A 144,179-nucleotide genomic window follows, 5' to 3' on the forward strand; every position below is an offset into this window, starting at 1 on the left:
TGCTCCCAGCTTCTAGTCTTCCCCCTGGAGCCAAGCTGTTCTTTCAGACATCTTTGGACAGCCTGTGCTCCCAATGAATCAATCTCAACCCATGGGGCCCCCAGTGACTCTGTGAGCTCTATGGTAACTGGCAGTCTTCTTTCTTTCCCCACACCAGGGCCTCCCTTTAATTGTCCAGATCTTGCTTAGAATGGGGCACAAAGGGAAAGCTAAAGGTTTTCTGTCCACAGTTCTGGCTGCTACATAACCTCTTGTTCGCTTTTGCCCTGGACCTTACCCTCCAGGGTTTACCCAACTCTCCACTCTTCCCCAGATAATCCATAAACACTTCCTGGCCTCTAAACCATCACCCATGAAATCTCTTCCCAGAATAATCCCCCACCCACCACTTTTGAGTGTGTGTGCCAGTTTCCACTGAGTAAGCTGGTCTTTGATCCTGCATAAAATTACTTTTACCTCTCACTGGGCTCCTACCATACTTTGAACACTTTTCTGTTGTAGCATCTAAACAGTACACTGCAATTATTTTGATTATATGCTTTTCTCCGCGCCCCCCCAACCCCCAGCCCACTGGCCTTCATGAAGGCTGGGGTTGGATCTTATTCATCTTTGTATTCACACTAGGAGAAGAAAGTGCCAATGCATTTGGGGAACTTCATGTTACACAAAATTAAGCAGGTCTTTATTTTTATTTTTATTCTTTATTTTTAGCCTGACTCATAGAGAGATCCTCTCCCCCACAGTCCTTACAATTTTCAGACCTTCTCTCTAGAGTGGGTTGAATGGTGGCCTCCCAAAAGATATGTCCACATCCTAATCTCTGGAGCCTGGGAATTAGATATTATTTGGAAAGAGATTTACAGATGAAGTTAAGGATTTTGAGATGAGATCATCCTATAGATGGTCAAGGTGAGCTCTCTAGACTCTAGTGACCAGTTTCCTTATAAGAGATAGAAGATGAAAAGACATGCACACAGGGGAAAAGGCAGAGATGGGGGCGATGTGGGCACCAGCCTCAGAATGCCTAGAGCCACCAGATGCTTAGAGAGGCAAGGAGGAATTTTCCACTAGAATCTTGGGGGGACATGGTCTTGCTGACACCTTGATTTCAACTCTGGCTCCAGAACTGTGAGAGAAGAAATTTCCATGGTTATAAGTCGCCCAGTTTGTGGTAATTTGTTATGACAGCCTCGGAACCTCAGAAAATGCCCCCTTCTTAGTCGCCTCACTGCTTGTGTTTATATGTTAGTTTTTCACATAACTCCGCACCTGTTCCTCTTATTCTACACTCTCGTCTTGAATGACCTCTTCCTCTTCATTCAGTTTTCTTTTCTTTTTTTTCCTGATCCCAGTCTTTTCCCCTGTGTTCCAGATTTGTGTAACTAATTTCCCAATGCACACTTTAAGCTGGTTATTCTACGGACACTGGCTATTTAAGTTGAACTCATATCTCTTGTTTCTTTATAAAGCTGCCTCCCCGCCTGTATACTCTGTATTTTTTTTGTTTGTTTGTTTTCTTTTTTTAAATTAAAAAAAAATTTATTGGAGTTCAGTTTGCCAACATATAGCATAACACCCAGTGCTCATCCCATCAAGTGCCCATCTCAGTGTCCGTCACCCTGTCACTCCCACCTGCCACCCTTCTCACCTTCCACTATCCCTTGTTCGTTTCCCAGAGTTAGGAGTCTCTCATGTTCTGTCTCCCTTCCTGCTATTTCCCACTCATTTTTTCTCCTTTCCCCTTTATTCCCTTTCACTATTTTTATATTCCCCAAATGAATGAGACCATAAAATGTTTGTCCTTCTCCGATTGACTTACTTTACTCAGCTTAATACCCTCCAGTTCCATCCACGTCGAAGCAAATGGTGGGTATTTGTCATTTCTAATGGCTGAGGAATATTCCATTGTATGCATAGACCACATCTTCTTTATCCATTCATCTTTCGATGTATTTTGCATGATGTGCATCAGAAGGGCACTTTGTAGACTAATTTCTGACTTTAACTTCCATATCTTGTCAGTCTCACAAGTCCTTGATGAATATATTTTAAAGTTTTATCTTTTCATTATGATTTTACATGTTGTACTGTGTTATTTAGACACACCACAAATTTATCATCTTAACCATTTTTAAGTGTACAGCTCGGTAGTTTTCAGGGATTCACACTGTTGTACAGCAGCTCTGCAGAACTTTTCCATCTTACAAAACTGAAACTCTATGCCCACCGCCCTTAACACCAAAACTCTCCCTTACCACACCCCAAACCTTGGTAACTGCCTTTCTAATTATTTCTATGATTTTGACTCCTTTAGATACTTCATCTGAGTAGAATCACATAGTATTTGCCCTTTTGTGGTTTATCTTTTAAATGGAATTCATTCTTTTAATTATAGGTTGAATCCAGACAAATTGAAATTATTGAAAAGTAGGAAGAAAAAATGAAATTTGCCCATGGTTCTATCATCTTGCACCACTAACGTGGTGCATTTCTTATGCAATTGTTTCATATTTTTATCAAAGTGTAAATAATTTTGTTTACCCACAGATAAATGAGTGAGCAAATCTCATTGCTCTTAAAAATTGGTGGATTTTGTTTCTAGACAAACCCTAAACACAATTTCTCATCTGTTATCAATAATCCTCTAAATTGATTTCAAAATAGTATTTGCTTTTCATTTTCACTTTGACTTGAACCAGAACCCAGACACTAAAGTAACTCTCCCTTAAGTTCCTTTTCCATGGAGCCATCATCATCATTAAAATAGCGTGAGATGACGTTTCCCCTTATGATAGCTACTCTGCATTGCCCAAACCTGCTAAAGAATTATTACATGTAATTGTTCCTGGAATGTCATCACTCAGTTTAGATTTCACAGTTGATGTTAATATGAGAAGAATAAATTACTCACATACTGCCTACCCTCGAGCTAGTTCTATAATACACACTTAAGATCACAAAGCCAAAGATATAAATGTTCTGCCTTCTATGACAATTTTTTTATTACTGAATATTTCATTGCAATTTTTAGACTGTAAAGTGGCAAAATTGTGAAGCTGAATATCTTAATTGGGGATGATATTAGATTGTTCCATAGATTATTTTGATAGTAGACTTTCAAAAAATTTTAAATATTTTTAAAGATTTTATTTATTCATGAGAGAGAGAGAGACAGAGAGAGAAGCAGGCCCCTTGAGCATGGAGCCTGATCAGGACTCAATCCTAGGACCCTGGGATCACAACTTGAACCGAAGGCAGACGCTTAACTGACTGAACCACCCAGCACCTGATAGTAGACCTTCTTCCTACAGTTGATAGTAAAGCCAGCCCTGTCCACATTAAGGTGCACTTGGCCTTCACTGCAGCAAGGGGTCAGTGCTCTCAGTTAGCCCTGCCCCCCCCCCCCTCCCCTCATTGTGCAACTTCTTTAAGTCATCAGTGTTGGGAAAGATAGTAATCTCCTGTCTATCCTGATTACAATGTGGGAAAATATCTTCTCTTCTTACTTACTCAGCAACAAGATTAGTTTTTTGAAAGTGAAGATTAAGAGAAATAAGACACAAAAAGGTTAGAAATAGGTGCATCATTAGAGTATGGGGTGTTGGCTCAAATGCATGCCTCCACGTTACTGCAACTTGGCACAGTCAGCCTGATCAGAGAGTTGCATATGGGTGATCCATAACTTACCTGCAACCTGCAGACGTGTGGGAGTACCCAGCCCCATCCAGAGCTCTCTTATGGCTCAGTGAGGCATACAATCCCATAAGCTTCTCCCCACACTCACTCACCAGGTTGGTTCTAACTTTCAGGTCATTGCAGGCTTCTCTCAGCTGCTCGCAAATCATTTGGGTGCTGGTGCAACCCTTCTCTGAAAGATCTACGTGCCATGGTCCAATTCAGACAATGTTTACTGAGGATAACACTTGCCAGGATGCACTCAAGATGAGTGCCCAGTGTTTCCCTACAAAAAAGCAAGCAGCTCTGGTCTCCCTTATGGAAGACTGAGCTAGTTGTATTTTTAAGGGGTAATTTCTCCTGCCCCTTTCCTTTTTTTTTTTTTTAAGTAGACCCCATACCCAGCATGGAGTCCAACATGGGGTGTGAACTGGGATCAAAATCTGAGCTGAGATCAAGAGTCAGATGTTCAACTAAGCAAGTCACCCAGGTACCTCTCTTCTGACTTTTGACTTCAGCAATTCACTTCCATCCTTTTTCTCAAGAGAAGAAGGTCAATGCTAGTATGTCTGGGGAATGATCCATTTTCATCATTCTAACTGGATTTTATAACTAATACCCTATAATACCCTATCAAGAAGCTGTCTTTATAGAATCAGCTAGTTCTTGTTTCTGAGACTTCAATGATACCAAAGTAAAAAGCCTGGGTACAGAGGAAGTTGTTCTCCTTTCTAGTTTTATTCCTAGGCCTCCAGTGGCTCTTACCTATTATCTCTGATCACAAATCCTACTGAACTTTTTTTTGATAAACACTGGAGTCTGTGGAAGACCTGTCCTTTTTATTGAGTTGTTTATAAAGAAGCAAATTTACCACATGCTATCCTATCTGTAGATATTCCAGGTTGAATCTGGCAAATAGACTGCAACATCTGAGTTTATAGTGATAACAGCATGGGAGGTGCATTGAAAGATGGGACAGGAGGCTCCTAGGAGGCACCACTTAAAATACCAGGCAAGTTGACTTTCAGCAAGAGGAAAGGCTGTGGTAGGTAGCAGAGACCCAGGCATGGAGTTAGGGATCAAAGGCAAGATTCCTGTCTTTTAAGGGAGAAAATGTCTCACAAACACAAGATAGGATTTGAGCCTTTTTAAAGGTGTTACTGTGTAAGGACTGAGCTCTAAAGAGGCACACAGAAGCATAGCCATCTGAATTAGGTTGAAAACTGAGCCTGGGGTCTTAAGAAGTAAATAGATTACTACTGGTTCCTGTTTCAGGCCTGGACAAGGTCGAGCTGATGCTGAATTCCAGGCTTGTAGTAAAGAGCAGGATTTTTCCAATTTCATGGTACATTAAACAATTCATCTAAAGATCTTCTGAAAAATGCAGATTCTGATTCAGCAGATTTGGAGTGGGTTCTAAAAATCTGCGTAACTAACAAGCTTTCCAGTGAGTCAGGTGCTGCTGATCTGTGGACAATATTTTTGGTCTTATTTTTTTGTGTTTATTTTTACATTTAATATTTTTTGAATAATTTTAGATTTACAAGGGAAGCTGCAAATACAGTATGGAGAGTTCCTATATACCATTCTTCCAACTCCTCCTAATATTAACATTTTACATTATGGTGTACATTTGCCAAAATTAAGAAATGAAAGTTGATATGATACTATTCACTAAACTGTAGATAATTCAAACTTCTCTAGCTTTTCTACTAATTAATGTCCTTTTCTGTTCAAGGATCTGAGTCAGCATCCCACATTCTTTTAGTCCTCATGTCTTTCTAGTTTCCTTCAATCTGTGACAGTTTTACAGTTTTTCCTTGTTATTCAAGACCTTACAGTTCTGATGAATATCCCTCAATTTTGTTTTCATGTGTCTTATGCTTTCTCATTATTATATTTGGGTTATAGGTATTTAGGAAGAAAACCACAGAGATGAAGTGCCTTCTCACTGTGTCGTATCAGGGGACACATGACATCAGTATGACTTAACACATGTGATTTAAACTTGGTTACTTTGTCAAACTGATGTCCACCATGTTTCTAAGAGGACTATTCCTACTGTTCCATACTCTATTCTTTGGAATTTAGTCTACGTGTGGGTTGTGGTTCTCAAACTTGAATCGCCCAAAGGGTTTGTTAAAACACAGGTTACTAGGCTCCTTTCTCAGTTTCTGATTCAGCAAGCCTTGGTGGTGGGGAGGAGGGCAAGGATTTGCATTTCTAATCCGTTCCCAAGTAATGGTGATGTTGCTGGTCCAGGAATCACACTTTGAGAACCACTGGTCTAGAGCATTTGCCCTTCATTACCGAGCCTTAGAAGAAGAATCACCCAGGAGACATTCTGAAAATTCATATTGCCAAATCTGATCCATCCTTGGCAATTCTGATTGAGAAATCTAGGGTGCACACATGAGTTGGCATTCTTGCAAATGCAAGTCAAGCTTGGGAAACACTGGAGTTAATGCTACTTTATAATAATCTGGTGAATGTGTAACTGTGGCGGCCTCAGGACAATGCTAAGGCAGCAGGTGGGGTTCAAACAGCTCTAACTGTGGGAAGAGAAGGGCAGGAGAGCCTGGGAACCCAGCAGGATCTGAATCACAGGCTCTTCGCCTGCCTGGCCCTGACCTTGCAGTTTTACTCATCCCTCCAGGAGGTCTTCCACTTACTTTGATTGGTCTGAATCACATGATTGCTCAGAAGCCAACAGCACTCAACCCCAGGACCAGCCTGAATTTAGCAATCTGCTGAAATTCTGAAACAGAATAAAGCGCAACATAGTACTATTTATCAGTATCAAATAATTTATTTTATTGTCTAAATCTTAAATCTTTCAATATTCACCCCAAAGATGTATGATTCTGCATATTTCAAAGGAAAACTGGTAGGACAAGAGGAAAGGATAACAAACTAGAGAAATAAGGAAAGTGTTTTCTTTACATGAATTTCAGAAAAAAATTCATTTATATAATTTTATTATGTAATTATGCTATTATTTACTTAGCTTTTATACTATAAGAATAGTACACTATTCTTACTTAGCCTTTTATTATATTATCATAATTACTTACTGTTATATTAACTATAAAAGTTACCTCTATCCTTGGTAAATGTGATGATATTTTTTAACTGACCAAGAAAAAAAATCCAGTGAAATAAAGACAATTCTTAATAAGTTTAAATGCTAATTTACATAATGAAATAAACTCCTTCTTTGAAACAGAGTGATCTAACATTTTTAAACCTAGTTTCTCCCTTTAGTAGTTTCATAGGGCTGCCATTACAAATTAGCATAACTTGGTAGCTTCAAATGACAGAAATTTATGATTTATTGTTTATTATCATCTTATAGTTTTGAAGTCCAGAAGTGTGTAATAAAAGGTTGGAAGCCTTCTGGAGGCTCTGCGGAGGAATCCATTGCATGCCTCTCTCCTAACATTTGGTGGCTGCTGGCAGTACCTGGCATTTATTCCTTGGCTTATGGCTGCCCTCCAGTTTCTGTCTGGGTCAATCTTCTTTTGGCCTTTTCCTCTGTCTCTGTATCTCAGATCTCTCTCACCTTCTCTCATGTGTCATTGGATTTAGGACACACCCTAAATCCAGAATAATCTCATTTTGAGATCCTTAATTTCATCACATATGCAAAGACCAAACAAGGGCATATTCACAAGTAGCAGGGGTTAGGTCTTGGACATATCTTTTTTGGGGACACAATTCAACCCACTATTCTTCCCACTAAAACATATTAAGCAAGTGTGTGAAGAACACTGCTATGGAGCACATGCCACACTGTTGCTTGCTTGGGTACCCACATGCCTCACCCAGCCATCTGGTCCCAACTTCCTGGTTGCTGCTCACCTGCAGCTGCTCCTGTGAACAGTAGGGGGTGATGTAGAAACACCCTGAGTCTCAGAAATGGCCAGGTTGCCAGCCTTTTCCCATTGTCCTCAACTAGCACCCACTGAAGGATGACCGGGGAAGGCTGCACTCTTCCCAAGTCTCATTAACACCCTACAAAGCCCAACCAATATGAGAAGCAATGCCCTATCATTGTTTTCTATTGATCACCACACTTAAAGTTTTATAGTGGATTTTCCTTATTTCCAATACATTTTCCTTTAAAAAGTTATTAAAGATATTTTTTCTCCTAGCATGGTTTTAATCTAAGTGCATCAGAGCTGCATGAAAACCCTGAAAGCTTAACATCACTAAGGCGACCCGAACGGTGGGAGAGTCAGAGCTACCTCTGAACCTCTGAAGAAAGCTTTGGACTTTAGCAGGACCATTAGACCCCAGAGGTTAAACTCAGGACGAGGCAGACTGGAGGACAGCTTTTTTTACACTGTTTCTTTCCTAGTCAGTTTAATTCCTGTGTCTTTCTGCCTTGCAGCACTCAGAGCAATTTTTGAAAATATTTCATCTATATTTGACTGATAGCCATCTCTCTGTCATGTAAATTATATGAAATGCCAGAGCTTAGCTTCTTAAATTATATTTTCTGTTGGCCTTACCCATGATGTAATTATAAAAATGCCTTTTCTTTTTTTTTAATTTTTATTTATTTATGATAGTCACAGAGAGAGAGAGGGAGAGAGGCAGAGGCACAGGCAGAGGGAGAAGCAGGCTCCATGCAGGGAGCCCGACGTGGGATTCGATCCCGGGTCTCCAGGATCAAGCCCTGGGCCAAAGGCAGGCACTAAACCGCTGCGCCACCCAGGGATCCCAAAAATGCCTTTTCTTGATGAAAAAGCTATAGGAGAAAAAATGTTATCCACCACTTTTCTATCCCAAGCAAAGAAAGCCTACAAACAGAGTAGTTGTTATGATCCTGAGTTTTAAATAATCGAACATGAGACTCTAAAATGGGGGCCAGCAAACATTTTTCTGCAAAGGGCCTGATAGTAAATATTTTAGGTTTTGTGAGCCACATGGCATCTGTCAGAACTACTCAACTCTGCTACTGTAGCATGAAAACAGCCTTAGATAATATCCAAAGGAATAAGTGTGGCTGTGTTCCAATACTACTTTATCTACAGGTGCTGGCTGCAATTGGTACACAGATCATAGTTTGCTGACCTCTGGTCTGAAATATCAACTAGTTCTCCATGTTTCTATTATTCAGATATAAATCCATATGGAAATACTAGGGGAACTAGTACAATTTCAGATTCTCCTTCATAATGTAAGGAATATTTTGGAAGTCTCTTTCATTCCTCATTATATGCCAGAGCCTAGCATGGGGGTCTTTTATTTAGTAGGCACTCAAAGCTTATTGATTTAATAGCAAATGAGTAAGGCCTGGGTTTTCCCAGTATGCCAGTCTCTACAGAGAGCCCACTATGCCTTATCCAGTTCCAGTAAACTTCAGATTGCTTAGTTGAAATAACACAAGTCCAATATGCCAAAACACTATACGAAACTCTCATGTGGTGGGGCTCTCCTCTTTTTCTGCAGGAAACTTATGAGGTCTGTAGTTCTGTTATGGCTCAATCTAGCCACAATATCTTTCTGTAAAAAGAGAATAGCGATCTATATGTATCATCTACACCTATCTCTATATCAGCTGGTTCATTGATAGCAATGGCTATAATGAGACTCTGAAGTAACGGACTAGGTGGCAGCACTTTACTGCCTGAAGCCAGGGGGTTATAATTATCATACCAATAGGCAAAGTTGCAGGGCAGCCAAGTGGGCTCAACATGGAGAGAGATGTGGAGAGGATTAAGAGAATGTTGTATCCCTAAAGGTAAAAATAGATGAATAGCCAGTGAGGGTGTTGCTTGATACATCAACCAAAAGAAGGCAAAATATATGAAGAGCAGATTAAGGGTGGTCATCACAGAAGTCTTGATCTATTGCCCAGATCCCAGAACTCAGCCAGTTTTCAGACCCAGAAACAATTGTCTGAAGAAGTGGCTAAGTCCACAGGAAGAAGAATTTTGAAATACCACATTGGGCTCCCTGAATGGAGCCTGCTTCTCCCTCTGCCTCTGTCTCTGCCTGTGTCTGTCTCTCTCTGTGTGTCTCTCATGAATAAATAAATAAAATATTAAAAAAAAAAAGAATGTGGGGGTTGAGGGGGTGGTTGGCCCACATCATAGCTCCATTTAATTTACCAGTCTCACCATTGCAGAAGCCAAATGAGTCTTGGAAAATGACTATAGGCTACTGCAAACTCAAATAACAACTCCAATCACAGCTGTTGTGCCAGATGTGTTATCTTTGCTGGAGCAGACTAATTAATATGGCTTCAAGTACACATACTATGGTGTTCTTTCTATCCTCATCAGAAAAGATCAGAAAAAGGAATAGAAATTGCATTTATGCGGAACATGTACGTTTACAGGTTTGTTAGGGGCCTACATTACCTCCTGCTGTTATAATAGGATCAGATGAGATCTGAGCTGTCTGGATATCCCACACATCATACTGATGGGGGTGGGGGATGAACAAGAATGGCTAGTGTACTGGAGGCATCGGTGAGACATATGCACTACAGAGTATGGGAGTTTAATTTGGTGGCAAGTGAGTGAACTTCCACTGTTATAAAGTATTAAGGGATCCAGCTGGGTCAAGGGCAAGTGAGGACATCTCTTCCAAAAGACAAATTGCTACATCTTGCCTTTGTACAAGAGAGAAGAAAACAAAAATCCTGGTAGGATCCTTTGGCTTATGGTGGCAATACATTCCATGTCTAGGAATGTGCTCCAGCCCACATACTGGGTGACAGGCACAGCTCCTTGCTCCAAATGAGGCCTGGAAAGTGAGATTGCCATATGCACAGCCCTGCCTCTTGGGCCACATGACCTGGCAAATCCTAAGCCATTGGAGGTATTAGTGATGGGGAAATATGAGTGTGGCATATAGATGAAGCCACAGTGGAAGCACCACAACACAGACCTCTCGGGTTTCAGAGCAAGACGGTGCTGCCTGCAACAGAAACTTATATGGTTTTGAAAGGAGTTCCTGGTGTGTCACTGGGGAGTAGTAGAGACAGAATTCTAGAGTATAAGACACCAAGTAACCATGTGTCTGGAACTGTCCATTGTGAGCTGGGTTCTGTCAAGCCCAGCATTCCAAAATAAGATCCAGGTTGTGCATCTGGGATCAAAGCAGAGCAAGACCCGGAGATGTGAAGTAGCTGCAGGAGCAGGCAACCCGATCCTCATGTTACACACCCTGGGTGTACCAGTACCCCTCCCTCTGACCATTCCTAGACTTTGTGTAACCAGTTGAAAGAGTAAGAAGGACTTGAACATGTTTCATGGGCAGGTCAGCTTAGTGTGTGGATGCCAGTTGCAGTAGTTTAATCACACACGGGGTGGGAGGGGGCTTGAAAACTCATCCCAATGGACAAAGACCACAGTGGGGCAACCTTTACTCATTTTGTGTGGAGGAAGCAGTGGTTTGAGGTGAGAATGAAGACATTCTCATGGGTAGAAAGAATATTCTGATGGGCTGGTTAGGGGTCTGGAAGGAAAAGGACTGAAAAATTGAAGACACAGAATTTTGTCAACAAGGAATGTGTGAAGATTTTTGATGAATGGACACCAGAAAGCCTCTATCACTGAATAGGCAGTGAGCAACTAAGTGGACATGGCCGGTCTTTGAATTGATGTGATGAGCACATGAACAGAGACACCACATGAGCAGAGACAGAGGACAAGCCTGGCTACTATGTTACTGACACTTCTCTGAGTCTAACCTGCCAGCAATAGAGACCAATGCTGTGCTCCCAATATAACAACTTCTTCAAGGAGATGATTTCCAATGGTTGATTTCCTCATGTTGGAGGATCAGTATGCACCCAACACATGAGGCAACACATTTGACATTTTCTTGAAAAAAAAAATCCTAGGAATTTTAGTAATTTCAGTGCCTAATCTTAATATCTTTAGTACCTTCAGTGGTGAGTCATTTCCTGGCTTCAGCCTCATGCTATTTGATTGAGTGGGGATAACTATAATTTATATACATTAATGTAAGAAAAAAATCATAATGGTAAACTTCCTAACACAGGAAAGAACAAACAAGCTACAGTATCTTTTTCAACCATAGTTGGGACATTAAATCAATGGTTTATGCAAAATTGCTTAGCCTCATATTAGGCTTATAATACTAGGTGCTCCATAAACGTTAGTTTCAATTATCAGTGAGATCATTGGCTTGGGTAAATGCTTTTACAGATATTTATAGATATATTGGAGATTTAACATTTTAATAGGAATTGTTACAAAAGGCTTTTCTTCTCTGTCAAAATAATTTTATGATTTCAGTTTTTCTTAATAACTCTGTGTTAGCATATGGACACCAAGCATTGCCTAGGGTTAACAATGATGCTCTCAGAGCTGATGGCGTTTGCAGTGTAAGGCTGTGCTTGTCTCTTGACTTTGGAAATATCCTCTAGTTGGTGTCTTTCCTCTTTTACTCCTTATCATCTGTTCTGATTCCTTACAGATATCAGTGGACATCAGAGTATTTCAGTCAAGATTGGAAGCAAGAGAACCTAGCCTAAATTGAGGGGGTTTACTAGAAGATACCTGGTGTTCTTATGGCAATGACAACTCTGTAAGCTTATGAGAAATTGAGCTGACATCTGGAAAAGCATGAATAACAAGGCTGTGTGTGTGTGTGTGCATGTGTGTGAACAAACTCTCTCTCCTTTTTTTCTGTTTCATTCTCTTGCTCCATATGTACATGGCTAAAATGATTGTTCCAGCCCTCGCTAAATTTAACTTTTTAGTTCAAATGCCAAATACCATCTATGAAATCTTTCTGATTTTTGGTTCAAATTATCAAGAACGAGAGTATGATAAGATCTCTGAACAGCTGACAAATTGGCTTATTCTAGAACACCCTGGTCATAGAAAGAGAGACAAAGGGGTCCTATGGCATAAACATAGCTGCCTAGTTCTACTTCTTATGTGTTGCTATGTGTATGTGTGTGTTGCTGTTCTTAGGGAAGGAAGTAGAATTTATAAACCTAGTTTTGATCCTAAATTAGAGATGGAAAAATTATATCTGGTCCTGCCAAAAATTGTTTCCATTTTCATCTTGACCAGCTTACATTTGAGAGAGCTTTCCTGCTTTATTATTAAGGCAAGATGACAAGGATTAGAGTTCCTAACTTTCTCCCCTGACTTTTCTGTTCTATTCACAAGAATTGTATTAAAAACAAGTTCTAACACTATTTCAGGAAGCAACAACATTCTCATCCTAATGATATTATTTTTCTTTAAGATCAATTTAGACAGAATGGTTGAACAGCTCCAGGGAAAATGGAAATCCATTTCTTGTGAAAATTTTGAAGAATATATGAAAGAGCTGGGTGAGCCATTTTTACCTGCATATCATAGCCAGTAAAAATGAGAGAAATGATAGCACAGAAACTTGGTCTGCATGATATCAGGTTAATCTTGGACCTGTTCCTCCCTCCAGTAGAAACATAGACATAATCACATAGAAACGATCAACATTGGTTCAGTACGTACCTATGCAAAATTAGTTTGTAATTGACAGAACCCTCACCCCCATGTAACATATCATGGATTTACATAGATTGCATAGACAAAACACATGTGCATCATATACTAAATGCAAATGCTTTCCATAAATAATTTCAAGCAAAAAGTCATATTTTTATAAATAATCATTTTTGCAAGCATTTGCTCTAAATCTTTAGAGGATCTTCAGAATAGATTTTGTTTCCCAGCCTAGGTGGCTGCTGGCATTCCTTGGTTGTCTGGCCACAACGTGCCAATCTCCGCTTCTATTGTCACATTGCCCTCTCCTCTTCTGTAATCTAATATCCCCCTTCCTTTTTGTTTAATGAAATTGTGATTACATTTAGGGTTCACATGTCTGATTAGCTCCCTATTTTAGGATCCTTGAGTTAACCAAATCTACAAGTCCCCTTTGGCATATAAAATGACATTCACAGGTTCTAGGGATTAAGGTGTGAATATCTTTGGGAATTATTATCTAATATATCACAACTTGTTATCATGTTTCACATTATGAATTCATGAACCATATTAGAAGTGTTTCTCTAATTTATCTTCTCTTAGAAATTTAACTTAAGTATTGTTGTATATGTGATAGTGTTTTATAGAAAATAGTCCTACATGTACTGCACAAAGCTAGGTGTATAAGAATGTTCACAATAAAAAAAAAGAATGTTCACAATAGTATTATTTATAATAAGAAAAAGTGGAAACAAACTACATGTCCATCAATAGGGAGAGAAATGAAATAAATATTAATATACACATCCTATAAACTATTATGTAGCAATGACAAAAATTTATATCTATATGTATTGACACAGAAAATCAGAAAAGGTTGAATAATAATTGTTATAATAAAATATATTTTTAAAAATCTCATATATATATAGTATTGATGGTTGTTTAATATTGTGAATGTACTTAATACCACTTAAATACTTTAAAATGGTTACAATGATAACTTTTATATTATATGTATTTTATTTTTTTAAAGATTTATTTATTTTAAGAGAGTGTGTGAGGGTGAGCAGAGGAAGAGAGTCTCAAGCAAACTCTACACTGAGTATAGAGCCCAGTGCGGGGTTCGATCCCATGGCCTAAGATCATGACCTGAGCCCAAACCAAGAGTCCCACACTTAAGTGACTGTGCTACCCAGGCGGCTCTATGTTATATGTATTTTAGCACAATAAAATAAACATAATGGAAAAAACAAACTCTATATATGTGTACATATAAGAATGCAAGTGAAGAGATAAAGATTGAATAATCATACCAAACTATTTCATCTGTATAAATGAGTGCTTTTTAAAATAGGGAGATGGTTCATCGTTGTAATCAAATTTTCAAGGAGGTTCATGAACCAACAAGATCAATAGCTACTGGACTAAAGAAACACGACAACCACTAGCCCAAACTAGGGACTATTTTTTTTCCTGTAGAATATAATCTATTTTAATTTATAATGATGGTGATACTAGCTTCAGATATTTGCATTCATGAAGCATTAAATCTGCTTACACAAACCTCCTAGATAATAAAGAATTATACAGCTAACATGAGCTTCTAAAGCCAGCAGCAGATTCAACTATGATGTTTTATCTGGTTTCCAGGGATAGGAAGAGCCAGCAGGAAACTTGCCTGTCTGGCAAAACCCACTGTGACCATCAGTACTCAGGAAGATTGGATCACTATAAAAACCAAAAGCATCTTTAAAAATAATAAGATCTCCTTTAAACTGGGGGAAGAGTTTGAGGAAACCACACCAGGTGGCCATAAAACCAAGGTGAGGCCTTCAACACTCTTTCAGATACACTTCATAAGAATGTTAATTCAAAATTATCCTAAGTAAATAAACAATTAGAGCAAATTCATCTAAAGTCTGTATTAGATAAACTGTGGGCTAAAACCTAAATCTGGGGACCTTAAATTCTAATATAGACACCAATGTATCTATATGTACATCTGTGAAGCTTGTGAAAAGGTCCCATTCCCACAGGCTCTTATGTCTGGGGTAGGCACCTGAAAACTGTGTTTCTAATATTTCTGATGCAGATGCTCAACAGACACATTTTGAAAATCATTTTTCTAGATTTTTCTCTCAAAAACAAAAGTTCTGCTCTTCTAGTTTGTAGCACTTTTCTATGCATAAAGCTACAATGAATAAAACTTGTCTTAACCCGTATAGGTGAGGTTATGCCACAGTACCAAGTTAACCACAGGCCCCAGTGGCTTCTGACAAAGGGAACTGCTTTCTAACTTAGTATACATATTCAGCATTGTGGTGGGGTTGGAGAAGTTTCTGTGTGTGCAGTGGAGAGGGGACAGGAAATGGCACAGGGAATCTCTTCCTCTTAATTTCTCAGGGAAAAGAGAGTTTTACTTATTTTTCAAGATAACATTATATGTTTACTCTTATAAAACCTTTTCCCCCTGCAGAAGAATCGGCCAACAAACTTAGTGCTGACCAAGTCTTAAAATATAAATGAAAAAAAATACATAAATGAAACTGTAAACACCATTCTAAAGCTGAGAGTATCACAACAGCGGACAAGAATTTGGTGCTTGATAAAATGCCCAAATGTGACAATCTGAGCTGAATTCGATTTTGTCTGTTTTTCAGAGTGTGGTAACCTTAGATAATGACTCTTTGATTCAAGTTCAGGATTGGGATGGCAAAGAGAACACCATAAGGAGAAAGCTGGTGGATGGAAAAATGGTGGTGGTGAGTGAGCTGCTTGTCATTATTTGGGTCACCTGCTATAACACCTAAATATAAAATAATTCAGATAGCTTGTTCTAAAATAATGGAAGCAAATGTAATTTTTTTCTCTTGCTTTATAAGAATGGGGGGGAAACATTGGCAGATAAATGTATAATAATAAATATTATAAAATGTGCATGGGTTGAGGAACTATAAAGCTAAAGAAAATAAAGAAGTTCCATTGCCTAATTCTTTGACTTGTACATAAGCCAAAACAAGCATGCATTTGTGCAAGAAAGATTGTGAGTTATTGTTCATCTATTGCTCCATAACAGGATTAATTTCTCACTGTTTCCAGCTCAATACCAAACAAACACATAAAAAGGAAATTTAAATTAATGCAAATCTTAAGTGGTGTCTACTTGGTATATGGATGAGTTGACACAATTAAAAGCTAAATTTCCATGACTACTGTGTCTGCTCATTTTCATATTTTATTTACCCAATCCTCACCATAATCCTGTGCGGTAAGACTACTTAGCCCACTTAACAGGTGAGAAAACTGAGATTCAGCCACTGACTTAATTTAAGGATATTCAGCTCATAAAACATGGCAGCACTGGGATTAAAAGCCAGGTTGGCTTAATTTCAAAGTATACATTTTTGAGTCCATTCTGCTCCTCATGAGATGACTTCTCAGGTCATCTTCCTCACTTCTACACAGTAGAGGGAAATATGTCAATGATTCTTCTTCCTAAATCCCTAATTCCATCAAAATGAATAAAATGGCAATTTTAGTATCACATGGCTCTAAGGGAATATGTAAGAATTATGTAGAAGTAACACCCCAAAAAAACCTCTCACCCTATCCTCATTTCTTAATGTAGGGATATTTTTTTCCTTCAATAATGAAGAGTACATTTCTTTATAAAGTAATAAGTGGAAGACTAAAGATACTTGATTTTACTGCTCCTTAATAGTGACATTAACTACCAAACAAATATATTTTTAATTGATTAGGAAGAATATAGATTCAGAATCCAAAATGTTCACTTCCATCTCTGCCATTCAGCACTTATATGACTTTGGACGAGTCATTTATCCTCTCCAAGACTGAGTTTACTTAAAAAAATATATTGGTACCCTAAAACCCACAAAATACTACATAGATGTAATATGTAGAGTATATAATTATCAAAAATGCCTCACTGTAGACAATAAAATGTTTTAATAAGGACTTCAATTTTTATACTATTTGCTTTGTTTTTGTGTGTGTATACATACACACACATATGCATTATATACCATAAATATGTATAACCAAATCTACCATATATATGATTTGCCATACACATATGGCAAAGTCAGCTAATAAATAGTTGGTATCTACATTTATCTACATAGATCTCTCTAAGATTTTTAAGGAATATGTATGGATAGTACTTAGTTTCCATTGTTCTAAAAGTCAGTTTCACCAACAACACTGAAATATCTTATCCCTTCATTTGTCTCCTAGGAAAGTGCCGTGAACAATGTTACCTGTACTCGGACGTATGAGAGGGTACCAACAAACCCAGTCTCAAACCCTTAAGCACTCCCAAACTGTGATCCAAAATGCTGAGGTTGTTTAAATAAAACTCCAAAGTAAAATGTTACAACTGTTAATATGAGAGAGCCTGTGCACAAGCGTCAACAATTTTGGTCTCCCTGTTTTATATGCCTGTATTATATTGTACTTTGGTGTCGGGAGCTATGGGAAGCCAGTTGATATATCCTGTTCCCCTAAGGGCTAATACATTCCGAAAGGAATCAACTTCATGTTGGTTTGTTTCTCATCAGGCATATTATGTCACTCCTTCAACATGACCTGCACTATACTGGGAAATTAATATTAATTAAAAAAATCTTTTGGGGGCACCTGGGTGACACAGTTGGTTGAGCATCCCATTCTTGGTTTCTGTTCCAGTTGTGATCTTGGGGTTGTGATTTATGGGTGGTGAGGTTGAGCCCCACGTTGGGCTCTGGGCTTGGCGCCGAGTCTGATTGAGAGTCTCTCTCCTTCTGCCTCTCCCCATCATGCTCATGTGTGCCCATGTGTGCTCTCCCTCTCGAATAAATAAATCTTTAAAAACAACAGCAAAAAAACTTCTGATAGGTGCTAGAGATACAAAACACAGGAATTCATGCCCAGAGTTTATAATCAAACTGCATCGGAGGCTGTTTAGAAGGATTCATATTTCAGATTTCACTTATTATAGTTAATACATGATGATTTGTATTTAGAAAGAATTTTGTCCTACATGCTCAGAATTTTTAATTTAATGTCTAAATTATTATATCACCCACTGATATGAATAGAACTCTATAACGAAAAGTTTTGTTATCAACTTGTATGCTGATTTCACTGGGCATTTTCTAACACAACCATTTATTTTGTTAGCCTCTTAGTGTTTTTCAGTTTTTTGCACACCAGGACGATTGCCTAAAATCAGTAGTGTGCAGCAATTTAAAATCAACAGTATGAGGACCATTGGAAGCATTTTCCTATCTTATAAGAACTGGTATGTAAGGAACGATTTTCTGTCTTGATTATTAATAAAAATTTATTCTTAGATCAAACTTCTAGTTAACAAGGAAGCTTCATTGGACCACAGTTTGCAGTTCCCTTTTTTTCTTTTTTACCTTTTAACCCCCTTCATCTACTGGGAGAAATGGGTAAAAGGGGTCAGAATATAAAATATTAATTTTTTAATAAACTAGTATACTTCAGCTATATGTGAAAGAATAGTACACAGGTTTAGAACCAGAGCAATGGACAGTCTAATAGATTAGCAAACTATTTTTACAGAGAACACACACCTACTTCCTTCACACTAAAAGCCAACACAAAGGAGAAGAGTCTGTTTTATTAGCACCAAAGGAACTGTGTAGACTGATTGCTTTATTGTATAGATGGGGAAATAGGTCCAAACTGGTGACCCATACACTTCCATACCATCATGATGGTTTTAGGTGGAACTGGAACCAGAACCCATGTTTCTGGATTGGTCACCTCATAGCCATAACATAGGGAATCAAGATAGAAACAGGTTCACAGCATACAATTACAAATCAAGTGGAACACTACGCCAAACCTATGAATAAACAGGCTTCCCTTTATGTTAAAACCAAGTGTGGCAGGATGCCACAGCTTGGTCCAGGTGATGACATAGAGTTGGATCATTTGGACTTGTCACCTGTCACTGCTTATTTGCCTGAATTAATATATTAGGGGATCTTAGAAATCCAGTAGAAGTGAGAGAAATGCTTGTTTACTTCTTGGTGTACTGAAATGGTGAAGAAGATGATGGAAGGCATAGAAAAACATCCTCTGGGCTGCTTGGACTGGACAGAGAGGATCACGGGCAGAGGCCAGGGGAGCTGTGTCCCTGTAGCTCTGTGTACGGCTGTGACACAAGCAGCCTGCTGCAGGGCCCCGGGGATAGCATGTTGCACAGAAATGGGAAAGAAGCCTTCTCCCCACCGAAATGGAACCCAGCACTTCTCTGGTACCTGAAGGGTCAGTGGATATGGAAACTTCACAAACAGTGCTCTTGGCTTTGGTATGAGGATTCTCATCTGCTGTGGCCATGGAGGTACTCTCACTGGCCATTCAGGAAGCCTTGTGGAGAAGGAGTCGCTATCAGATGCCAGTGGAAAGCAGGACACCCATGAGGACTTCCTGGGACACCTGGGACTCAGAGCGGGGTGGGGGTGGGGGGTACTCTGCAATGGCTGGGGTTCTCTGCAAGCAAGTGTGAAGATAACATTTGGATATTGGTATTAATGTTATTTTATTTGTCAACAATTTGATGAAGCCTAGAGACTTTTGGGTACTCAAACAAACACAAATCGTGAAAATGTAACAGCAGCAAACAAAGATTTTCAGGGAAGGTAAACAGGCAGCATGCCACCCTTCTTCCTACCTCCTTTACCTGGTTGAGAACCATTAAAACTAAGTCCCTTACTATGATGGAGGTGGCGTCCCCCTCAGGTGTGGTTCAGCAATCAATGTACAACCAAACTGAACAAGACACACCACTGCTCTAAAGTGATTTTGTAATTTAGGATTTACTGCACCTTCACCATGTAGCTGGCACCACATGGGAACTAGCGATGTCAGGAGAGCTAAGTCATGTTCCTTACCCCTTGACTGACTCAAAAGAGAAGAGATGTGTTAAAAAAAGAGAAGTATCACACTGGGACTTTAATCTCTGGAATGTATAAATAAATAACAGATTAAAAAGCAAATGTTTTCACCTGGAGAGAAAGCTCTGATGCCACTTTCTTGGCGGATAACTGCCTTGTCCAGGAGAGAAGAAAACCAGCAACAAGGGTGGCAGAGGCAGCAAGAGTGAGGACAGCAGCCTGGCCAGGGAGGCACACATGGGCTCTTGTGCACACCTTATCAGGACGTCTGTCCTAGGGAGCATGTCCCTCCATGCTGCAGCCTCCATGCACTTTGTACCCATTCAGTTCAAGTCAGTAATCACTATTCAGGATATATATGGAGTGTGAACTTATTCCTAGAGAGGTATAACCTGTTCATCCTAAGCTGGGAATTATTATTTTTTTTGAGACAGCACATGAGCAGGGGTGTGGTGTGGTAAGGGGGCAGAGGGAGAGAGAGACAGAATCTTAAGCAGGCTCCATGCCCAGTGCAGAGCCCAAAGTGGGGCTCGATCTCACAACCCTAAGATCAGGACCTGAGTTGAAATCAAGAGTCAGACACTTAACTGACTCAGCCACCCAGGCACTCCAAGTTTGAGTTCTTAAATATCATATTTTTTATTGAGTATTGGCCAAAATATTAGAATAGAAATCAGAAAACCACTCACCACGGAAAAGGAGGATATTTTAGTTTTATTTAAGCCGTAGAGTTAACAATGTTGAATATTTTCTATCTAGGTGGACAAATTTGGAAAAACAAGGTTCCGTTTAAATAATTCAGCTGACAATAATCTGAGATGAAATATAGGATGATGACAATCCTAATACACTGATTTTTGAGTCATTAAGTGCCAGACACTGTCTAGCACTTTTGATGCATGGCTCATTCTCTCTTCTGTGAGGTATTTACAAAAGTAAAAACTAAGAGTCAAGGAGGCTTAATTTCCTCAGCTGACCAGAGCCTGAGTCCAGAACTGGTCTTTGGGACCCCAGGTCCATACTCTTTAACCATTGAGCCACGATGCCTCCCCAGAAATCACGATGAAGTTCTGAAAGTTTCTTTCAGAGTCTTTCTGTGTTAAATGCATAATTAATACTGGAACCTCTACCCCAAACTCTCGTTCCCTAAGTGATTAGAAAGATTACCTTTTGGAGCTGAAGATCTACAAAGCAGAAAACAGCCAAGCCATGACCAAGGTGTCATCCGTATGAGACAGACTTACCAGGAGATTGTTTTTACTTTCTTTTTTATTATGCCTCCAAAGGCGATGCTAGAGCATACATCACCTCAGTTTCATGAACAGAGAGGGTTTCAAAGAATCTCAGGGTGACCCCCAGATGGGCGGCCAGGGAAGCGATTCACTCAGCTTGGGTGAGGAGCTCATCTCTAGACCAGCCCCTTGGCCAGGAACATGGCTCGAGAGAAGGAGAGGAGGCCTCCTATTCAGACCACAGGTTTGTGTGGGAGGTGGAGAGGAAGGAGGGGGTAGTGGGGGGGCCGAGGAGGTTCCTCAGAGGAGACAGGTGCCAGGCAGACAGGTCAAAGGCCGCCTACCTCAGTGTCATGCTCAGTAATCCCTCCTACTCCCCAAGGTATACAAACAGCTATGCCTCTTCTACTACTCATATGGTTTTATAATTTACACTTAAATTTTTATCCACTTGGCATTTATTTCAGTGTAAGTTTGCAGTACACGACTAATGTTTTATGCCTTCCAAATTAATATCTACACGCCCCAGTGTACAATCACACCAACTACAGAAATAAGACCTGTAACAATTACACATATTTTCTTCCTTATCTGTATTTTATTTTATGTTTATATGTATACTTATATTTCTATATACTCACTGGATTTCTTTTTCCTCTGTTTCCCCTTTTTTTCTTTTCAAATTAAACTTAAGTGATTATTAAAGAAAAATATTTCCCATTGTATAGGGTACTATTGTCCTTTTTTTTTTTTAATGATAGTCACACAGAGAGAGAGAGAGGCAGAGACATAGGCAGAGGGAGAAGCAGGCTCCATGCACCGGGAGCCCGACGTGGGATTCGATCCCGGGTCTCCAGGATCGCGCCCTGGGCCAAAGGCAGGCGCCAAACTGCTGCGCCACCCAGGGATCCCTCTATTGCCCATTTTTAAACAAACTTGTTTCTGTGCGTAGAACTTGAATCTGAGATGATGTAAGGGCCGGAGCTGCTGCAACCCCTTTCTACTAAAAGGGGAGAGCCTAGAACTTTTAGAGGCCATGACCAGATACCAGATCTGCTGGTGCTTTGATCTTGGACTTCCCAGCCTTCAGAACTCTGAGAGAGAAATTTCTGTTGCTGATAAGTCACTCAGTCTATGGTAGCTTAATGTCACAGTCAGAATGAACCAGGACACCAGGCAATTTTTTTTTTAACTTTTTACTCCCTTTAGCCCATTTCTTCTGCCCTCTACCTCTACCCTTGGCAACTGTCATTCCATTCTCCATGTCTATGAACTTGGGTTGTTTTGTTTTGTTTTTGTGTTTTAGATTTGACATATAAGAGAGATAAGAATCAAGGAAATTCTTGGTCAATGCACTAAACAAAAGGAATAAAACCTAAGAATCTGAGACCAGAGAAGTTGGACTAAGAAACATAGAAAGTCTAGTAAGTTTTAGCTTAGTGCTGATAGATGAGAATTCTGTTTAATAGCCAAACTGTGGAAGGAGCCTCGGTGTCCATCAAAAGATGAATGGATAAAGAAGATGTGGTTTATGTATACAATGGAATATTCCTCAGCCATTAGGAATGACAAATACTCACCATTTGCTTCGACGTGGTTGGAACTGGAGGGTATTATGCTGAGTGAAATGAATCAATCAGAGAAGGACAAACATTATATGGTCTCATTCATTTGGGGAATTTAAAAAATAGTGAAAGGGAATAAAGGGGAAAGGAGAAAAAATGAGTGGGAAATATCAGAAAGGGAGACAGAACATTAAAGGCTCCTAACTCTAGGAAACGAACTAGGGGTGATGGAAGGGGAGGTGGGCGGGGGGTGGGGGTGACTGGGTGACGGGCACTGAGGTGGGCACTTGACGTGATGAGCACTGTGTGTTATTCTATATGTTGGCAAATTGAACACCAATAAAAAATAAATTTAAAAAAGAAAGTGGAGAATATTGGTATGTATTTTGAATTTTGGGACATTTTCATATTTACACAGCGCAATGTCATGGAAATACGCTTTTAGCACCAGGTACGTCCAATGAGGAAGGTGACAAGGTCTTGTTTGTGGACATCCCATTTCTGACTGACCACTGGTGTGTTATACAGGTTTGCTCTTAGCAATTGCTATAGACCCATATGGAATCCTATAGACAAAATCAAAGGAAGACTGAAGTCACAATCCTAGAACCACTTTGACCAGAACTGTTGATAACGTATGACAATTAATTAGGTGAATATACTGAATCCGGTCTAATACCAGAGAGAACACGACTCTTGCTGACAGAAAAGCTCATGAAAGCTCTATGACAAAGAACGATACCTTCCTTATTTTGTGACATGAGCACTTTGCTATGTTCTGCAAGACTTATTGGCTTAATTCTGATTACCAGCAGTTTTTGAACATTTTCTTTTCTGTCAGTGGATCTTTCGGTCAAATAAATTGTATGCAGATGTGTAAAACAGATCAATGCAGAATTCTTCTGTTTGTGTAGGAGGTCCCAGAACCCTACCATGATTTCATCTCCCTTACCCATATTCTGGAAGGTACTTTTAATTCACTTCCTATCTGCTGACAGCTACCTTTATGAAAGATGCTGTGGAGCTGGGACCCAGACCTTTGAGAAGGAGACTCCAGATGGATGCTGTTTTCTTCTGAGAGGGCTAGAAATCTATAAATGAAATCAACTTCAGCTACTGGAGCCTACTGCTGTAGGTATCCTGAGGAAATATTGCTGGATCAGGCTGATAGAGACAAAAAATATGGCATTTGAGTAAAGATCTGAGAGTGGGTATGGAATGAGACAGGCATATAAGCAGATCAATTAGGAAGTTGTATCAAGGGAATCCCTGGGTGGCTCAGTGGTTGACCACCGCCTTCAGCCCAGGGCGTGATCCTGGAGTCCTGGGATCGAGTCTCACATCGGGCTCCCTGTGTGGAGCCTGTTTCTCCCTCTGCCTGTGTCTCTGCCTTAATATCTCTCTGTGTCTCTCATGAATAAATAAATAAAATCTTAAAAAAATGGAAGTTGTATGAATATCTCAGGCATGTGGTAATGGTAACTGGCACTGGGATGGTACTGGGGTAGGAGAAAGCAGTGGACGGCAAGTAGTAGTAGGATATATTTCCAGGTTAGAGTCAACAGAATTTACTGATAGATGGAATTTGAAAGCAGGAGAGCATTAAGGAGGAATGAAAACTTTTTGGTCTCCGGTATTAGAAAGATGCATATCGTTAAGTGACATTACATCTAACCTAGCCAAAGTAATTGCTCAATTTTATAAATTCATCAAAAAAACTTAATAGAGTGAGACAGAACCAACGAGATGATCCAAAAAAATAGTTAATTTCTTTCCTTAAGAAACACTAGAGACTTCCCTTTCAGGCCATGATGGAGTAGCCGGGGCCAGATTTACCTCTGTTGTACCTGAAACAACAACAAAAAAGGACAAATTATATGAAATGATGGTTTTCAAGACACAGGACTTCAGGGGAAAAGAACAGTGAACTGTGAACGAAACAAAACACCTGAGGTGAACTTGGCCACTGCCCCATGATACTCAGAGGAGTATGACACCAGCTCAGCAGCCTGCCCTCTCCTCACAACTCTGAGTCCCAGCTTCCCAGGATGCCTCCCCCAAACTTTCAAATGCTATAAAGCCTCATCCCTTTCTCTTTGTTCCTGCAGCCGCAGAGATAGTGGCTGAGTCCTGCAGTTAAAGACCTCTAATGCCCCTATGCGAGTCCTCCAGTTCTCTAACATCAGATCAATAATCCCTGATGCTAAAATCGCCCTGCTGTGTGCTTTCTACTTGCTCTGACTGGTATAGAATTCCTACTTGTGTCAAGCCATGTACTAGGTCATTGATACTTAAGCCTAGGAGAAGTTACATAATTTCCCCCGAGGTGATGGAAATGCTGATGGTACATCCAGGATCCAGATAAATCTCACTATAAAGGCTTTGCTCACAGTCACCGAGTAACACCACAGTTGGATAAAGGGCTTTTGAAAGGAAAGTAAGGCCTTCAGCATTACTCCTGGGATTATGGCCAAAGCCAGATTGTTTCTGTTATTTTTGCTTTAAAAGGTATCGAAGACTAGAAGGCTAGGGAAGGGATAGGAGAGTATTTTGATCTCAGGAAGCCTATAAATATTATTTCAATGCCTACCATAAAACACGGGAACTCTCTGTGGTTTTTGGTAGTTGTGCTTTTGGTGACCTTTGAACACCAAACACAAGTTGATCAAATGTGGACCACAGGAGCTCTTACATCCAACTTGTAACATCTTGGGTCTGGAAATCTTTATTTTGTCCATTCCCTTGAGGAAAGTCTTAAATGGGTTTCAAAAGAGTAAAGTCTTGGTAGGCTCCAACTCGCAGACACTTGCGAACCCTTGTACTTGCCCTTGAACAATAAATGGCTTAAAAAATGGGCAAAGTATATGAAGCAGCTATTTCCAGGTATTGGAGCACAGGAAAGGCATGATGCCATAATGCTCTAGAGAAGGGAAACACTTGAGGTGAGCTCCCACCGTTGTTTCAGTTTTCTGCCCAGGGACCCTTCCTCTATCAACATGCAGAAAGAGGGGTCATAAGAAGAACACAGTGGCCTGAGGTGAGGAGACAGAGATTAGAAGGTAGGGAATTTGAGATAGTTGGAAGATACGAGGTATGTATACTGAAGTAAATGATGAATCAACAAATCAATGGATGGATTGGGCTTATTCCACATGAAATAGTATTTCTTATAGTTTTCCTCAAGGTGGTGCTGTGTACAGTATAAAGAATCACTTAATGTCATTTTTTTTTTTTAAACCAATATAGCCTTGGTAGGTAATAAATTCCCTTTTACTTTTTTTCTTTTGTTTAATCCTCCATCTTTCTGACCTCCTGGCCTTTTAGATTTATGTTCTATACTGGAAGAGGCTTACACGATTTTCAGGGGTGTTGGCTTTCTTATCTTTTCCTCCCACCATTTGTCTCCACCTAACTGTACCGGCAAACCTTCCTTTGAATGTTTCTTGTAAGATATCATATGTATTGTCTCATTTCCACCTACTGTGTCTATCATTTATTATACCAGGATTTATCTGACAGCCTTTGGTACATTTGATGCTAAATTTCACATTTTTCTGTTTCTCATTTTTTCTAGAAGCTTGTCTAGTATTTTTCCAAGTTTATATTTTAAACCAACTGGTCTCTTTCCTCCCCCAAATTAAAATAATAGCTTTGCTGAGATATATTAGCATAGAAAAACTGATATATATATATATGTTTATATATATATAAACATCTGTCTATCTATCTATCTATCTATCTATCTATCTATCTATCTATCTATCAATCATCTATCTATCTATCTATTTACTTTTTGAGAGAAGGTGGGAAGGGGCAGAGGGAGAGGGAATCTTAAGCTCCACACCCAGCATGGAGCCCCATGTGGGCTTGATCTCAGAACCTTGCGATTATGACCTGAGCCAAAATCAAGACTTGGATGTTTGACTGACTGAGCCACCAAAATGCTCCAATAAAGTGGTATTTAAATTATACAATTTAATGTTTAACATATACATTTACCTTTGATACCATCACTACACTGATCATATCATTATTCTCAAAAGTTTTTTTTCATTTTCCTTAGTAATCCTCCCACTCCATCTCTCCCTTCTCCTACCCCACCATTTGAAGGCACCCACTGACAAACTTTCTGTCACTATAGATTAGCTTTTATTTTCTAGAATTTTATGTAGATGGAATCATACACTATTTATTTCTTCTGGCTTCTTTCACTCATCATAATTATGTGTATCAATCATTCATTTCTTTTTATTATTATCTAGTGTTTCATTATATGAATCTACCACAATTTCCTTATCCATTCACTTATTAATGGACTCTGGGGGTTCTTCTGAGTTTCTGGCTGTTACGAATAAAGTTACTATGAACATTTGTGCATAGACTTTTGCATGGATGCTTTAATTTCTCTTGCATAAGCATGTAGGGGTGGAATGGCTGGATCTTATGGTAAATGAATACTTAGCTTTTAAAGAAACTGTCAAACTGTTTTCCCAAGTGGATGTACTATTTAACATTCCCACCAACAGTGTATGAGAGTTTCAGTTTCTTCACATCCTTGCCAATAGTTGCAATGGAAAATCTTAGTATGGGTATTCTAGGGCACCTGGGTGGCTCAGTGGCTGAGCATCTGCTTTTGGCTCAGGTCATGATCCCGGGGTCCTGGGATGGAGTGCTGCATCAGGCTCCCCGGGGGGAGCCTGCTTCTCTCTCTGCCTTTGTCTCTGCCTCTCTCTCTCTGTGTCTCTCATGAATAAATAAATTTAAAAAATCTTTATAAAAATATGGCTATTCTAATATGTGTATAGTGGTGACTGGCCTTTTTTGTTTTCAATTTCTTGCATTTAGATACATTCAGCTTTCATGAATTCCATAAAATCTTATATATACTGACCTTAATTATTACACACAAAGGACAAAAATGTATGAATGAATAAACATATGTTTTTTAAGACATGGAAGGAATTATTCTTAAAATGACTGACTCTAGATACAATGAGACCCATGTATTATTAGGTAGCCATTGAATATATGAGGGACTAGTATAGATTGAGGAGAAATAATATGGGAGGTATCATGCAACCGTTTTCTCATTTCCCTTCTAGCTTGTGCTACCTCCTTGTATCAGGAGTCCTCAAACGGCAGCATTTCCCATTTGGCTCTTCAAAATTTTTCTGACTTCAAGAGCCCCATTTTATTTTATTTTTAAAGATTTTATTTATTTATACATGAGTGGCAGAGAGAGAGAGAGGCAGAGACACAGGCAGAGGGAGAAGCAGGCTCCATGCAGGGAGCCGGATGTGGGACTCGATCCCGGGACTCCAGGATCATACCCTGGGCTGAAGGCAGGCACTAAACCGCTGAGCCACCCAGGGATCCCAAGAGCCCCATTTTAAAACCAAGTATTGCTTGGAAAAGGACTACTTTAATCCTAGTTATCTTCTCACAGCGGATGAGTTCAAGTGTGGCAAGGTCCTGTAGGGATGGAATGTATAGGTCAGACAGGTAGCAGAGTCGTCTGGAGTTGCAGCTACTGAGCTAAGTCTCACCCTCAGGGGAGTCTCTATTCTCTTTGCTCCCCTAAAAATGAGTTAGAAGGACTAATCCTGTAAGAGAAGCAAGGTGTACTGAGAAAATATTATCTCAGACTTCTCTTGACTAGAGCTATACCACTAAGCATCTACCATGGAGGGGTGTTAGTACCGAGTAAAGTCTGACAAATGAGAGTTCAGAATGGAAAAGATCTATTTCACCTCAAAACAGTTATTGCCTTTATTGAGTCAGGGCCAACTTATTTACAGGCACAACAGCACAGAGTTCTGTCCATGATATTTTTAGAGATCCATGAAAATCTTTTAATTACTTTTAAAATTATAAGAAAAAGAAGGCTTAAAAATTTTTTTAGAAAAAGAAGAACTGTTCGGGTCACACACGTTTTGTTTCTTATATTACAAAAAACTAATCCAAAACAAAACATTTTTAGACCCTGTAAAAATCTACTAAATTTTGCCTAAAACAGAAAAACTTAAATATTGAAACACTTAAAATAATATAAAATAATTGTAATATTAATATTATTATGGTGGGGAGGCCTATGAAAGCAAAAAAGCAGCCCATTAATGTCATAATGCTGCCCTGCATTGATCCATTGATTTTCAATATATTTGCTATTGCTTGATGGATTCATCCATCGCTAAACTTTGGTTCTCGTACTTTTGTAGGATGGTGAATTCTAGGAAACTCCTTAAAGTAAAATGCTGGATGTAAACTTTTGATTGTTTTCTAGTGATTTGCTAAATTGTGTCCAATGTAATATTTCTAACGTCATCTGATCTCTTAGCTCCCTACTTGTCCTCCAGTCCTCAGCTTTTCCCGTCCCTTTCCTACCAAACACCCTCTAGCACACTCAAACAGTACCAAATAGATAGATGGCCAAGGAAACCATCTATTATCATGGGATCGAATAATGATATGCAGTTACAAATTCATTAATATTTAGTCTGGAATGACTAAAGTAGAAAAAAGAGCAAAGTTAAGATAATAGTGGGCCACAGAAAAGCAACAATCTCTTAGGAAGATTTATGAGATTCCTTTCTGCCTGCCACACCTGTGTACCTTGGGTAAGAAGTAGAGCAGTGTGTAGGGAACTGCTGGAGGGACACCAGGGCTCATTCTGAAAATGCTAGTACTCAAGGTGAATTTCTTTATGCAATTACCTAGTCAGAAGATACATTTTCTCTTTCTAATTTCAAACCTTAATGCCACAAAGTTGAAAAGTTTGGTATATGTATACAATACAATGGAATATACTCAGCCATTAGAAATGACAAATACCCACCATTTGCTTCGACATGGATGGACCTGGAGTGTATTATGCTGAGTGAAATGAGTCAATGAGAGAAGGACAAACATTATATGGTCTCATTAATTTGGGGAATATAAAAAATAGTGAAAGGGAATAAAGGGGAAAGGAGAGAAAATGAGTGAGAAATATCAGAGAGGGTGACAGACCATGAGAGACACCTAACTCTGGGAAATGAACAAGGGGTAGTGAAAAGGGAGGTGGGTGGGGGTTTGGGGTAACTGGGTGGTGGGCACTGAGGGGGGCACTTGATGGGATGAGGACTGGGTGATATGCTATATGTTGGCAAACTGAACTCCAATAAAAATAAATAAATAAATAAATAAATAAATAAATAAATAAATAAAATAAAAAGTTTGTTTAAAATAAAAGAAAACACATTTACAAAACAAGGATCTTATAAGCTGGCAATTATATAACATTTAAGCATTATCTTATACCAACTTTAAGACTAGGGTCTAATTATTTATTACAATTCTGTTTTAAGAGGATTTTTGGCAAGCAGCTTTGGATATAAGTTAGCACATAGCCCTGATTTAAACAGAAGGCAGTGTTTTGGGGAGAAGTTGAATAATACCTGCTTCAAGGTCAAAAATATAACTTATTACATTCCTCTCCATCTTTGGGCAGCTTGGCGAGAGCTAATTTGCTGGTTACATCCATCTTTTCATGTTCCACGTTATCTTTCCAACGTATTTCCCTTGTAATCCAGAGACTGGTTATTTCAACTTAGCTTTTTAAAAATTCTTTTATAGTTTAATTAGATCTTCTTGTTTTTAGGAAATGCTTTATACTCTTTCTGAATTGAAGAGTCTAAAGGTCTAGACACTGAAGGAGAGTTAACTGTAGGCGGTAAAAGCCAAATTCATGAGTTCATATCTATTAGACACAGAGTTTGAAATCTGTGCCTAGCAGACTTTTTAGAGGATCTATTTCATGATTATTGAACATTATAAAACTGTTTTTTTTTTAAAAAAAAAGATTTTAGTTATCTATTTCAGAGAGAGAGATACAGAAAGACAGAGAGACAACACAAATGGGGAGGAGGGGCAGAGGGAGAAGCAGACCTCCGGCTGAGGTAGGGAGCCCTGATGTGGGGCTCAATCTCAGATCCTGGGATCATGACCTGAGCTGAAGGCAGACACTCAACAGAGAAACCCAGGTACCCCTGTAAAACTGTTTTAAACTAATAGTGTACATAGTGTTGATTAATATCACTGTCATCAACAAGGACAGTCTGGACTCAGCTGGGAGTCATAACATAGAGTTAGGAAAGGTTGTCACCACAATACAATGCCCTCCTTAGGTCAAATCAGTGCTGGCACCACAAATCCTTCAAGAGGTTGGAGACAAGAAGGGGGTAAACCCATGATGGGAGCAGTTGGGAACAGTTTTAAGGAGAGGATAGATTATTAATGAGGGAAAGGGTTGGGGGGGGGACTGGGGGTAGAGCAATGGTGTAACCACAGGGAAGCAGGAATGAATCATTGGTAATGATTGACGAGAAACATAAGTAATTGAGTGGCAAATTTTATAAACATAAAGGACAGGAAGAGATAATGAGATCTAGCCTCCTGGCTTTAGGAAGGTAAGGTCTTATTATCCCATTCTGAAGATAAAACATCTGAGACCAGAATATCTGGAGCTGTCAAATGAGGTGACTAAGTCCTCAGTCCAGTAATTTTTCCAAACTTCCAGAAGAGATTTTTAATCATGTAGATTTTAGGGCTCAAACCCTAGGGAGTTTGACTCAATTGGAGGATAGGACTTGGGATGTCCACTTTTTGTGATACCCTTAGATGGTCTCCAGATGTGGGAACCTCACTTGGGAGATGGTGCTTTGCTATAATAGGTACTCAGGGAACATCCTACTCCATATTCATATTTTAAGACTAACCCCTAATAGATTTTCATTAATTCTGGGTAGATGGACAAATAGGGTTTATTCCATAACTGGCATTCTTTATCCATTTTCCTAGTTCTCATAAATTTTTTCACAGCCAGAAAATAGAGGCCTGCCATCACTGCTCAGGAATTTGAAAAGGTGGACATATACGTAGGTACAGGCTTCTCAATACAACTGTCATGACAGGGGTCCAGCAGAAGGCCTGAGGACATAGAAGAAAGTAGAATGCAGAGTTAAAACCCTAAGTCTGTGTCCTGGCTTTCCACTTAGTGCCAATTGGTGCTTGTTTAAGTATTTTAACCCATATTTTAGATTATCATCTATATAATTGGGCCAATAAGACTTCCACTGATCATGTTCCAAGATTACGGAAAGGACAGGAGATTGTGTGGCAATTCTCTAAAACTATGAAGACCAACATAGGTTTTTGAAGAGTTATAATAAGGATCAGTTAATTCACTTAATTACTATCATATACCTACTATAAGTAAGCCATTGGAGCAGTTACAGGGAAGTAGGATGCTCAGCCCTGCTCTCAAGAAGGCAAAAATCCCATAGATGAGTTATGCCCTTCCCAGTTTGCTCATTCCTATCATTTTGTGGTCCCTGACATTTATCAGGGAGTGCAGCCACCAAAAAGCAATGCCTTGACTGTCCCATTCTCCAAGGTTAAGACATGGAACAATTAATGGGAGGTTGAAAAGAATTATAAATGTTTTATTCCTTTTGCTACCTCTTTTTTCCTCTTCCTCTGTAGGTTGAAGAGGTCTGAGGACTTGTGTATACTTTTGGGAAATGTAACACTGGGAAAGTTTTTAAAAGGCTGTAGTAGGGGCCTGGGAAAGGAAATACAGAGTTGCTAGTATATCTCCTTTAGGATCAGGCTCTTTGGGAGAAGTAGAGGGTCTTTGAAGTTTCTGCATTTGCAGCTTATCTCACTAGGGCTGACGTCATGATAGTGGTGGTAGACGGGGAGAATGTATGTTTGGCGCCACTTAATATATACTTTTTTGGATCCCAAGTGGAGGGATAGGCAACTACATTCAAAGCTAGATTCGAAGCATTGAAGGAGTTTCATCTAAAACAAATTTACAACAAGCTATGGTAGTTGGAGTCATGACCGGACTGGAGTTTAGAACATTTCTTCCCCTCTTTGACTGAGTTTTACTTGAAAGGAGTATAGCTGAAACTGTAACCAAAGGAGGCATTATGCTTCCAGAAAAATCTCAAGGAAAAGTACTGCAAGCAACAGCAGTAGCTGCTGGATCAGGCTCTAAAGGAAAGGGTGGAGAGATTCAATCACTTAGTGTGAAAGTTGGAGATAAAGTTCTTCTCTCAGAAGACAGAGGTGCCCAAGCTGTTCTAGATGACAAGGATTATTTCTTATGTAGAGATGGTGACATTCTTGGAAAGTATGTAGACCGAAATTAATCATTCTTGAAATGGCATCACATGAGGCTGCCCATTCCACTAAAGTTGTGAAACTTTTCATCACGTAAATAATTTCCGTATCTGTTTCATAATGAACCAATGGTATCCAAACTAAATAATAGTAGTAATAAAACAAGTTTAAAACAATGCAAGTTGGGATGTGATTAGTGCAATGGTATTTCAGAGAAGGGAGGCCGCTATCAGCCAAGTGGGAGCAGAAGCTAACAGGATGTGTATTTTTGCAAAAAGCAAATGACAGTAAACGATGCAGGAGCAAAGAGTGTGGTATGGAAAACCACAGGACTGCAGATCAAGAAAGCCCCTCCAGGGGATCCTAGCCAAATTGCACTTCTGGGGGCCAATTATTTCCACCTTAATTCACTCTCCCTTCATCCTTCTTTGATTAGTATTAACTGCATTAGCCTTCTAATGGTCTTCTGTCCCAACTGCCTGGCATTCCTTAAACCGGTCACTTTGCAGCTAGAATTACTCCATTAAAACCTGAATCTGATTTCACAACTAACTCCCTTACTGGAAAGACTTTATGACTTTCCTTTTGGTGACAAATGCCTTCACATGATCTACAGCTCTAGATTCACCCCCCCCCCCCAGATGACCCTCCACCCCCACCCCAAACATAGACTCCTTATGCACTCGTCTCTGCCCTCACCTCTGACTTTTGACACTAAAACATGTGATTTTTGTTTGTTTGTTTTTTGGTTTTTTAAATCACCACATGTATGTGCCTGTTCACACTCCCTGGAATGCTTTTGCTTTTCCTCTTCCTCTATCTGGCAAACTTGTGTTATCCTGCAATACTCAGCTGGAGTTACACGTTCTCAGTGAATTCTTTCTTAACTCTCTGGACAAACTGGTCCTTCCTTAATGATAATGGACTAAATACTTCTATATTGCAGTGGTACTTTTCATTTGAAGACTTTTCTGGAATTTCCAGGCCAAGAAGGTTGGTAACTCTATTATTGGGAGGTTTACGCTTCAAAATGAATTTTCCTTTATCTTCCTGGAGGTAAAAAGGATAGTTAATGTGTGTTCTTGGGCTATTCTCTCCACATGAATGCTTACACAAGAGGAATTGTAAGAAGGCTCACATTTTACTGCCAGCAAAAATGTCACCCTCTTTTGTACTTGCAAGTTCTTAAAAGATCTCTTGCTGGAAGACTGCCCACTTGTTCAACCATGATAAATTAAAGCAAAAATTTTCAGAGGCTACCATTACTCCCATGAAAAATGTTCCAAGAGAATCTTTTCATCATTTGGAAACCAGAAAAATCTCCTTCCAATGTTCAACAGAGTTTCTGACAGAGCAATGAGCTTTAACAGGCAATCCCAGGGGGCATTCATTAAACTGAGAAAAAATAAGCAGTGGACCAGACCCACTTTTAGTGATAACTAATGGCACAATGTTCTGTTTCTGCGGGACTTTCTCTCTTCTTTACCTTTTTAAATCTCATTTTAAGTCACATAAATTATCTCTACTGTAGTCATTAGGTTTGGTTCTGGTATGGTGGATAAGGTCCAGGATTCATTTTTTTCATTGTTATTTTATAATGTTAATTTTTTTTGATAGTCACAGAGAGAGAGAGAGAGAGAGAGAGAGAGAGAGAGAGAGGCAGAGACACAGGCAGAGGGAGAAGCAGGCTCCATGCACCGGGAGCCCGACGCAGGATTCGATCCCGGGTCTCCAGGATCACGCCCTGGGCCAAAGGCAGGCGCCAAACCGCTGCGCCACCCAGGGATCCCCCTCATTGTTATTTTAAAATTTATAATCATTCCTTCTTATTCTATTCCAGTTCCCCTCCCACCCCAAACAGATCCTTTATTGGATAAGGTCTTTTTCAGGCCTGATAAACGCATATTGGGGCCGAGGAGCTAGTGGAAAAATGATGATCCTTGCTTTCTGAACTGGAAGCACAAGCATCACATGGTTAAAGGGAGTTCCCCAGATTTCTGAGGCAAATGAGAGAGGAGCTAGAAAAGACTCTGATGCAAGTGATGAGATCAAAGGTAATTCTTTGTCCCAAATCAGGCAGCTTTCTGCCTCATGCACACTTTGTAATGCATCAAGAAGTGCTGTGGTCCTCGGTAGCCATCACTTCTCAGGACCATCTCTTATTAGCACTAAGTCGTGAGAGATACCTTTCCTCTTTCATCACTCTCATTGTTTTCAAAAGCCTCCTGAGGGAATTCCATTCAATAAAATGGCAAGTTGGCCATCCCTCTGTAAGTACACCAGGAAGGATCTGTGACTATTTCATTTATCCTAGCAGCAGAGGGTTAAGTTACCAGGAAGGTGATATTAGGCAATGGTTCCCAGGTAGGATTCGTGTCCACCCCTTGGGAGGACACCCTACTCAACCCTAGACCTTCAGATTTCTGGAGGGATGGGGTCTCAAAGACCATTTTGAAAAAGTTTAAGATGATCAGTCAAGTTCCAGAACCATTTGTCTAGTGGTCCCTTGCAGGGGTTCTCAAAGTCAGGATCCCCTGGGGAGATTGCAAAAAGTGCAGATTTGATTTTCAACTGCAAAGGATTCTGACAGCTGGGATGGGTCTGGAAATAGGCATTTTTAATAAGCCCCCAGGGTCCTTCTGAAACAGGTGACCAGTGGACCTCCCTTGAGGAAACACTGCTCTGTTCAGGGTCTACCAAAAAGGGAGAAGAAGGGCATAGATTGTGATACACTTGAGAGGCTCAGAAGTTGCCCCTCCAGGGTCAGTTCCAAACACTGGGTCACTCTGCCTCTGGACCACACTGAAGCCAGAGAGAGAGAGAGAGTGAGGATGGAGAGGATGACTGTTGGGGCTGGGGCTGGGATTTCCTGAGTATCCTGCTTGGCAGTAGGCTAGGAGAATCCCAGTCTAAAAACACAGAACCAGACAGACACTCATCTCCTCCCTTCTGACCTTTTCAACAGCTCCTCACTGGCCTTCCTGCCTTTGAGGTCTTGCTGGCTTGCCTGGTTCCCTTCCCCCAATTTGATTCCAGCTCCAGCTTCCCCAGTGCTGTTAGAATGATTTTTATGGAAGGTAAATTGTTTCTTCATGGTTTAAAAGTCTTCTCCATAATCTCCCCATCCAAAGTCCAGACTCGGCTGCGAAGGTTCTAACACTGTCACGTAGCCCCTTTATACATTTCCAGCTTTGCCTGTTGCCCTGGTTCACATAGTAGGAAGAAACTCCTCTGCCCGTAACATCCTTACCATGACTGTGGGGGCGGGGGGGGGGGGGACTCTTCAACTTTTAACCTTAAGGTAAAACATGATTCATCCTGTCAAGGCTTCTCTGACCTTTCCAAGTAGAATTATTATCCCCTCCAAAACCTGTACATACCTGTACTGTGGCACCTATTACTCTATATTACATTTATTTATTGTAAAGTCTAGTCTTTTCAATAGACTGTAATCATGTTTTAATGTTATTATCATTGATAGCAATAAAAGTAAAAGTAATAGTAGTAGCTATTATACATTAACTAATTACTATTGCAAGGTCCTGTGCTTTATGTTTTATATGAATTATCTCACTTAATCCTTTTAACTCTTGAATAGGCCTTGCCGATAGGAAACAGCCAGCCAGTGTTAGAACACGGGTCTGTCTGCCTCGAGAGTAGGCATTTTGCCTTCAGCAGGCACGTAGTGAGTACTTGTCTATCACTGATGTGTAAATGAATGAATGAACAAATGTGCCAATTTTTTCAGAATGTTTGCTGATTACTAAGTTACAGTGGTTGCTAATTACAAAGTGATCTGCGAGGATTGCTTGGATAGTATTTCTATTTGAGGAGAGATCAAAAAGGAGGCTCTAGAAATGGCTTTTATTCTCTGAAAATTGCTTCTCCATCAGCAGGCCTCAGAAAGAAGCTAGAAGCTAGATATTAAGATAAAAATGAAAAAAAAAAAGGGAAAAAAAAGACCTTAAGAGTCCAGTTTGTGGAACAGTTTGTGGTTATTTGTGACCTGGCTGGCCCTGGTCAGTAGTGATACTCCTCTCTGTGGCTCAGGCCACTTCATCCTTTCCTGGAGTCTCTGCTTTGCTGTCTCCAGGAAGCACAAGCTCTTTTGGGTCCTCACTTGGAGACAGCCTCACCTCACCCTCTGATCTTACAGCCCAGGCTCCAGCCATCAGTATCTTGATTCTGGTAATCAGATCCCTTCCTATTTTTGGGACCCAGCACCTAATTCATAGACTAGTGCCAGTGATCAAATTGCTGTCTTACTCCAATGTCTGGACTTTGTTATTTCTGATCAGCCTCATGATCAAGTTGCAAGTAAAGTTCCAAGGTTCAGGACCCTGCTACCTGCCTCAGAGCCCTAGTTGACAGCACCTGCTTGCTTGGATCTCGGAATGTGCTTGTTTGCTGCAGTCACAAAATCACAGCTGGCATATCACCTTGGCTTAGAGCCGTCATCTGCTTAAGGTGATGCTAGTCCATAGTGATTGGCCATGATCCATCTAGTTTTTGCTGGGGCTAGACAGCTAGGGAAACTGAATAGGGATATGATAGGGAACCCAACTTCTGCATTCTCAAAGTCTTTGATGCTAACACTAGTATCTACAGTCCTTCTGGGAATGTGGTATTGGTTGCTGTGAAGGCCGGGGCAGAGGATCCAAGAGACTACGCCATCAAGAAAATCTAAGGAGATACTTAAATGTGTCCAATACAGATGGTGAATATTGTTACTTCTAACATGGAATAATCAGACTATAATTTAGGGAAAATCGAATAACATGGGGAAAATAAAATTTCCATATGGAAAAGAGCATTCATATAAAACCAAGTGAAAAAAAAAGAAAAGAAAAAAAAAATAAAACCAAGTGAACTCCATTTTCATGTCAGTTGAGTTGGACATGTTATCTATGTAGCTTTGGACAGACCATATTCAGAACCTATTTCCTCATCCATAAAATAAAGGGAATGCATTAGAGGCCAGTGATAGCATAATTCTAGGACTTTTCTAATTATTTTTTGATGTTATTATAAAATTGTAGTGATTGAAGGAATGTAGGAGGACAATTAAGAAGAGAACATTTTTTAAAGAACAGTAAATCTTAAGTTCCATGAGGGAAAAAAACATTTTTGGCAAAATTAACCTAAAATCATAAAAAAAGTAGCACCTATATATTATATGTCAAATTACCATGTGCCTTCTACGTACTTAGATTTTTTATTTGCATTTTCTTTTTTTTTTTAAAAGATTTTATTTATTTATTCATGGGAGACATACAGAGAGAGGCAGAGACACAGGCAGGGGGAGAAGCGGGCTTCATGCAAGGAGCCCGATGTGGGACTTGATCCCTGGGCCAAAGGCAGATGCTCAACTGCTGAGCCATCCAGGTGCCCCTATTTGCATCTTCAAATCATCATTAGGCAGGTAGGCAAAAATTAAAAGGAATAACATACTTTTAAATGGTTGGGTTGCACTCTGGACTACTATTTTGTGCTTTTGTTTCTGTTTTTTTTTTTTTTTGAATAGTTATTTTGAATAAAGACAATAAACGAACCAGAAGGAAAAAAAATAAACCATAGATGTCGGAACTGAGAATGTGTCATTGACTTGATTTAAAATAGCCTGTATTCTGTAGTCCTGAGGAACTCAGAAGTATGTCAAAGGACAAGGGGGAAAAAGCCATCTAGAAAAAAGTGAGGACAATGTCCCTGGGTGTGATTTTGGAGGAAGCAAGAATGACATTTGCAATGTTTAGCAAGATAACTAGGCGAAAGAGCAAGAGCTGGAAAGCTGCTTCTAAGGGTTAGGGCAATCAGGAATCAAAACCCCAGAGAGCCTCCAATGAAGGGAAATTCCACTCTGCCATCCTTGGGAATGCTTCAGCTCATAGTCTTGCCTACTAATTATTGAAAGGATGCTGATTTTTTTCCTTTGGCTAAACGAAGGAAGAGAAAGAAACATGTTTTGTAAAACTTGGGCACATTATAGTAAAGAAAAAGGAAAAAAAAAATGCATTTCACGTTAGATGTTTTCCCCAAACCAGAACTCCTTTCTTTGAGAGCTTAAAAAATAATTTGGAAAATTCTAAGGAACATAAATATATTTCAGGGAATATCTTGGAGCAACAACACATATATTAGAATATAAACTTCACTGATTGCTTGAAAAAGCACTGCCTTCGATATATAAAAGAAGTTCGTTAAAACCTCCCCAAATCTCTACCAAAATGATTTCTCCAGGGGAGAAAAAGGAGATAAAAGAACCCCTTAAAAAAAAATCAACCTGTGTCAAAGTAATTCATGACTCTTCACACACATACACAATGATTAATCCACTCAGCACCAATCAAGGGGTTTTGACTTTATTTGTATTAGATGAAACTGTCACTACTTAGAGTTTTTCATTTACCAGCATCTGACACCTGCAGCAATTTTTAATAGAGATGTTCAAAGGAGCTTTTTGGCATTTATATTCATTGAAATGCCTTTGAAGAATGACTTATGTCTTAAGTAGGCAAAATAATTATTCTTGATAGAATCCTTGCTCTGTGCAATATTAATAATGTTCAGGAGGCAGCTTCATGGTGTTTGCAACCCTGAGAGGGTCATGAAAAGGGCAACTGGTCCCAATGGTACACCCTCAGGGCTTGGAAATCATAATGTTAGGAAACACAATCCACAGTTTCCTCAATTTTAAATCAGATTTCATGCTAGCTTTTCTCTCTTTCCACATTAGAGGAACTCCTGTTTTATTTAAATACACCATTTGATATTATCATGTATTTATTACAAATTTGCACTTAATTTGATCAGGCTGCCCGGGTCCCTGGCTGCTAAACCCATTCATGCAACACAGTCTTTAATACGTATAAGTCACTTGCTAATATTTATACAGAGAATAAGCATTTTAAGAGAATTAGAATCACAGTAACTCTTTTTATCCCAGAAAAACACAACATTCAAACCTGCTTTCTACACTTACAAATAAAGAAAATCACTTCCACTGGGAACTGTAAGTGCTAATTCTCAGATACCTAAAACTCACAAAGGAGGAAAAGCAAGTTTTATAAAGCCTTGAGGGAGTAGTTACGACCAAACCACAGTCACTGTAATTTTCCTTATTTGCTTATTTGCTTCCTTATTTGAACAGCATATGAAAACATGCAATTGGAAGATGAATATTTCCTGTGCCTTTGGCACAGGTCATGACCCCGGGGTCTTGGGTTCGAGTCGCATCAGCTCTCCACAGGGAGCCTGCTTCTCCCTCTGCTTATGTATCTGCCTCTCTCTGTGTGTCTCTTGTGAATAAATAAATAAAATCTTAAAAAAAAAAAAAAGAAGATGAATACTATACCTGTTTCTGACTGGAATTTGAAGTTTCAGCCATCTCCCCTAAGCCTTCTCAAGTGAAGTTGCTTTAAGCTCTTCACTCATACATATTTGTTATTTTAGCAGAAGACTGTGAACACTAATGTTTGTACATAATTTTATTTTTTCTTTATTCCATCTACTAGTTTTTCCGAAGTCAGGCCCTAGATGATCTTGGTTAGAGAGCCAGATGTTCTCTGTCTGTCACCAAATATGTGTTGAGTGACTTCTGGCCACCATAAACCAGGCCCTGGTTAGCATTCTGGCTCTGGGTTCTAGTAGTCTGCTTTGTGTTCTATTTTCTATTTATTTTGTACCCACGTTGATGATTTCAAATGATAAGCCCCACTGAAAGCAAGCCTCATTTTAAGCCAGTATGACTGAAAGGAAATAGGTGATCTCATTCGCTACTGATGGGAGTTTAAACAGCGTAAGTTCCTTAGAGGACAATTCAACATGTATCAACATTTAGAATGTGTATACCCATTGGCCCTTCAACTCTACCTCTAGGCATTTATTCTACAGAAATACCAACACAAATAGTAAATATGTATAAGAATGTTTACTAAAATTTTTCTTAACAATGAAAAGTAGAGTTTTGGTTAAAATATGGCACACATACAAATGGAATACTTGGCAGCAATTTTTAAAAATGAGATGAATTTATGTTCATTGACATGAAGAGATGGTCATGATATATTTCTAAGAGAAGATGGAAGTTATGGAAGAGTATGTATACATATAATCTTATATAATAATTCCATATTTTTTAACTCATATTCCATATTTTTGCTTACACATACAAAAAAGACTGAAAGGATATTCCTACAATCACTAAAAAATAAAAAATCATTCCTGGAATCATTAAAATAGTGGGACAACTATTTTTTCCTCTGTATCTATACTATTTACATTTTCGTATCAAGCATACGTTCATTATTTAAGAATCTTAAAAATATTTCCATTTGTGGAGGAAAATTTTCCACAGTAAGAGGAAGAGCATTAACATGGTATCATCTCTTCAGAAAAAAATTCTTGTTCTGAATCATGAATATCAAGAAAACTTATTTTGAATTTCATGAATTTTCTACAGTCTCAAGACTAAACTCTCATCTTGGAATCATTGCTGGAGAAAGCTCCACCTTTTGAGAGTTGTAAAACCAAAGATACCTGGGAATAAGACTATTCTGCATTAGAGAAAATTTTCCAATTCTTCCGGCCCAGGCTCATATTCTCAAGTGTGTGGTTTATCATCCGGGGCTATATTACTACTGGTACCACACCACCACACCACTACCACCAACACCACCACCACCACCACTATTACTAGTTTCTACACGTTGAATGAGGCACATACTAAGCAACATATACAAGGAAGTGCTAGGCAACATGCAAAATACTTGACATCAAGATTGTGAATTTAAATGATACCATAAAATATAGCTTTCCAATTTTACAGATGAGTAAGCTGAGTGCCATAGAAATTAATTAGATTGCCAAAGGTCACAAGCCAGTGAATAGTGGAAACAGAGCTTCAATATGTCTTGACTCCAGAGCTCATGGACCTTTTTAAGATATAATACTGCTTATAAGGCAACCACAAAAATGTCATAGGCATGTTGGTAGTCACTGAATATTTTAATATAATGATAGAATTATAAGGAATGATAGTATCTTTATAGCATAAAATCATTATCAAGAATCCTGTTGCAGGGATAATAATATCTAGGTTTGGAGAATCTTGGCAAGACACTGAATGAATACAGGAATGCACATTTCACCCAGTGAGAGAGGATTTTCGTCAGGAGGGAAGTTAACACCCAGATGGCAAATATAGTTCACAGATGCCTGACATTTGTGCTTTCTTACTCGATCAGAGTTCACTGGGGAGAAGTCTCACAGCAAAAGTGCCTCCCAGAAAGAATACTCAGTGCCTCCTTGTAATCTAAATTATTCCTGGATGAGCTGCTCCTGTTCTGTCTCTTTACTAGCATTAAGTCACAGTTAGTGCCTATTGTGGCATCTGCTACTGGCTGGTGTTTTCATTCTACCACATGGTTTTCATTTTGTCTACAACCATGGGGTACCCAGTGCTCATCCTAAGCATCTGCTTTCTCTTCCCCTTCTTCCTTCTCCCCTACTCTCTTTCCTTTATTTCTTTTATCCTTCTTTTTCTAGTCTTCCTTCTCCTTTATCTCTTCCTTCCTCTCTCTCTTAAATGTTATTTAAGCGCCTTTTACGAAGCAGAAACTGTATCTACTCTCTGTCAGAGCCACTCTAGAGCCACTCCAGATGCATAATCCCTCCTGTCCAAAAGGTTCATAGTCCTCATGTGCCTGCCATTGTTCGTCTTCCTCATTTTTATGCCAGAGCATCCAGCACGGTGACTGACATTTGTTAGACATTTGATGACTATATGGATAAGCATCTTCTTTGTATTTAGTTCTATTTGTGTAATTAAAATCACATGATATATGTGCAATTTTAAAAAGCATATAAAATGTAAGTGGGCTGAGACTGGTAAAAGTGAGATTATGAACTGGAGTTTTGAAAAGACAGTGTGCTCATTCCTTGAAAAAGTTCTTGTAAGCAGAATTAGCAGTGTATATAATACTACAACTTGAGGAGGCCAGACTAGTTCTTCTGTTCTACTATATATTTCCCATGCCTGAAATTTTTCCTTTGACTCTGTCAAAAATAATCTCAAGGGGTTAATTGGGATCTATTTTTAAAGCTGCAAATATTTCTAGTAATATTACAATATTATCTGTCATTTGTACCTTAATGTGATCTAAATCAATCTGATTGGTTCCCTCCTAATTCAGCAATGAACTATACAGAACTTCCACATCATCCAGAATGCTAAGCCTAGGGAATCCAAGGATGAATGATATAATACTTACCCCCAAGGAACTATGGCCAGGAATTAAAAGGGGGAATAACTTAATGTTAAATGAACACAAAGAAGAGAACAAACTTGATCTGTGTGTGTGTGTGTGTGTGTGTGTGTGTGTGTGTTTCTGTCTGTCCTCCTGGATATTTTCTTAGTGATATCTTCTAATATCACAACTGGTTCATTTGTACATTCCATTCTGGTTTTCCGGGTTCACTTTTTCACTTGCCTACAGTCAGTTCTTCATAATGATGCTTGCTTTATGAAATAAAGACAAAGTAGGACACATTCTACATTCAGAAAGTGCTTTGCCAGCTCTTTAGTTGGTTCCTACTTGCCCCTACTACACTATGAACAAATAGTTCCTTTTATGAGTAAGAGGGCAAGTGAAGAACTTACACAATACTCTTGAAGTCACAGCACAAGTCTATAATTAGCCACCACCTTTTAAAATGATGCATAGCCTGCTGGCTTAGTCACTCTTTCCATCACTATTCGAAGTCAAAGTGTCAATGATCAGTCACTGTGAACATATATTCAATGAATGATACACAAACTTTATAGGGTCACCTTTGCCTCTTAAACCTAGGATAGGAAATACAAAATAATTCTCATATTAAAAGTTCCCAATAATCTGTGGGGGAGAGAACCAAGCAAAATATGCCTGAATTACCTGCCAAAATTTTATCTTTAAACTCTAAGAAATCCCTGTCAAACATTGGTAATAATATTACACGAATATAGAAACTTTGTTTAAATAAAAGGAGAACCTTGGCACGAACTCTTCCTTAACCTATCACACACATTCTGTGAAACACTCCCTCTCATCATGGCTTTGTCCCTACTCTTGATTATTCCAAGATTGGGTATGTTTCCTCTTCAACTTAAAAATTGTCAGAAAAAATACTCTCATTTCCTCCAAAAGAAATAAACACAGGCAAAGGTCAGAGGGATGCATTCCATGGAAGCTGTCCATAGTGCAACAAAGTGCAAAGCAGTGGCCTAAACCAGAGAGGGCTTGTCCCCAGCCAGCATTGGGTATCTGGGGCCACATCCCTAGTCTCCACATTTCTAAAGTGAGGAAAAGCTTTAGTCACCGAACACCCTTTCTCCATGTTAAGAGTATGGTCTAGTATGTGCATTTTAATGCTATTATTTGAATATTTGTGAAGAAAGGTATAGTTGTTCCTGTGGGAATTCCTTTTACAGCCAAAGGCACATTTTCTCCCTTGTTTATGGGGACTTGGCTCCTCCAGAAAGAGGGAGCTTCCTCTACCCTTCCTATGTCATTCCTCACTTTCTTTCATTGCTTTTCCATCATCTCTCTGCTGTTACCTTTGCTCAGATCCTCATCAACCATTTGTTGTGCCTTGTGAGGGAAATTACTGCTGCTTACTTTAGCCTTTATAATATATCCTTCCTAGTTCCACTCTATCTTCGTAAAACACAGATCTGAGTCTATGGTTTTAAAACTCATCCACAAGCAAGAAGTATGATTATGTGCCTAAACCCAAACCCCATTACTTTTGTTAATTAATGCATTAATCCAGCAAATATTTGGTGAATGAGTAATGTACAGGAACTTTAAGTCATGTTTGGGATAGAGTTCAGGATGGTGAAGGGAGATTATGAATGAGGAGAGATTGGGGATGGGTTGGAGATATCACTTATCTGTTACATATTATATGCTAATAAAATATGTTAAAAGTGTAAAAAAAAAACCTTGGGAGAGCAGTAGATCCCTCTTGTGTACAAAAGAAAAAGCTACATTAAGATGATTTTCAAAATAAACATCTAAAAATATTTTGTATTTTACTTTGGTCTCAATTTGGTAACTAGAATGGAAAGTTGGAGAGTTAAGGAGAAGCAGAAATCACATCATTTTTTAAAAAGATATTATTTATTTATTTATTTGGGAATTAGAGAGAAAGAGAGAGAGCACATATATGCATGGGGGAGGGGTGGAGGGGGAGGGAGACGGAAAGAATCTCAAGCAGAGTTGGCCCTGAGTGTGAAACCCAATGGGGGCCTGACCTCATGACCCAGACATCATGACTTGAGGCACAACTAAGAGTTGGAGGCTTAACCAACTGTCCCATCCAGGCACCCCAGAAATCACATCTTATTTATTACTCTATTCTCTCATTGAACCTAGCACAATGCCTTGGATATAGTAGGTTTGCCAAAATAAGATTTCATGAAAAAATTTTATCAATGTGAGCTTTAAACAATGAAACAAGATTTGAAAATGTGAATGAGGGATTCCTGGGTGGCTCAGGGGTTGAGCATCTGCCTTCAACTCAGGGCGGGATCCTAGGATTTGGGATGGAGTCCCACATCTGGCTCCTTGCAGGGAGCCTGCTTCTCCCTCTGTCTATGTCTCTGCCTCTCTTGCTCTCGCTCTCTGGGCCTTTCATGAATAAACAAATAAAATCTTTAAAAAAATGTGAATAGTACAATTTCTGCTAGTTTTCAAGAAAGATGACCACAAAATTTTTGGTTAAATCTGAATTTTCTTCATTAATACACAGGGAGGATATTCTTCAAAGAATGTGAACCCAAGGTCTTATACCGCCGAATTGTTTTTTAGTGTGATTCTCCTTATTGTATTCCATCTATCCATATACCAATTCATCAACACTGTGGTGAAAGAAAGATATATTTGATGAGGGCACAGTCTGTCTTACCTAGGCAGCAAGATTAAGTCTTAGGAACTGAGATGAAGGTAATTTATGGAAGAACTGGGCAGTTGCTTATACTCCCAAGTTCTGCAGAGTAGACACATAAAATATGAGGCATGAGTCTTTGGATTAAATTCTGGACAGCTTATGGTTCTTTGAGAAGATCAAGAAAATTGGCAAAACTTTAGCCAGACTCATAAAAAAAAAAGAGGATTCAAACAAAATTAGAAATTAAAGAAGAGAAATAACAACTGATACCACATAAATACAAAGAATTGTAAGAAAATATTATGAAAAATTATAATGCCAACAAATTGGACAACCTAGAAAAACTGAATAATTTCTTAGAAACTTACAACCTCCCAAATTTGAACCAGGAAGAAATAGGAAATTTGGACAGACTGATTACCAGCAAGGAAATTGAGCCAGTAATCAAAAACTTCTAACAAACAAAAGTCTAGGACAAGATGACTTTACAGATGAATTCTATCAAACATTTGAAGAAAGTTATTACCTTTTCTTCTCAAACTATTCTGAAAAAGAGAAGAGGAAGGAAAACTTCCAAATTCATTCTATGAGGCCTTGATCCCAAAACTAGATGAAGACACTACAAAAAAAGAGAACTACAGCTTAACCTCTAACAAAATATTAGCAAATTTCAACAATACATTAAAAAAATCATTCATCATGATCAAGTGGGATTTATTCCAGGAATACAAGGGTACTCCAATATTTGTAAATCAATTAATGTGCTACATCACATCAATAAGAGAAAGGATAAAAACCATATGATCATTTCAATTGATGCAGAAAAAGTATTTGACAAAGTACAACATTCACTCATGATTAAAAACTCTCAACAAAGCAGGTTTAGAGGAAATATACCTCAACATAATAAGGCCATCTATGAAAAACCCACAGTGAATATCATATTCAATGGGAGAAAAACTGAGAACTTTCCCTCTACAGGATAAGGAGGTCCACTCTCACCACTTTTGTTCAATATACTACCATAACATAGTACCTAGCCACAGCAATCAGACAACAAAAAGAAATAAAAGCCATCCACACTGCTAAGGGAGAAGTAAGACTTTCACTATTTGCAGACAACATGATACCATATATAGAAAACTCAAAAAACTACCAAAAACCTACTAGAACTGATAAATGAATTCAGAAAGGTCACAGGATACAAAATTTGTGTACAGAAATCCATCACATTTCTATACACTAATAGTGAAGTAACAATTGCGCCAAAAATAATAAAATACCTAGGAATAAACTTAACCAACGAGGTGAAAGAGCTGTACTCCATAAACTATAAAATGCTGATGAAAGAAATTGAAGATGACAAAAACAAATGGGAAGATATTCCATGCTCATGGATTGGAAGAACAAATATTGTTAAAATATCTTTACTCACGAAAGAAATCTACAGATTTAATGCAATCCCTATCAAAATGCCAATAACATTTTTCACAGAACTGGAACAAATAACTCTAAAATTTACATGGAACCACAAAAGACTCTGAATAGCTAAAACAATCTTGAAAAAGAAAAACTGGGGGCTCCTGAGTGGCTCAGTTGGTTAAGCATCCAGCTCTTGGTTTCAGCTCAGGTCATGATCTCAGGGTCTTGGGATCAAAGCCCTGTGTCAGGTTCTGCACTTTGTGCAGAGTCTGCTGGAGATGATTTCCCTGTCTCCCTCTCCCTGCTTCTCCCCGTGTTCTCTCTCTCATTCTCTCTCTCTCTCTCAATTAAATAAATAAAATCATAAAAAAAGGAAAAAGCTAGAGGTATCACAATTCCATATTTCAAGTTACACTACAAAGCTATAATAATCAAAACAGTATGGTACTGACACAAAAATAGACACATAGATCAATAGGACAGGATAGAAAGCACAGAAACAACCCATCATTACATGGCCAATTAATCTTTGACAAAAGAGTATAGAATATGCAAAGGGGAAAAAACAGTCTTCAACAAAGAGTGTTGGGAAAACTGGACCACTATATGCCAAAGAATGAAACTGGACCACTTTCTTAAGCCATATACAAAAATAAACTCAAAGTAGATGAAAGACTTAGATGTTAGAACTGAAACCATAAATATCCTAGAAGAGAATACAGGTAGTAACATCTTTGACATTGGCTGTAGGAACATTTTTACGGGTGTGTCTCCTGAGGCAAGGGAAATAAAAGCAAAAATAAACTATTAGGACTATATAAAAATAAAAAGCTTCTGCACAGCCAAGGAAACAACAAAACAAAAAGGCAACCTATGGAATGGGAGAAGATATTTGCAAATGACATATCTGATAAGGCATTAGCATCCAAAATGTATAAAGAACTTATGTAACTCCACACCCAAAAAACAAATAATCCAATTTAAAAATGGGCAGAAGACATGTACACACATTTCTCCAAAGAAAACATACTGATGGCCAATAGACACATGAAAAGGTGCTCAACATCATTCAACATCAGGGAAATGCAAATCTAAACTACAATGAGATATCACATCAGACCTGTCAGAATAGATAAAATCAAAAACACAAGAAACAACAAGAGTTGGTAAGAATGTGGAGATAAACTCTGGTGCGCTGCTGGTGGGCATGCAAACTAGTGCAGCCACTGTGGACACCAGTATGGAGGTTGCTCAAAAAAATTAAAAATAGAATTAGCCTATGATCCAGTAAATTGTAATACTGGGTATTTACTTAAAAAATTACAAACACTAATTCAAAAAAATACACGCACCCTTACGTTTATTGCAGCATTTTTTACAATAGCCAAATTATGGAAACAGTCAAGTGTCCATGGACAGGTTAATAGATAAAGAAGATGTAGTATATATAATGGAATATTATTCAGCCACAAAAAGAATGAAATCTTGTCATTTGCCACAGCATGGGTGGAGTTGGGGGGGTATGATGCCAAGTGAAATAAGTCAGTCAGAGAAAGACAAATACCACATGACTTCACTCAGATGTGGAATTTAAGAAATAAAAGAAATGAACAAGGGGAAGAGAGAGAGAGAGAGAGAGAGAGAGAGAGAGAGAGAGAAATCAAGAAACAGACTTTAACTACAGAGAACAAACTGATGCTTACCAGCAGGGGTGGAGGGCGGGGTGGAAGGATGAGTGAAATAAATGATGGGGATTAAAGAGTACACTCACCATGATGAGCATTGAGTAATGTATAGAATTATTGGATCACTATATTGTATACTTGAAACTAACAGAACACTGTATGTTGACTATACTGGAATTAAAACAAAAAAAACTTAAAAATAATTTTTGGAAAGCTTCTTGTTTGAAGGAAATCTCTGTCTTACATGATATATAACTTAGTGGACCTGTTCATAGAATATTAGCATTCCTCAGTATGGCCCATGAGTTTGGAACATAAACTGAGGTGCTTTTAAAGACAACATCCCCTCAAGTAACTCTGGCAAGCTTATTTTGTTACTCTGTACAACTGATAATGTGACTTTTTTCATGTAAACCCAACAACTTTCTTATATATTAATTCTTTCATTGCTATTTAAGTTACCAAGTCTCCATACTATAGGTTACTACTTTTGTTTATAAGAAATCATTAAAGGAGCCTGTTGTTTCTAGAAAATTTCAACTATGCATTTCTCCAGCAATGATCAGACACTAAATACATTAACATTGGAACCTGAGGCTACTGGCCCATAGAAATATTCCTGAGGTAATTTTACAGGAGTGTTGCCAGACTCTTAATTAAATTTTATTGTATACTCAGTTATTGGATATGCACCAGTAAATAATCACAATAAAAGTTCCTGCCTTAATGGAGCTTGGACTCTGCTCACCAGGAACATATATCTGTACTTTTGTCATGGTTTATAGGAACATATATCTTTTTTTTTTTAAGATTTTATTTATTTACTTAAGAGAGACACACACAGAGAGAGAGAGAGAGAGAGAGAGAGAGAGAGAGAGAGAGAGGCAGAGACACAGGCAGAGGGAGAAGCAGGCTCCATGCAGGGAGCCTGATGTGGGACTCGATCCCAGGTCTCCAGGATCAGGCCCTGGGCTGTAGGTGGCACTAAACCACTGAGCCCCCCGGGCTGCCCAGGAACCTATATCTATATGTGTGTGGATGGGTTAGTGTTGGTGGTCATGTTCAGGTGAAATTGTCATGAATGGGAATGGAATCTGCAAACTCCTGTTGTTCCCTGTGTCTGGAACATCTTTTGCCTCATTTTTCCATGACTGTTTTCTTCTCATCCTCTAGGTATCAGCTCCATTATCCACATCCATTGACTGACCTCCCAGAACTGCCCCATCTAGGGTTGCCTTGGAGCAGTCATTACTTCTGATTACCTTTTTCTGTTTTCTCTGAAATCACTACCTGATGTTGGTTTATTTATTTCCATGTGTAGTATTTTCTCCAGAACTAAAATGTAAGCTCTGTGAGAGCAAGCACGTGCCTGGTAAGGTTGCCCATATTGAATCCTCAGTGGCTGGCAAAGAGCCTGACACACATGTTGAATAAACAAATAAACCTTGGTGACATTGTGTTACTCTAAAATAGTGCTACTCAGTAGAAACATAATATGAGCCACACATGTTATCTAAAATTTTCTGGTAGCCAGGTTATGGAAGTGAAAACGAAGCATCACATTAATTTTTTTTTAGCATCACATTAATTTAATTAATTTTAGTAATATATTTTATTTAACTCAATGTATCTAAAATGTCATAATTTCAACATTTCATAATTTATATAATCAGTGTAAAAATTTTTAATGAGATCTTGTACTTTTTAAAATACTGTCCTCAAAGTTCAGAATGCATTTTATACTAGGAGTATATCTCAATTCAGATTCTAAACTTTCTTTTGAAATGCTTGATTGACATTTAGATTTCATAAGATTTAGACATTTCTATGATTTGAAGAATAGATGCACATACTCAGGTTCTTCCACGTATATTTAAAAGTTAACTAGTTACTGTATGAGGATTATTTCTTAAATTTTAATTAAAGTTGCAAAATTCTGGTAATGACTATTTTTTTCAGTGAACATCACCAGCCCACGGTAGAGCATACTAAGTCAAAAAGTAAAAAATCCAATGAGGGTAGTACCTTTCCTAAGTTACAAAATTTTAGCAAATTAATACAGTATTCTTTAATATATTAAAATCCTTTTTTTCCGTTGTTGGAGTCATGTATTATTTTAGTGATAATTTTCACTCCAAAAAATGTCATATAAGTACCAAAACAAAACACTGGTTTTTAATGGTAGTTTATAGCAGAGCAAGTTATTTTATACAAATTAATATGTCTTTTCAAACTATATAATTTCTCCTTTTAAAGAGCATTCCCTTGTGCAAGCTCCTACAGTTTATCACAGCAGGGTAATTCTATGTATTTAGGTGGCTCTGCTTTGTTCTGAGGTTGATCCCAAGCCAGGTAGAGTCTACAATGCATGAAAAGCTTTACCATTCTACCTTAAAGGAGATTTAATATGCCAATGTGATTTTCCAAGTACTTTTCAAAAATTGTTCCATTTTCACGAAATACTGGAATCCTCAAAATCAGATGGTCATTTCAAACAATACTACTTTCATTTGATCCCTTTTATTTAGAAACCTCGCACCTCTTTGTGTTGATCACAAGTCCCATAGCTTTCCTTCAGCTTATTAAAAACAAACAAAAAAAGCACCTCTACCCAAAATACAGTTTTATTTTTTATTTTTTTTTATTTTTTAAATATTTTATTTATTTATTTATTCATGAGAGACAGAGAGAGAGAGAGAGAGAGGCAGAGACACAGGAGGAGGGAGAAGCAGGCTCCATGCAGGGAGCCTGATGTGGGACTCAATCCGGGGTCTCCAGGATCATGCCCTAGGCTAAAGGCGGCGTTAAACCGCTGAGCCACCCGGGCTGCCCCAGTTTTATTTTTTAAATAACAAATAAATATACTGCCAGTTTGCAGAGACCTGGGGAGTGGATGTGGAGCGCTGATTTTCAGCCTCATTTCTCTACAAACCACCATCGGAGTCCTTATGCTCCCTCTCTCCTCCCCACCCCCCCTGAAGCAGCCAATCCTTCAACTTCAGCATTTAATTTATGTGTCACCCATTCCATTGCTTCTTGGCCTTCATTAGCATTTGAAGATATCGTGCTAGCCATCAGTCCTTCAAGGTAACTGCTGACACTGACTCCCCTCACACGGATGGATTATGGCTTCTTGAGTCAAAACAGTTTTTTTCTGGGTCCTGAGGATGTGGTTTGTATATGAGTCTCTCATCTACTGAAACCATATTTGTAAATGAAATATTAGTAGATTTAAGTTCCATGGTCTTCCCTGCAGCATCAACCACAGAATGTTCCTGCACGTATGCTTTAGTTGTTGCTGCGCCAATAAGAGATTTCACAATGGAAGGCAGTCCCCACTCTGTGCTAAGTCTATGGTTGTGCGACTTTCCAGAGGGATCTATATGTCTGTCCAACACATCAACTCCAACCACACTTGGGTTTATAGAGTTTGGGTATTTCTGCATTGCAGCTGCCCTAACAGTTTCCCATGGGTGATCAAAGACGTGCTCTGAATTCCAGATCTTCATGGTGCTGGCAGCCTGCGTGGTATCTGGCTGGCCCTAGGGGACAAGGAGGCGAAAAAGCCACAATTGCCCCCGCCCCACCCCCACAGTCACCCTGCCAGCCATGCATCTCGCACTGAATTTTAATTAAAATTAAGTAAAATTAAGAATTCAACTTCTGATTCATTCTAGCCACATTTCAAGTATTCAGGAACCACATGTGACTAAAGACTACACTATTTGGGCAGCCCATCTCTAAAAAAATGCTTAAATTGCAGTGTTCAAATATATATGAGATGTATTCAAGTATGATAATCATTTCAAAATCTGTCTGAAACAATTTGTTACTAAAAGTAAAGCATCAACATATATTTTGTAAACCATTATACAAAGACTGGAGAAAATATTTGCAAAAGATATACCTGATAAAGGACTATTACCCAAAATTCACAAAGAACTCTTAAAACAAACAATAACAATAACAAACAACCCAATTTAAAAATGGGCCCAACACCCTAACAGACACTTAACCAAATAAGACCTACAGATGGTCAATAAGCATATGAAAAGACGCTCCACATCATAAGCCATCAGGAAAATGGAAATTGAAACAGCAATGAGATGCTACTCCACACCTATAAGAATGGCCAAAATCCAGATTACTGATAACACCAAATACTATGGAGGATGTGGAGCAACAGAACTCTCATTCATTGCTGGTGGGAACGCAAAATGGTCCAGCCACTTTGAAAGACAGTTCCATGGTGCCTTACAAAACGAAACATACTCTTACTGTCATACTCCTTGGTATTTACCTAATGGACTTGAAAACTTAGGTCTACATGAGAACCTGCGTGTGGATGTTTATAGCAGTTTTATTCATAATTACAAAATCTTGCAAACAATCAAGAAGTCCTTCAGTAGGTGAATGGATAAATAAACTATAGTATATCTAGACATTGGAATATTTGTCAGCATTAATGAGAAATGAGCCATTAAGCCATGAGAAGACATGGAGGAAACTTAAATGCATATTACTAAGTAAAAGAAACCAATCTGAAAAGGCCACATACACAACTATTTTCTGTAAAAGGCAAAACTATGGAGATGGTAAATGGTTGCACAGGTTGGGGGCTTAGGGATGTGGGAAGGCAGAGGACCGAGAGTTCTAAGGGCTGTGAAAATACTCTATGATATTATAATGATGGATACATGTCATTTATACTTTGTCCAAATACACAGAATGTACAACATCAAAAGTGAATCCTAACATAAACTATAGACTTTGGGTGATTATGATATGTCAATGTAGGTTCATCCTTGGTAAAAATATGTGAGTGATGTTGATCATGGGCGAGGTTGTGAATCATGTGAGGGCAGAGGGTACATGAGAAATCTCTGTACCTTCCTCTCGATTTTGTTGTAAATCTAAAGCTTCTCTTAAGAAAATCTTTAATTTTTTTAAATAAGAAAAAAAAGAAAATCTTTAAAAAGATAAACCAAAATAAAGCCAAAACAAAAAAGCAAACCATTATTAACTTAGAACACTGTTAAGTAAAAAAAAAAAAAAAAAAAAAAAAAAAAAAAAGAACACTGTTATCACTGTATTAAGATTGACCATTTTTATTTACTTGTTCAATGGGAAACAGCTGAATTTATAATAGCAAGTCTACTGGGAATGGTACGTCACCCACAGGCCATGCATCTATGCAACAGTACAGAGTGGATGAACATTATTACTGTGCCATTAGCAAATGCAACAATTAAAAATTACCATAGTAACATGACTATATCAGGCCTTTATAGCAGCTTGTTTGGCCACAGAAAAACCTGTCCTTTATAGAATCCTCAGCCTCAAACATTTTTGGGAAGCCCTCAGGATACTTATGTGAGTCTGTGAATCAGTCCTGTGCTCTACAGATACTACTCAGTGTCGTACACAGTGTAGTGATCCACCATGATGCAATATTTTTAGTTCTTTTTTCTTTTCTAAAATCTGGGTATGTTCATGGCAGTTTTTTGCACATATGAACATCTTCCAACATTCTGGTATGGGGTAGGAGGAGATTGAAAGACAGGAATGCTTTAGAAAAGTAATCTCATGAGTTATTCACTATGTAAAAGAAGGAAATAAAGTGTTGATAGTGTGTGGCCACTATCACTTCTGACCATTTTCAAGTAAAGCAACACCATTTAGATCTGGATAAATTTAGAGCTCATAATAATATATAATAATATAGTTCAGGAACTGGATGGATTTTCTCAGTATGAGGGGCACATTTTGGAACGGGGCTTATTTTTTTAAGGACCCAATACTATGGAAATAAACACTATGTCCTCATTTGGGGAATGGAAAGAGTGTGGTTAAATCATTATTAATGAAACTGACAGATTCCTGATGGACAATTTCTTTTTCATTCGTGCAAAACGTTTGAAATGAGAAACCTGAGGTATTTTAAGATGCCATTATTTATTTTGTTCTAATTGGCAGGTAACCCCCAAGACAGTACTGTCCCAAAGAGCCTTTGCAATTACTGAAGAATTTGTAAGGTAATTCTTATGTTCCTCAATTCAAAAGAACCATGTAATTGTAATTATAATAGAAATTCCAGAAAATGAGGTCAAAGTTCACCCCAAGATAATTAACCTACTCTACCCTGGGTTAAATATGTATGGAAACAATAGGGACAAATTGAATGCACTGAGCATTAAAACTGTCAAAATAGGAATGTTGAAAATATGTTGTTAATGCTTAAAAATAATTTGTACTCTAAGTCAAATGACCATTTGCCAGGGAGAACCAAAGTTGAGAAATTTCTATTAAAAACATGACTCAGAGGAAAAATTGCAGAGGCTGGTAATGAAGGAAATGATCTGATATTATCCCCAATTGGTTATTCCTAAGATCACATGATCTGGGCGTCTTTAAAAGGAGGTTATCTGGGCTCCAGAAGGTCATAACACCTTACAGACCACGGCAGCTTTTTTCTCATCTTGGAGATAATCCTAAAAGCTCATAAAATGTGTGATGCTTTTGTGGGTACCTGGAAACTTAGCTCCAGTGAAAACTTTGATGATTACATGAAAGAAGTGGGTAAGAAAATATGTTGTGGGGTGACTGGATTTATAACTTTTTCTCTGGGGACAAGGGGCTTATGGCTGCTTTATTGGCGAGATACGAGATGCTGCTTTCTATACAGAAGCTATAAAAGTAGCAAGCGAGAACCATTTGTTTGTAGAAACATTCTAGACCAAAGTCACAACTAATGGTGAGCCAATATATACGTTAAAAAAAAAAAGGTCTACCTGGAATTTTTACAGTCCATAGAAGTGACAAGATTTTATTTCACTGCTAAACTGGGGTATCTTTGTTTTACTTGGCCCTTTGCCTGTTTCTCATTTATTCTCTCTTGCATCTAAAATAAGTAAGACTATATTCCCCATGATTCAAAAATTTCTATTTGAAGCTGAAAGCACTACATTTCTCTTTTTAATGTAGCTTTAAAGTAAACATATATTAACTAATTATTTTATTTTCTGTCAATCTGTTAAAATGTGGTTGTTTTATGGGAGCCAAAATCTTAATTTCAGAATATATGTTGCTTTAAGGGGTTAAATATTTTTTGACTAGGAATTACGTGGGATGCCATAGGATTGCCAAGTAAGTCAAAGGACAATGTTATATACATTATGTACCTTCCCTTTGATAATGGAGGCTTTCAGGCTTTTAGAACAAAATGTTCCCTGGATAATTACTGTGGTGAAGCAAGAGGGTCCGGAGGCTGGTTCTCACTCAGCTTCTACCTTGAAAGCCCCTCTCCTCACACCCCTCTGCATGATAAGGTTGTATCAATGGGTAACAATTTGAGGAGGGGTTTTTAGAGGGGTTAGGATTCTAATCTATCTCAAGACTTCACCTTTTCCTGAATCATACAGTATATATTTTTTCCTTGTCTGTAAGCACTACTATTTTCCTTGTTTATAGATTATGGACGTCAGCATCAGTGAGAACTAACTTTCTAGAATATCAACTAGTCATGATTCAAGAAACTAATTAGTACGAGCCGATACAGAGATGTCAGGATTTGAGGCTATTTTGCTATTGATTTTTAGGAACACTTTATGCTTTTTTAACATTCATATTTAAATTCTTGTACCATTGTGTTTTAAAATTATAAAGTACTGATAGTAAGGAAAGACAATAAGATAGCTCCTGAAATTAGTTGCTCTAGAGATGACCAGTAAGCAGGTAGTACTTTCATCAGTCAAAGAAGGACTGAATAAAGCAAATGGAGAATGTGATTTTTCCCAAGGTCAGCCATTCTGGAATTACACCCGATGCTGCATCCATTCATTATACTGACTCACTGCATGTATTTGAAGATATATTTTGTAACAGAGCCAGGCCTTGATGAAGCAATATATCTTTCCATGTGCAGCCATTTTTTTCAGACAGGGAACTAAATAAGAGCCTCAGCATCGCTTGTTTGGTATACTATTTCTCTCCCTTTTACCTCTATCTAACCTTTGGTATAGACAAATAGTCTGTCGTCAAAGTAGTAGCTTAGATTTATGTACATATGTTAAGAATTTCAACACATTAACGACTGCCATAAATTCTGTATAACATATGCAGTGACAGCAAGTTCCCACTGTCTACATTAAGCTGTAAGCTGTTCACCCCTTACCTTACCTAAGGAAAAAAGTTCCTTTTTTAAAAAAGAGGGATTTGCAACTGAGGTGATTGAGAATCAAAGTATTGATTTTTAAACTTACTCAAATAGTGGTTCTTCAAATTTTGAAGTTTTCAAAATTGACTAGACCCTCTTTAACCTTTCCCACAGTTTATTCTTAGATGGTATGTAGGAAACATTTTGCCTTTTGGAGAAATTAATCAAAATCTTCATTTCATAGTAGAGTAATTTGGAAAAGCCAAGAAAATAGGACTTGGCAGCAAACGTGATGAAATGTGACTTTTGTACACCCAAACAGCATATTTTTAAGTGGAGTAACTCTATGTTGGTTTTAAAAGCCTATTGAGAATTCTCTTTGACCATGGATTTTTGTTTTCTAAAAAAGAAAGGTCGAGGTGACCCAAGAGTTTCATGAATTGAGTAAAATGACCATTGCTGCCCTAATGGCTGAGATGGCCAGTTGATTTGCAAGTGCAGTCACTATATATATAAAATCTCTTTTCCAGAATTACCAATGTGTCTCCTGTGGAGTTGTATCTGAAACCAGGAAGGAATTTAGATAGACCTATACTTAATCGTACCATGGGTTTCTTTAAGTATTATCCTGCTTTACTTATCTGCAGCAGCTGTTTAAATGGGGCTTTTAAGAAACTCACTGGTGTCTTTGTCCTTTTATGAGCACATACCCACCTATACACACTCACCCACCTATACACATACAAACATAAACACACATACGCTACAGCTCTTTGTTACACATGAAGGAAAATTGTGAACTTGACAGTTTTTTTTTTCTTTTCCCACCCATAGGAGTGGGCTTCGCCACCAGGAAAGTGGCTGGCATGGCCAAACCCAACATGATCATCAGTGTAAACGGGGATGTGATCACCATTAAATCGGAAAGCACCTTTAAAAATACTGAGATTTCTTTCAAACTGGGCCAGGAATTTGATGAAGTTACTGCGGATGACAGAAAAGTCAAGGTGAGGAAGAAGAAATTAGAGAAGAATAATAGCATGGTTTCTAAAACACTGCAGACAATAAGAAGCCATTTTGTATAAAAGGAGGGAAACTATTCATTACGGGTCAAAGATCCCTGACTTCTAGACTCAAACCATGTTGCCTTTGATATTTAGTTGGTGAATCTTCTCCTTTCTATAAAGTTGTCTTTATTCTTTTAAAAAAGTGATTAACATAATTTATTTGTCACACAATATATAAATTATGTGAAGTGAATTAAAATAACATAACAATTTTAGAGAATGTTTATGGAAGAGTGGAAGCAAAAAAAAAGATGATCATCTCAACATAAATTTATTATCTACATTTTTACAGTATCATTTCAAGTATGTTTTTGTATAATATTCTGATCATAATGCATTATTTGCATGCTATTGTTTTTGACACCCATTTTTTATTTTACTATATCCTTGTAATTTAGAATGACTAATGTCCTCAAAATATTCCTTTATTCAAAAGTAATCTGTTTTTGGTTTTATTTTCCTCAACCATATACAAATGGTAATCATTTTTTATTATGCTCACAGAGCATCATAACCTTAGATGGAGGTGTCCTGGTACAGGTGCAGAAGTGGGATGGAAAATCAACTACCATAAAGAGAAAACGAGTGGACGATAAACTGGTGGTGGTGAGTATCTTCTAGTTGCTTAATTCTAGGCTCTACTGCTAGGTCATCTTATAATCACTATTTTATCTAAAGAAGTAGTTAGTCATGCTTGCTTACCTAGAACAAAAAAGGTGATTCACTGGGATTATGGTTTCACTCTGGCAATTGTCCTTCAAGCTTTTAAGTTCAGTTGACACGTGCTGTGCCTCAAGAAGCATTCTATGACTGCTCTCAGCACACACCATATTGTATGATGCATTTCTCACTCAACTTAAAGATTATAAAGTTCCTGGAGGGGAGGACTTGTGTTTTCTTGGTCTTTATATCTCCCTAACTTATTATAATAACAAGTATATATAGGGGCCCAGAACGAATATTTTCAAATGATACTGTTTCCTTCCCAACATTGAAGGAGACATTAAATAAACCCATAGTTTAGTCCTGCGACTGACCAAGAAATTTTTTTGTGTGTCTAGGAATGTATCATGAAAGGCGTCACTTCTACCAGAATTTATGAGAGAGCATAATCCAAGGGACATGGAGCTGAAGTTTGCATTGAACTCTACAACATTCTGTTGGATGTATTGTCCAAACATGAATTGTTTTTTTCTACTAATTAGCAAGCAACCAATTTCACCCAAATGATCTTATTCAACGTGGATATGTTTGTTAAATAAAACCTTTTAGATATAGAAGGTGATGTAATAATTCATTCATTGTGCTGGATCTTTCTTACTCATAATTCAATGAAGGAAATAGAGAATTATATTTTTGCTTTGTTTCTCATGGAAGTAATAGGATTTTTCATGGTAATCCAAGGTAAAAAACATAAATATTCATGAATTTTCAATTGTTTTAGGTAGGAGATGATAAATTTGTTATGACTGAATATGTCATATTCTAGTCCTTTTGTAGCATGTTTACAGTCAAGTAACTATCTCTCAAAGACCTAAGGTAGTTTTAAATGTACCGAAGTGGCCCATAGCCAGCTGGGCCAAACCCTGCCACTTCATACCTTCCTATTCTAGACCGTTGAGAGAATGAGCAGTAATACACGTTGCAGAGCAATATTTCTAGAGTATAACTTTTAATCTGAAAAATTAATGGCAAACCTAAGCTATCTCTGGAGTCTCTCAAAAATTAATGCAAATAATCCCATAATGTTCATTCCAGAAAAGAGATGACAGCTTGTAATGAGTAATGATGCAAATGTTCTTACAGTGGCTTTCAAATTTTTCTTTTTTTGAGGAGTGGAACTTTTTATTAAATAAAATATTGAATATGTTTTGGAACTTTTTATTCAAATAAAATCTCCATGGATTTATAAACAAACAAAAACGATAATGAGGACTCCCAGACAGAAGAGTGTGTGTGTGTGTGTGTGTGTAAAAGAGAGAGAGAGAGAGAGAGAGAGAGAGAGAGAGAGAGAGAGATTTCTTCTGTTTTTTGTAGAAGCTTTGAAGCTATTCTAGAAATCACTGTGTGGTGCTCCACCTACATAGACGAAAATTTCTAAACTACATACCTATATTTTACAGTCAGCCAGAGTCTGTTAGTGTGCTGCAGTTGCTAGAATTCTGTTTGTGATGCTTCCTTTAAGAATAAGTCCATTATTTACTGAACACTTGTTTTTTGCACAACACCAAGATATGAAGAGGCCAGAAGAGGTGAAGTCAGCTCCTGATCATAAGAATTTACTTTTTTTGCAAAAACAGAGAATCAGATTCTCAGTTTGGGCTCACTGGAGGATTAAAGAACTCCACATAGAAGCCTTATAGGGACCCAGTAAGACAATTCTTCATAAATGAATATTTATTAAGCACTTATTTGGTCCCAGGCACTTCATGTGCTTTACTTCATTTATTATCACAATAATCCTATAAGGCAATTTTAGTATTCCTGTTCACAGATGAGGAAACTGAGGTTTACAGTACAAAAAACTACCTAGGGAATAAACAATCTGAAACTCAAGAAAGCAACCTTGGGTAGGATATAGATCTAGGAGTCCTCAGTATCCAAGTGGTTATTTATTTATTTATTTATTTAAAGATTTATTTATTTATTTATTCCTGAGACATACAGAGAGAGAGAGAGGCGGGGGGGGGGGGCAGAGACACAGGCAGAGGGAGAAGCAGGCTCCATGCAGGGAGCCCGATGTGGGACTCGATCCTGGGTCTCCAGGATCAGGCGCTGGGCTGAAGGCGGCACTAAACCACTGAGCCACCAGAGGCTGCCCCAAGTGGTAATTTAATTCATAAATGGTGATGAGATCATCCAAGGATAAGGGAGAGTTAGAAAAAAGAAAGACTTGAAGGTGATCAAGTGGATGTCCTAGGCACCTCAACTCAACATGTTCTACGCTAAACTTACCATTGCTGCCCTCTTCTCCTCACTCCCTAAAACTTGTTGATCATCCTATTTTCCAAAGCTCAGTGAATGCCAGGATGTTTTGTCCAATTTCCCATTCCATAAATATTAAAATCATTATTGAATTTATCTTCTTCCTCACTCCACGGCATCTATTTTATTTTTAAAAAATCATGTTGATTCTATCAACTTAAAATTTCTTTAATGTTTGCTTTCCTCATTTCCATTGCCAATACCACCAAACATTTTTAAAATTACTTCTGGACTCTCCTAATAAATTTTATTTATTTATTTATTTATTTATTTATTTATTTATTTATTTATTTATTTATTTTATTTATTTATTTATGATTTTATTTATTTATTCATGAGAGACACACACACACAGAGAGAGAGAGAGAGAGAGAGAGAGAGAGGCAGAAACGGCAGAGGGAGAAGCAGGCTCCATGCAGGGAGCCCAAGGTGGGACTCGATCCCGGGTTTCCAAGATCAGGCCCTGGGCTGAAGGCAGTGCTAAACCACTGAGCCACCTGGGCTGCCCAATTTCCCTCTTTTATTCTCAATTCTCTCTTCTCTTTTCCAAGTTCTATAGACTTCACAAATAATATTTATACATTTATACAATTTATACAATAAAAACCTGACCTGTTCACTCACTGATTAAAAGCTGTAAGTGATGCCCATTGCATCCAGAGAAGGTCCAATCTCCATAGCGTGGCATGCATATTTGTCTTATACTTGCCTTTTCCCAGATGTGTAGTTTGATCATTGTTCTTATTGTCTTTGTATTCCTTGCTTCCATCATACCAAGCAATTTTCATACTTTTTTTTGCCTTAAGTTGTGTGTGTATGTGGGGGGGGTGGGTGGGTTTGTGTGTGGGTGTGTTGTGTGTGGGTATGTTCTGCTTCCTTCTGTCTAAAACTCTCCCTTCCCTCATCCCGAAACTTCCTCATCCCTTAATGGTTCCTCTGTGCTAACTTTTTACAAAGTTGCATTAGGCACCACTTCTAATTATGTGTATTTGTGGATCTAGGTATTTTTGAAAATTTACTCTTCAAGTTTATTCTTATTTTTCAGAAGAAAAATGGAAGCACTGAGTAAGAAGATTCAGTTCAATGTAAATTTGCTAGATAAGTTAATTTCTTGCTTCTGTATTTTCTTAAAACTAAAGCCATAGATACAAGAAATATCTTTGAGTATCAGTTCTCAAATTCATCCTTCTTGAGACTTCTTGACGCTCACATAATTTTCCATTGTCTGACATTGCTTCTACCAACATATATACAAAAACATAGAGAAGATTCTACTCTTAAAAGAAGAAAGACAGGGGACAGCCCGGGGGGCTTAGCGGTTTAGCACCGCTTTCAGCCCAGGGCCTGATCCTGGAGACCCGGGATCGAGTCCCATGTCGACACTCACAGCATGGAGCCTGCTTCTTCCTCTGCCTGTGTCTCTGCCTCTCTCTCTGTCCCTCATGAATAAATAAATAAAATATTTATTAAAAAAGAAGAAAGGATCAAGTATATACTTCTCAGAAAAACAGATGTGTGGGTATAGAGTCCATCTATATTTCGAAGTAGATAAGAATGTTTCAAAAAGCCATTCACTCAGTCTTCAGAAACTGTGAGATTCAGATGACATGATAGGCCAGCATATCCTTTGTTTTCTCCAATTCCCATCACTACCATCATTGAACTATAATTTCTACCTTAGAAATACTTCTTCCAAATCCCAAATCAGTACTGGCTTAAATTTTTATTTGAAAATTATGCATAAGTTTTGAAAAGGTGACCTAACCTATTTAGAATAGTGATTTTCACCCAAGTCATTATTGTTGACTTGAACCATTGTGTGGTATGTCAAAATAAGTTACTACCAATAATAAAGTATATAAAAATTTACAAATTATTTTACTTTAAAAAATAAATTACTTAAATTCAATATTATCCTGTAAAATACTTTTTTTTAATAAACATGTACTTTTATTTGCTTTCTTCAATGGGAAAGAAAGAAGTTATCATCTGCACTTGAGAATTACTCAAGGGTTTGTGAGGCACTTGTGAAAAGTTACCTCTTCAGGTGTGTTGCTGCTGAAGGGAAAAATAGATTTTGAAGTCTTGAGTTAGAACATGTAAGCCTCCAAGATGGCTGCCAGGTAGTGATTTTTTTTTTTTTATCTTTGGGGTCTAGCTTTTAAGCAGTGTGTTTATAGCACTGCTAGCCAGACTGTACGGATACAGGAAATGGCTGAGTGAAGGAGTAAGGCACAGCACTTAGCTAGCTTATCAATGAACATCTCTCTAATTTGATGTGAAAAACACAATATTGACCTTACATCTAATTATGGATCCATCCATTTATTCATACATCAGCTGTATCCCAATGCAGGATACAATAAAAGGATTCACACAGAGTCAAACAAACAGAAAATTGTAGGCAACAGGAAAAAAAATCAGTCATTGAGAGCATCTCAAGGGCAAGGATTGTGTCAGATTTGTAGCGAGATCCCCAGACCCTGGCATAGTGAACAGGGGAGTTAGAGCTTAATAAACGATTCTTGAATGAGTAAGTTAACTATCTTCTTTGCGTTAGGTGTGGTATGGAACACAGAAAGAATGGTAGCCCATATTCATATTCTTAATGTAACAGAGAAATAGCATGAATACCATCACATTACCTCAGAAAATTGTCCTGATATTCCCTCTCTTCCCCCAAATCTAGGAAAGGTTAAAACTTTCCTCTCCATGAACACAGAAAAGTGTGTGTTCTTAGTATAACAAGATATTACTACATTCCCATTTCTCATCTTTCCCATTCACTAGGTTATCACTGCTTCTAGAGCATGTCACTTACATGTATACCCAGAATCTAGCATAGTGCCTAAAAGATGGTAATCCCTCAGTAAATTTTAACAGAATGAATTAAGATGCAATACAGGGGAAGAAATGGATTATACACTAAATTATGTGGTATATTCTATGGACCAACATGTGTTGGAGTAGTCAGAGTTTTCAACATAGAAGATGTATTTGCGTTAGGCCATGAAAGATAACTGTCATTAATTGCTTATTAATTAGTTTTATGATAGAATAACTTGGCAAATACCAAGCAGATTTTCTATGTTTTTCAAGTTTAGTTGGCATAAATTCAAATTAGAATTAGTTATAACATTAGGATGTTAAATGTAATCCCCATGGAAATAAAAAAGAAACTAGTTATAGAAAACAACAAAAGGAAAAAAAAAACAACTAAAGGACATGAGAAAGGAATTTTAGTGTTTCACTACAAAAAAAAACAACTAAACAAAAAAGAAAATAGTAATGCAGGAAATAAGGGGGAAAAAAGCTACAAAGCACATGGAAAACAGCAAAATGACAGAAATAAATCCCTCCTTATCAGTAATTGTTTAAATGTAAATGGAGTAAGCACTCCAATCAAAGACAGAGGTTGGCAGAAAGAATGAAAAAACATAATCTAACCATATGCTACCTATAAGAAATTAACTTTAGATTCAAAGATCGAAGCTGAAAGTCAAAGGATAGAAAAGGATATTCCATGCAAATAGTAACCAAAAGAGAGCAGAGGTGGCCATACTAATAACGGACAAAATAGGCTTATATATTAATGAAAATTTCAATACAGCAAGAATATATAATAATTATAAACATTTATCTAGCAACAGACCATCAAACTATATTAAGCAAAAAATGACAATTTTTATGTCTCAAAAAATACTTGCCAGAATTAAAGGGAGAAATAGACAATTCTACAATAATACTTGTAGAATTCAAATCTTTCTCAATAAGGGATAGAATAACCAGATAGAACATATGTAAGGAAATAGCAAACTTGAAAAACAAATAAACCAACTAAATCTAACAGATATGTATAGAACACTCAACCTAACAACCAGCATACATATTCTTCTCAAGTGTACATGGAACATTCTCCATGATAGAAAGAATACAAATTAAGTCTCAATAAATTTAAAAAGATAGAGATATAAAATGTCTTCTTTAGACAAATGGGATGAAGTAAGAAATCAGTAACAGAAAAAATGGAAAATTCACAAATTTGTGGAAGTTAAACAACAACCAATGAATCACAGAAAAAAAATAACAAGAGGAATTAGAAAACACTTGGAAATGAATGAAAATTGAAACACAACATCAAACTTATGGGATGCAGTGAAAATAATGCTAAATGGGAAATTTATAGTCACAAATACTATTATTAAAAGAGGAGAAGAAACAAAGAGAGGAGTTTTTAACATTTTTATTTTATTTTTTAAATTTTTATTTATTTATGATAGGCACACAGTGAGAGAGAGAGAGGCAGAGACACAGGCAGAGGGAGAAGCAGGCTCCATGCACTGGGAGCCTGACGTGGGATTCGATCCCGGGTCTCCAGGATCGCGCCCTGGGCCAAAGGCAGGCGCTAAACTGCTGCCACCCAGGGATCCCAAGAGAGGAGTTTTTAAATCCACAACCTAACTTTACAACTCAAGAAACTTGAAAAACAAGAAAAACTGAGCCAGTTTTTCTAAGTCAGAAATGAAACTAGAGACATTACTACTGATTCTACAGAAATAGAAAGGATTAGAGAACTCTGTTGTACATCAACAAATAGGATAACCTAGATCAAAGGAACAAATTCCTAGAAATACAAAACCTACTAAGACTAAAGCATGAAAGAAATAGCAAATCTGAATAGATCTGTAACTAGTAAGGAGACTGAATCAGTAACCAAATATCTGATAAAGAAAAGTCCCAGGGTTAATGTTTTCTACCAAATTAAAGTAGAACTAATGCCAATCCTTCTCAAAATCTTCCACAAAACAAAAACAAAAACCAACCAAACAAAAAAACCTAACTAAAGAAAAAGGAAGACTGTCTAATTCATTTTATGAAGCCATGTAACCCAGTTTCTAACTTCAAAGACACTTGAAGAAAAAAAACGTTAGAAAGGGCTATTTACAGTCCATATAAATTTTGAGGCAAAAGTCCTCAAAAATATGCTAGCAAACAGAATTCAGCAGTGTGTTAAAATGATTATACACCATGACTAATTGGAATTTATTCTGGGAATGCAAACATGGTTCAACATACAAAAATCAGTCAATCTAATATACTGCATTATCACAAGGAAGGGGGAAAAACTATATGGTCATCTCAAATGATACAGAGAGGGCATTTGACAAAATTCAATACTTTTTCATGTGAAAATATTCTACGGACTAGAAATAGTAGGAAACTACCTTAGCATAACAAAAACCAAATATGAAAACCCCACATTGAACATTAGACTCAATAGCAAAACTAAAAGTTCTTCCTCTATAACCAGGAATGAGACAGAGATATCAGCTTCTTCCATTTCTACTTAATATGTTACTAGAAGTACTAGTCAAAGTAATTGTGCAATGAAAAAAAAAAAAAAGGAATCCAAGCTGAAAAAGAAGTAAAATTATTTCTGTTCACAGATGGTATGATTTTATATAAAGAAAATCCTAGAGATTCCACACACCTGAAACAAACCTATTAGAATAAATGAATTCAGCAAAGCAGCAGGATACAACATCAACACACAAAAAGTAGTTGTGTTTCTATACACTAACGCTGAACAACCTGAGAAGTAAATTAAGAAAGCATTTCCATTTACAATAGCAGCAAAAAATAAAATACGTAGGAATTAATGTAATTAATTTAACTTAATTAAAGGAATTAACTTTTGGTTAACAGATTTGTGCAATGAAAACTCCAAAACATTTCTAAAAGAAATTTTTAGAACACATAAATCAATGGAAAGATATCCCATATTTATAGACTGGAAGATTTAATATTGTTAAGATGTCAATACCATCCAAAGCTATTTACAGATTTAATGGAATCCCCATCAAAATCCCAATGACATTTTTTGCAGAAATAGAAAACCCATTCTAAAATTCATATGGAATCTAAAGGGACCACAAAGAGCCAATTCTGAAAAATAAAAATAAAATTGGATTACTCATATTTCCTGATTTTAAAACTTACTACAAAGCTACTATAATCAGAATAGTGTAATACTGGCATAAAGACAGACATATATGGGGATCCCTGGGTGGCGCAGCGGTTTGGCGCTTGCCTTTGGCCCAGGGCGCGATCCTGGAGACCCGGGATCGAATCCCACGTCAGGCTCCCGGTGCATGGAACCTGCTTCTCCCTCTGCCTATGTCTCTGCCTCTCTCTCTCTCACTGTGTGACTATCATAAAAAAAAAAAAAAAGACAGACATATATGGACTAGAATAGAGAGTCCAGAAATTAACCCTCACATACATGGTCATATAATTTTCAATGAATGTGCCAAGACTAATTAATGGGTAAAGGACGGTGTTCAACAAATGGTGCTGGAAAAATTGGATATCACGTGCAAAAGAATGAAGCTGAACCATTACCATATGCAAAAATGAACTCAAATGGATCCATGACCTAAATATAAGACCTGAAACCATAAAATTTTTAGAAGAAAATATAGAGTAAAAGCTTCATGACACTGGATTTGGCAATGATTTCTTGAATATAAACCAATGTCACAGGCAACAACAAACTGGACTTCATGAAAATTAAAAATCTGTGTCTATCTATTGTGTTGATATACTAACAACAGAGTAAAAAGTCAATTCACAGAATGGGAAAAATATTTGGAAATCATGTCTCTGATAAGGAATTAATATCCAGAATATATAGAGAGCGCCTAAAACTCAATAGCAAATATAACTAACAGCCTGATTTAAAAATGGGCAAAAGACTTGAAAAGACATTTTTCTTAAGAAGATATACAAATGTTCAATAAGTACATGAAGAGATATCCAATACTACCAATCATTAGTGATTATGCAAATCAAAATTACAATGAGATACTACGTCACATCCATTAAAATGGCTACTATTAAAAAAAACAAACCAGAGGTGCCTGGGTGGCTCAGTCAGTTGGGAGGCTGACTCTTGGTTTAGGCGCAGGTCATGATCTGAGGGTCTGATTTTGAGCTCCTTGCTCAAAAACAGGAGTCGGCTTGGGGATTCTCTCTCTCCCTCTTCCTCTGCCCCTACCCCTATTTGCTCTCTTTCTCTCTAAAATAAATTTTAAAATCTTTAAAAACTACAAATAATGTGTTGGTAAAGATGTTGAGAAATTGGAACCCTTGTGTACCATCGGTCAGAAGGTAAAATGATTTTTCTGCTGTAGAAAACAGTATGGTTCCTCAAAAAATTAAAAATGTAATTACTATGTGGTCCAGCAATTCTACTTCTGAGTATTTACCCCTAAAATTGAAAGCAGGGTCTCAAAGAGATATTTGTGCACCCATATTCATAGCAATGGTACTCACAATAACTAAAATTTAGAAGCAATTCAAGGTCCACCGACAGATGGATAAGCAAGACGTGGTACTTACATACAAATGGAATATTAATAAGTATTAAAAAGGAAGGACATTCTGACATGGTACAACCTTGATGAAATTTAAGGAATTTATGCTAAGTGAAATGTGCCAGTCACACACACACAAAACAAATACTATATGATTCCACTTATCTGAGGTGCTTAGAGTAGGCAAAATCATAGAGACAGGAAGTAGAGTAGTGATTGCCAGGGGCTGGGTGAAAGGGAAAATCACGTTATTGTTTAGTAGGTATAGAGTTTCAGTTTTGCAAGACGAAAAGAGTTCTGGAAATAGATGGTGGTCAATGGCTGTACAAAAATATGAACATAATGCCGCCGAACTGTACATTTAAAAATGTTTAAGATAGTTAATTTTATGATATGTGTATTTTACAATAAAAAGTTTGAAAATAAATCTAATGTGGCTCCAGATAAAATAGTATATGTACAGAAATAAATTACCAGACATACTTCTGAATACTTTTGTAGCTGCTGATATATTTTCATTTTTACCACTATTTCTCGCCAGTGGAGAATGTGGCACCTCAAACATCAAACTCTATTAAAAACTACTTAATATCTAAACTATCACAAGAAAAAGTTCATATAGAAAATGAGATATTGGAGAAACATATAAAAATGAGATAATGGAGAAACAGACATTGTAATTGTCATGAAAACAAGATGTCTAACTGTTCCATACCAAATTATTGTATTCTAGCTCCTTTGCTAGGATTAGCAATTAAGAACATTCTCAGTTGATTTTTTTTTTTACTTGAGGGAATGGTGTTTTTTGTTTTGTTTTGTGTTTATGATCAGACAAAAAAAAAAAAAAAAAGCCAAAGGCTAGTGGTGGTAGCACTTACTTTGTTGGGAAGAGACTCCTCGTATGGTAATAAGAGACACAGAGCAAAGAAAGAATCTGAGAATCCCTCTACTGTCTGATGATGGTAATAAAAGACCTATCATGTGAGCAGGTTGGGCCAATGTATTACAAGCTTGCCTAGAGTCACTGTTGGAGAGATTGAGATCAGAAATAAGGGAACTGTCAATTAAAATGAAATAAACCTGTTTATTCCTTTTGTCAATCATTCGTAAAACATTCATTGACCACCTACCCTATAGCAGACACTGTCTTTGGGATATGGAGAGGAGTAAGGAATGTTTTTTTGTGCTTGATGCACTTGTAAAATAACTCCAGGGACAAGTTGGAAAATAACTACTTGCAATACTATAAGAAATGTTCTCTAATATTTTTCTGTGAAAGTATAACTGTACTACATACTAGGGATCAATTAGCTCTGAACAGTTTCACAGAGAAGAAGATGTTTGAGTCGGACCTGGAAAGATGGGAGTTGCTGTGCATGAGGACAGTATCATATACGTGTGATTGGTTTTTTGAGCATCCAAATCAATCATTTAAGTAAAGCTATTTGCTAAGGCCTATCGATGACAAAGGCTTAAACTGCAAGTAACGAAAACTCAGACATGCAACTGTTTCAATAATAATGAAATTCAGTAATTTACATATTCAAAATTCCAGAAATAAAATGGTCTTAGTTCTTCCCCACTTCCCACTCTGCCATCCTCAGTTTTGGCTTCATCTTTGACTTGGTACCACAATGGCTGCAGCCGTCCTAAGTTATACAGAAAAGCAAAATGTGCAGAGGAGAAGAGGAAACATCCTTTGGCCTCTTTCTCTTAGGGCTAAGGGAAATTTATGGAGGCCAGAAATTTTGCTTTCTCATTTGTCTCATGGGACAACTGAGTTCTCAATGGACCACAGGTTTCATTTCTGAATCAGTCAATGGAAGGGAAACTGGGACAAGGATGATTATGCTAATGCCACACTACCCCACCGGCAGACACAGAGAGCCATGGTGGCTTGCTATCTTTCAAGCAGAGAATGTAAATACTCATCTAGAACCAGTAAAGCAAGATATGATCTGTTCCTTATTTGAACATCATCTCTGAGTACACTTTCAACCGTTAAGGCATGTATTTTGGGGAGAGGTCTCAGTTCCCTGAAACTGATTCTAGGGTTTTTGCTTCCCTTGTTTTGCCCTCCAGGTATTTTAGTAACTATTGTATCTATAAAGATACTGCATTATAGGGGCACCTGGGTGGCCGGTGGTTGAGTGTCTGCCTTCAGCTCAGGTCATGATCCTGGGGTCCTGGGATTGAGTCCCACATGGGGCTCCCCAAAGGGAGCCCACTTCTCCCTCTGCTTATGTCTCTGCCTCTCTCTTGTCTCTCATGAATAAATAAAATCTTAAAATAAAAAGACATTGCATTATAAATCCCTTTTTTATATGTTATCATCAAAAGAAATTCCCTACCCCACTTAGGTGATAATGTTATGGTGCCAAAGCATCAACCTCTTTTTAAATTTGTTTTTTTTTCATAGATGACTTACATAAATATTTCTTTGAATTGAAGAAATATTTGACACAAGCAGAATATAGGATGAATATTCTTCTTTTGGTGCCTGATTTTTCAGCTTTCTTCAAAACAACTGGAATTCAAAGCTGAGATGTAAATCCAGAGCCATGGAATCTAATCCTTCTCAGTGAAGGCAAAATTGCAAAGTCCATATTACATGGGTTACCAAAGATGACTTTAAAAGTAATTGTACAGAGATTTAAATTCTACTGCCTTGTCTTTTAGAATGCAGATATCAAGATGCCCTTTGTCTCTCTAAAACTTCCCCTCACAATTTCAAGTGGTATCTTTTATTTTTTTTTTCAAGTGGTATCTTAATATCACAATTACTTTGGAAGCCTGAAAGATGAATTTTCCAAGCATTAGCTCCACCTCCTTTTTAGGACTTAAGTCACAAAACACGATTCAATGGTAATTGTTACCTTTGTTCCCAGGGGGCAATTACTCTTGATGAACAGCAATGATAATATTAATAATACTCTATACCTCACTCCGAGCAACTGAAGACACTTCAGTTACATTAACTAATATCAGTTCATCAACCCTGCAAGGAAGGGAGGGGAGGATATTATTTTAATGAAGAGTATACTCTGGCACCATGACGTGTCCAAACAAAAAACAGCTGAGGTGGACCAAGCAAGGATGCGCTTCTATTATCAGGTGGGAAAACCACCTTAGTCAGGTGTTTATTGGACACTTGTTGGGATCTTCCTTTAGAGTTGACTCAGCATTCAAATTTCAAAGGGCTGATGTATTGAAAATCGTCTCCATTCCACAAATAATATTTAGCAGGTGACTTGGGGGTGTAAATCTTCTTTCCTAGAAGCTGTAATCATTGACTTAAATTCAACTTTACATGTTGATTTTCTGTTTCTTAATTTGGAGGTAAATAAAATGAGTCCTGCTGGTACCTAGACTCTTTGGTCTTGCTGTTGCCCATTGGTCATTCCAGAAAAGTCACATGATGAAGATGCCTTTTAAATTAAGGTACCGGTAGCACAGCGTTCCCTGTTTCTTTGGCTTTTGGTTGTGAGTGCCTCTTCTCAGCAAGCTTTCCACCATGATTGAGCCCTTCTTGGGAACCTGGAAGCTGGTCTCCAGTGAAAACTTTGAGGAATACTTGAAACAACTGGGTAAGAAATACCATTATGAGATTTGGGAACTGGCGACACATTTTGTGATGTGGTTAGGTTTGCATTTTACAATGAATTTTCCTACAGATCTCTTTTTTGTGTTTGGAGGAAATAGTCTATAGGATTAACAAAGTTTATGTATCTGTTTTTGATTTTTTTTGTTACTAGCAATAATTTTTGGAATACAAAAATTATTCATAGATACTTCCTTCTAGTCATTATCCATATATTTAAGTCCATTTATTCTTTTTGAAAGTATCATCCTAAACCCTAGAGTTTCTCTCTGGCTTCATCATTTCAACTAATAGTATTTCCTAGCTTCAAATTTATAGATGGTAATAGTATCTATAACTAAATTCATCAGCTAAATTTGTTTCAAGGTTTGCTTTAAGTTATAACTTCAAAAGAGCAATAGCAACAAATGAAATTTCCAGTTGGTTAATATTTAGACTCTTCATACATATAGGCGATATTTTAAAATATTTGGTAGAATTTCTAATTTTTTATTGAAGAAATGTAACATTTTTACTCATCAAATGTCTCACCACTGGATATTTCTCAGAAATATAAACCCTATTCATCCTTTAGCTCCATCCTCAAGTTGAATAAACATCAATTAAAATGGTTGAGGGCCATAACAACTCAACTATTGTCACTAATGGTAGAAGAATGGTAATTATTTAATATTTGATTACGTATTTTTAAATATTTAATTAAGAGAAGTCTCCCTTGCAATAATAAACTGTATATAAAGCCAAGAATTTTTTAACTTTATTTTCTTCTTTAAATTTGGCTGAGCTGATCAATGCATAATAAGTCAGTGTGTACATAATGTAATGTTTGTCCCTTTTTCACGCTCAATATCAATTTTCTCAGGGAGCTAGAGAACATATTTAAGAACATGTTTCCCTGTTTCTGCATGGATTCAGACTCACCTGTTTTGAGTTTAAATTTGGGGGCATCTAAGGAACTTTGGGCTTATAGCAAGAGCAGCACTTGTTTTGATTGGGAACTGGACTTCGGCAGAGATTAATAGCTGAGCATCCACTGTGTGCCATTGCCATGCTAAGTCTTTTCACTTAATCTCCTAGCATATGTAGGAGGCAAGTACTATAGTTATCCATGATCTGCTACTGAGAAATATAAAGGTTAGAGGAAGGAAAGTACATACCTGGGCTCACAGGTGCAAAGCTTGCATTGTAACCACCCCACTCCTCTCTCTTCTGTGATCCACAGCTGACACTGCTTCTCTGAAGTCAGATGTGTCTTATTGATTCCACAATCTAAATGTGAAACCAAGTTCAATATTGATACTGAGAGAGAGGACTCAGCTCTTCTGTGTACCTATTATAGGAATCAAGTTTGACAATGGTCATTCCCCAATCTGGCCAGGCTCTTAGCCAAATTGTCTAGTTTGCATACTTCCTCTTTACTTGGCCAGATCTGAATGTAATCTGCAAATAAGAGAGGAGCTTGAACTTCATTTTTTTTAAAGGATTTTATTTACTTATTTATTTGAGAGAGAGAGAGCAGAGAAAAAGGCAGAGGGAAGGGCAGACGGAGAGAGAGATTGAGAATCTGAAGCAGACACACCAAACAGGGACCTGATTCAGGGCTTAATCCCATGACCCTGAGATCATGATCTGAGCTGAAATCAGGAGTCAGATACTCACCCAACTGAGCTAATCCAGATGCCCCTGAGCTGGAACTTCATTAAGTCATTATCTTTCAGAATAGTTTATATAAACTGAAAATTATATTTCTTGTTTTGCTTTTTTTAAGTGTGCTAAAATTCTTAGACAATTAGAAAACCCATGTTTAAATCTCAGCTATGCTACTTACCAGACACATCACCTACAAAAAGCCTTTCTGCTTCTCTGGGACACTGTGTACTCATCTCTAAAATAAAGATAATAACACCCTCTGCACTACTGTTGTAACACTTCCCCAACTAAAGCATGAGTTTTGATCCCCTGAAAAGCACCACACAGACACATATTTTAGATGAAGCATGAGTCTGGAAGATTTTAGACAAGATACAATAGCCTCAAAAAGTGAATTGAGCTTTTCAAAATGTCAAGTGTAACCACTAGATAGACCTTCTGAATGGGCTTGTTTGGCTCAACCCAGCTATCATAGTGAGGACTGAAAAAATTATGACACATTACCCAAAACCTGAACGGAGGAAATATATATTCTTTTTAAATTGCTTTCCAAAATAGTTGTTAGCACTTCCTAAATGTCTTATGAAGGCACACTGCCTTACAGGAATGAATGCAGCAGCCCGGAACCTGGCAGGGTTAGCGAAGCCAAGAATTAGCATAAGTGCCAATGGGGATGAAGTGAACATCAAAACAGAAAGTTCCTTCAAAAACACTGAGATCTCCTTCAAACTGGGGGAAGAATTTGAGGAAACCACAGCAGACAACCGGAAAGTAAAGGTAAAAACTAAGTCTTCTTGGTTTTCCACAATCCAGAAAAAAACAGAAGGTGGCTGAGCATGGTTCATTCATACCTAGTTTGATTAATTACCAAGTCAGTTTGGGCTTGTTTTGTTCATGTCTCTAAAGTCAACCCCTTTGCAAATTATTCTGATGGTTAACAGGGCCAAAAACTTTGACAAGTTTTCACTTTTTTCTGATCCCTCTTTGTCACTGTATAAAAAAGCATATAGTTTATTCACAAACAGTTTAGGTATTGTTCATCTGCGGAAGGAGAGCATTAATTGAATAATCTCTTGAGACTTCTCTAGTTTGTCATATTTAAATTAAGTGATTTTAATCAGTATTTAATAACATAATATTTAATAATAAATATTTTAATATTAAATCAAATAAATTATGACAAGAACTGAGGAGGGATTATGGGGGGAAAGAATGTCAAAATAGAAATGAAAAAGTAGATATCTAGTCTTCTGTAGGTTAGAGTATCATGAATTGTTATTTTTAACTGATTCCTTTATGCATTTATAGAGCATCATAACATTAACCAGTGGTTCAATGATTCACGTCCAAAAGTGGCTTGGCAAAGAGACAACAATCAAAAGACAAATTGTAGATGGGAAAATGGTAGTGGTGAGTTTTCTATAAATTGAATTTTTTAGATACTCCTATTTGACGCATGCTTCTCAAGTTACTCAGTTGTTTTGCATTCTGAATTGAGAGTCTGGGGAAGGAGGGACAGAGCAAGTTTAACTTGTCATCCACCAACTCTAATAGATCCCTTTCTGCTTTTAGGAATATAGCATGAATAAGACTGTCAGCACTCGAATTTATGAAAAGGTCTGAAGAAAGTATCTGCATAATGGAAACTTGTTCACTAATGGAACGCTGGGGCATGAAGAAGATATATCTCAGGGCCAGTGATTTAAAAAATTGTTCAACATAAATTTGCTCAATAAAACCAACAAATTAAGTGCAGTTTTGAAGCTGTGTGACAGTGAGGGCTGGGGACAAACTGATTAATTGGTGAGGTGAGAAGCTTCTTGCTTGTGGTATGATTAGAAGAGCACCAAAGGCCCCCTGAGCCTCTGTCCTCCTGCTTTCCCTAGTCCTTGAGTTCTGTTCGGCAGACCTGTTCCATTTAGGTTACGACATTCAGTCAAAGGGCTGCTCTGTGGAAATTCCTGTGACCCACAGAGGAGGTAGTGCACTGGAGATACGATTGTTGGAAACTACTTTGGGTAGCACAGATGCTGAAAACCCACACTGCTGGCTTTTTATTTTTACAGAGGGAGGAGGCTCTGCTTAAAGTAGTTAGGATTGATGGAACACAAAATAGAGCCTGAACCTCATAACCTGTGGTTGAACTCTTATAGAAGAACATTCAAAGCAATTATTGTCTTACTTATTGATAAGCCCACTTGAAATAATCAGGTTAGTACATCTGCCCTCACTGTTGACAGCTTAGTCTTTGCAGAATGATATTATGTTACATGCCAGGCCTGAATTTCTCAATGCTTTGTATATATAATTGTTAGAGCTACACAAAGTCCCTTCATAATTTCATGAAGGGCTGTTGCTAGGAGGGGCTTAGAGCAAAACAGAGTAGTACAGGTAAAATTTAAGCAGAAAGCCTGAAAACCCTAGAGGAGGAAAAAGGGAAAGAGCAAGAATTATGTAAATATCATATTGCACCTTAAGTTTAAAAAAAATAGTTGATCAAAAATAAATTCTGAGAGTTATGTTTCATATGTGCTAAAGTAGAATGTCCATGTAGTTTGTTGTCTACAGCCGAAAGGGGCTGTATTAGTAATTACACTTGGACAGCAGGTGTGAATGGGATCTGGGGTCTGCCCTAGGCTCCTTCCTAAGGATGAAATTGCAAGGTAATATACAAAGGCACCTGGCCTGGGGCTGGGGCAAGAACTGAATGGAGGAAAGGAAGGAGGCCAAAGAAGGGAACTAGGATTGTCATATTAAAACCAAAAGCATACAGCTGTGCACCTGAAATGATGGACTTGCTGGTGGCCACACAGCTGCTGGATGTGGGCAGTGACACTCATTCCCATAGGACTTGTGCCCACCCTTCCTCAAGTGTGTACAAAATATGGCCACGCTTGCCCTCCAGAAGTCAAAGAGACTCTCAGCCCCCAAGGTGTTCTTGCACAAAGAGGAACATGGGCCAATGGTTCATTTGTCAGAGGACAGTCTCTGCAAGGTGAACACAGAGGTGCAGCAGAAGTTGAAGGGTTCCTCTCAACCATCAGGAAGAAGATACTACTCTAAAAAGCACTAGGCAGTTAATCATTTACATCTTTGCGTTTATAGGATGCCTAGGTGGCTCAGTTGGTTAAGCATCTGTCTTTGGCTCAGGTCATTGAGCCCTGATGGAGCCTCGTGTGGGAGTCTGCTTTTCCTTCTTCCTGCTTGTGCTCTCTCTCTCTCATAAACAAACAAACAAACTCTTAAAAAAAAATCTTTGGGCACACCTGGGTTGCTGAGTGGGGCGTGTCTGCCTTTGGTTCAGGTTGTGATCCCAGGGTCTTGGGATCGAGTTCCACATCTGGCTCCCGTGCATCAGAGAGCCTGCTTCTCCCTCTGCCTATGCCTCTGCCTTTCTCCGTGTGTTTCTCATGAATAAATAAAATCTTAAAAACATCTTTGGACTCACAGAGGCATAATTAAGACAAGAATTAATATAGTTCTGAATTTTCAAGACATTTCCCTTCCCTTTATGCTATAGATCAAAGTACAAAGAACCTAGATGAACCAAAAGCCTGATGCTGAGTCTTTAGTAGGTAGAATCAAACATGCTGCTCCTGAGGAAATAATTCACTTAACAAATTCTTACTCTGACAACCGTTCAAAACCATGGTAGGTCCTAGAACAGAGCAACATGTTAAGGATGGAGTTCACAACTTTTGATGTCACAAGTAGCCCAGCATCTCAAAACCCTGTTGCTTTGACTTTTATTCTCAGTCAACTCATGTCGAAATTTCTGTAGGAAATAAAATCAGTGAAATTTATATTTAGAATCATTTGTCTTTGCTAAGGACTTTCACATGATCAGTCTCCTGGTATATCTGCCCTGCCTTCACAAGTCATCGTCTATGTATAAGTAAATGATGACATACCATGTTTGTCAAGTTGTACTGGATTTATCATGATCTATCTGTAAGTGAATAATAGCCAGTCATATTTGTTAACTTGTGTTGGAGATAATGGAACATTTCATTATAGTGACTTTAGCAATAAAAATCCATTATTTATTTACTTTCCAAAAGGGTTTGAAATAAAGGAAGTAAGAGTAGTTTTTATAAGCCACACAGGAAAATATATTTTATTTTCAGATATTTTTAACCTGAATGACTTAGTAGTAAACCATCATGTTTCAAATCCACATTGAAGTTTTAGAGAAAGTATTAATTATCCAAAGGTCAGTCATACTAAATTCATGATTAATACTACTACCAAAGAATAATTCACTAGATTTCTTTTTTTGTTACCCAATACTATTTAGTAAATCATTGACAAAATGATTTGTTTTGAATATTCTTAGTGTATTTAATTTTCATACTTTTTGTACAAAAATGCAGTGAACATAAAAGATCACGCTTTTCTTTACTGGCCATAAAAAGATAACTGACTATTCCAAAGATAATAACAAAGAATACATGGTAAATTAGGATGAAATATCAGGAAATAACCTAATCCCAAAGTTATAGGTTGTCAAGATTTCTAAATTGAATGTTTAGGGAAAATATAGTTTGTCCATTTTGAAGTTTGATATCTAGATCCTGTGTAATTTTTGGAGAGGGACAAGACTGGGGAGGAACCATCTAGACACCAGCCCCATGCTACGAATGGGACTTGTATGTTACCCTAGAGGTACCCTGCAGTGAAGTGGAATGAATGGGGTTTGAGAACCAGTCAGAGCAGCACTTGAACCCTGGCTGTAGACACCTCCATGAGCTGCTTAACCACTTTCGTTTTCTCCTTTGCAAAATGGAGTCTACTTCACAGAGTTGTGTAGGCAGAAAATTAGGGTGAGGTATTTCCTGAAGTAACCTAATCCTAAAGTCTTAAGATTTCTAAACTGAACATTTAGAGCAAATACAGTGTGTGTCTGTGTGTGTAAATAATGCTTTCTCTCAACACCTGTATATCACCACAATTATTGAAAACCTTGATAGGAAATAAAGAAATAAAGTAGGAAACAAAGCAGGTTAGCTATATAAGACATGGTTAGAAAAATCACTTCAACTTTTATGAGTTTATATTTGTTCTTTATGAAATAAAGCTAGACACCCAAACACTTCTTACTATGCTTTGCAAGTGAATTATTTTTCAGGGATTCCTTTCTCCCATGAGATATAGGGAACAGATGGCTGAGTCCTAAAAAGTATTTCCTATGGCTCTTTATGCTAATGCCTGAGAAGCACAGCCTACTTTAATGTTGTGAATGTCACTTTCTCACTAAGAGGAAAAAAAAATGCAAATTGAAGAGAAAAACTGTGGCCAACTCAGTATATACTATAATGACTAACAAAAGAAATGGGAATGCAGAAATTGTCTTTTATTTCCTCCCTAGTAAATGAGGAACTTTAATTCTCAGGTGTTCTATCAGGAATAATGATTTGAAATCCTAGACTAGATTTTGGAAAAGAGGCCATGTCTGCTCAAGTCTAGTAAAAACAAAGCCAAATGTATTGTTTGGAGGAATCAAAAACAACTTCTGACTCTTGCCATTCAACAAAAGAAAAGCTATTAACCACCTTTGGGCAGCATAAATGTCACAGCAACTGTCACCATAGCAACCAAAAGATCAAATACCCACTGGTGACTAAGGAAGTTGCAAGAAAAGATTTGCATTAGCAACTATAATCTCTGTATTGTTACAGGTAGAGAAAAAAACACATGAAACCTATACTAGGAAGATATCTGGCCTAAAGTGCCATTGTCACCTGTGAAATAACTGCCTGGGAAAGGCATCAGAGGCCTTAGTGGCTGAGTTCTGAAGATAAATCAGATCATCAGTATCCTAGCATCTGGTGTCTAAATAATTCCATGAGGGATCTTTCTAGATAATAGTGGTTCATTGGCTCTTTAATGGTTTCCTCACTATCTCCATTCGCAAATGATAGAAAACAATAAATGGGAAAACAAAGAAAATAATAATTGAATATTCTAATATGTCTCTGAATGTTTGTTTAATGTCTATCTTCCTAACTAGAATATAAGGCCATATGGGCAGGAACTGTTGGTGCTTCACTCACTATGTTCCCTCCTGTGCTACCCCAGTTTAATTAATGTGTGTTGAGTAATCGTCTGCATGCAGGCAGGTGAGAATAGGTATGATGAATCTTGGAATTACCTCACATGTGCTTTCCCAGGGGTATACTATGCTCGTGTCATCTTGAACATAGAAAGAACCACTTGCTTTTACCACTGACTATATGAGTGACCAAATGAAGGAATGAATGCTGTCATTAAGTTTCACACTTAGCTATGGCCCAGAGCCAGTGCTTTTTTCCATGCTTCTGGTGTGTATGAAAAAAGAAAGAAAAGGCAGGGGAGGGAGAGGAGGAAGTTTAGGAGAATAATATTATTGATCAATAATATTATTTTAGAGGCTTTCAGAATATTTATTGTATGAGTTGAGGCAAACAATAACCCCCATAAGTAGAAAATTTTATATTTTCTCAGTCAGTCAACAAATATTTATTGACTGTGTCCACGCATAGTGTTATGTACTTGGGACACTACCTGAGTAACGTAACATGTTGTCCCCACTTATGTGGAATCAAGACTTCAGGGGGTGATATACGTTTGGATACATAATATCCAAAATTAGTAAAAATTGCCCTTGTGATAACTATTAAATGATATTATACTAGACAAGGTTAAGAAAGATGATTGAGTTGAAATCTAAAGGATGTCAGCCCAAGGGTAGGAAAGTGTGATTGAGCTGAGGTTAAGGATTAACTACATGGGTGTGGCTAGACATTCTAGGAAAGGAGAAGAGCATGTACAAAGACTGGAAGAAGCAAGTTGGAAATTAGTACTTTTTTTTCTATTCTCTGAAAGATTTTGTGCAAGACGAGTGTTATTTTTTTCTGTAAGTATTTATCAGAATTCAGTGGTGAGGCTTATGGGCCGGGAATATCTTTGTGAGAGAAATTTTAAGTATAGATTCAATAATAATGGATTTGGGAATACTCACATTTTTACTTCGTCTTATATTATTTTTGGTAAATTGTGTTTTCTTTAAATTTAAAATTGTTTTTAAATCTTAAAATGTATCAGCATGAAGTAGCGCATATTATTTTTTTACGATGTTTTACAATTTTTAGTGACTGTAGGATATACTGATATATCTTGTTTTATTCCTGTGATCAGTAACTTTTGCCTTCTTCTTTTAAAGTCCCTCTTGCTAAAAGTTTGCCAATTTTATCAGCCTCTTTTAAAAAAATGTATTTATTTATTTATTGAGAGATGGGGAGACAGAGCATGTGCGAGTGTGCAAGGTCGGGGGAAGGGCAGAGGGAGAGAGAGCATCCCAAGCAGACTCACCACCTGATGTGGAATTCGATTTCAAGACCCTGAGATCTTGATCTGAGCTGAAACCAAGAGTCTCCCGCTTAACAGACTGAGTCACCCAGATGCCTCTCAATTTTATTGGTCTTCAAAATATCTGTTGGTTTTGATGATATTTTCTATAATGTGCTTGTTTTTATTTTACTAATATCTGCTCTGTTAATCATCTATTTCTGTGGACTCCTGTTTCCTTTGCTTTTTGAGCATATTTTCCTGTCTCTATGCTCTATTTATTTATTTATTTGAGAGCGAGCAAGTGAGCAAGCACACACATGTGAGCAGGGGTAGGAGCAGAGGGAGAAAGAGAGGGAGAGGGAAATAATCTCCAGCACGCTCGGGGCTGAGCGCAGAGCCTCTGTGGGGCTCAATCCCTGGACCCTGAGATCACGACTGGGGCCAAAAACAAGAGTCTCATGCTTACCCGACTGAGCCATTCGGATGCCCCTCTATTTTTTTGTCTTTATTAACAGTGTACATGAAAGATTATAGAATAATTTAGACTTTTGGTGACATCTTCTTTTGGAGAGTGTTTATTTGTTTCTGACTGGTAGCTAGGTTGGCTGGCTATTCAGACCACACTAATTTTAAGAATTGAATTGATATTAGCACAGACCTATTTAATTCACTTTCCCCCCCATGCTGCAACCTTTCAAAGTCCCAAACCAAAGCACGATGAGTGACTAGGACTTTCCCTCATTGTTCCCCTAACCCTTGTAACCCCTAGTCATAAATGTTCCTCAGGCTTTTGCCTCTCATTTGCCTTTGGCAGAATTCATAACTCCCTAGGGGGGAATAGCCCCAAATATTGGGACTGTTTCTCTGGCCTCTCCTTTTTCACCCAAATCCTAGACCCTTAGTTTTTCTCTTTTAATCTCTCTGATGCCTTGAAAAATTTTAAAAAATCATCCATTTTTTCTAAGGTGTCATAGTTGGAAAGTTAGCTTAATTTCCTCATCTATCATAAGGAAGTGAAAATTTTATTATATTTTTATTAAAGATTTTATTTATTTATTCATGAGAGACAGAGAGAGAGAGAGAGGCAGAGACCTAGACAGAGGGAGAAGCAGACTTCTTGAGGGGAGCCTAATGTGGGATTCAATCCCAGGACTGCAGGACCATGCCCTGAGCCAAAGGCAGTCACTCAACTGCTGAGCCACCCCCAAAGTGAAAATTGTAAAGTCTTTATTTGTTTATTCAATTATTTTTAAAAATGACTGTTTTATTTATAGTGACATATTATTTGGTGTGCTTTTCATTCTACTAATTATGATCACAGTATTTCTATTTTACAAACAATTTCACACTATGTAATAATTTTAATATAGAAAGTAAGTTCCAAAAGGGCATGGAATTTTGTTCAATGATGTTTAACCTTGAACTTAGTAGCACTTAGCTGGCTCTCAATACTTTTGCAGTTAAATGATTGAAAGGAATGGAGTCAGATCTTTGGCACTCAAGCGGATGATCATGAATTCTTTGGACAGTTGGTTACCACTTTTTCAAATATATAATTGGATGTAGCTTGAAGACAATATGTGAGGAATATTTACATGACATATATATAGAGGAAGTTTTCTTTATTTTGTTTGGACCTCTGGATGTTCTTTTCAGTGTATGAATCAAGTAGCTCCCCTTATCAGGAGAATTTACGTAGGCAATAAATCTGTGAAAGGTGAATCCATACTGTAAACAGACTACTGTAGATCCATTTCACAAATATTTCATTCAAGTCTAAATATATATATATCTAGTTATAATATGGTTCTGGTGTTTATTATCTATTCTTTTTCGCTAGGACACTGATGTCTTTCTTAGCTAGGAGTGATTTAATGTCTCAAGCCTGGTTCAGTCTGGATCTTTGCTCATTGCTTTGATCTGCACCTTTGACTCACATATGAGCCCCAGAATTTTATCTCTGTCTGAATAAATCTAGTTCTTTCCGGCAGTCAGGTACATTGATGATAAGCTAAAATAGAAAATTCTTTTCTTTGTTTAAAACTGCTTCAAAGTTATAAGCATTGCCAATATCAAGCTCAATGTTTGTATTTTAATTCCACGGCTATTTCTGTGTGCAATACCAGAACTGCTGAAAATTCATACAGCTCTCCCATATCAATCCCTCTGAATACAAGGGCTCATCTCAAGTAGGGTGGTCTGAGAGTTCTTCACAGATTTAGGTAGAACACCTAAATGTTGAATGCTATACTTCTCGATAAAGTAGGATCACAAAAAAAATTTTTTTTGAGGACACAAGTGATACCATCACTCATTTTTATTAAGTGGGTTGGATAAGAAAATAAAATATTCTTGGGGCACCTGAGTGGCTCAGTCAGTTAAGTGACTGACTCAGTTTTAGTTCAGGTCATGATCTCACAGTTGTGGGATCAAGTCGTACATTGCGCTCTGCGCTCAGCATGGAGTCTGCTTCAGAGTCTCTCTACAGATTCTCCCACTCAGTCACTCTCTCTCTCTCTCAAATAAATAAAATCTCAAAAAACAGAGAGAGAGAGAGAGAGAAAATAACACATTCTCTAATTAAAAGCCCCTTTTTTCATAGCTGTTTTTTCTTTCCCAGTACAATGTCCTTTCTCCAGTTATATTCTCTTAGGTCTAGCACTGGGTTAGCTGGTTAGCTGAGGAATTTTTCGTCACTATTTCATTCCCACTTTGAGTTATCCATGCACGAGTAATGTAAAACGAGACTCAGACTCACAGTATAAGATTCCATATTTTGACCCAACTTGAACCCTAATGACACAAGTGCGTTGGTTATAGAACAGCTATGACATTGGTAACGTGAGCCCAGGAGGCCAGCAATCCTGCCTATTATGAGCAAACTGATGATGGGATATTTTTCCATTGTTGTGAAGAGTGCCAACCTGTGTACAAATATTTACAATCTAGTAATATCAGTATCTCACAGTCAGGATTGATGCCAGTGTAGGAAACCACTAGGAAAAAGTATGGCAGCAAGAAGGTATTCCCAAGAGGGACACTTAATTGGAAGTGGTTTTATATCTGCTCCTCCTGGTCAAACACGAGGGCTCTGATGTACCATAGTAGCCTTGTGCCTCATCTCTTGATTTTCACCTTTCTTGATTTGGGGGCAGAGAATGAAAGTCTCTATCCAGTTATGGTGATGTCAGTATCATCTGACCTTTGGCCAACACCTTTCTGCATATGTGGTATAAAGAGAACAGTGTAAGATAATGGTCCAGGGTCCAGGCTGGAGAACAATGTCATGTTCAAACCTTGCTTTTTGCTCATTCGAGAGAATGAGAAGTTTGGGAGCAAGTTACCTAGCCTCCCCAAGCTTCAGTTTTCTCATCAGCAAAATGGATATAATAATAGTACCTAACTCTTGGATATGTTGAGATAATTAAATGAAATAATTGGTAATAAGCACTTAGCATAGCGACTGGCCCATAAGAAGCTCTTAGTATACACCAGTATTATTTGTATAGAAAATCCTTCTCTTTATAAAACTCTTATAAAATCTTTATTTTAAGGGCTTAAACTCAAAGTAGTTGTATTAACTAAGGGCCTGCTTAATTTGGACTTAAGGGTTTTTTTTAGATGGAAATCTTTGCTGTGGTCAAAGATCACGCTCTAGTGCTACTTCTTATCCATCCTATGAATACAATTTCTGTGCTCTGCTGTAATAGACTGACCGTATTGTCGCCTACTCTGCCTGCCTGGGATATGTGAACTATGCCAAGCCTCCCTTACCTATGAATACTTCCTCACACTGCTTCCCTGCATTTCTCTCCCACAACATATTTGAGGCGGTTATCACAATACTCATGGACATTTTCCTCTCTTTCTTCTCTTTCAATAAGAATTCTTAATTGTGCAGACTCAGGATTGGGAGTGACCAAGATGCCTAAACACACACACACACACACACACACACACACACACACACACACAGTCTCAGTCTTTCTCTCTCTCATTCATGCTCATATAATTTAGTTTGGTATATAGGACTCAATTCATGGGGTCTTTTCCAAAGCATTAAAGACTAAGCACTTCTTAAAAATGTAAGATTGACCAAAAATTTTTTTGAATGTCCAAAGAGTACTCTCATTGATCTTTATAAAAATTTTTGGAGACTAAAGGAAACATTATGTAGGGATTTCTTTTGTCCTACTGGATAATTCATTGCCCAGTCCTGACACTGCTTTTCCCCATTGGGTCTTTGTGAGAGTCACATGCTTTGGACATCTTTGAAAAGAATCTTCTGAGGCTTCAGCATTTCATTTGAGTTTCCTAAGTCTCATCTAGAAGTGTGTTGAATTGTCATCCGTCACCATGAGCAACAGATTCCTGGGCACCTGGAAACTTGTCTCCAGTGAGCACTTTGATGATTACATGAAAGCTCTGGGTAAGAAATGTTCCTTGTTGCTCTGGTTGAGAAGATCCTTTTTGAGAAGACTGCATGACTATATCCTTCTAACTCCTTTTCTAGGACTCTGGGGAAGTTTACACAGGCTGAAGTACAATCCTTTCCTGCAATTAATCTTCTATTGTGTCATTCCAATAATTTAGTACACTTTGTGGAAATCTTAATAGATTTTAACTTAAGAGCTGCTTAATTATATGGAACCTCCACTGATTTCAAAGGTGGTTTCAGATAAGGTAGTTTCATATCAGTAAGACTTTGATTTTAGAGGCTTAGTCAACCCATCCTCTGGCTTTCCTGAAGGTTCATTTTATAACAGCTGAAGTTCTCATAAAATAAGTAGCTGAATATACTCAAGTTAATAGAAACTTCAACTTAAAATTTTGGTGTTTGACTAAACCAGATGTTTACACTAATTACTGATGTTAGGCTAACATCAGACTTTCCTAGAGGTGGAGCAATGGATGAAGATGGAAAAATCTAGTTATAAGTTTTATCAACTTTATACTATCTCTAGAGAATGTTCCATGATATGAGGACAACAGGTGAGAAGTATCTTTGGAAATTTCCAGAGCTGTATAAATATAATAGGAAGACATTCCAATGATCCTGGTTGCTATGCTTGTCAAAGTGCCTGTAACTTTCCTTACCTGTTCAGAAAGCTTATGAGAAAGGTTGTATTTTTAAGTAAAATGAGCAAAATCATGTCACATTGCCTAGAAAACTACTAGAAATTATGGGGGAAGATCCATACTCACGAGTCTGGATAGACTTATGGACTTGACTTCATAGCTGAGGAAGAAGCAAAAATACAAGAGTGTCAATGAAAGACTCCGTAATTCTGTCATTTTCAAGTTTAGAATGCATAAGATCACCTGGGAGTTTAGTATAGTGTACATTTTCAGACCCTACTGCAGAGATCATATATACACATGAAACTAGTTTTTTATATGTATATAAAACTAGTTTTTCCGTCATTTATTTCTCTCATTTGACATTTCTCCTTTTCCATGTGTTTCTATAGTCTTAGTAATAATAGTAATAAAACCCAAGAGTCTAATTTTGTTTCATTTTTCAAATGCAGAACATTTTTTAAAAATAACATTAACTATGATCATGTATAATGGTACAGATCTTGAAAGGAGATGGATAGTTTTTTCTACCAGCTAAGCTTAGGGGCCATGACAAAATTTCAGCAACGAGATTCTATTAAGGATGTGGGAGGAATTCTTTTCTATATCCATAATATACTACTGAGGAGAAGAAATCATAGAATAGTGGGTATCTGTCATAGTCTCATTTTAAAAATACCTGTAATAGTTATATGCAGAAACTAAAATGTCTGGAATGATCCATACAAAAGATCGGTGATTTTCAAGGCCTGTGGGGTTGGATGTGGTAAAAGTGGATGACTTGAACTATTTAGGCTAAATGTATTTTTCTTTAAAATCTGCAGACATTATTCTTGTAATAATAAAACCTAGAATATTTAAGTCTATGGGCAGGTATTTCCATTAGGTGGTGAAATGTGGGAGGAGGTCCTCAGGAGTCAGTGATACTACGTGCCATCTCCACATCTGAGGCACAACTGAACACAGAATGTGGCCATTCACAGTCTCTCTAGGTATAACTCTTTGTCAAAAGAATTCTAACACTATCTTGATTTTTAGGTGTGGGGTTAGCCACCAGAAAACTGGGAAATTTAGCCAAACCCCGTGTGATCATCAGCAAGAAAGGGGATATTATAACTATAAGAACTGAGAGTACATTCAAAAATACAGAGATCTCCTTCAAGTTAGGTCAGGAATTTGAAGAAACCACAGCTGACAACAGGAAAGCAAAGGTAAATTTTAATGTTTCTCTTCAAAGTTGGCTCATTCTAGGATTTGAGAGGATTACTCCTGTTAGTGTTCAAAAGGGTAGACCACTCTGTTCTATTGAAAATGAATATGCCTTTGAGGCTCCTTATTGATCTCAGGATTTTGATTTTGACTCCAATGCTGGGTGTGGAGGCTACTTTAAAATAAATAAAATAGGGGCACCTGGGTGGCTCAGGGGTTGAGCGTCTGCCTTTCGCTCAGGTCGTCAACCCTGGGTCCTGGGATCAAGTCCCCCTGCATATGTCTCTGCCTCTCTATCTGTGTCTCTCATGAATAAATAAAATCTAAATAAATAAATAAATAAATAAATAAATAAATAAATAAATAAGAAAATGAATGTGCTTCATGAGACATCTATTATGAAAACAATTCAATAGTGAATGAATTTCTCTGGTCAACCAAAATCCAAACAACTCGATTATATGAATTTGTCTTTGCAGAGCATTGTAACCTTGTCAAGAGGCTCATTGAATCAAGTGCAGAAATGGGATGGCAAAGAGACAACAATAAAAAGAAAGTTGGTGGATGGGAAAATGGTAGTGGTAAGAGTAGTTTCACTTCTAAATACAAAATAATGGTATTAAAATAAAGAAATGTGTAATATTATTTTCAAGATTTTCTTCTTTGCAATACAAATGGCTAAGTAATAATGTCAGAGTTAACGGTTAGATGATATTTCAACCATGAAGACTCATCTATAAGTACTTCAAGTATTGGTCCAAAATTTTAGAAAGAACGCCTAAAAATAATGGTAAAGTTAAAGAATATGGATAAATCTCACCAGTTTGTACTTACAAAGAGAAAAGCAAGTCTAAGTTTTAAGAGCAAAACAAACCCCGAATGACTCAATTACAGAATATTTGTAAATATCTAAGTTTTTTACTTTCAAGAATCCAAACTTGGAGTACACCATGTCAATAATTTAAGCTCAGCTCAAGGAGACCTTTTTGTCAGCAGATAAAGAATGATGATCAGGGCCTTTAATTTTCTTAAGTTTTATCTTCTGTGCTTAATAATACATACACTGACTATGGATTCGTGAATTTTAAGTGTTTTCCTTTAGTTTAGAGGTTCTTATCCCTAGCTACAAAATAGATTTACATGGGGAGTTATTAACAATATGGGGCCCCCAACAAAAATCAATTAAATGCAAATCTCTTGGGTGAAAAGGAGCCAACAGTATTTTTAAATGTTCCTCAGATGAAACAAATGTGCATATAGTTTTGAAATCCACTTTTAGTAGATTTAAATGCACACAAATTATGCATAAAAACTTGCCACTTTAAGAAAATTCTTCCATAGTAAAATAGATTGACTTCGAAACTGTTTCTCCTATTTCAATGATGGTAACTCCTAATCGCCAGAAACTGACATACTGATGTTCTATCCGTTTCTAAATTTAATCTCATGAGCTTGTTTTTATCTTCTGTTGCTATGTGCAGATTTGCTGTTCCCTAGTTTGAGTTTTAGATACTCAATGAATCTCTCTTTTTTCTTAAGGAATGTAAAATGAAGGGCGTGGTATGCACCCGGATTTATGAGAAGGTCTGAGAAAAATCATTTCTTCATTGAAGTGATATTTGATCATTTGAGGTTGGAAATCAACAGTTTTCATTGGCAAGACCCGACTATACTGCAATTTGTTTGTCTGTTTTTGCTTTTGTCTTAATAGATCAGATAGTTAAAGGCCTAAACTGAGGATTAATCTAAAATTAAGTGTTGTTTAAACATTTTTAATTTACATGCATTTCCTTACTATATTAAAGTATGTATATTGGCCAGACCTAAATAGTTGACATTGTGATTTAATTATCTGTGAAATTCTAACTCGTGTTGTACTTTGTATACAGAAATGATAGTAAAGCAAATAATCTGATAGTAAAAGGAAGTAAATGTATTGATTGGGGTAACAGGAGGATGATGGGGAGGAGGATCAGAAGTGAAACAAACTACAAGAAGGAGCTGTTTTAAAGCAGAGTTCTATTTCAGCTAAAAGGGCAGCCTCTACTCCAGCTGATTTTTTAAAATTGAGGGATAATTTATGGACAGTGAAATGCACAGATATTAAGGGTAGAGTTCAATCCATCGTGACAAATACATGCACCCATATAATTCACATCCTGATCAAGATAATGGTACATTTCTAATCCCAGAAAGTTTTCTCATGCCTCTTCCCAGTCAATGTCCTGCCCTGTCCCACCTCCACCAAAAGCAAGTAGTGATTTGGTTTCTGTCATTGGGTTTTTACATTACACATTTCTTTAATGTGTTGGATTTTATACAAAGAATATTATCTTTAATTCAAAAAAGTATGCTTTTTTTTTAAATAAAAAGCAACCAGGAGGTTTTTTAAAATCTTAAAAAGAGGAAAACAATTGCTTCCATCCTACACGGTGTGAGCTATCACTTTGTACATACGAACATATTGTACTTACCTGCAACCACGGCCCTCATACTTTTTTACATTCTGCTTTTTGTAACTTTAACAAAGAGTCTCCCACATTTCAACAGGTGCTATACCAATTTATGATGATTTTATAATATGGTTGTTCTATTTTTATGTTATATCCAGTTTGGAGTTATTACAGATTATTTCGCAAAAATTACCTTCATGTACATACATGATTGTGCTAAATATTTTTTCTAAGAGAAGGATTAGTAAGTAAATATGGAAAACTGATGGTTTCTTACTATTTCTGTATTTCTTTCCTGAATGTTGTAGGGATTAGGGGACAACGCAACCAGCAGTATACATGTATAGGGCAATGCATGAACACAGATCCTATCCTGAAGATAACAGCTACTAAGTGGTATACGTGTGTTGTGTGCCAAGCTCATTTACTCTCTCCCAGATGATTTAGATGCTGTGTTGCCATATTTAGCACAATCTCACACAACAACCCTATCAGGTAGATACTATTATTGTCCCCATTTTATAAAAGAGGAACCAGTGTAGAGTAACTTGTGCTAAGTCCCAAAGTGCTAGAGAATGAAGAGGGGTCATTTGTTGAACCTTCACTTTATTTTGTCTCCTTGGACACACCTCTTAGAAACTTGTCTGTTTTTTGTAATATCTCTAAAAGTGTGCCATTAGATTATTTTTGCCTGTTCTTGAATTTCATATAAATGGAATCATACATTATGTGTTCTTTCTGTCTGCCTTTTTAAACTCAGCATTATGTTTTTGAAGTTCATCCATATTGTTGCATGTAGCAGTAGTTTGCTCTTTTATTGCTAAGTAGTATTCTATTGCATAAGTATATCACAGTTCGTGTATCTACCCTTCTCTTAAGACAGTTGGGCTGTTTCCAGATTTTGGCCATGATGCATAAAGCTGCTATAAACATTCTTGTATAAGGCTTTTGATGGACATATGAGTTCCTTCCTTCTGGATAAATAACTAGGCATTGAATTACTGGGTCTAGTTGATTTTTGACACGCAGGATAGGGACTACTGTGCCCAAGTAATAACGAAACTCTTTCAGATGTATTGTATGATTGAGCAAATGACAAATGTGTTGATGTTGTTAGGGGCCAGGATTTTCACTATGGAAGACGAATATATGAATATGGAATGAAGGAGGCAGGAAAGAATCACGTGAGAATGGACTGGAATAGATGTAAATTTGTGGTTTCTAAGGCATGCATATATATGTGCATATGTGTTTGTAATTGAACATGAATATCTGCATGCATTTATGTGTGTATATATACATGTATTTATGTGTATGTGTATATACACCCATATATTTCCTAGCTCTATCTGCCCAGAGGGCTTAGAAGCAATTGCACCTCAGTAGGAATGAGTCCACCTACTGCCCAGATCTTAGTGTCCAATGTCATTCCCCACTGAAAGAAATGAGGGCTCCTTGGAGAAACAACTGATTCCAATGTGAGGTCAGGGAAGGTATAAGATGAGCCTAAAATATCTTATTATACCAGAAAGTAAGGAAGTGTTTAAAAAAACAATAGAGGCATGCATCAAAATATGGGAGACAGCTTGGAGGTGTTCCCCTTGGTTAAAGCTGGGGCAATTTGAAAAATAAAATCGTTGTGAAAAAATCGTAGCTTATAAACCACTGAAGGAAAAATAAGGATCCAAGAATCCATAATGATAATAGGGAGAAAGAGAAGAGTTTTCCTTAGAGCAGAATGCTGTGGGCTGACCGGTAAATGTGGAAGGAGCACTAGAAATGGAAAGTCATCATTTTTTAATCCCCACAGTAAATATTGGCTCAAACAAAAATTGCCAATGGGTGCTAAATCTAGAGGGAAATTTTGATTAGGAGAAGGATATTAGTTTGGTCTTAAAGTATCTCTTCACAGACTGCTCATTGTTATGAGAGGAAAAAATAGTTTAACTATGCAGTGAAAAAATTGGACAACTCCTTGACTGGGTAATCACCCCTAACATCACCAGTGAGGGGCAGGGACCTAGGCTCTCAGATATGATACCCTAAGAAGGAACATCACTTATGTAGTATTTCAGTCCAGAATCCCTATCTGGATCCAATCATGGAGAAATATCAGACAAATTCCAAAGAAGGAATGTTTTTTTTTTTTTTTTTAAGATTTTGCTTATTTATTCATGAGAGACACAGAGAGGCAGAGACACAGGCAGAGGGAGAAGCAGGCTCCCTATGGGGAGCCTGATGTGGTATTCGATCCAGGACCCGGGATCAAAACCTGAGCCAAAGGTTCACCGCTCATCCACTGAGCCACCCAGATGTCCCAAATGAGGAATGTTCTATTAAAAAAAAGGAGGGTGGTATTGATCGAATTTTTCAAAACTGGCATTGTCATAGGAGACAAATAAAGGCTCTATGGAAATGTTCTAGATTAAATTACTTTCAAAATATATGATGATTAAATCCAGTAAGGGATCCTAGGCTAGATCCTGGACAAGAGGTAAAAGACATACTCCAAAGGACAATATTAGGTTAATTGGTAAATTGAAATAAATTGGAATATAGATGGTAAACAGAGTTAGAAGCATATTGTGAATATGCCAGAGAATATCCTTATTCTTGGGAAATACACACTGTGAAGTATTTGGGGGTAATAGGCTGTAATATATGCAATTTACTTTTTAAAAACTTTTTTACTTTAAAAAATATATCCATATTCATGTGTATGCATATACATTAGTGAGAGCAATTAATAAAGCAAATGGGGCAAAACCTAACAATAGGCAAATCTGACTAGAAGCTATATATATTTTCTTTGTAGCAGTTCAGTTCTTGCAACTTTTTTGCAAGTTTAAAGTTATTTCCAAAAAAACATTTTTTTAAAGCCCTATTTGGCAAGTCCTTCTCTGTCCCTGGGCATTTGGTCAACACGTGTCTGTGAGCATCATAACTGAGGTATGGCAAGTCCTTCTCTGTCCCTGGGCATTTGGTCAACATGTGTCTGTGAGCATCATAACCGAGGTGTGGTTTTTTATTTATTGTTTTTGGCTCCAGCTCGATAAACCCATAAAAAGGAGAGTCTTAAAACCATGGTGCTATTTTTAGAGGTTGTAGTAATACGACTTGCAATAAAATGTATTCCCCAATAAACATAATTGCTCTATTATACAAAAGTCATGAGCAGTTTCTGTTTTTGTAACAGGAAAAGTGGAACTACACTGATAATGAGGAAGATAAAATGATCATTTCAGCAGGTGCTATACTTTGCTAGATTTGAAACAGATTTTCAAACAACCGGCAGCGGGAGAGGGAGCTAAAGTTCTGCAGTATTCAAAGATAGTCTCAGAATATAATACCAATTCACAATTATTTTTTATAGAACAAGATTTCTTTTTGGTATAACATGGTAGCTAAGAGCAATCAGACTGCTGAGTCAAATTCCAGTTTGCTGCTTACTAGCTATGTATCAGTGGTTCCTTAATTTCTTTCTCTGTCCCTTGGTTCCTTCATTGTAAAAATGGGGATAATAATACAGCATTCTTCAAAGAGTTGTGGGAGATTTAAAAAAAAGTAATATATATATAATGTGCCTGGCATAGGAAAAGCATTAGAGAGATGTCTTTTGTCATTATTATTTACCTAGTAAATTTGAACATGATGTTCAAATAGGTCATTTTATTACACCTCAAAATGAAGAGAATTCACAAGATCTCAGAGCTGTTGAGATCCACACCAAGTGGCTAAATTTATTAAGAGTATTATTTGTACAGGTATAAAAAACAATCAAGAAACCTACTTACTATCACACTACTGCTTAGAAGGTAGCACAGTAGTTAGATTTTATCAATGACCATTTCAGTTTCATGTTGACTGTGATTATTTCTAATTTTTGAATAAGTCACTCCAGCCAAGCTTTCAGGAATATTTCTTCTAAACTAAGTGGTATCTCTTTAAATATGGCTGCACCTTAGAATCATCTGGAAGTTTTTAAATATCCCAATACCAAGATTGTATCACAGACCCACTACATCATAATCTGTGGGTGATGGGTAAGAGCGAGGCACCAGTATTTTTCTAGGTGATTCCAATATGTGGCTAGTTTGAAAACCACTGTGCCAAGGTCTTCCAAAGTTAGAAATTTAATGTTGGCTATTATTATGTTGCTATCGGTCAAAATGGAGTGAAAGGTCATCAAAATCAGGAGTACCAAATGTCCCCAACATGACACTAGGTAACAGTAGGGAGTGAAAATACTATGGTAAAATCAACTCAGATATAATCAAGTCTTTTGTTAGGGAAGCAACTGTTTACTTCTTATCTTTGTTATTTCCACAGAATGCATCACAATTGGCCATTATCCATGACATATGGGAAAGTGAAGGTTTCAAAATAGCAAAATGTGGAGCAACAGGGAAAACAAAGCTATAAAGTAACGCTAAACTTCTGTAAAATATAAACTTTTTTTCAGCAGAATTTAGAAAACAAGTTCAAATTACTCAAAATATGTAGTATGGAACTAATTTTTGAAAAAGCACCTTGCACATTTTGCTATTAAAAAAATCAGTGATGACATGCAAAGTGTTCAGATCTCAGTTACCTGGACTGGGATCTGGGCATTATCTAAAATCCTCCCCTTAGTAACCAACTGCAATGCAACTGTTTTTTTTCTTTTCTTTCCTTTGTTTTTTTTTTTTTTTTTTTTTTTTTTTTTTTTTTTTTTTTAAGATTTATTTATTTGAGTGAGAGAGAGAGCAGGAGTAGCGGCCGAGGAGAGGAAGAATCTCAAGTAGACTCCCCACTGAGTGCAGAGCCCTACATAGGGCTCTATCTCATGAGCCTGAAATCCTGACCTGAGCCAGAATCAAGAGTTGATGCTTAACCCACTGAACAACCCAGGAGCCCCTGTGTAACACTTTTAATTGGTCTGCTGGTGCAAAGTGAATATCCCAGCAACAAAGGATTAATGTTTTATAGATAAAGGGTTTTGAAAACTAGATCTGTGATAAGTCTAAATTTCATATCCATCAAGACCAAAGAATATTACTCCCTTGCTGGAATTTAAGATGGACACGAATTTTTGCACAATCTTGCATTTGGCATCATAGCATACTTATTCTTGATTTTCTATAATTGCCTTTGTTTGCAAGTTATTAATGCAACATCAATGCATGGAAGTTGCATTAAGTAAGATAAATAATGTAAGGGTACCTGAGTGGCTCAGTTGGTTAACTGTGTGACTCTTGATTTCAGTTCAGGGTCCTGAGATGGAGCCCAATTCAGTCTCCACACTCTCCCTTTGTCCCTCCTCCTGTTCTCTTTCTCTCTCTCTCTCTCTCTCTCTCATAAATAAACAAACAAATAAAATCTTAAAGAAATAAGATAAATAATGTAGAGTAAATTGATGATAGAATTCAGATTTAGGATTTCCAAAATAAATCATTTGGTGGGCTTGTATTGTATTTCCTTAATGTAATTTGGCATTTGGAGAACACTTACTGCACTCAAAGCTAGCCAAATCTAAACATTTGGACTTTTATTAAAACCTATCCTGTGTTATACCACATTTTATTCATCTCAATACTGTTTCCCTTAGCTAGACTGCACTGTGTGTGTGTGTGTGTGTGTGTGTGTATTTAAGATTTATTTATTTGAGGGACACCTGGGTGGCTCAATGGTTAAGCATCTGCCTTTGGCTCAGGTCATGATCCTGGGGTTCCAGGATTGAGTCTCGCATCAGGCTCCGCATCAGGAGCCTGCTTCTCCCTCTGCCTATGTCTCTGCCTCTTGCTGTGTGTCTCTCATGAATAAATAAATACAATCTTAAAAAATTTATTTATTTAAGAGAGAGAGAGAGAGAGAGAGAGGTCACCCACACTCAATCACATGCACAAGTGGAGGAAGGAGAGGGGAAAGGGCAGATGGAGAGAATCTCAAGCAGACTCTCCACAGAGTAGGAAGCAACCCAAGGTTTGATTCCTCGACTTATGACATAATGACCTGGGCTGAAACCAAGAGTCAGTTGCTCAACCAACTGAACCACCCGGGCACTCCTACACTGCACTGTTAAAATCAAACACCAACAGAGACCAGGCTTGAAAATTCTCTGAGCAAACAATATCAGTGTAGTCATACAAACAAAGCTTAATTTAGCTTATTTTGCAAGACAAGGGAGGTTAACTTGACCTGGGTTGCTTCTTGCTTTGGTACCTATGGTAATTATAAGTGAAACTTAAATTGTTCCCCAAAATTGATAGGAAGTAACCACTAAGCAATTCCCTTTCCTTTAAGAAAATTCTAATATTGTAACCAGTCACTAGTGTAAAGGATAAACAGTTACTGCCTCTGTATTGTATGAACTGCTGTATAACAATATACCTCTGAGCATCTTTCCATGTTTTGGTTCGGGTGCTCCTGGTCTGCAAGCTGTCTTTTTGGTGTATACACAATAAACTTTTACTAATTACTATTTCAGTGATTCATTGTTGTTGTTGTTGTTTTCTGAAGTTTTGATAGCTTGTGTTGAAGGTAACCCACCAAATCCTACACTGCTTTGTGTCCATGAAGGATGCCAGAAAAGTGCTAGGTCTCAGCAACTATTCATTAATTATCTGACTGGTATGGGAAGGGGCAAGGCATCTATTGCATATTTCATGAGTTAGAGAGGCAATGTATGATGTAATATGTACAATGGAGGCAACAATGGCTACTTCACACAGTTGATGTGAGGAGAAATTTCATTCATATGAAAGTACTTCAGAAAGTGTAATGCATTATTTATATGTAAGTTGTTATTATTATTATTATTATTTCTATTGTTATACCACAAATATAAATCATCCTACACAGCATATAGGGTTTTTGTTGTGTTACGTATCTGTGAGAATTACCCCCAATAATGAGAATTACCCCCAATAATGAGAATTACCCCCAATAATGACTGTATGCAGCACCTTTCCATTTATCAGGCTCCTAAATGATTAGATACTAGAAAAAATTGAATAAAGTCAAATATGTTACAATCTTGAGTCATTCTATTACTAAAGGGAAACAGAGCATATGATGCTGTTAAATAGAGTATCATTCAGCATCTGGAGTCATGGGCTTAATTCCTGGTTCTATTGTCTTGCAGCTGGGTGACCTTCTCTAGCTCATTTACACTGCAAAGCTCCAGTGTCTCCATCTTTAAAAGAAGGGGCCAATCTAGATGGTCTTTGAGTTTTCACTTATTTCTACATTTCATATCATTGTATCTAATAGGATTGGCTAGTTAATATTGAAATAACCCTCTGTTTGTGAAATTTTCTATTTTAATAGCTACCTGTTTCCCCAACTTCTAGAAGTTCTATGTAGACAGAGATACACATTTACATAGTTACCCTTCCCCATCTCACACTTTTCCATCCAACATCACCTTGAAAAGACATTAATCCCACACTCGCCTGCCTCCAAGGAGGGGAATTTAAGAATTCCCTTCATTGTGTTCACACTGCAATGTAACCGTGTATTTAAATCTCTAAATCTGATTGAAAGCTCAGGTGAAGAAATTTTATTTTTTTAATTAAAAAAATTTCCAGCCCACGGTGTTTGATTCCTAGAAGAGGCTTTATAAATGTTTGCTGAGTAAATGAGGGCAAGAATGAGTACCACTTCACAATTCTTTTTTTTTCCCTAAGATTTTATTTATTTATTCATGAGAGACAGAGAGAGAGAGAGAGAGAGAGAGAGACAGAGGCAGAGGCAGAGGCAGAGGCAGAGGGAGAGGCAGGTTCCTTTTGGGGAGTCCAGTGCAGGACTTGATCCCAGGACCCTGGGATCATGACCTGAGCCAAAGGCAGACACTCAACCCCTGAGCCACCCAGGCGTCCCCACCACTTCATAATTCTGATGCACTACCTTGCACATGCAGCCTCCATCCATGCTGAGTTTGAAAACAAAGGGCTAGGTTTCAGACAGGTTAGATAAGGGGAGTTTTTTTTTTTTACTCAGAGTTTCACAGACAATGAAGAACAATGAGATACCATTGTAATACGCCATCACATCGAACTTTCCCTTCTTTCCTCTTGAAATGGTAAGGTCTGGAATGTTAAACTATAAACAGGAAATCTGTCTGCTTCTCTGTTCTCTGATAAGTCACATGCATAACCCAGGGATGGTTAAATGCCCCATTTAACAAGATTCCTCATAAATTCCTGGTTCCACAAAGAAGCTGAGGGATTTTCTTATTTGGAAATTGTGAAAGACTGGTGAGCCCACGAATAAGTAATATGAATAAGATTTATTTCTGTTGTAACATGAAATATAGATTAGATCTACAATTTCCAACTGCACACACTGTATTTACCTTGTAGAGAATTAATGTTGATTTTAGATTTTTGAATTATTGATACGAGTACAAAAATATTTGAGTGGAGAAGACATAGAATAAGAAAAGCACAGAAGGAAACCCTTTCAGTTCTCTGTGTATTTGTAAACTGCATTTATAACTCACTGAAATCTAGAATTCCTGCAGGATCCATCAGAGATCCACACGGTCTTCCTCCTGATTTATACCTGTTTTGTTGATTCAGCTGGAAATGTGTAAGATCACTTGGAAATCATTCTACAGTCAGCAAGTGTCTAAATTGAAGCACCTTTTCCTCCTTTCAGTCAAAACTCCCTAGTTATCAGGAGGCAGTGGTGAGAAATGGAGAGAAGGTATTTGAAATAACTCCTGGGGAAACACTGAAATAACTCCCAGCCAGGTGCACAGAAAGGAACATAAATCTTTTCTGGTAGAGGAGACTCTCCTCCCTGGGGAAAGCAGAAAGAAGGCAGCATCGAATATTCAATCAGGTTTTTTATCATGTGCAGTGTGTACTCCAGAAAGTAAAAGTATGGTACACAAGCCACAAGAACACCAAGTACTTCCACCCATCCTGTGTTCTGGATCCCCATAAATACAGTGAAAAAAAAAAACACCTCATTTTTACACAGTAATAGTTAGCCACAGCCTGTTAGACACCACCTCAAATAAGCACCCTGCTCAGCAAATCCCAGTCTAATTCAATGCACAGTCAGTCAGTCACTCAACAAACATGAAAGATGAATGAGAAATGGCCCTGCCTTCAAGCAGCTAAGGAACTCCTCAGGGAGTAGGAGGTTGGATGACAGTAGAGAACAGAAATATGTGGAGGGAGGTTAACTGAGAACCAAAGAACAATAATGAGTTTCATGCCGTTCTTTGAAGATAGGGTTAAGGAAAGTACTTGTTATGATCTTCTTAAACATAAACATTGAACAGTCCTGTCTATGTCATCCACTCTCCTTCCTTCAGAATTTTACCTGAAGTATAAAATTAGAGGAGACTCATTTGAGGTTATATCACTGGCATTTCAATAGCTTGGGCCTTCCTAAAACCACTTAAATCTACATTTCCCTTATGATTGCTGTGTGGGCTCAGGAAGGCCTAATAAATAGGATGAATGAATTACCTGCCCTGCCCTTGTGCTCAGAGACTAGGATGTCTGAGGGTCTTCATGCTCGGGACTCTTACTTGCTCTGCTGGGAGCCTTGTCACCAATCATGACCAACCAGATCTGGCAAGTTTAGGGTTATGTAACTACATGGGAAATCCTCCTGTGTTAAAAGAAGATAAGTGGCAGTCCCGGCTTTCTGGTAAAGCAAAGACCCTATGACACTCAGTATGGGTCCTTTCCATTTTTTTACCAAAGTACATTGGTCTGGAAAGCCACTGAAGTACAAATTCAGAGTGACAGCAAAGTTCCTGGCACCCGGAGTCAGATGAAATATTGAAAGGGAGAGGCCATCCCAGCAAGTAAACAATTGTCGGCAAGCATCCCGTAAATGCATTTTGGAGGCATAAAGCACCAATTGAAGTTCTGAGTTCTGAAGAAGAAAGCTAAAACTACAGAAATATACTTGGTGAAGACTCAGTACTTGACCTCTGGGTAATTACTGATTAAAAGACTGAGAATTCATTACTTCTCATAAAAACTCTTGTAGCAAAAAAACCAAAAAAACCCAAAACCAAAACCAAAACCAAAAAACAAAAACAAAACAAAACAAAACAAAACAAAACAAAAACCCTTGTAGTTGGAAGTGATCATTCCAGAGCTATAAAAGCCTAATGTTGCATTTACAATGGATTTGGGTACCAATAACAACTACTTGTTTGGATATTGGCTGCACCACTGCACGGATCTGCCCTTTAGACACACTTAGCTTTGAGCCTGAAGAAATCCTTCTACAGGAAGTAGGAAATAAATGGTAGAACTAAACTATTGAGTTTTTCTGCTTTCTTTAACTCTGCATGTTAATGATTTTATTTATTTATTTTTGTTAATGATTTTAAAAACCCTACAATAAACAAAAGCATAGAACTAAGGTAGAGTTCTCACTGTAGAGTTGAGATGCACTCAACAAGATTAGTTCTTCTCTGATTTTTTTTTTTAAATGTAAAATAGTGAGCTAAAGGATGCCACCAGTTAATGGTATAAACAGATATTTCGCTATATTTCCTCTGTAGGTCATTTTAAGCAAGATTCTGACAGTGTAAGTGGAGTGACTAGGTAAGCAGCAAACCTCAGAGAATAGTGCCTAACAAAGTTCACACCCGTGTGTAGCTTTCCTACAAATCACAACAGCCCATTTTTAGGAACGGTTATTTTAGCTGCTAACAAAGAGTCAAGATATTATTGTGTGTCAAAAAAGAAAAGCGCAGTAGTTATACATTTGCATCGGGCCCGCAAGAGCTATATATTACAAGCCTTTTTCCTTTATAGAACTCTAACAGTATGTCAAGAATTGTACCATCTGCTCTTCGTTCAGAGTGGTTTATTACAGTTATTTTCTTCTTGACTTTTCTACCCTTTTTGAGGGCCAACTTTCATAAATAGCTATAAATCAGGGGGAATCAATCTCAGTAACATGGAAAATTATTCTGAACAATGCATAATATCATGGCAGGTTACCAAATCGCTGTGAAAATGCTAGAAGGAAGTCATTTGGTTCTAAATGTGAATGACGAGGATGTTAGTTTACAATGTCCAATCAAGACATGTTAAACTAAGGTCCCAGGAGAATACTCTTGAAATACAGCTAAGGTCAGAGGAGCTAATGATCTTATCATCGTTGGAGCAGTTCCCAGCAGCAGAACACAGACTGCTTCTTTCACAGACTGAATTTCCCTAGTTTTTTTCAGTGTTAGTAGAAGATCCTGAGCAGGGCTCGGATGATCTGAGTTAGGCCACAATTTCCTCCATGTATCTCTTGCACTAGATTTACTCCCCAAGAAATATGCGTGGTTGAGAACCATAAATCATATTTAGATACTTCACAGTATTAACAGAAAGATTTCTTAACAAGTTACTATTATGCTAACTCATTTGACTGGTATGGTACCAAGAAGGGGGGGCAACAGACATTGGGCTCTGTCTTCATCACTCTCTTTATCTGTGTTACCTTCTCCCTTTACCCCATTCTCTCTGATCCACTGGTAGTCCATGTGCAGTTTAGGGGCTGGCAATATGAGCATCCCTTGGGAGACTGAAGACATGGAGAATCTCCCGCCCCATTCAGATATGTGGATTAGAGCCTACACTTGACAAGATCCTCCAGGTGATTTCCGTGCACATGAAAGCATAGAGGGCATCCTCCTAAAGATGTACCTTGTCCTGCTGACAGGGAAATGGGACACTGATCTCTTTCAGTATTTTCCTTTCTATGATCTTCACTGTCATCCAAAAAATCCACAATCTAGAATCAAGCCTCTTCCACCAAGCCAGAATAAGACAACTAAGAAACAACCAACATCTGTTTAACCCTTTATGATTTACAACATACTTTCATCATCAAATCCACTCGATGTTCGCAGTATCCTTGAGAGGTAGGCAAGGGCTATGATTCATTTTATAAATTAGACAGTTATGGTTGATGGATGTCAGGCAACACGTTCCAAATCACACATGACTAGTTCCAAGTTTTGTGGTCCTTTGCTAACTACACCCTGGTGTTGGACAGAAGGTCTACAAACAGAAATGGCAGGGGGAGAAGAATAAATTTGGACACAATGCAGAGGTGGAAATCTCTGGGAAAAGTTGGTGGAAAACTGATGGTGTGATCTGTAGCCACCTTATCTAAGATTCCATCCCCTGATGACCAGGATATACAAACATATCTACTATATTTTTAAAAGATATTTAGCCCCTTCCTGATTAGGAGCTAAACATAATCATAAGTGAGAGAAGACAGGAAAACAAGCTGTGCCAGGCCAGCGATTCTCACAAACACATCAGCAGGAACCAGTTGCGAGGCAGCCAGTCGAGCTGTAGTCCGAGCACAGGTCCTCCACGAAATGTCTGACAGCCCTTTAACCAAGTCCACATAATCACAGCAGTCAATCAGATGTGATATGACCATGACGGTTTTTGAAGATATTTTGTTCAAAATATATATAAACCAAAAGCCACATTTCTGCATTTGTGTGATTCCCCCTGCCCCCCCCCCCCCGCCAGTTTATATATTATGCTTCCAATGCAGAAAAATCTCAGCTTCATTTTTTTGACTATCCTCGTTAGGAAAAGACAGGCAAGTTTTTCCAAGAAAAGTTTACTGCCAAAGCCACTGCCAGTTGTATTCACTGCTCTTCTTGTGTTTACAGCACGGGTTTCACCATGTCTAGAGCTGCTGGCAAAGTCAAACACCTTCCCCATGGGCCAGAGCCTCTGTGCCCAGGGGTTCTATATGCACATCTTGGGTGGGTCATCCATTAAAAGACAAAAGGATTTGCATGACTTTAAAAAACCAAATTTCATCATGCAATCTCTATAGGTTTTCCTTTTAAGAGTTTTGGGGTGAAAGGTGATGTTGTGATTTGGGAAGTTATGGAGTAAATTCGGGAACACGAACCTTCTCCATACAATTTTGAAAATGTTTTCCTCAGTATTTACAGAAAGGGTCAGCACACAAAAGAGGTGGTCAAGATTCCAAACCGTATCTCAAGCATCTGTTCTGTAAGTGAGGGGATGCATTGAAAGCACGGAAGGGCTGAGGCCACAGCAGTGTGCTCAGCTCGATGGGATTTCCCGATATAGATGTGCCCCGCTCCCTGGGGATGCTAGCTGGACAAGGGCCCTGTGTTCAAGATGGAGAAAACAATCCTGCTTTAAAGCCAGCAGAGCTAGGAATGGATAATTCTTCCAATTACAAAGTAAACACAGCCCCAGCTAAATATGGGAGTGACAGCATGCCCATAAAATTCAAGTGAGATCTGTTTTGGGAGCACTCAATTAAAAATTGGCAATAGCCAGGAGTTCCAAATAAACTAAAACTAATCATGTTCTAGTATTTTTTCCTTTTCTTTTCAATAATTTGTTCTATTCATTTCTGAAATTCCTCATTCTAGCAGCTTCTACTTGCATATGTTCTCTCCTGGCCACCAAACTTTAATACCTAGTATTTGTTTTTCAATTCTGTTATTTAACTAACAAAAAGAAATAATGGAAGTGGCAATGAACATGAGGTGGTGTAGGCAACAGTTCTAACCATGGATACTTCTCAGAGACTCATGCTGGAAACAAATATATTGGCACTTATTCTTAGCTTTACCATTTATGATGAACATGCCAACATTATTTTTGCACCAGATCTCTGTTCTGTCTGAAACTTTCTTCTCCCTCCTCTTTCTAAGACTGGTGTCTTCTCTTCCCAGTCTGTGCTTTATTGATTCCTTTTGGAGAGGCCTTCCTCAACTACCTCATCTAAAGCAAATGCCCCCTGTTATTTATTGGAATATACTATTTATTCATTTTATAGTAGCTACCATTATCTTATCTATTATTACATGCTGTGGTTACTTGTTTATTGCCTGTCACTCCTAGCAGCATGCAAAGTATTGAAGACAGAAATCTTGTCTACTTTTATTATCCTTGCATATTCAGCTTCTACTCAGAATAAAGTAAGTGCTCCAGTAGGCATGTGTTGAATGAATGAATAGATGTTTGGCTTTTCTTATTTGTTTAGTCCTAGAGTCAAGGCTTTCAAGATTTTCTGGCTTCACTTTCTTCACTATTTTTTAAACCAAACCCGGGACACCTGGGTGGCTCAGCTGTTGAGTGTCTGCCTTTGGCTCAGGATGTGATCCTGGAGTCCAGGATTGAGTCCTGCACTGGGCTCCTTGCAGGGGGCCTGTTTTTCCCTCTGCTTATGTCTCTGCCTCTCTCTCTGTATCTCTCATGAATAAATAAATAAAATCTTAAAAATAAATAAATGAATAAACCAAACCCAAATTTTTCATCAAAATTTCCTTTACCTACACATACACATTATCATATAACATGGCCATTATAGCCTGAGAGGCATTTCCCGAATTTGAAAAATCAATAGTCCCTTTGATTCTAAAATCTAACTTTAAAATGGAAACAGGCATCTTTCTCTAAGGGATAAGAGTGCTGATAAAGAAGAAAACATTCAATTTTTAACCACTGGCTATAACAGTGGTAATAACAAAATTACATATAATATATATGTGTGTGTGTATGTATACACATATATTAACAAATAATAAAAATATATAATAACAAAAACCAAGTATTTTAATTTATTTTTTATTTTTTTAAACCAACTATTTTTAAAAATAAGGCTAACCTGAGGCATCTGGCTAGCTCAATTGGTTAAGGGACTGATTTTGATCTCAGCTTGGGTCTCCATCTCAGGGTCATAGGGCTCCACGCTAGCTGGGGTGGAACCTACTTAAAAAAAAATGTTAATTCCATGGTTGATTTGGATTTTTTAAAATTATTTATTTATTTTATTTATTTATGTGTGTGTGTGAGAGAGAGCGCAAGCGTGCAGAGGGAAGGGTAGAGAGAGAGGGTGAGAGAGAGAGAGAACCCCTGGTTGCCCAGGCAGGGTTCCATCTCATGACCCTGAGATCATGACCTGAGCCAAAATCCAGAGTCAGGTGCTTAACCAACTGAGCCACCCAGGTGCCCTGTTGAGTTGGTTTTGAAGGATATTTCACTTATTTTAAAACTCTGACTTAAGATTCATCACATCAACAAATATTTTTCACCCTTTTTGTAGTCAATGTGATTGTCCCATTTTGCAGTTATGGAGCTTTAGACACAGGAAGCCTAGGCAATTCCTCAGAGGGAATCAGAAATAACCCTCTAATTCATAATGCACAGATATATACAAGGAGTGATTCCTAAAATACTGCAGGGATCAAATTTGCATAGAGCTTCCCCCAGCATCCTGTCTTCTACTCACACAGAGGCTATTCCTCTTCTTCCAGTATCTATTCTTTCTTTCAGTTCCTAGTTTAGGCACTTGACCTTCAAGGATAAAGAGGACATTTGCTGGCTCCCATGGCCACGTGACCAAGTGTGCACCAATGGGATGGAAGTGAGAGTAGCCCACCTTCTCTGAAGGGGACACATTTTTTTTTTTTAAGATTGTATTTATTCATGAGAGACACAGAGATAGAGAAGCAGAGACACAGGCAGAGAGAGAAGTAGGCTCCATGCAGGGACTCCAGGATCATCCCAGGGGCTGAAGGGAGACGCTCAACCAATGAGCCACCCAGGCGTCCCAAGGGGACACTTCCTTAAAAGAAGGGGGGGGGTGCCTTCCCTGTTCTTTTAACTCTTTTCTGTTGTCTGGAATGAGGACTTGGCAGTGTGTTATTTTATACCATAGTGATGAGAGCAAGATCTTACAGATAAAGGAACCAGGAGATGAAGGGACCTGGCACCCCTGCTGACTTTTTGGAGAAAGCTGCCTTGTGGCTTAGATGTTAACATGAATTAATGTTAACTGCCCATCTTCTTCATTACAGCTGCCAAATCTACATTCCAAGTAATATACCTACACGGGATTCTCTCACATATCTTTTACAAAATTTTTAATAAAAGAGTTTACTTGATTTTAAGTTCAAATTACTCCCTCCCCAGCCTTCTATTCTTCCTGGAATTCTGTGGGTATTTCCGAATATACAATAACTGATGGAATGAGAGGCATCTCCAATTCAAGTCATTCCACCTTATAAGAGCTGGAAAATGGTCTAAGATCGCATTCTAAGTTAGAGTGGGCTTCATTGTGAGGAGTTGTTTTAATATTGAGGGCAGCTCTTCAGTAATGGAAAATTCTTCCTTTGAGATTGAGATTGAGAAAAATATTGAGACAGGTGTTCAAAACATGACTTCCATGTTTTAGAATATCCTGGGATACAGAGAATTCTGAACTGGACTCTGTAATCACACCTTCTAAGTTTCAGAACACAGAAATATATTGAGACTTTTACAGTGAAACCTTTGCAGAAAGCTCTGGAGGAGCTGGGGAAAATGCTTACATATTATCTGTTCCAAGGACATCTTTAAGTTACTAAACTTTGAGAACCTTTCCTTTATTCACAATTTAGAAGTAATGCTGCTGTGAATATTATCATATTCCTCAGAAACTGTTGCTTTCTGAACCCACAAGCTAGGGTGGTTTGGGTACTTACTATGGACTAGGTGCTGTGCATGTAATAACATGTTTATTTATGGGGAAACTGAGGCATAGAGAGATTAAATAATTGCCCAAGGTTCTATAACTGAAAGCCTGCAGAGCCAGGCTGTCAAAGATGACTGTAGAACTCTGGGAGACTAAATTTCTGTGAGATGTAATCAGGAACTTATTAGATTTCAGAAACTTGAAGATTCCAAAACAGGTCACAGCTATGGCCACATGGACATCAAACACTCTACCACAGCCCAGTCCGTCCTTTCCCCAAATTCTGAGGCTGTATTTTGTCCTATTGAAGATGATTAACTGCATTACTCTGCTGGAAAGTTCATGGGGACACGTTTGGGGAAGAAATTTTCTATTTTTACCTGACATCTAATAACTATTACTATCTGCATGTTGAACCACAGAATGTGACATTTATTTTATCTCATTTCCTGCTTACGTACATTTCCTGCAACACAAGGACAAAGGGATGACAAAACCGGAGAGTATTCCCGGCTACCCATTGTATTAGCCATCTTGGCTTCAAAATATGGACTTATTTTGTACAATGAAGGTATAGTGTTTTTCAGGTTGAACATCAATCAGTAAACCTCACACTGTTGCCAAACAAAGATGCCTCTGTTCTTGAGTGCTGGCTCAGCAATCCCCTCAGAACTTCTGGGAAACGGAGGTGAGTGGAAAATTGGCTGCTGACAAATTCACTGCTGTCGATGCTAACCGACACCTTGGACAAGAACCTGCTGAAACCGTTGTAACTTCTCTAGCCCTGACTTCAGGCTTCACTGGAATTGACCACATTTGTCCTGGCAAAACCATGGCACAAAAGGAGTAACTAGGGAGGTATGAGCTGAATGCAGAGTAAGGATACTTTCTAGGAGAGTCATGATTATCTATCTTCATTTATTCAGGTGCCGAAACTTACACAGCCTTTACAGATCCAGGAATATTTCTTTAAATGTTAAATTGTTTACTGCATGCATAAAGATTATCATTCTGTGGTGTAGGGTTGTCACCCAAAGATTTCTTTGAACCATGGTCAGAATAATATATGAAATTTTATAACTAGAAGGGACCAGCTCTGATTGCCACCAGTGCTTTTCATCAGCTATTTGAGAGTTGCCGTGTCTGGTCACACAAGCACTTTGCTGAGGGTATGTGACTTTCTCTTGTTATTGAGTTCTGAATAGAAGGAACATGTGATACTCTCAGGCTGTGTACTTAATTGTGGGTGTGAGACCCTCCAGACATCTCATTGCTCATTGGTCTAGCAGTAACCAAGTGTTTGGCACAGTAGTTACATTTTGTTGAGCTTGGATCCTTGAGGGCTGCGATGAGTAAGCAGTGCCCTGAATGAGAAATAACCCTTTGTTGTTTTAAAGCCATTAACTTTTTTGGTGCTTGTTCACTGTCACAGCATAATTTGTACCAATCGGATGAATGTGGAAATTAGCATATACAACTCGAGTTGTGCCTCATACTAAAGTATACAGTGTTGATTTGGGAATCGAGAAGTGTTTCATAAAGAAACTATTAGTGGAGGCCTGAAGGATGGCATTCTGTGTTTTTCAGAGGCAAAACATTTCGTAAACCCTTACCTGAAGTAAGTTGGAAGTGTACGGTGTACTTAATAAACTCAAAGTCTTGGGAAGAGGCTTGAAAACTAAATATTAGTAGCATGTGTTGGTTGCTTTGGGTAGCATTTAATGAAGTACTAAGTCTAAATCGCTAAATGGCTGGTTACTCAGACCCAAGAGCTCTTTCTAATCCACGAGAGACGTGTGAAAACCTTTGCTTTTCTATACAGTTGAAATTTGGGGCATATTTGTTACCTCAGCAAAACCAAGCCTTTTCTGCCAGAAATGTAATTCATTTAACAGGTGAAAAAGCTGAAAGATATTTAGTGAATATCTCAATATTTCAAAGCAATGAAAAGTAGAGCTGACACAAGCCAGTGTGTTTTGTCATTGCGAACCAGTGTGTGGTCTGTTGGACACCAAACAGGACATTCTCAAAATAAATCTTTCTCCTTTAATCCCTGTCAGAACTTGTGCAAAAACAGAGTAAACGAATGACTCGTGAAGACTCTCCTGAGGAGATACAGAACTTGCTCAAGAAGACAAAACCACGGGGTCATAGTCTAATATTCCAGTTTAAGGGGAATGGAGATGAAGCAGAAATCCCTGCAACACACACCGGAAATATGTCTTCATTAATTCTTCAAAAATGAACATCTGCAAATGGGAAGAAGAAATCTGAACTATTCTGAACTATTTATATGACCTCCAAAATCAACACTGAAGGGTGGAGGCTTTACATACAAGAATCAAGTAAACACTCAAAAATTAAATATAAACCTTGTATGGGGCAAGCAGCTTTTCAGACTCTGCTGAGTGTTCCCAAAGTACTTGTGTCTCACCATGTTTCCATCTCCTACCTCCTATTGAGGAAAACCACCACAAAAGTTTGAGGTCAGGCGAGCAGGAATGTTTGATAGAGCTCAGCCTGTCCTGATTTGTGGATTGGAATAACGGCAGTCTTTCCATGAGATCAAAGGTCACTTTGGAGGGGAGGTCTGCTGGTTTCTCACACAAAATGTATGTTTCCCACGAGAATGGCTAACAAGGTCTCCCCTGGAACATGATGCTCTCTTTCCACGTGTAGAGCAAGTCCTCGTTTCAACAGAATGACAAGTAATTGTCCAGTTAGCAGCGAGTTATTTAATCCAAACAGAAATGTCCTCCCTGGAACCAGGAAAATAATCAAAAACTCAGCCCCCAGGCTTTTCAGATTCTTATTTTCCTCACCAAGGTGAGTGAAACTCATGCTCCTTGAGAGTTACAGTGAATGGTACTGAAATCATATCTGAAACTGAAAAAATTGGGGGCTCATAATGGAATGAATGATTATGACCTTAACTTTCTCACTCTCTTCTCAGCTTCTCTCTAACCACAAAGAACTGTGAATGAATGAATGAATGAATGAATGCAAAGATTCTTATCCTCTATTTCCATTTTCCATGCAATGTCTTATAAAGTAGGACAGATTATTTTATAGTTGTGCTCTGACAGCGCATCGGCATTTTAACAAGTACTTCTAACAGTGCAAATGCATCTTTCTTTCTGCATTACGGGGGAAAAAAAAGGAAAAAGAAGAAAAAAAAGGAAAAAAGAAAAAAAGGAAAGTCTCATTTTCCTGTCCCTGTAACTTTGAAAATATCTCTCTTCTACCCTTCCTTCTCCTTCCACTCAGCAGCATTTTGCACTTTTTTCCACTGGATTTGCCCCTCTTGTCTCTGTAGAAATAGAGCATGATTTCTATGCTTTCCTTAGAGTGTATATTAGTCTTTGAGATTTGTTCTTATTGTTGATTGTAAATATGCCAGGACAGATACAATAGTTTTCAAGTAAAAAATATTTTGCTTTTTAAAAATAGTATGTTTTGTGTTTTCAGGAAGGAAAACTTTCCTTTTGTACCTTTAGCAGTTCCTTTCCTGTAGTCCTGGATACATTCAACATTGACATAATCCTGAACCAGGTTCAAATCACCAAACTGTAGAAATAGAAGCATACTTCGAAAATTCTTTTTCTCATGATTACCCTGCCACTGTCACTCAGTGCCCCAAATGATATAATGCTGTACCATCAAGAGCTTTATAACCTGTTAGGTAGCATTAAATAGAAACCACTGAGAAAATTAAAATAAATAGCCTTTTCCTCGATATACAAGTTCTCAAATGTAAGAATGGTTAGATTGATTTTAATTAACATCTATCTATACAGGGAAGCCAAGCTCTTCTTCCCATCATTATTTAAACCAGGAATTGGCAAACTCAGAACTGTGAACCAAGCCTAGCCAGCTGCCTATATTGTTGGTCCCCCAAGCCAAGAATAGCTTCTACCCTTTTAAATAGTTTTTAAAAATCAAAATAAGAATAATGGTTTGTGAGTCAGAAAATTATATGAAATTAAAATATTAGTGTTCATAAATAAAATTTAATTGGAATACAGCCATGCCCAAGCATTTACTTATTTGCCTATGATTACTTTTATCCCACAATGGCTGGAGTTGAAGAGTTACCACAAAGACCATATGGCACAAAAGTTTGAAAATATTTACTAATTGGTCCTTTATGGAAAAAGCTTGCCACATCTGATTTAAACTAGCTAACTTCACTATTAAATAATAAGAGAGGTTATGAATTCTAAAGAACTCATAAGATTTTGTTTTGAGATCTGAAAAAATGGAAAACATATATAACAAAGATTTGATTATTTCTTAGTAGGAAAAAAAAAGAAAGGTAAAATTATAAAAGGAAGAAGGGATTTTGAATCAAAAAACCAAGAACGGGACCAAGTTTCTCTATACACTGCTGGTTTTGACTAATCACTATGCCTTTCTTTCATTTATCTACTCAGAAATTACAGAGTGCTTACTTTATATGAGGTGCAGTGAAAACAACAGTGAACAAAATATAGATCCAGTCCTCAAAATGCCTAAAGCCTGTTGTGAAGGTCAAATGAAATAATGTGCTTGAAAGCACTCTGTAAAATTTAAAGCATTTATGTAATTATGCCTATATTTGAAACTACAAGTATGTAGGAGTTTTATCTTAGGTCTGACCCAGATCTTGAAAAGCTTAGGAGACCTTCAGGAGCCTTCTGCTTCTTATTACTATACAACAGGCATTTTTCCCAACTCTTTAATACCTTTATCTCAATCATCTCCGCTATGCAATCTCCATTCTTTAATAACTTTTTGCTTATTTAGCATTTGATTCAACCATATTTCTCTAATCACTCTGCACATAGAATACAATTTGAGAGCCAAACACAGTAACAATAGTGGTCATAATTGGCTCCTTGCTTGTCTTTTGATAGGCTTATGTATGTGGATTTTCTTTAAATGAAGAATTGTCAGGAAAACACATTTATCTTGGGAAAATAAGTAGCTAAGGTATGTTGCCATTGAAGGGTAATGCATATCACCATCATCATCATCATGCAATAACTGCTGAGTAAACACTTTTATTTACAAGTGTTTAGGTATTAAAGCTTTTGAAAAGAGTAGTTGGAAAAAACTAAGCTATATTTTCTGATAAAGAAATGCTTATTAAAGATGATTGCGCACCTGGGTGGCTCAGCAGTTGAGCATCTGCCTTCAGCTCAGGTCATGATCCCAGGGTCCTGGGATTGAGTCCCACATTGGGCTCTACACGGGACATGCTTTTCCCTCTGCCTATGTCTCTGCCTCTCTTTCTGTGTCTTTCATGAATAAATAAATAAAATCTTTAAAAACAAAATATGAGTGTTAAAAATATCCATTGCACATTAATGATGCTTTTAATTATTGAATAAGAGAAAGCATTATAGTGAAATGTTCAAAATATTATTATTTTTAATTCTTCTGGCTTATTTGCCAAAGTAGTCAACAAAACCTAATATGTCAAGATGACTTTCTGGATAAAATGGTTTTCTTTCCAAACTTACATGTTTTGAAGTAAATTTCTAATATCTATACCACCCACAGCATCTATTTTATTTTACATGTATGGAATAATTTAATTGGAAATTATTACTTACAATAAAACTTACATTACTAAAGAATTGTTTACTCCTGAAATTTTTATTTTTCCCTTTTAAATGAAAAGTAATGTAAATGAAAAAAGTAAGCCACTGGTGTTTTCTATTGAGTGGTTTTATAAAACTTAGATGATAAGTAATTTCATATATGTCTTCATATTGTTTTCCCATTTAACTTCAGTTAAAGGGTATAATAATCATGAAATGTTATGTTAGAATATTAAATGCTACGCCATGGGGAAACATGGGAGGATGATATCATACATAACTTTTTTTGGGACTTGACCAATATCCTTATTGCAACCTAAAACTGTACCGTCTCTCTTTTAAACATCAAAGCCAACACAAATAAACAGGTCTGGGAGGAGTTAAGTGGCTAGAAATTCTTTGGTTGGCTCATATTTTAGTGCAAGGTATTAGAAAGGCAATCATTTAAACTAACATGAAAGGAATAGTAATTTTTATTTATCAAAGTTCTTCCCTTAAATCACACTATTCAGACCCCAGCATCTTTAAGAACAGTCCTAACTCCTGCTAGAGAAGTGCCCTTAAGTAAGGCATCTGATCAGCATCCATTCCCCTAAATGCCCCACACTGTGCAAATTACATCAACATGTAGTTGCATATATGACACAGGAATTAAGGGACCATGGATATAAGTAATATGCCACAAACTAATAATGATTGTGCATTCTAGTTTCATTTTACTCAGCATTGCACCAGATAGTATTATTAAACTGTGTTCCTTATAAATTTTCCCTTTTCAGTCCTTTCTCATTAGAGCAGTCACTTGCTCAAAATTTTAAATCTTCTTTTTTTTTTATAAAGTGATTTTATTCTTTCTTTTTTCTTAATTTTTATTTATTTATGATAGTCACACAGAGAGAGAGAGAGAGAGGCAGAGACACAGGCAGAGGGAGAAGCAGGCCCCATGCACCAGGAGCCCGACGTGGGATTCGATCCCGGGTCTCCAGGATCGCGCCCTGGGCCAAAGGCAGGCGCCAAACCGCCACGCCACCCAGGGATCCCAAAATTTTAAATCTTCTTTTACAGTTCTTAAACTTCTTTGGATTGTGATTCTATTTGAAAAGCTGATGAAAAATAGGAACTCTTTCCTACAGAAAGAGCATATAAATATGTGTGTGTGTGTGTGTGTGTGTGTGCACGTGTATGCCTAAACTCATAAAAATTCTCAATACCATTTCAGTACCTCACCTATGCACCTGTTCACTACCTCACTATCTAGCTCCACTATAATACTTCTACCTGGGGAATGTCATGCCCTGACTCCATTTTAGACACACAATTAAGGCCTACTGAGGAGGCAAGCAAATGCTTATCAGATGTTCCTTTTCTGTTTTTGTTTTGTTTTGTTTTGTTTCAGTAACTTAACTATTTGAACAGAAAGCAGGGTGGAGCCCATACCTGATAATGTGCAGGAAGAAATTGTCATTCCTGGAGCTTTTCCATGACCTGGGGGTTTCTAGTGTAGAACCAATGAACTAGCTCTTGGCCACTTCTTAACTGAATGGAAACTCAAGCTCATACTTTTTTCAGGAGCTAAAATAACACTGTATTATTTCTTTACTATCTCCCCTAATAATGCTGAGATATCAGGAGCAAAACTTGATGAGATATTTATCCTTCATAGAGTAGAGTAATATATGGTAGTGTTTCTATACACCAATAATGAAATAGCACCATAAAGAGAAATTAAGAAAATAACTCCCTTTACACTCTCAAAAAATATGTAGGAATAATCTTAACCAAAGAGGTAAAAGACCTGTATTCTGAAAACTGTGAAATGATGAAAGAAATTGAAGTGGATACAAATGGAAAGAAATTCCATACTCATGGATTAGAGAATTCATATTGTTAAGATGTCCATAGTACTGAAAGCAATCTACAAATTCAGTGCAATTCCTATCAAAATATCAAGAAATTTTTTTTGCAAAATTAGAACAGATAATCCTAAAATATGTATGGAACCACAAAAGACCTCGAATAGTCAAAGAAATCTTAAGAAAGAAAAACAAAGCTGGAGGTGTCAATTTCAGATTTCAAGATATACTGTAAAGCTGTAATAATCAAAACAGTATGGCACTGGCACAAGAATAGACACATAGATCAAGAGAACAGAATAGAGGGCCCAGAAACAAACTGCTCATACAGTCAATTAATCTATGACAAAGGAGAAATAAATATACATTGAGAAAAAAGTCTGTTCAATAAATGGTGCTGGGAAAAGTGGACAGCTATATCCAAAAGAATGAAACTGGATCACTTTCTTTTACCTTATACAAAAATAAATGCAAAATGGATTAAAGACCTAAATATGAGGCCCGAAACCATAACAAAAGAGAATGCAGGTAATAATTTCTCTGACATCTGCCTTAGCAACATTTTTCTAGATACATCTCCTAAGGCAAGGGAAACAAAAACAAACTATTGAGACTACATAAAAATAAAAAGATTTTGCAAAATGAAGGAAACCATCAACAGAACCAGCTAAATACCCTCTAGTTACTACTAAGGCAACCTACTAAATGGTAGAAGATATGTACAAATGATATATTAGATAAGGGGTTAATATCTAAAATATATAAAGAACTTATATAACTCCACATCAAAAAAAAAAAACCAATCTGATTATAAATGGGCAGAGGACCTGAATAGACATTTTTTCAAAGAAGGTATACAGATGGCAAATGGACACATGAAAATGTGTTAAACATCACTAACCATCAGGGAGATGCAAATAAGAGCCAGAATGAGATATCACCTTATGCCTGCCAGAGTAGCTAAAATAAAAAAGGCAAAAAATAACAAGTGTTGCTGAGGATGTGGAGCAAAAGGAACCCTTGCACCCTGTTGGTGGGAATGCAAATTAGTACAGCTACTGTGGAAAACAGTGGCAAGTTTCTAAAAACCTTAAGAATATAAAAACCGTATGACCCAATAATTCCACTATTAGGTAATTACACAAAGAAAATGAAAACATCAATTTGAAAAGATATATGCACCCCTATGCTTATTGCAGCATTATTTACAATAGCTGGGATATGGAAGCAACCTAAATGTCCATCAACATATGAATGGATAAGGAAGGTGTAATAAATATATAAATATATATATTTATATATTTATATATTTATTACACAGCCATAAAAAGGATGAGATCATGCCATTGACAACATGTGGATGGACCTAGAGGGTGTTATGTAAGTGAAATAAGACAGAGTGAGAAAGAAAAATACCAATATGATTTCACTTCTATGTGGATTCTAAAAAAACAAACGAATAAACAAACAAAAAGCAGAATCAGACCTATACATACAGACGACAAATTGATGATTGCCAGAGGGGAGATGGGTGGGGGGATGGAGGGTTAAAATCTTCCTGTTATGGAGTGACTAAATCATAGGAATAAAAGGCACAGCATAAGAAATATAGTCAATGATAATGACATAGCATTGCATGGGGACAGATGGTAGCTCCACTTGTGAACATAGCATAATCTATTGAGAGATGGCATTGAATCACTACGTTGTAGATATACTGAATCACTATGCTGTCATCTGAAACTAATGTAACATGGTATATCAACTATAATAAAAAAATTTTAAAGAAAAAATCAATACCTATAACCACAAAAAAACACTGGAGTAATATAGAATTCCAAAATTTATAATTTACTAAAGAGCAATGAAGGAACTGGAACTACGCAAAGCAATTCTGGTAGCATTCAAGGATCCCTGTCCCCTCTGGAACCACTGTTCTCTTCCCAGGCATGCACTGAGATCACCCTTTGGCCCAGGGCCTACCCTACTCCAACAGGGCTCGATATGACTTGTTTTCTCCTAGAAAGTATTCTCTTGTGATAAACTGATAAGAGAGGGTAAAGTGACTGTACAGAGATGATGTCTCTATCTAATTCATTATTAATACTAATATTGGGGATTTACAATTGGTAGGAGAAGTATTTGGGGGAAGATGAGATATCTGGCATTTAAACATCCATTTAGTGGCCCCACGTATGAGGTGAGCTCTTGCCCCTGCCAGCTCTATCTGGAATGTCTCAATTCAAAGGGGATTAAAGGTGTGCATTAACTGATTTCCATGCCAGTGCCAAAAATAAATCTAGGAAGCATGGGAAAAGTTTGGGGTCCTTCTTTTCCTACCATTTTGAAAAAATAGATCAATACTTGCCTTCCCAAATGAAAAAAAGCCTCCAGCTCCTACACCTTATTAAGTATTTTTAAGATTTCCTTCATCTGTCTCATTTTACAGCAATAAAAGAGAGTATTTCCATTTCACTTGGTTTTTCTTTTTTTAATTTTTTTTAAAACAGGAACACCACAAGTCAGCATCTCTGTTTCTCTGTGATGACTACCCCACCTCTACTCTGTGTCTTGTAATCCAACAGCCCATAGCTCATTAATATACATTATTTTAGTTCCAGTCACCCTCTGTATCTACTACAGGCCATTTTTTCAAAAGAGGAGGTAACAAAACCTTGACACGCTTCCCTTTGGTTCAGAAAAACATGTCCTGTGTCACGCATACCACAGAGGTCTCTCTAAAGCTGCCTGCCAGATGTCATCATGATCACGGCAATTGAACTCAGTATCCATCAACACATCAAGTGGATGAGAACAATGCTCCGGCAGCTGCAGAATCAAAACACACCCCCGTGTTTTTTGTTATTGTTCAAAAATAGTAAAATGAAAAAAAAAGACTGTGCATATCATAATTTACCAATGGAGAAGGGAAGTTTGGGAATGAACTGGCAGTATAATTGCACAGGGGGCCTCATACAGTTCTTAATTAACTTTTTATAAGTTTAAATAATCTTCGAAAATGATCATCACTTCATAACACCTGCAGCTCGGGCCTATACTCAGCGCTGTCCCCTCTCCTTTCTAACCACATCCATTCCTTTCTTTTTCTTTTCTTTTCTTTTTTTTTTTTTAAGATTTTATTTATTTTTTCATGAGACACACAGGGAGAGAGAGGCAGAAACATAGGCAGAGGGAGAAGCATGTTCCCTGTGGGGGAGCCCGATGTGCGACTCAATCCCAGGACCCCGGGATCATGACCTGAGCTGAAGGCAGACGCTCAACCACTAAGCTACCCAGGTGTGCAATCATCTTTAATAAGCATTTCTTTATCAGATAATATATCAGCTTAGTTTTTTCCACCTATGCTTTTCAAAAGTTTTAATACCTAAGTACGGTGTAAATAAAAGTGTTTCTTCAGCAATTATTGCATGATGATGATATGCATTACCCTTCAATGGCAACATACCTTAGCTACTTATTTTCCCAAGATAAATGTGTTTTCCTGACAATTCTTCATTTAAAGAAAATCCACACACACATAAACCTATCAAAAGATAAGCAAGGAGCCAATTATGACCACTACTGTTACTATATTTGGCTCTCAAATTGTATTCTATGTGCAGAGTGATTAGAGAAATATGGTTGAATCAAATGCTAAATAAATAACAAATTGTTAAAGAATGGGGATTGCATAGCTGAGATGATGCTCAACCACTGAGCCACCCAGGTGCCCCATCCATTCCTTTCTACTCTCTTTTCCTGCCCCCCTCCCAACCCCAGTCTCAAACCTCAGTGTCTAATCTAGCTCTGGAACCTCTGATTTCATTTGACTAGTGGCACTCAGTAAATGTTTCCTAAATGCCTCCTGTCTCATATTCTCCCCCACACACAAACTTTCAAGAAAGCTAAATGAAAAGGGAATTAAAAACACTTTAAAACAGGAATCTTTAAGGTATTCCATAGACTAGCATGTGGTAATAAGTGTGACATTGGTTTTGTTCTTATAAGATAAATAGCAAAAAATTGTGTTTAATAGAGTATAAGGTAATAAAAGCAACCTTTAGTTTATTATTTTAATAGTTCCAAAACTTTAAGAAAGTAAGGTATTGACTTTCATAGTCTAAGATTTGTACTTGAAAGTCTGTAGTTTGGTTCTTATGAATTGGGTAAATTTCATTTTTCATCACATTCATTGCCTGATTTTATTTAGACTCCTCTGGATTTAATATAGGACCTACCAATGGATGAATTTATTCTTCATGTCTGGTTTACATTTTTCCCATCGCATTAGGTCATAACAATTTCTGATAGGATTCCTAGCAACACAATTACAGAGACTTTTTTTTTTAGTGTATTTCTACCAGCAGCATTATGTGACTTCTGCTTAACATTCATTGGTTGTCCCTTAAATGCTTTGGACATAGGCCATTTGTAAAGAGCCCAAAATCACCTGTTTGTGTTTTTAGCATCGAATGAAGGAAATCACAAAGAGAAGTTGTCATTTTTCAAAGTGGATTTTATCACTTGACCAGTTGAAGCTTTCCTTACAGATTCTCCTGGTATGGCAATGATGCCCATATTACAAAGACTATTATTATAAGTGGCTAAGTACAGATGCTGGAGATTCAGTAAAAACATGAGCTAATCTACCTTGAAGAGATAGATAGCCTGAATCCTCAATCGAGAAAGAAGTGTGCATCTATGAGGACCAAGTCTGCTAAAGAAATCTCTATTCTGGCTAATATCTAATTTTCTTCAACATTGGAGACAGCTGGTAGAACAATTTGCTTCTTTCTTTTTCCTCCCCACCTCGCCTCTGTGCTTGAATTCTTGCCACGGGGGAGGGGTTTTCTCAGAATCAGAATTCTGGCTTGGTTCCATTCCTTGTTTACTCTTCTCATTGTATCCCAAAAGAGTTCCCAGAAAAATAAGAGGCTAAGACTAGGTGAATTCAGAAAAAGGCTCCAAGGCGCTGGCAGTTGGTATACACAGCATCTGTACCCTGCTTCTGAATGAAATAAAGGAAACAACTGCCCGAAGCTGAAGCATCAAGATGATGCTGGGACCATCAGAAATCATGGTTCATAAATGAAGTTCAATATAATCGGGCTATTCCCAGAGATAGTGGGTGGCAGATAAGTGAAGTCAGATTTACAGCCTTGTACCAAGTAATTTGGATGACAGGACACTAGGACAGAGAGAGAGATGGAACTACTCTAGCCTATCTTCTCCCTCAGGGCACAGCTTTAGAGAACACTGGAGAAGCTGATGTGTGATTGTAACAGCAGCACCAAGTGTACGTCTTCATTGATAGCATTGAGGCACACAGATTATTTGCAAAAAAACGAATCCAGTGCCAAATGGAACCCATCTTTGGAGAGAGAAAAATGATTGAGATTTTGTAAACTTTTGTATTTGAGAAGGAAATCTTTCAATCACATGTTCTTCTTCTTTTAAGATTTTTATTTATTTATTCATGAGAGACCCAGAGAGAGAGGCAGAGACATAGGCAGAGGGAGAAGCAGGCTCCTTGTAAGGAGCCTGATGCAGACTCGATCCCAGGACCCTTGGGATCACAACCTGAGCCAAAGGTAGATGCTCAACCACTGAGCCACCCAGATGCCCCTCAATCACATGGTCTTCTGATCTAGATCAGACTCGGTTGACTGAAATCACAAGGAAATGGGGAGCAGCTAAATTTACTTACGGCCAGGACTAAGCCAAGCTGAGACCACCACAAATAGACAACTAAATTTAGGGATGCTGAGGAAGTAACTTTATGTTAACAGAAAAAAAAAATCAAGATGCTCCACACTTTGTGGAAATATAAGAGAGAATTAATTTTATAGTATACTTTGGAGGTATCTATTGGAAAAGTTTAAGGTGGCTTATCTAAAAGCCTTCAAAAGAAACTGTAGCCAATGAAAACGAGCCTGGGAACATGGGATTTTTAACTTGTCTCGAAAGTATGTTGAAATAAAGAAAGAGTGGGACACCTGGGTTGCTCAGTGGTTGAGTGTCTGCCTTTGGCTCAGGGCATGATCCCGGGATTGAGTCCTCACAGGGGGCCTGCTTTTACCTCTGTCTGTGTCACTACCTCTCTGTCTCTGTGTCTCTTATGAGTAAATAAATAAAATCTTTTTTAAAAATGTAATAAAGAGTGATAGTCTAATAATAAGTGCACTCAGAGGGATAAATGGTCTTCCTCAGGAAGGCCACACACACACACACAAATTAGGTGATAAAGTTGCCAGAGCATTATTAGGACTACCTAGGATCCTTTGTCCTCTAAGTACCCAGTCCATTGTCCTGCAACTAGGGAGGGTCACTTGGCTCTCTCAGTGTCTGGCACTGACCACCAAGCCATCCAACTTCCTTTGCCCTGGTAATCCTGGCTTAATATTTCCACTGCAAACCTTGATTTTCTTTCCTGGCAACTGTTCGCTTATTCTAATCTCTTTCCATGATACTTTTTAAAAAATAATACTTAGGTAGCATTTATCATATTGTATTATTATAATCCTTTCCTTTTTTAAAGTGTTGTTATTGTAAAACATATATATATATGAAAAATCATATATTTATAAGTATAGCTTAAAGAATAAATAATTTTAAAAAACCAATATATTCCCATCATATGGGTAAAAACCCCGTGATCCCATCTGTCTCTCATCTCAATCCATCCAGAGAGAACCATCATTCTGCATTTTGATATTAATCATCCCCTTGGCTTTCTTTCTAGTTTTGTCACTCTGGAAATATCCCTAAATAAACTATTCTTCATACTTTATAAATTCTTTGGTGACTGCTTCTTTCACTCATGATGCATTTTTGAGATTCATCTGTGTTGATTCATGCAACCGGAGTTAATTTGCTTTCACTGCTATGTATCTTCCATGGTATGAATATAACATAATTTGTTTATCAGGTGATTGGGGACAGGTGTTTGGTTTATTCCCAGGTTTTTAGCTAATACACAACACTGTTGTGAACATTCTTGTATATGCCTTCTGGCACATATGTGCGAGAGTTTTTTAGAAGATTATATCTAAGAATTAAATTTCTGGGTCAGCAAGTTAAAATTTACTAGGCAATGCCAAACTTCTCTAAAAATAACTTTTATCAGGTTATACCCTCACCAGCAATGGTGAACAGCTGTCTCTACTATTTCATATCTAATGTAAATACCTGATATTATCTGCCTTTGAAATTTTGACAACTTAGTAGATAAGAAATAGTTTTAATTTGCATTTCTATGACTAATGGAGCAGATAATCTTCACATTTCTTTTTTTTCTTCTTATCTCTTAATTCCCTTCACCTATTTTGCCCATCCCCCACTGCACCCCCCTGGCAACCACCAGTTTGTTCTCTGTATTATGGATCTGTTTCTGTTTGCTTTACTTATTTTTTTTTCTTTGATTCCACATATAAGTGATGTCACACAGTATTTGTCTCTCTTGACTTTTTTCACTTAGTGTAAAACCTTGTAGGTCCTTCATCTTTCATATTTATGTAAACCAGAATGGCGAGCCCAGAGATCAGACCCACACAATTGTGGAAGCCTTACTTATGACAGAATGGGCATTGCAAACCAGTGAGGCAAAGATGGACTGTAACAATTATTTCTCCAATGCAGGAAAACAAATGAACAAATTAAAAATGGACCCTATCTTACAACATGTACAAGATGTTTCAAATAGGCTGGAGATATAAGGAACAACTATAAAACTTTTAGAAGATCATTTAGGAAAATACCTTATTATTACAGTCTTAAATGATTTCTTACTAAAAATTGGAAGCACACATATTATCAGAAAAATATTGATAAATTCAACTACATTAAAATTAAGTACATCCTTGACTCAGTAATCTATATTAGCCACTCCATCATAAATCCATTTTCTAAATATGTGTGAGCTCTCTTCAGTTGTCTTTTTACTCATCTCTCCCTTACCTGATATCATACTGTCTTAATTACAATAGCTTCAAAGTGATGTCTTTTATTTTAAAAGATTAATTTATTTGAGAGAGAGAGAGAAAGAGAGAGAGAGAGCAGTGGGGAGGGGCAGAGGAAGAAAAAATCTCAAGCAGACCCCTCTGGGAGCCCAGGCAGGACTCCATCTCAGGACCCTGGGATCATGATGTGAGCCAAAACCAAGAGTTAGCAGCTCAACTGACTGAGCCACCCAGGCGCCCCTAAAGTTATTTCTGATAAGGAAAGTCCTCAATTTTCCTCTTCTTTATTAGGAATGGTTATCCATGGCCCTTTTGTTTTCCATTTATATTTAAAACCACTTTGTCATATTTCTTTTAAAAGAACCCTGTTGGAATTTTTATTGGAATTGCTTCAAATCAAGATCAGTTTGGGGAAAGGTGAAATCAATCATATTGGGTCTCTACCAAGGGACGGGATATATTTATCCATTTATCTCCATCTTTTACGCTTTTAACAATAGTTTACAGTTTTTACCTTACAAGCCCTAAAATTTGTTGTTACTTTTATAAAAAATATTTTTTAAAATTTGATTTTCTATGTTATTTGTATTATAATCAAATAACTTTCCATATTGATTTTGTTTTAAACAATTTTTCTAAACTCTTAATCATTCTAATAATAGAATGTTTTGAATCTCCCACCTAGATTTTATTCATTTATTTAATAAATATTTATTTAAATGCCTTCTACATTCCAGGTACCCTTCAAGACCCAGGGGATTCAACAGTTAATAAAAAAGAAAAAAATAAATCCCTGGTGAAATGGGATTCGTATTCTCTCAGGGAGAGATAAACAAACAAAATATGCAGCCATTATATGGCTTTGGAGAAATAAAGTAAAGAAGAGAGAAGGGGAATGCTGGAAGGAAGAGGAAGAAAGAAGGGTTTGATTTGTAAATAAGATGGTCAGAGAAGCCACCTGAGAAGAATTCTGCAAGTCTGAAGGAGTGAATCATATGGAGGACCCAGGAGGAGTGCTACAAGCAGAGAGAACAAGCAAGTGCAAAGGCTCTGAGGTGGGAGTTTGACTGGTTTCCTTGAGGGACAGCAAGAGGACAGCAAGGTTGAGCAGAACACAGAGAAATGAAGTCAGAGTTGTGACCCAGAACCAGTGTCGCATGGTCTCTAGACTGCCATTTAGCCTGTAACTTCATCTTTTCTAATCTGGCTGTTTGTTAGTATCTTTTTCTTATCATTCTGCATGGTCTGGGACGCCATGGTAGAGAACGCCAAGGAAGAATAGTGATAGAAGATATCTTTGCTTTATTCTTGATATGAAAGGGAATGTTGTTTTCAATTTGTCACCATTATTTAGGGTGTTGGCTATAGGTTTTCTGGAGACCTTTTATTTGTTTAAGAAAGTTTCCTCCCCATTCCTGGTTTACTAAGAGCTTTTTCTTTTTCTTTTTTTTTTTTTTTTAAAAATGATAATTGGATATTGAATTTTATTAAATATATTATTTTGCATATGATGATATGATCATTTACTAAAGTGTGAATTAAATCAATTAATTTTCTAATGTTAGACCAACTTTGCATTCCTTGGGTGAAACTGACTTGTTAGTGATGCTTTAAATACAATTGGTTCTTAACAACATGGATTTGAACTGTGCGGGTCCACTTTACATGTGAATTTTTCCAATAAATACAACTCAGTACTGAAAATGCATTTTATCTCCACTGTGATTTTCTTAATAACACTTTTTAAAATTTTTTTTTTATTTATTTGAGAGAGAGAGAGTGTGTATGTGTGAGCAGGATAAGGGGCAGAGGAATAGGAGAGAGACTCCCTAGTAGACTCCCCACTGAGCATAGAGAATGAGCCAGGGTTTTGATCCCAAGACCATGAGGTCATGACCTGGGCTGAAATCAAGAGTTGGACACTTAACTGTGCCACCTAGGCCCCCCAATAACACTTTCTCGTCTCTAGCCTATTTTATTGTAAGAATACAGTACAAAATACATATAACATATAAAATATGTGTTAATTGTTTGTTATCAATAAGACTTCCAGTCAACAGTAGGCTGTTAGTAGTTTTTAGAGAGTCAATAGTTATATGCAGATTTTTGACTGCATAGGGCTTGGGGCCCCTAACCTCCAAGTTGTTCAAGGGTCAATCATGTGTATATGTATATACCATTTTCCCCTGCTCTCTGAAAGTCAAAGATTCCTAAAAAAACTTTGTAAGCCATTATCAGTAATTTAAAAGGAAAAATGTTTGAGCACTTCCAAAATAACCTCTCTTACGCTTTTTGCTACCATAGGACATATCTTGCTAAAGGATGTATAAAATAAATAAAAATAAAATAATAAAATAAATAAATAAAATAAAAATAATGCACAGATGCCCACAGACCTATGGCAGCTTGATGCTGAGATGCCAAGTTAGTTCCCAGGGAAGGAGGTTGGTGGGTCACTCTTGCTGCTGAAGTGCAAACTGTCTCTATAAAGGCTCTCTGCAAAACAAAGGCTGAATGCTATTTTCACTTTTCAACTTTTTTAGAAAAAGCAAAAAATCTTTTTTGGATTTCTTTCATTTAGGGAAAACAGATACTAACGTAGGTCTTTCATACAAGTGAAGGAGTCTAACATAAATTTTTGACACGCACAGGGGTGAAAGATAGGGGTGTTTCCTATAAACATAGAGAAAGACATGTTGCTGTACTTAAATGGTTTAAGGTTATACATGTGAATTCATCAGTGACATTGATCTAATATGCATATTTTCTGTGCTGTTTGGGGGTTTCATGTAAAGGATATGCTAATCTCACAAATTGGGAAATGTTCCCTATTTTTCATGCTCTACAAATGTTTTTGTTAGATGTCTATCACGTGGTTCTTGAGTAGTAGGTAGAATTTGCCAGTGGAACTATTTGAAACTAAGATTTTTTTCCTTATGGGAAATTTTATGGAAAACTTGTAAATAGCTTTTTCCATTTAATAATTATTAGATTATTCAGATTTTTCTGTCAGGTTACAAGTATGTCAACTTTATGAAAAGAGTTTGGAGGTTTTCCATCTTTTTTCCATGTTCCAAAAGAGTCTTCATATCTTTTGTGATATCTGTTTCCTAAATGTCTGGACCTAATAACATTTTGTACATGAGAAGGGTGTGAAGTAAACTATTGCTTTTTTTTTAAAGTATTACTTTTTGACAGTTTGTTTTGTATAACTGGTCTTTTAGATTTTCTTTTTTTTTTATAGGGTTCAGTTTTAGTAGTCTCTATTTCTTTTGTTTACCCACTTAATTCAATTTTAAAAATTAAAAAAATTATTTTCGTAAAGTTAGGTATATGTTTCTAATGATCTTTATTCTCTTGTATTTGCAGTTATATTGTCTTTTTTTTTTAGAGAGGGGAAGGGGTAGAGGCAGAGGCAGAGGGATTTTTTAAAGATTTATTTATTTTAGCGAGGTGGCGGGGGGGGGGGGGCAGAGAAAGTCATAAGCAGACTCCAAACTAAGCCAAGCCCGAAGGGAGGTTCAGTCTCATGACCCCGAAATCAGGACCTGAGCTAACCAAAGGTCAGAAAACTTAACCAACTGAGCCACCCAGGAGCCTCTATATTACCATTTTTATTACTTATGCATTTTTTAATCTCATTTTTGAACATGTTAACTCCTAGTTTGTCTCATTTTTGGAAATAGCCAAAGCTTTGACTTGTTAATTTTCCCACTTTCAAGTATTTTATTAATTTCTTATTTATGATTAAGATTTTTTTGTTTATGTCTATCTTACTCTTTTAATCTTAAAATTTCTTGAATTGGCTACATCATTTGTTATTTTAATTTATTGTTGTTTATCAATATAATTTTTAAGGAAATTTCCCCTAGACACTTTAGAGTTAGCCTATAATTCTTGTTTCTTGTTTATTGCAAGATTAATTCTTGTTTTATTACAATTTGATCAAAGAACATTTGCTTTGTTTTTTCTACCTTTGGGAATTTGTCATGATTTTCTTTGTAGCAAAACTGATGGTCACCTTTTGTGACTGTTTCATGGACTTAGGTTTTTCATATCCTTATGCATTTTTTGTTGAGTTAATTGGTCACTTGTGCTACAAGAGCCTATTGCTACTGTTTCCATCTATTTCTCCATGAAATTCTGGTAGTTTTAAACTTATGATCTATGTAATGCTATGTTAATTGGTGCATACGTATTCTTCATTGTGGATCATAATGTTTACGTCTATAAAATTCCCACCTTATTTAATTCACTTGACTGATACAAATATGACAATTCTTGCTCTTTCCTTTTTCTGTTTTTTTGTATTTGCCTCAGTTGCCTTTGGTCTCTTATTGTCAGACTTTTCTGAATGACTTTGTTCTCTTCTTAAACCAGTGGATTTGCCTAATATATGTACCAGATATTTGAGAAGAAATAAACCACAAGTGTGTTTTAGCTACTAAAAGAAAGGACAGAATCCTTGAGAAAATTTCCTAGTCCGGATTTCTTCCCTATAAGGAATAAAGTAAAATGGCCCAGAGCCATCAAAAACATATTTTCTATGCCCAAGAGGGATAGGGAAGCAAAAGGTTACATTGTTTTCCCACAGAGAAAACTTTCTTTATGATTATGCGTTTGTTTCTTTTTGAGCAAAATTAATCATTCTAATTCCTTTTAATTGCTGCAAAGTAGAAAATGAATTGTCATACCATATATGATAATGAGACTATGCCAAGCATTTTGAGTTAAATTAGCTTCTTAAAGTCTCTTCTTACTTAAAAATATTTTTAGGATAACAAACCAAATTCTTGTAGGTCTTGTATGATTGTATCAAATTCTTATTGATATTGTATTATTTAATTACCATTCTCTACCTGTTTCAGTACTTCAGCCAACATTTGTCTCTTAATAAATTATCATTGCCATCATCATAATTTATTCTAGACGGGTCCATTCATTTATTCATTTAAAAATACTTATAGAGCTGTGTATTATCAGGTGTTATAAACTCATCATCTCATTTAATCTTCACAAATTTGTGAGAGGTATTGTCAAGGCATCCAGACAAGACAGACTACTAAGGCTCAGAGATCTGAGAATGTTACAGAGCCTAAGTTCATGCAGTTCATAAATGACAGAGCCATAATTTGAATGCAGGTCTGTCCAATTCCAGATCCTTTCCTTTTCCAATACACATCTTGTCCTTCCTAAACACACAGAGAGAAATTACAGAAATAGATAGAAAATATCAGTACTCCAGACTATAATTTGAGATTTTGTAATCTTCCATTATGACATTTTAGCTAGTCCATACTTAAAAAAAAAAGACCTATATGAATAAAATGGTACTAAATGGTACTTAGATCATGAGTATCCATTTTTTTTCTGATTTCTTCTAATGTCTCTCTTTGGATCTAAACAGACTAGTGGCTATCTCTAATACATGGTCCAAATTACCTTTTCCCCTGAATGAAAGAGCCAAATAGCACGCATTTCTCTATCTATGGAAAGACACCAAGCAATCAACCACACTAACATGAATGTGTATGGACGATACAAGAATGAGACAATGGCTCAGAAATGTAGGAACATAGTTTAAATACATAAAACAGAACTTGCAAAAACTGACAACTAACAAACAAAAACAAAGAACATTGCCCAGTTGCCCAGCAGAATACTCAGCGCACAAAGTTGACTTGGCTTAGGAAACACAAGTACACACATACAAATACCCAGATATACAATTTCCCTTGAAGATCATTTTGATAACAAATACTGTAGTAAAACTTTACTGTCTTCCCCATTTGCCTGAACAACCAAGAAGCTCAATGTCAAATGTGAATTCATATCATGGCAATTATTTTAACTCTACTTTTTGCCTTGAAACAGATTTTCTATTTGTGTTTTTAATAGTTTTTAATAGTTATCTGTCTTTAGATATAAGGCAGGACCACTCTTTTATGAAAATGAGTTACAAATACATAAGGTGATTCCATATATCTATTACAGTAAATTTATCAGGTGGTGTTAGTTTCCCCATTGAACAGATATGTGACTGATCAGTTTCTGATGCTAGGAAATTTGATATACTTTCTACCTTAGACTGCTCAGGATGCTATAACAAAATACCATAAAATGGGTGGTTTATAAACAAGAAGCACTTATTTCTTACAGTTCTGGAGGCTGGCAGTCCAAGATCACTGCACAGGCAGATGTGGTGTGTGGTGAGAGCCCCCTTACACATAGACCAATGTCTTTTCATGTCCTAACCATGTCCTAACCTGGCAAAAAGAGCAAGGGGGCTTCCTCAGGCCTCTTTTATGAAGACACTAATGCCTACCATGAGAGGTTAGCCCTCATAATTTATTAACCTCACAAAGGCCTCATCTCCTAATACCATCACCTTGGGGGTTAGGATGGCAACATATGGGGTTTGGGGGTGCACAAACATTCATACCATAACACTTCCAGCAAAGATATTGGTCTGTCCAATTAAGAGGCACCAAAGGAAGTCATCAGGTTGTCTGAGGAAAGAGCCTTCAGTTTCTTCAATTTCATACATGGGACAGAGAGAGAGAAGAAATACATCAAAGTGTTTTGTGGATTCCATGATCCCCATCACATGGGTACAACCCTTCAAAGTATTCTAAACATTGAGAAAGAGAGAGTGAGAACAAGATTGAGAAAAAGAGAAGGCTCTGGTGTCTCCTAAAGGCACCAATCACATTATGAAGGCCTCAACCTCTTAATCTTATCTAAACTTAATTATCTCTCCAAAGGCTCCATCTGCAAATACCATCACATTGAGGTCAGGATTTCAAAATATGAATTGGAGGCCACTTGGGTGGCTCAGTAGTTGAGTGTCTGCTGCTGGCTCAGGTCATGATCCTGGGGTCCTGGGATGAAGGGTTCCCGCAGGGAGCCTGCTTCTCCCTCTGCCTATGTCTCTGCCTCTCTGTCTCTCATGAAAAAATAAAACATTTTAATAAATAAATAAATAAATATAAATATCTTGCTTCTTTGTAATTTTTATCTTTCCATCATCCATTATCTTTTTTTCTGTAAACAGCAACCTGTTTTTTTCTTGGAAAACTCATCTCTCCATTTGCAGGGAATGTGATGTACATTGGCATGACTTTTTTCTGGCTCTAGAGTTAGGTACTTGACCCAGGTATAATCTAGTCAATGTATTCCATCCCTTTCTTATGATTAAATTAGAATCCTAATTTATGTATGGAGTAATTTCAGGTCAATGAATTCATGTCCATCAGAAAAAAGGAAAAATAGTTCTTTTGGGGTTGGTGTGCCTGAGAGAATATGGTCTACATCTGGGCTTTTGGAAACCATTTGGTCCCCTTAATGGAAGGCAGTGAATAAAAATGAAGCTGGGGCAAAGGACTGAAGAGACAAACAAGAGAAATACACTCAAAATGACATCATTTTTAAATCCCTAGGAGTTCGATCAATAGCGGGAGTGGAGAGCAGACCCCAGAGAGCCCTGAGCAGCTGCACCCTGGCCCCATTCATGATCACCGAAACCCTGAACAGCGAGGCAGAGAACCAGCAGCCACCCTCGCCCTCACTGCTGCCCACACCAGGCCTGGCACCAGGGGCAGCAGGGCAGGGAGGGGCGGCCTGTGGGGCCTCACATGGGCGGCACCTGCCCGACAGGGACCAGAAGGTCATCACAACAAATGTTTTCAGAACATTTGTAAACTGTTTCAACATAAGAAAAGGATTTGGTTTCATCAACAGGAATGACACCAAGGAAGATATATCTGTCCACCAGGTTGCCATGAAGAATAACCCCAGAAAGTACCTTCGCAGCCTAGAGATGGAGAGACTGTGGAGTGTGATGTTGTTGAAGGAAAAATGGGTGTGGACCCAGCAAATGTACCCGGCCTTGGTGGGGTTCCAGTCAAAGCAGTAAATACACAGTAGACCGAAACCATTATAGATGCCATCCACTTGGCAGGGCACCCCACTCAGTTACCCGCAGAATTACCAGGATCGTGAGAGTGGGGAAAAGAACAAGGGATTGAAAAGTACTCCCGAAGGCCAGGCCCAACAGTGCCCACTCTACTGCAGGCTACGTACGGTTCCCACCTTACTAATGTGGAGACCCTATGGGTGTCGACACAGTCTTCCAACCCTCCTGTGCAGGGAGAAGGGATGGCAGGTGCTGACAACCAGGTGCACAAGAACAAGGTAGACCAGTGAGACAGAGTATGAATCGAGGTTATAGACCACGATCCTGTACAGGTCCTCCTCGCCAAAGACAACCTAGAGAGGATGGCAATAAGGATGATAAGGAAAATCAAGAGGATGAGCCCAAGGTCAGCAGCCACCTCAGTCAGTACCACCGCAACTTCAACTACCGACACAGATGCCCAGAAAACCCTAACCCACAAGATGGCAAAGAGACCAAAGCAGTCGATCCACCAGCTAACACTTCGTCCACTCCTGAGGCTGAGCAGGGCAGGGCTGAGTAAAGGCCAGTTTACCATCTCCACCATCATCTGGGCTACTCATCCAACATGAAGGAATGAAGATGAGATGCCATCAATAAGAAATGAACAAAAGATTAGAGCTGAATACCTTAAGGGGTTGCTTTTTGCCCAAGTACCAGATAAATAAAACCATCTACATTATCTACAGTTTTATTATTCTTTTAGTTTTATTTTTAATTAATTAATTAATTAATTAATTAATTAATTAATTTTTACGATTTTATTATTCTTTAACCTAAAGAAGCCTCTTTTTGGTAATGACAAACGTATTGAAAAAAAAAACGTAGTTTTTCTCAATACACCTTTAAAGGTTTTTAAATTATTTCCTATCTGGTCAAGTTGAGATTTTTAAGAACCTCATTTTTAATTTGTAATAAAAGTTTACAGCTTGATTTTTTTCAAAAAAAAGTCAACAAACGGCAAGCATCCGTTAATGAAGATCTTAACGAATTGAAATGCAAACCAACAAAAAACCCTGGATCCAGTAGTATCTGAAGTTTGCAAATGGACTTCTAAAAGCCAATTATTTTAGTGGGAGCTCACCCAGAACTAGTCTGCTAAGATAGGGATTATAGTGTAAATGGTTTATTTAGGGATTGATCCCAGAAAATACTAGTAGGGGAGTAGGGAAGTGAGGTAAAGAAGAGGAAAAAAGCCAATAAATAAAGTGTGCATTATCAAGCAAGCTGTCATTTTGGGCAGTTGGAATTCATCCCACCAGCGCACTCTGGGATGTGATCTAGAACGCATGCTTCAGCTAACCTGCCTGGGAAGCAGGGAGGCTGGCTTGTTTCTTCACCAACTTCTGTCACTGGTTGATGAATGTTCCTAATTGTTAATTCTAGGGCACTTCTAGCCTTTCCTATAAAAAGCCAAAAGAACCTGCAGGCAGACAGTCACAGGTGCTAGATATCAGTCAAGCCAGTGACAATGGGAGAGTCGAGAGCAGAGGGATGTCCACAGGGAGCTGAACCAGCAATTCCTTGTTTTCCTTAAGTCTGCATGAATTGGGTTTCTGTCACTGAAACTGAAGACCTCTGATTAAAACCATACGCCAGCTCAACATGAGTTCCCCAAGGCCAAGAATTCTGTCTCGGGTTATTTCCTTAATTCCATTCTTTACATATAAAGTACACAGTAAAAGTTCCATGGTTGATTTCTAAAAGCACATCTTACCCATTAATCCCAGTCAGTTTTTTTCAAGAAGCAAGAAAATGTCCCATAAACAGAGCTATAGTTATCCAGAAATGTAAACTATTCTCCCCTCGGGCCCTCACAATTTATGGGAAAGAGCAAAATATTCACTCAAAGAGCTGCAAACCAGATATGTTCATAAAAGCTTCTATGAAAGGTTGTCTTGGGGGTCAGGACACAATCTGCTCACCCTGTTCCTACATCTACCACCAAAACTTCCAGTATGACAATTGATCCGCACAAAGGCTAATTATATTCATTGTTTAAAAGTCAAGAAAAACATAGGAGTATCTTTTTTTTTTCCATTTTTTTTTATTGTGGTCAAATACATACATTACATTTGCCATCTTAACCATTTTTAAGTGCACAGGCCAGTGGTATTAAGTACATCCATACTGTTGTGCAACATCACCACCATCTAATTCCATAACTCCTGTCATCTTGTAGAAGTGAAACTCTATATTCATTAAATAATAACTCACCATTCCTCCCTCCTCCCAGTGTCTGGAAACCATAATTATACTTTCTGTCTCTGATTTTGACTACTTGAAGTACTTCATATAACTGGACTTGTCTTTTTCTTTTTCTGAATAGCTCATTTCACTTAGCAAAATGTCCTTAGGATTCATCCGTGTTGTAACATGTGTCAAAATTTCCTTCCTCTCTAATGCTAAATAATGTTCCATTGCATATGTCTCTCTTTTGGTTATCACTTGCACAACAGATCTTTTCATGTTATTTCAATTTTAACCTATTCATTTCCTTGGATTTAAAATGAATTTTTTCAACATATAATTCAACATATAATTGAATCATGGTTATTTATTTATTTTAATTCATTTTGTCAATTTCTCTTAATTGGAGAGTTTAATTCACTTACATTTAAAATAATTACTAAGAAGAGACTTACTTGTCATTTTGCTATTTGTTTTCTTTGGGCCTCATAGCATTTTCCCCCCATTCCCTGAATCACTTTCTTCTTTTATGATTGTTATTTTATGGAGAAATATTTTAAGTCCCTTCTCATTTCCTTCTGTGTATATTCTATAGCTACTTTCTTTGTGGTTACCATGGGGATTACATTTAATATCCTAATGTTATAAGTCTAATCTGAATTTACCTATCCTAGCTTAAGTTCAATAGCATACTTTATTATTTTAAAAATATTTATTTTAGAGAGAGAGAAAGAGAGAGTGCATGCATGCATGAGCAGGGAAGGGGCAGAGGAAGAGAAAGAGAATCTCAAGCCGACTTCCTGCTGAGGATTGAACCTAACCTGATGCAGGGCTCCATCTCACGACCCTGAGATCATGATCAGAGCTGAAACCAGGAGCTGGACACTTAACTGACTGAGCCACCCAGGCACCCCAGAACTCTGCTTCTTTATATTTATAGTTCCATCCCCAATCCTTCAGTTGTTGATATTACAAAATTACATCTATATATACTGTGTGGCCAAAAACTATGATTCATTTTTTAGTGCTTTAGTCTGCTAAATTATGTAAAAAACAAAATGTAAAGTTACAAACCAAAGTCACAATAATACTAGCTTTTATAACTGTCCTTTTTTAACTTTTACTGCAATCTTTATTTCTTTATGCAGCTTCAAGTTGTAACCTAGTGTATTTTTATTTCACTCTGCAGGACTCCTTGAACATTTTCTGCAGATAAGGTCTAGTGGTAACAAACCTCCTCAGCTTTTGTTTGGGATTGTTTTAATTTCTCCTTCACTCTTGAAGGACAGTTTTGATAGGTATATGATTCTCGGTGGAAACCTGTGGAGATGCAATGAAATGCCAGGACACCTGCACCCCGATGTTTATAGCAGCAATGTCCACAATAGCCAAACTGTGGAAGGAGCCTCGGTGTCCATCGAAAGATGAATCGATAAAGAAGATGTGGTCTATGTATACAATGGAATATTACTCAGCCATTAGAAATGACAAATACCCACCATTTGCTTCGACGTGGTTGGAACTGGAGGGTATTATGCTGAGTGAAATAAGTCAATCGGAGGACAAACATATGGTCTCATTCATTTGGGGAATATAAATAATAGTGAAAGGGAATAGAGGGGAAGGGAGAAGAAATAGGTAGGAAATATCAGAAAGGGAGACAGAAAATGAAGACTCCTAACTCTGGGAAATGAACCAGGGGTGGTGGAAGGGGAGGAGGGCAGGGGGTGGGGGTGACTGGGTGGCGAGCACTGAGGGGGGCACTTGATGGGATGAGCACTGGGTGTTATTCTGTATGTTGGCAAATTGAACACCAATAAAAAATAAATTTATTATTAAAAAAAAAGAAACCTGTGGAGTTTTTTGTTTGTTTTATCTTTTAACACTCTGTATGTATCAGCCCATTGCCTTCTGGCTGTCAAAGTTTCTAATGAGAAATATGTTGATTATATTATTAAGAATCTCTTGTATGTGAAGAATCATTTCCTTCTTGCCAGTTTTATGATTCTCTCTTTGTGTTTGACTTTTGATAGTTTGATTATAACCTGTTTCAGTGTGGGTCTCTTTTAGTTCATCTTACTTGGAATTTGTGGAGATTCTTTGACATTTATATTCATTTATATTTCATCAAACTTGGGAATTCTTCAGCCATTGTTTCTCAAAATATTCTCTTGGCCTCTTTGTCTCTCTCTCTCTCTCTCACTCTCTCTCTCCCCTCCCCCTTTTCCCAGGACTCCCAAGATGCATATGTTGGTTCACTTAACAGTGTCCCACAGGTCCCTTAGGCTCTTTCACTTTTCTTCAATCATTTGTCCTCTGTTCCTCAGACTTGATAATTTCTGTTGTCCTATCTTCAAATTCACTAGTTCTTTCTTCAGCCTGCTCAAGTATACCTATGAATCTTCTAGTGACATTTTCATTTCAGTTATTTCAATTCAGTCAATTTCCAGAATTTATTTTTTGTATTCATCTTAGATTTTTTATCTTTTTATTGATATTTCCATTTTGCTCATACATTGTCTTTTACTTCATGTCTTCCTTAGTTGAGCATCTTTTACACAGTTTTTTAGTAAACAACTTTATCTAGTACCTAGTAAACATACTATCAGGTTTTTCTCAGGGACAGTTTCTAGTGACTTATTTTTTACCTTTTTAGGGGACACACTTTCTTGTTTCTTTGTGTGCCTTGTGATTTTTTTGTTGAAAATGGAACACTGGGATCCCTGGGTGGCGCAGCGGTTTAGCGCCTGCCTTTGGCCCAGGGCGCGATCCTGGAGACCCGGAATCGAATCCCACGTCAGGCTCCCGGTGCATGGAGCCTGCTTCTCCCTCTGCCTATGTCTCTGCCTCTCTCTCTCTCTCTCTAACTATCATAAATAAAAAAAAATTAAAAAAAAAAGAAAATGGAACACTTGAATCTAGAAGACTGGTACCTCTGGAAATCAGATTCCTCCCCTTTTCCAGGGGAGGAGTTGCTTTGTTTAGATTACTATAAGGTGTTTCTGTGCCATGGATCAGCCTAAGGTGTAAATTTAAGGTCTTTTTATGGTTTTTTTTTTCTGAGCCTATGCCTTTCTCTGGGCATAAGTGATAACTTTCTAATTTCTTCCATATATGCAGTTGCTTTTGAATATCTTTCATATATGGCTCCCAAAAGGAGAAAAAGACAAAAATGAAAGGAAAAGGAGGAAGGTTCTAGCCTTTGAAATCCCCTGGAAGTTACTGTGGCCTGAGGGGCTGGGGTTGGCCACAACGCAAAGAGGTACAACAACAATGGCTGACTGCTTCTGTGACTATGCCACTAAGATCAGAAGGAATAATCAGTGATCAGATTTCCTGTATTTGGAGGATAAGGTCTTATTTCCCACTCTGGCTCCTAAAATGCAAGCATCTCCAGGATCACATGTATAGCTGCCTGCCACTGAGTTGGGGGTTGAGAGCTTGGGGCTGGGTAACTGCTACCAAGGTAAACTTTCAATAGACTCCAAAGTTCCAAAATAGTTACATTATACATACTCTGCCTTTGTTATTGCCTGGGTGGGGACATGGATTCCTGATGCTTCCTATTCCACCGTCTTCCTATCCCCATAGAGTATCTTTTAAGGCAAGATAAATAGATGGGCATAATTAGGGCAAACAGCAGTGAACTCAGTATATAAAATTTACACATAAGATATTATTTCAAGCATTTCTTCCCAAGGATATATAGATTCCCAGTTAGCAGGATTCTCCAGTAACTCAGAAGTAGTTAGGAGTCTGTCCAATGTAGACACACTTGACTAGTTCTTTTTAGTAAGTTTTTTTTTTTTAATAGTTGCAGGTCAGTAGTTAATGAGTTGTATAAATCTGCTTTCAAACATTAAGGTAATAAAATAGAGGCCATAGCAGGGGAGGTTTTAGGAAAACAAACATTTAGTATAGTAGTTGCCTCTTCAATACTCTGGGGTTAATTGAGCAAACCTGGCATTATTACCCCCATATTCAGAAGGGAGCTCTAGCTTTGGGAGAGGCATGCATTACTCAATGTCATAAGGGCTGCTTTCTTCAGAAAAATAGCTGAAGACCCTACGATTGAAACTCTCTTCTCTGTGGGAAATTAGATTAAGTGCAGAAGGCTAATTAGATAAATTTATATAATCAGAGACCAGCCACCTTCTTTTCTGAGTGCTCCTAGAATGTGTTTTTCACATCTGATCACTCTGCTTTTCATACAATTTGCCCACATTAGACAAGCCTCCATTAGACCATTAATTTAACTTGTGGTTTCTAATGATTTGAAACCTGGAATACTGAATTTTGTTGTACAAACACAAACACAAGGGTTCTCAATTTATTATCCATCTAGATTCCCAGCACCCAAAAAATAGTCAGTTACTGAAATTGTTTTTCTTATAAGTGTAATGTGATATACATGCAACTTAGATTACAGATAGCCCTAAAAGTCTTATTAACCAACATGTAGAATTCTAGTCCAACTGTAGAATTCAACTCAGTCACCTAACACTTGAAAAAATATGTCAAGAAGGCCAAATTTCCAATGCTACAGGTATAATTCCTAATGCATAAAGGACTCTGAGATCCATCTTCTATGACTAACTGCAGGAACCTGAGGGGTTTGGGAACTTTGGGGAGAGTGAGAACTGGGGTCAAATTCCTGAGGGGTCATAAGTGTTAAATAGGTACTTGGATAGAGAATAAAAGCTAAAGAGACTTGGGGGGCCCAGTTATATACAGCAATTTCAGGTAATTTATTAATACTCAGGCCTATTCCCTAATTTCCCTCTTTCTTTTATTCTATGGTCTTCACTTCTTGGAACTTGGCAGAAAGCCTAGCTGGGGCAGCCTGGGTGGCTCAGCAGTTTAGCGCCGCCTTCAGCCCAGGGCCTGATCCTGGAGACCCAGGATCGAGTCCCACGTCGGGCTCCCTGCATGAAGCCTGCTTCTCCCTCTGCCTGTGTCTCTGCCTTAATATCTCTCTGTGTCTCTCATGAATAAATAAATAAAATCTTTTTTTTTTTTTTTTTAAAAGAAAGCCTAGCTGTTACTCAAAACATAGGCACTTTAAGACAAGAGAGAAGAAAGGAAATACTTCAGGTAGAGGCTAAGTGGAAATTTTTGTGCCACCTACATTTAAAAAAAAAAAGACAAAAATTGGTATAACCACACCTTAGAAGACCAGCAGTATTTGGCAAAGCTGGATATATACTTTCCTATGACCTAGTAATTCTACTTCTAGGTATACACCCAATAGAAACACATACATATATTCCCCAAAAGAATGTACTAGAATGCTCATGAAAACTATTAATAATTAAAGATTAGAAACTGCCCAAATGTCCCTAAAGAGTAGAATAGATTAAAAAGTTGGGATATATTAATATGATGGAATCCTCTACAGCAATAAGAATGATGTGCAACAATATGAATGACTCTCACAAAGATAATGTTGAGTGAAAGAAGCCACATACAAAAGATTATACACAGCACCACACCATTTACATTAGATGACAAACCAGTAGAACAAATAGACATAGTAGAAGCCAGAATAGTAGTTTCCAGTGGGGGTTATAATGACTGGAAGGGGGCCCAAGGGAGTGTCCTGATAATATTTCTTGGTCTAGGTACTGGTTACATCAGTGGATCTGTTTGGAAATATTCCTCACATTGTATGCTAATGACATGCATTTTTCTGTATATATATTATGCCTCACTAAACAGATTCATATGTTTGTGTGTCTTGTTTTGGTTTGATTTTACAGTTAATAGTCAAAAAGTATTACTTTACATGGCTGGTATAACACCTCCAGGGAAGTGAACCTCTTCTTACCTCTGAGTGACTAGCACTTTATCTCTTGATCCCTTAACTGGCTCTGATTTTCAGCCTCATCATTCAGGTAAATAGTTAGTCTCCCTGACACCTGACTCCTGAACAATTCCCACATCTCCTCCTTCTTTTCCAACTGTGGCTTCATCTTCACTACCACCTGTCCCACCATATTGATATCTTGCCCCAAGAGTGATGGGGACACCTGTCGACTCAAGTACAGACAAATCCATATCAGGGCACCTGTGTTCCCCATGCTCTGTCTTCCATTCTGAAACCACATATTTAGTGCTAACACCCCCTGCATTGCCTCTCAGCAATTGCTTGTCTGGCTTGCAGCCCCAGGGAATGGCCTACCTTTGCCTGTCACTGCTATTCCAGGCCCCTGGGGAAGAGATCAGTGCCTCATTACCCCTCTCCATCCTTGCAGCAGGCTCAATAAAGCTAAGTAATTACAAATTCTGTATCCAATCACATGTTGCCCACAGCTCAGCATTCAGCATTCATAAATGTGCTGATCTATTATCAGATACTAATCTGGTCCTTTTCTGTATAAAGAGAAATATCACAATAAAGTCAATGAGCTCTCATGAGAACTGCCCAAATCAAAAAGCTTTTTGTTTCTATTTAGACTGCACAATACCCGGTTTGATAAACTAGCTGTGCTAAGCAGTGGCTGAACAACTAGATTTAGACACATGGAAGCCTGAATTTGGCTTATGATGAATATGAAATAGGATACAATTTAATTCCTAGAGAGTTCTGAGTCCTTCTGAACTCAAGAGGTATTGTTTTCCGGGGCGGGGGTGGGGGGGGGAAAGAACAAAACAACTTGTGCCATCTATACCACTCCCTTGCTGTTTATCATGTATGTGAAGAAACAGGAATGTGTTCCACTTGGAAGAGAGGGTGCTCAAGATTTTGAAATAATTAAAAATGAACAAGCCCAGTAACTTTATGCAAATAGAAGTTAGTCTATAAATAACTCCATTGGATATCCAGTTTCGTAAGCTCCCTTTGTCCTTCCTCTAGCAGTTATGTAGGGGTCAGGTCCTACCTGGCAACTGGTTCAGTAAATGGATAATAGTGAGTGGTGGACAACACAGAGTTAGAAATTTGAAAATAACTTAAGTTTCTTACAGTTAGATTTCATTTTGCTTTTATTACCTTTATTTAAAGGGTTAAATTACACTAGGTTCAAAAGGTTAAATTACACTAGGAATTTAATTTCAATAAATACAATTAACTACAAATATGTGTATACTGAACTAAATATACTTACATACCTAGAGAGGTAAAGACTCTAGAAAGGAGACCTTTACTCAGACATCAGTTACTGTTCACACAGGGAATTGCCTGTAGGGAACTACCTAAACATAGTCAGGTCCATGCTTAAACCTGTCAACTCCAATATTTCTCCTTCCATCATTATGTTTCTTTAGATACTGAGGATATTTTAGTCTGCCCAAGTTGTGATTTAAACAGCCCTTTCTTGATATTAAGCCGGTGAGGATAATCCTTTAGTTTTCTGCAGAAAGAGGACATAAAATGTGTTCCTTTGGGGAATGGTCAGAGCGCAGTAGGTGAGGCCTCCAGAAGAGGAGGTTGTTGATAATATATATTGCTTCCTGTGCATCCCCCCTCCCCCAGCCTCCGAAAATTAGTTGATAGGACCCACCTGGTTCTTAGCCTCTTCACTCCTCAGAGAAGTGCTTTTCATTTGATGGATCCCAGTAGACTCAACCTGACCTTAGTCCTAAGGAATAGTTCTGATCTTGGAGCTGTAAGATTTCAGCATGTCCAGTCCAATTCTGCAAAGTCCTACATGATGTGCCTCCATCAGGACCTCCCCTAGCCTCTCTGATCTCATCTCCTACTACTTTCCCACTTGATCACTTCCCTCAAGCCATACAAGCCTCTCTGCCTTCTAGAAAATTCCTAATCTACTCCAGCCTCAGAGTCTCAGAGTTTTTGCACCTGATGTTCCTCTGTCTCCCTCCCCTGGGCTATTTCGCCCTAGGATATGAAGATGAATCACTCCATTAACTTTTATTTTCTTTGTCTTTATCCAAATGTCACTTCAGTTAATGTCTTCCCCAATCACCCTATTTAAAATCATAATCCCTCCCAATCCTTACTATCCACACCTTTTGCTTTATTTTTCTTTCTTTTTTTTTTAATTTATTTATTTATTTTTTTTATAAATTAATTTTTATTGGTGTTCAATTTACCAACATACAGAACAACACCCAGTGCTCATCCCGTCAAGTGTCCCCCTCCGTGCCCGCCACCCACTCACCCCCACCCCCCGCCCTCCTCCCCTTCCACCACCCCCAGTTCATTTCCCAGAGTTAGAAGTCTTTATGTTCTGTGTCCCTTTCTGATATCTCCCACACATTTCTTCTCCCTTCCCCCATATTCCCCTTCACTATTATTCATATTCCCCAAATAAGTGAGAACATACACTGTTTGTCCTTCTCCGATTGACTTACTTCACTCAGCATAATACCCTCCAGTTCCATCCACGTTGAAGCAAATGGTGGGTATTTGTTGTTTCTAATGGCTGAGGAATATTCCATTGTATACACAAACCACATCTTCTTTATCCATTCATCTTTCGATGGGCACCGAGGCTCCTTCCACAGTTTGGCTATTGTGGACATGGCTGCTAGAAACATCGGGGTGCAGGTGCCCCGGCGTTTCATTGCATCTGAATCTTCGGGGTAAATCCCTAACAGTGCAATTGCTGGGTCGTAGGGCAGGTCTATTTTTAATTCTTTGAGGAACCTCCACACAGTTTTCCAGAGTGGCTGCACCAGTTCACATTCCCACCAACAGTGTAAGAGGGTTCCCTTTTCTCCGCATCCTCTCCAACATTTGTTGTTTCCTGCCATTGCTTTATTTTTCTTTAAAATATTTAACATTAGCTAGCATACGATATACTTTTCTTGCCTATTTTTATTTATCATCTCCTCTTATTAGCTACGTGAGAATAGGAATCTTTGTCTCTTTTTGCTTTATTCCTGGGATCTAGCAGAGTATCTTTCACAGAGAGAGCAACCGAGTAAGCAATTGTTGAATAAATTCATGATTTAGTTAGGTAGGCCTTTGCTCTTGTTGCCTAAGCCTGGATCTTGTTTCAGCAACTTTGGCAACTTCTTTTTCAGTATCAACACCTCTAGGAACTAGTTCTGTTTTCTTAGGATTTAGATCTGAACCTCACCTGGGTTTTTTTCCAATTATCTCTTAACAGACTTTTCCTAATACCATCTGCCTGAATTTCTGAGCACTTCTTTTCCTGAATTTTCCTTTCACTGTAGTATACTTCTTTATATGACCATCATTACCTGGTCTTCATTTAGCCAACAAATCATTTTTCAGTGACTTCTCTATGGACTGAGAATTATGCAATATTCTAGGGACAAAAAAGATGTCTGGGTGTTCTTATTGCCTCAATACCCAATTTTGCCTTTTAGCTTAGATCTTTAGTTCTTCCTGAACAGCTCTGTTCATCTTTAAAAATGAGGCTCTAGTTTCAGGTGCGAATTTGTGAAGGCCATCCTGCTGTAACTAACAGGCTATGTCTCATGGACTCTGAAATTAGAGGCCAGCCCTGTATAATGTATACTGCAAAAAAAAAAAAAAAAAACAAAAAACAAAAAAAAAAAAAAAACAAATGCAAGAACACCTTATATTATTGATTTTCTACTTCCTGATTTTTTTCCTCTGGTTACTTTCAGAAATACTGGCTACTTTTTTTTTTTTTTTTTTTTTTACACAGATTCAAAATATTTTACTTAACAAGGCACTTTTTCCTTCCTTTTCTCCTTTAGGACATTCTTCACTTAGAAGCTTAGGCAACACCAAGCTTGTTCAAACAGCCAAGGGTTTAATTCTTATACATCTGAAACATTCCATTTGGCTTAGAAGTGGAAAAACTTGTACCTTCTTAGGCTCCCCTGTTTTGTTTGCACAAGTTGCTGCCGTGATGGTTTTGATATTCATCAGGTATTTTAATTACTGAAAATCATTAGTTTCTACAAAGAGCTTCATGGAAAGAAGCATCATGAGATGCATTCTACTTCATGAGAACTCAACAGTTGCTCTGAAAAAACAAAGCCTAATCCAATGTGAAGCCCATCAGATAACTGTCCAAACTTACTCTTTATCTGGTTGTTGCTAAAGCTATTAGTGTCTTTTAGTTCATGAGCTCCCTGCAGCCAGACACATTAATTGAATGCAAATATCATCAACCTCTCTTTGCTCACTTTTCCTAAGAAGAGTGTTGGAAGGGAAAATACCTTGTGCTTCAACTCTACCTGCAAGCTAGATGAGTACATTTATTAGTTGGTCCAGTGGTTAATTTTTCAAAAACAGCTTTCATTTGTTCTCCAGGATTATCATGCCCAACTCAGTTCACAGACTCAGAAGAAGCATGTTCAGGATTTTTTAATCTCTCAGCCCACACTCTGCCCATTACACATGAGTAATTTTTTTTTACAACTACACTGTAGCTGGAATTAGCTTTATTCTACTGCAGATCCAAGCTGAATGGACTATATTATAAATAATTACTTTCCTTAGTCTAAGAAGTGGAGGGGCCACAATGAAGGGCTAAGGAAAGTCAATCAAAGCAGAGGTGCTTACTCTGCCAACCTGCAGGACAGAGGCCTGGCTGCAACTTCTCAGTTCAGAGTGAGCATATTCCCATCTATCCTGAAATTTTAGCACCCCCCGTCCCCCGCCAAATCCTTAAAATGGCGTGGTTCTTTTATAATTGTAACTTAATTAGTATTCCCTAGAAAAGATTTACTATTTCTGGACCTCAGAGAACTCACAATTTCCATCATCTGAAAACAGTGAGAGAATGAATTTAATCATTTGAAGACCCAAGCAATAGAGTCCACTTCCTTCTTTCTTTCCTTGGATTGTTCCATGAATAGTATTTCCTTTCTGGAATCTGCAATTCTTTCCTCTCTGACAATTATTTTTCCCAGATAATTTTCTCCATGATTTTAACAAAACTTTCTCAGACATTGCTACTCCATCGGGCTTTCAATAGGTCTTCCTTTCCTTCCATTGCTAAAATCTTCATAGAATTGTCAAAACACTCAATGCCCCATTCCTCACCTCATAGTTGCTTCCTAATGCCCAGTAATTTGAATTCCACAGTCACCAATTAGCTATAATTTCCAAAGTTACCAATGAAGCTTTAAATACAAAATTCATTCTATTAGGTCTTCAGGCTTTTTCAACATTTGACACTGTTGATTTTCCCTCTTTTGTGAAATTTCTTGTTTCTATTACTGCATACTGTTTTTTTCCTGACAGTTTCTTCTTTACTCTTTCATTCATTCACCTTTCTCTAGTCCCTCTTTCTGAAAGTCTCTGAATAGAGACTTTCCCTCTATTCAGCCTTTAGTCTTCCTGGTTTTTATCTGGCACATTCTACCTTAGCGATCTCATCAAAGAGTTCAACTGTCACCTCTAAAGCAAATCACTCTTTTTTTCCCCAAAGATTTTATTTATTTATTTATTTATTTATTTATTTATTTATTTATTTATTTATTTATGAGAGAGAGTACACATACACAAGAGACAGAACAAGCAGGGGACAAGAGGGGGCAGAGGGAGAGGAAGAAGCAAGCTCCCCACTTAGCAGGAAGCCTGACAATATGGGGCTCAGGGCTTGATCCCAGGATCCTGGGATCATGAACTGAGCCAAAGGCAGATACTTAGCAAACTGAGCCACCCAGGCATCCCTAAAGCAAAGCATCCTTGACTTTGTTACACACAAATTTTTTCTGAGATCTGAACCCACATTCCAATTGCTTGCTGTTTGTCATCATGAAACTATCAAAGCTGGCACCATCAGGAAACATGTTCTAAACTGGACTCATCATTTTCCCAGAAGCTGTTTCTACTCTTCCATTTACTGTCTTGATAATTGTCACCTGACTATGCATGTCACTCCATAAAGAAACTTTTGAGTGACAGACTTATGTTCTTTCTATCCTTCAGTTAGTATTTAAATTTTGTTAGCTTTAGCTCCACACTGTTGCTAAAACTATCCTGTCCAACCAATCCTATCTATTGGCTTCTCACTCAGGCCCTCCTCTGCTCTCTCAAACATATTTGAAATATCTACCAAACAGGGTGCTCTGGGTCCAGCTTCTCAGTTCATTAATTCACTCACTGGGAGTCCAGAATTATTCTTCTCTGGGAAAAAAAAAAAAAAAAAAAAAAATCCTAAATGGCTCCCTCTACTGGATGAAGTTCAAATTCTGGTCACCTTTCAAGGCTTTATTTGCCTCCTACCTTCACAAATACACTATAGGCTAACCACACTTTTCA

General features: G+C 37.6%; 4 protein-coding genes and 3 pseudogenes across 4 annotated transcripts; 6 read left to right on the plus strand and 1 right to left on the minus strand.

Moving 5' to 3' along the window:
- Positions 1-12,232: 12,232 nt before the first annotated feature.
- Positions 12,233-17,477, plus strand: FABP12 (fatty acid binding protein 12). The gene is made up of 5 exons (XM_055318188.1): positions 12,233-12,246; positions 12,919-13,006; positions 14,796-14,968; positions 15,806-15,907; positions 17,403-17,477. The coding sequence occupies exons 2-5, from the start codon at positions 12,934-12,936 to the stop codon at positions 17,475-17,477; spliced, it is 423 nt and encodes a 140-aa protein (XP_055174163.1). The 5' UTR covers positions 12,233-12,246; positions 12,919-12,933.
- A 15,275-nt stretch (positions 17,478-32,752) lies between these two features.
- On the plus strand, positions 32,753-33,067 carry LOC129505216 (10 kDa heat shock protein, mitochondrial-like; annotated as a pseudogene).
- An 829-nt stretch (positions 33,068-33,896) lies between these two features.
- On the minus strand, positions 33,897-52,581 carry LOC129505217 (PRELI domain containing protein 3B-like; annotated as a pseudogene).
- Positions 52,582-55,502: 2,921 nt separating this feature from the next.
- FABP4 (fatty acid binding protein 4) lies at positions 55,503-60,163 on the plus strand. The gene is made up of 4 exons (XM_055318228.1): positions 55,503-55,651; positions 58,062-58,234; positions 58,799-58,900; positions 59,356-60,163. The coding sequence occupies exons 1-4, from the start codon at positions 55,579-55,581 to the stop codon at positions 59,404-59,406; spliced, it is 399 nt and encodes a 132-aa protein (XP_055174203.1). The 5' UTR covers positions 55,503-55,578; the 3' UTR covers positions 59,407-60,163.
- An 11,944-nt stretch (positions 60,164-72,107) lies between these two features.
- Positions 72,108-75,661, plus strand: LOC129505272 (fatty acid-binding protein 9-like). Its single transcript, XM_055318229.1, has 4 exons — positions 72,108-72,242; positions 74,511-74,683; positions 75,215-75,316; positions 75,479-75,661. Exons 1-4 carry the CDS (start codon positions 72,170-72,172, stop codon positions 75,527-75,529), a joined length of 399 nt encoding a protein of 132 aa, XP_055174204.1. The 5' UTR covers positions 72,108-72,169; the 3' UTR covers positions 75,530-75,661.
- Positions 75,662-75,745: 84 nt separating this feature from the next.
- On the plus strand, positions 75,746-94,638 carry PMP2 (peripheral myelin protein 2). The gene is made up of 4 exons (XM_055318230.1): positions 75,746-85,664; positions 87,353-87,525; positions 88,003-88,104; positions 89,063-94,638. The coding sequence occupies exons 1-4, from the start codon at positions 85,592-85,594 to the stop codon at positions 89,111-89,113; spliced, it is 399 nt and encodes a 132-aa protein (XP_055174205.1). The 5' UTR covers positions 75,746-85,591; the 3' UTR covers positions 89,114-94,638.
- A 34,729-nt stretch (positions 94,639-129,367) lies between these two features.
- LOC129505218 (Y-box-binding protein 1-like) lies at positions 129,368-130,480 on the plus strand (annotated as a pseudogene).
- Positions 130,481-144,179: the final 13,699 nt, after the last annotated feature.

This window comes from Nyctereutes procyonoides, unplaced genomic scaffold (assembly GCF_905146905.1).
Source record: "Nyctereutes procyonoides isolate TBG_1078 unplaced genomic scaffold, NYPRO_anot_genome, whole genome shotgun sequence".
Lineage (NCBI taxonomy): Eukaryota > Metazoa > Chordata > Mammalia > Carnivora > Canidae > Nyctereutes > Nyctereutes procyonoides.

Coding starts and splice junctions, on each gene's coding strand:
- PMP2 (XM_055318230.1), top strand. CDS start 85,592: ATGAGCAACAGATTCCTGGGCACCTGGAAACTTGTCTCCAGTGAGCAC. Junction 87,526..88,002: donor CTGACAACAGGAAAGCAAAG/GTAAATTTTAAT, acceptor TTGTCTTTGCAG/AGCATTGTAACCTTGTCAAG. Junction 88,105..89,062: donor TGGATGGGAAAATGGTAGTG/GTAAGAGTAGTT, acceptor TTTTTTCTTAAG/GAATGTAAAATGAAGGGCGT.
- FABP12 (XM_055318188.1), top strand. CDS start 12,934: ATGGTTGAACAGCTCCAGGGAAAATGGAAATCCATTTCTTGTGAAAAT. Junction 13,007..14,795: donor AGAATATATGAAAGAGCTGG/GTGAGCCATTTT, acceptor TCTGGTTTCCAG/GGATAGGAAGAGCCAGCAGG. Junction 15,908..17,402: donor TGGATGGAAAAATGGTGGTG/GTGAGTGAGCTG, acceptor TTTGTCTCCTAG/GAAAGTGCCGTGAACAATGT.
- FABP4 (XM_055318228.1), top strand. CDS start 55,579: ATGTGTGATGCTTTTGTGGGTACCTGGAAACTTAGCTCCAGTGAAAAC. Junction 55,652..58,061: donor TGATTACATGAAAGAAGTGG/GTAAGAAAATAT, acceptor TCCCACCCATAG/GAGTGGGCTTCGCCACCAGG. Junction 58,235..58,798: donor CGGATGACAGAAAAGTCAAG/GTGAGGAAGAAG, acceptor TTATGCTCACAG/AGCATCATAACCTTAGATGG.
- LOC129505272 (XM_055318229.1), top strand. CDS start 72,170: ATGATTGAGCCCTTCTTGGGAACCTGGAAGCTGGTCTCCAGTGAAAAC. Junction 74,684..75,214: donor CAGACAACCGGAAAGTAAAG/GTAAAAACTAAG, acceptor ATGCATTTATAG/AGCATCATAACATTAACCAG. Junction 75,317..75,478: donor TAGATGGGAAAATGGTAGTG/GTGAGTTTTCTA, acceptor TTCTGCTTTTAG/GAATATAGCATGAATAAGAC.